Source organism: Microcebus murinus, chromosome 20 (genome assembly GCF_040939455.1).
Source record: "Microcebus murinus isolate Inina chromosome 20, M.murinus_Inina_mat1.0, whole genome shotgun sequence".
Taxonomy (NCBI): Eukaryota; Metazoa; Chordata; class Mammalia; order Primates; family Cheirogaleidae; genus Microcebus; species Microcebus murinus.
This window is the reverse complement of record NC_134123.1, coordinates 10744870-10876731: the sequence shown is the minus strand read 5'-3', so window position 1 is coordinate 10876731 and position 131862 is coordinate 10744870. Positions and strand designations below refer to the sequence as shown.

General features: G+C 43.0%; 1 protein-coding gene across 4 annotated transcripts; it reads right to left on the bottom strand.

The window, feature by feature from the left end:
* Positions 1 to 16973: 16973 nt before the first annotated feature.
* Positions 16974 to 116752, bottom strand: NUP93 (nucleoporin 93). Of its 4 annotated transcripts, XM_012755766.3 has the most exons (22): positions 116622 to 116752; positions 100139 to 100331; positions 93730 to 93847; positions 56681 to 56743; positions 50304 to 50432; positions 39816 to 39890; positions 37399 to 37488; positions 35716 to 35855; positions 30369 to 30501; positions 29433 to 29590; positions 28183 to 28348; positions 27802 to 27895; positions 26776 to 26967; positions 25752 to 25878; positions 25564 to 25636; positions 25265 to 25309; positions 23629 to 23745; positions 22792 to 22910; positions 21753 to 21870; positions 21186 to 21269; positions 19610 to 19738; positions 16974 to 17241 (listed from the first exon to the last, which is right to left on the bottom strand). In XM_012755766.3, exons 2-22 carry the CDS (start codon positions 100315 to 100317, stop codon positions 17131 to 17133), a joined length of 2460 nt encoding a protein of 819 aa, XP_012611220.2. In that variant the 5' UTR covers positions 100318 to 100331; positions 116622 to 116752; the 3' UTR covers positions 16974 to 17130. The 4 variants fall into 4 exon arrangements, with proteins under 4 accessions (XP_012611220.2, XP_075851769.1, XP_012611222.2 ...); XM_075995654.1 differs by lacking the exons at positions 50304 to 50432; positions 56681 to 56743; XM_012755768.3 differs by lacking the exons at positions 93730 to 93847; positions 100139 to 100331; positions 116622 to 116752 and adding an exon at positions 71434 to 71737.
* Positions 116753 to 131862: the final 15110 nt, after the last annotated feature.

Below are 131862 nucleotides of genomic sequence, written 5' to 3'. Positions count from 1 at the left end.
CTGAGTGGCAGTGGCTCTTCTGAGTCCGGGAGCAGCCGAGGTGACCGGCCAGGACCCAGGAAGGAGTAGTCACCAGAGAGGACCCTAAGGGACCCTCTAAGGGACGCTAGAGGTGGCCCGGTGGCCTGAGGACCTACTATAGGTCCCATCCTATGCAGATTCAAAGGCCTCACATATGAGTGCACGGTCTTTATTTATTTAGTATTTTTGAATAGATGCATGGGGTGACATTTTTAAAGATGCACACATATGCCTATATAGATCTAGTCGCTCTAGCTCCAACCCTGTCTCCCAGCGTCCTGTGTGTCTGTCCAGAGACATCTCTCAGTGTGTGTAAGCCATTATCTGCAAGGAGCCCCAAGCCACAGCTCGGCTGGTCCAAGCCACGCTCCGCATCCACCAACGGGGCTGTGGCCGGCCAGCAGCCTCCAGGCCACCCGGTGTCACCTCACAGGTGGGCCAGGCTGCCGCAGGCTCTGCCTCCAGGGCCACCGGGTCGTGGAGCCCGGGGAGCCAGCGCCTTCACCCCACTGACCCATCGGGGACAAAGCGCTCCCAGCTCCTCCAGGGCCGGGCCTGGGCCAGCGCCACCCTGGGACCCAGCTGTGCCGTGAATGACAGTGGCAGTGGGCGCAGCACTCTGGTCACCAGAGGCACTTAGGCCATCGCAGGGACAGTGGCTGGAATCTGAGTTGTGGGGGTGACAGAGGTGGGCCGAGGTCTCAACAGGTGAGTTAGTGGGAGGGCGCTTGGTGGCTTGGCGTGCTTCCAGAAACGAATGACACGAGGGCTGGTGGTGTCACCTGCAGTCACCTTTTCCCCAGGATGCCAGCGTCCCGTGGCTGGTGCCCTGCCCCAGCTCTGAAGGGCCATCCCAGCTCCAGCGCTCCCCGGGGTCGGCTGGGCTTTGAGTCTACACCGCGGCCCCCTTCTCCTTCTACCCAGTTCTGCTCCCTTCCCTCTGCCGGCAGGCACCCACCGAGAGCTCCGTGATGAAGGCCCTGAGCACTCACCTCTGTCTCCCAGTCTGCGACCCGGGTGGGGTGGCCTAGCGGCTCACAAGACAGTCACCGATCTCTTTGTCACCTCTCTGGGTTTGCATCTTGCGGCCATTCCCTCAGCAACCGAGCCGTGGTGGTGGCGGGCGCCAGAGACGCGGGCGGCAGGCACTGCGCGTGCTGGCCCCGCGGCAGGCGCGGGCCTGTGTTAGGGGCAACGGGCATGGCGACAGCGGTGTCATGAGGGCAGTGGCGGCAGAGATGCCCCCGGAGGAGGGTCAGGGTGGGGACAGCCAAGGAAGCCTTCCTGGAGGAGGGGACCCCTGACCTGAGCCTCGAGGGGTGGGTTGCTGCCCCTGGAGGCAGGGAGGGACAGAGGCCAGAAGGCCACCACCAGCTCCCGTTGTCTGAGCTTGGCTCGTGCTCAGGCTGCAGTCACCCTCGGGAGGAACGTGGCGGGGACGCGTTTTCTCTTCCTCCCACCCCTGCCTCTCAGGCCGGGGCTCTCAGAGCTCACACAGGCCCCCAGGGGACCAGCTCGGTGTCCCTGGGGCTCCACGGCCTCGTGGAGAACTTGCAGAGCGGGTGCCCACTGCCCTGTCTCCCTGTGCAGGCGGGACGGTGTGCAGGGGGGACGGTGTGCAGGGGGGATGGTGTGCATGGGGGACGGTGTGCATGGGAGGACGGTGTGCATGGGAGGACAGTGTGCATGAGGGACGGTGTGCAGGGGGGACGGTGTGCATGGGGGACGGTGTGCAGGGGGGACGGTGTGCAGGGGGGACGGTGTGCATGGGGGACGGTGTGCAGGGGGGACGGTGTGCAGGGGGGACAGTGTGCATGGGGGACAGTGTGCATGGGGGGACGGTGTGCATGGGAGGACGGTGTGCAGGGGAGACGGTGTGCATGGGAGGACGGTGTGCAGGGGAGACGGTGTGCAGGGGAGGAGGGTGTGCAGGGGGGATGGTGTGCATGGGGGACGGTGTGCAGGGGGACGGTGTGCATGGGAGGACGGTGTGCAGGGGAGACGGTGTGCATGGGAGGACGGTGTGCAGGGGGGATGGTGTGCATGGGGGACGGTGTGCAGGGGGGATGGTGTGCATGGGAGGACGGTGTGCAGGGGGGACAGTGTGCATGGGGGACGATGTGCATGGGGGACGGTGTGCAGGGGAGACGGTGTGCAGGGGGGACGGTGTGCAGGGGGGACGGTGTGCATGGGAGGACCGTGTGCAGGGGGGACGGTGTGCATGGGGGAACGGTGTGGAGGGGGTGTATGGTGTGCAGGGGGGACGGTGTGCAGGGGGGACGGTGTGCATGGGGAAAGGTGTGGAGGGGGTGTATGGTGTGCAGGGGGGACGGTGTGCAGGGGGGACAGTGTGTATGGGGGACGGTGTGCAGGGGGGACGGTGTGCAGGGGGGACAGTGTGCAGGGGGGACGGTGTGCATGGGAGGATGGAGTGCAGGGGGGACGGAGTGCAGGGGGGACGGTGTGCATGGGGGGCAGCTGGCAGCACTGTGAGGGCAGCAAACCATCACAGAGTCACCCTCCAAGTCAAGGGTCCAGGAGCCCCACAAAGGCGTGGTCAAGTTGTCATACCGTAGGGCATTTTCCTGGGGGAAGGGCATGTATCTCACACAGCTCACTAGACCAGAAGCCCGCAGGGACAGGGACCCGGCCCTATTTTGTCCAGTAATCACCCCAAGCAACTGTAACAGCACAGAGTAGGCATCCAGTAGACGCTTGTTGAATGCATAATGAAGGGGATGCGGGATTGTGCGGCTGCCATAGAAACCCGTGGCTGACCATGGCCACCAGCAGGGCCGATGCAGGGGCAGGTCCCCAGGACGCTCCCAGCTCAGGGTTCGGCCCCTGCTCTGGCACCACGAGGCCAGCTGAGGGTAACAGGACCCAGCGCCAAGCCCAAAAAGTCATGGTAACTGCGCTTTTTTGCAAAGTGTCTATATTTACCATGTGTGCTTTTGAAATCTTCTCGGGGGGGCTCCTCTCACTGCCCCCCAGGCCCACCCGACCCCGGTCCCTGGATTTCCAGCCCCTCCTCAGAGCGGCGTCTGCAGGCCTGGTCCCCAGCCCCCACTCCGGGCCCAGTCATGGCCCATTTCCACTTGCCTGGGCCCCCCTGGGTGTGTCGGGAGAGGCGTTGTGCGGGCCCTCCTGCCAGTTACTCATTCCCTCTGAGCCCCCGGGCAGATCTTATCGCCCCTCTCCCTCTTAAACTGCCACCTGACTGTCGAAATCACCACTGCCCAACAGCAAGCCACCACTGCCCAACAGCAAGCCCTCACACCAGGCTGTGGAAAATTCCTGATTACGATCTGGGGAGAGGAAGAGGCCTGGGGGTGCCAGGGCTGGTTTCCAGCAACACCAGTGCCTGCCGTGGGCAGTGAGCGGGGTGACTGTGCCGGGTGACCTTGGGCAAGTCCCTTCCTCTGCCCTCCAAACCCCTGGCCTGTGTCAGCCCTGAAGGGGAACTTGGCGGCTTCGATTAAACTTCTGTGCTCCGCCACCTCCCCCTGGGGCGGGGCAGGGGTCCAGCAGGAGCCCTGGGTGGTTTGTCAACTGAACACGCTGACAGAGCCGTCACACACCGTGTCCCAAAGCACATCCCCCCAGGAAAGGGGATTCTCGAAGCAGCAAAGTGGAAATGACACCTGCACCTGGGCCAGGTATCTCTTGCCCGGCCGGTGGTGGCCCTGGCCGAGCGGCTGGCTGTCAGAAGGAAGGACAGCAGGGGCAGCAAGGGACCCGGAAGACTCAGCGGTCAGGAAAACGTGGAAGTGAAAACCCCAGATGTGCGGGCTGCTGCAGCCCCTGACTCTCAGGGCCTCCTGTCTTCGTGGCCACGGAGCCAACTCAGCATTTATTGTGCTCCTCCTGTGTACCAGGCCCTGGACCTCACAGCCCAGCCTGGCAGATGGACCAGCAAGGAGGGGGTTGCCGGGAGGGAGGGGGGCGGGGAGGAGGTGAGCCAGGACGGAGGGACCTGGGGAGGGAGCTCGGGCGGGTGTGGTCAGTGCAGGGGACAAGGCAGATGGGACGGCACGCAGTGCTGCACACTGGGGACAGGAGGGAAGAAATGGGGGCAGATTCGGGGTCCAATTGTTTCTTTATTCCACTACATTTATTGAGTGCCTACTGCATACCATGCCCTGTGCTAGGGAAGAGGGACACCACAGAGAACAAGACGAAGACCCTGCCCTCCCGGAGCTCACATTCTAGTGCGAGAGACAGACAATAAACAAGCAATTATTACACATTTAGTGGTAAGTGCTATTGAGAAAACAAAGCTTTTTCTTAGGAAGAGCATCAGGCTGCTCTGAGGATGAGGAATTTGAGCTGGGCTCCAACAGTGAGAAGGAGCCACCCATAAGCGAGCAGGTATGAGCACAGGGGTTCAGACGGTGGGGAGAGCACGTGCAAAGGCCCTGTGACAGGAGCGTGGTGTGGGCTTCCAGAACATCAAGGAGGCCCGTGTGGCTGGAGCAGAGAGACCAAGGACAGGGACTGGAGACAGGACAGAGGGAACACCTGGCCTTACAGGCCGGGGTTGGAAGTTTCATATTCTGCTACGTGATGGTCAGATTTATATTTTTCAAAGATTGCTTTGGCTGTTGTATGGAGAATGGCCCGGGGACACGAGGGCAAGGCAAGCCAGCCAGGGCCACCACAGGTGTGTGACGTGGAGGCCAGGCCAGGGGGTAGCTGTGGGACGGCAGGAGGGGAGAAGTGTTGGAAGTTGAGGCACATTGTAGTTGTTTTGTTTGGTTTTTAGCCCTATACCTTGAGGACGGCAGGGTGTCAAGAGAGTTTGAAGGCAGGGCCGACAGAACCAACACACGGATCGTGCAGGGCAGGGGCTGGGAGGAAGGAGGGAACGGGGACAGTGGGGCAATGGTGGCTTTGTTTCTGAGTAGGGAAGCCCAAGAATGCCAGGGCAAGCAGGCTGGCCTTTGCCCTGGGGCGTCAGATCCTATCTGTTTCTGGAAAGCTGGGCCAGGGCCACAGCAGGGCCAGGAGGAGGCTATGGCAGTGGTCAGGCCAAAGCAGCCAAGAGCCCCAGCTGAGCCCGAGGGCTGGGCCCTGGCCGCTCGGGGACATCAGCTCAGCATCACACTGGGACGTCTAACAGGTGCTTTCCGGAGCCCACCCTGGGGACGCTGCGGCCTGGGCAGGCGTCAGCAGGTGCTGAGAGCCCCCCAGGTGACTGTGAGCACCAGTCCGCACTGAGACCCAGCGGGCTACACAGACCGATCTTGCACACACAGACTCCCCGGCCCGGCCCGGCCCCGCGTCCTTGCGTCCGACCCGGTCCCGCGAGGCTCGCCTGGAGAGGATGGGTATGATGCAACCCTGGTGTCGTGAAATAGCCGGGTAAGAGGATGCGCTGCTCGTCGGCCTGATTCACAACACCAGCTGCAGCAACAATACCAGAACGCCGCCGCTTCCTCCGCTGGGCTGTGGCTCCTCCGGCTTGCGACGGCGGCGAGCCCGTGCCAACGCCTTCCCCAGCCCGCAGAGGCTGGGGCCCTGCCCGCGGGGGGCTCACACACTCCAAGACGCTGGGGGAGAGGGAGTAGACACAAAGCCCTGCACAGTGCGGGGACAGCTCTGCGGCCGTGCGGGTACCAGGCGCTGGCACCAGGACCGAGAAACGCGATTTCTCTCGAGCCTTGTGGGGCACACGGGTGTGGCCATTGCAGTCCTGGTCCTCTACCTGAACCATGTCATAGCAGTGGCACATAAGATACTCGGAGCTACTGAGAGCCACAGCAAAAAGGAAAGCATACATATGGGTCAAGACATTTTCATTGTTGAAGGAAGGACCACTGGTTCCTTTTCCTTCATGGACAGACATGTTTAAAAAAACCTATTTGGCCAGCATTCATTCCACAAGGAGCGTAGATATTAATAATGTATCGGACACAATCTGGCTATTTTGGAGGCCACACAGAAGGACAGACATAGTCACCGTCCTCAGGAAAACACAGTGTGACAGAGGAGGTGAGGCCAGCAAATAGCCACACGCCAAGGCATAGAGGCATAAGCCCCTGGATAAAATGCTATATGGGTTCAGAGAAGGGATGACTTCCTCTGGCTGGGGCCAGAGTAGAGTGGGGAATTGACATTGCAGCTAGAATAAAGCAAAAAGATAAGCAATTATTTAAGAGAGAGAAAGCCCATTGTTAGTTTTGAGCTTCCCGGCTTCCAAGATGAAAAGTGGAAGCATGCTCAGTAGTTGTTATCTGATAAAAGGGTAAGATTTCATTCTTTTCTTTTCTTTTCTTTTCTTTTCTTTTCTTTTCTTTTCTTTTCTTTTCTTTTCTTTTCTTTTCTTTTCTTTTCTTTTCTTTTCTTTTCTTTTCTTTTCTTTTCTTTCTTTTTTTTTGAGACAAAGTCTCACTTTGTTGCCCAGGCTAGAGTGAGTGCCGTGGCGTCAGCCTAGCTCACAGCAACCTCAAACTCCTGGCCTCAAGCGATCCTTCTGCCTCAGCCTCTCGAGTAGCTGGGACTACAGGCATGCGCCACTATGCTCAGCTAATTTTTTCTATATATATGAGTTGGCCAATTAATTTCTTTCTATTTATAGTAGAGATGGGGTCTCGCTCTTGCTCAGGCTGGTTTCAAACTCCTGACCTTGAGCGATCTGCCCGCCTCGGCCTCCCAGAGTGCTAGGATTACAGGCGTGAGCCATCACACCCGGCCAGATTTTATTTTTTTCCTTCTTCCACTCCTCATAAAGAAAATAAATCTCCATCAACCCTTTATTCCAGATGTTCCCAACACAGAGTGGCCTGAGCTCAGCCCTGCTGCAGCGACACACACTGTAGCAGTAACTCTAGCGAAAATTCAGCCCCGTATTAACAGACAAGACCACACCTGTTCCTCCACCCTGATGACTCTGCCAATGTGCTCTCCCGGGAAACCACAGCGACAAGCCCATTGTCACCCTCAGCCTTTCACTTTTAAATACACCTTCACCCTCTCACACTTTATTGGAAACTTTTTTTTTTTTCTTGAAAGCAATAGGGGAAACCTGGTCATGCTGTACCGTTTTGATTGCCACAGGTTGCATTTCTAATCAGAACAGTCTTTAAAGCACAGTTTTGGAGCCCAGGAGCCTATGACCTGCTCCTGAGACAGGGACTAGTGGCTGAGAATCTCAGCGCTGCTTTTAAAAGCTCAGCTCCCTGACCCCAAGCCAGGCCCAGCCCCGGACACGTGAGGGGAGGGGGAAGGACGTGAGCCGAAAGAGGCCTGGCCTGGCTCTGCACCACCTGCTTCCTGGCCCGGTGCCTCAGTTTCACTGTTTGTCAAATGAAGATAGTTGTACCCAGCCAATGGTTTTTTTGATGATGAAGAGAGGGGGTTTGTGAGAAAGCATTTTGAAGGACATTAATAGCGTCCTGCAAATATAAACTATTGTCAGGGGGTTGGGGGAGGTCCCAGCTTCTCAGCTACCAGAAAAGAAGGGTGGAGAAAACAAGTCATCCTCGACTTGTTTAGGGCAGTGCTTTCCACTAAGAGCAGCTGCTAAGTTTTTGTTTTTGTTTTTTTTTACAAGCTGGGACATGGGGAGGAGTCGGGAGAGGAAGGATCTCCGGATCTGAAAGCAGAAACCCAAAGGGAGTTGGCTTTGCTTGTTTGCTGTCATGAGAGCCCAGGCCTTCATAGGAGTTGCATATAAAAGCATAAAAACATTCAGAGAGTTCTAGAAGCTGAGTCAAGAGGCTCTCTCACAGCAACTGGTTGCCCCTCTACCAGCTATTGAAACAAGCTGGTAACTTAACTTCCTTAACTTCCAGGGTTGCAAAGGGTCTTCTGCCAATGGCCACCCGGGCCCTGGGGTTCATAGGCAAGGTGACACGCTGGGGCTGCATGTGTGCTGCAACGGGACAGGGGTGGCATCCAAGGGGAGTCTCCACTCCAGACTGGGTCCACGGCAGGCCTCTGGCTCTGCGTGGGTCCTGCGGGGTAAGTGGAGCCCCAAAGCGAGAAGTTCGAGGGGCTGCAGGGAGAACAGAGTCAGCTCCTCGCCCCCCGGGAGCTCGCAGTTAGCGGCAACTCGTGCACGGGAGAGGCAGGCTCGGGACGAGCCCCATCGGAGCAAGCGCCTGCCCGCGGTGGACACAGGAAGGTCGGGGACAAGGGACACGAGACAAAAGCATCTTTGATCGGGGCCAGGGCTTCCACCAGAGCTCAGATGCTCATTCACTTGTGATTTCCTGGAAAGTGTGTCCCCTGACCCCCACCCCCACCCCCACACAGTGATGACCTTCATCCGATGCCATGTTTACTGGTTAACCGCCCAACATCAACCACCACGCCGGACAGCTGGCTTTGATGCTGGCGGGTACAGAGGGGGCAGGCTGACCCCATGGGCTAGGGACGGTGCATTTCTTCCCGAACCAGGTGGAATTTTTATCTTCCTGTTTAGTACATCTGAGACCTTGTATGAAAACCTGTGCTTGGGAATGGTCCACACTTAGGCCCACAGGCCTGCATAGCCACTGTCTGCTTTCAGTCAGAACAGGCCTTCCTGGCCCTGGCAGGGCTTTTAAAAAACACAAATTAGTGCCTAGGCCGCTCCCAGGCCAATTAAGTCAGGAGCTCCAGGGGAACAGGGGCTTGGAGCCCCCCAGGTGATTGTAACACACAGCCAGGGCGGGATCTGCAGAGTTGGCCCCAGGGGGAAGAAGACATGTTGACCAAGGCCGCATGCAGCACGGAATCTGGCTCTTTCAATAAAGGGATTGCTGATTTAGAATTTTTTTTAAGAATGAGCTTTCATGTCATCAAAGGCTTTTAAAGAACTTTTTCCTCCTGTTTAGACACATGAATAGGTAAGACGGCCACCAGCCTTTTGTGCCGGACTCTGCCCGAGGGCGACAGGCAGCCTCATTCCTTTGCACAGACAAGCGTGTGTCCCCAAGTCAGACCCCCGGGACAGGCCACACAGACCCAACGCCCCCCAACTCCCGCATACTCACCTCTTGGGCGTGTGGGTGCCCTAGGGTCAGGCTTCTTCTTGGCCGGGGCAGGGCTGAACATGAGGCCTGGGAGCTCTGGCAGGCCGCTCCACTCACCTGCGTCCTGCTCTCTCTCCTGCTTCGGGGTCGTGGAGAGAGTGACAGCTGCTGGGCGCTGCTGGGCGTGAGAAGAGGGCCAGGCCGGGCCCTGGGGCTCACCACATCCTGGGCTGGCGGGATGGCCACACCCACGCAGCCTCTCATCTCTCGGGCCTGCCGCCCGGCCACTGGGACTCCTTCTTCGTATGTCCCTTCCTGTGGCAGCTCTTAAGGCTTCTATTTGATTACGGCGTGTGCGTGCACAGACACCTGCTCCTCTCTTTCCCCAGCCACACTGCCAGCCTCAGGATGCAGGGACGGGGTTTGGCCCGCCCGTAGCCCTTAGCCCCACAGGCCCTGGTGAGAGCTGGGTGGGCGAGCGAGTAAAGCTCTTGAGTCAGCCTGGGAGGAGAGACCCATGTTACAGGCACCCTTGCTGCCACTCCCTGGAGGGCCGGGATCTCCATTCACGTCCCCACTGTGTCCCCAGTGCCCAGAACAGTGCCCGGCACAGGGTCGGCCCTCGAACGTTTGTTGGATTCCATTCTCCGCTTAGCAGTCACTGAATAAACAGGAGCCACAGTGGAACTTGACCTATCACTGTCTGCTGTCCCCTAATAGCAAAATTTTGGTCCACCGACATTGACCTAATTTTGCCTCTTGCCCTCCCTCCCCCCAAAGGCACCATCGCTGCGGCGGGGGAATAGATTCCACCTGCATGCAGGTGACAGCTCTGTCGTGAAGGCAGAAGCCCTGTGCTAGAGGACGCACCTGCAGCCCTAGAGACCCATCTAAACGCGCAGGGACCAGGGCGGCCAGAACTAACTCTTATGTACTGAGGCCCATTTGTGCCAGGCCACAGGCAGGTGATTTGTGTGCACTAACTTAACCTTCCCAGTGGCCTGATGGGATAGGAACTGGCGTCCCTGCTTTCCATACAGGCAAACTGGCTCAGAGTGATAAATGACTGTCCTCAGCCGCAAGTGCAGGAAAAGGAATCTTAACTTTCAGTCGAGCTGCACAGCTTGCCTGGCTGCTGCTCAGCTAGAACTGCTCCCTCGTTCAGGGCTCTGTGCTTTGGGAGCCTTCTGTCTGGGGGCTGTTACCCCAACATTCCTCACCCCTACCTCTTCCCACCCCCACCCTCACTGTTGTTGAGAATTTCAGAATTTAGTTTTCAAAGGAGTCTCTGAAACCCTTCTCGGGCAGTTTGTTTTTTGATGGTAATGACCACTGCCGGCCACCAGGGGGCGCACCCCAAACATCTGCTTTTGAGGAAACGAAGTGCCCGTTTGGTTTGGTTTACATTTTCCTAAAAACTCAAGCTAGCTGGCCTGCCGGGCTGATCAGCACAAAAGCTCACCCCAGAGACCTACCCCGAGGGCGAGAGGGTCACCAGTGTGGGGAGGGTGCTGCCTCCATGCCTCCAGCCTGGCGCTATGGGAAGGAGACATTTGGGACAACTGAGGAAGAAGAATTTCCAGCCAACCTCCCCAGTGAAAATGTCTGCCCCGCCCCCGCCCTAGCACCGCCAGCGGGAGGCCTGTTCCCACCGCCATTCCTCACGTGTGCCTGGCGCTGTTTGCTTTTATGCACATCTGGCCATTCCCAGGAGCAGCTGAGATGCCACTCACGTTGGGGTGACCAGTGGCCCCCACTTTGTCTTCTTCCCTTGCCACCTGGGTGGCATTGGAATGGTTTTAACTGAGGACTCAGATGGAAGCCTCACCCCATAGAAAAGCCTTCAGCTCTAAGAAAGCAGGATAAGCAGGACACTGTTTACCGCAGGGGCCCCTCCCCATCTGCCAGCACCCCCTCCACAGTCACCGCTGCCAGCCCCAGCTCCGGGAGGGCCTGCACTGTCCCACACGTGCCATCAAACCCCAGGATGGGTCGCAGGGGCACTTGTAGGAGACCCAGATTCCCAGCTGATTCATAAGCAAACGGCCACCCAGAGGCCCCGGGGTGCACAGGAGCAGGGGTGGGGTGGGAGGGACATGCAAAGGGAACGAGCTGGGGCTCTTCTGCGTAGCCCCTTCAGGGACAGAACACAGGCCCCGGCAGCTGGAGCCGGCCACTTCAGGCAGAGGACGAATACTCCCCAGCTCCCTAGCAGTGTGCATGTCCCCAAGCTGCATCCCATGCCCCAGGTCCTGAAAATGCCCCTCCTGGTCAGAACGGGCCCAAGCCTCTTCCACCATCTGACCCAAACGGAGTCCCCAATCCCGCTTCCCCTTCCTCAAGGCCAGGAACCGGCTCTTCATCCCCATTTAAAATGCTTTCCACCGAGGTCCAGAACAAAGGGTCACAGATGGCAACTGCTCCCAGCCCCGGAATGCATGCCACATGCTGGACTTGTCACCACAGTGCTTTCGAATTATTGTCCCCCCACACCTCCAGCCACAGAGCCCTGGTCAGGGCAGAATCCTGAGGCGGATGGCGGGAGAGCAAGACTTGAGGGCTGGGACGCGAGCCCTGTACTTACAGAGAGCTCTGCGGACCTGGCAGACCCAGGGCCCGGCAGGCCTTAGCAGCCTTCCTTGCAGGGTGCGGAGAAGGGGCCTGGCTCGTTGCCCCCAGAGGCTGGGAAGAGGCGCTTCTGCCTTCTGAGGCGCCCCCGGCTGTGCTAAGGACATTCCCAGGAAAGGAGGCCTGAGAGAGGTTGCCATTCCACTGAAGGACTGAACAAAGGGGGCACATGGCACTTTGGGAGAACATTCCAGAAATTTACTGCCTACAGACAGGGGTGGTGGTGAAGAAACCATCCTAAACAGAGTAAATGCAAGAGTTACTGTGCAGAAAGGAACATGCAAGACACACACCGACACTCTCCCCACCCCCCAAACGCCACACAGAGCAACGCCAGGAAAGCAAAGACAGAAAAAAGGAAAACAATCAGTCAACTGAAAAAACATAAAGAATTCTCCCCCATTGAGTTTCTAATGCAAATTACTGATGGAGTGAGAAAAGGCTCTACCTTTGCCCCTTCCTCTCTTTATAAAACGCATGGCATCTGAAATTCCTGATGGAAAACACCCAGTAGATGACAGCAGCCAGGTCAACAGGGGCCAACGTTATCCCGCTCAGCCGCCTGCCTGGCGGTTCAAAACTCAATTCCAGTGACTGCCCTCTCTCAAGCGACTTCCTATCTCACTGTCATTTCCGCTGCCCACAGAAGTGCAAACAGTGCGCCAAATCAGGGAAACTCAATTTAGCTGGAGAGCTAGCTCCTAGCAGCCTGTGCCAGGGTTGAAATTCTCTAGGCCAGCAAAGGCGAGCCCAGATAGGGCAGCCAGGTCAAACTGGGGCATATTTACACTAGGAACGTCTTCACTGCTTATCTGAAATGCACACTTAATTGCATGTCCTGTATTTTTATTTGCTAAATCTAGCCTGGATGAAGGGGCCTTACCTGCAGGCCATGCAGCCCTGGATGTCGCATGAGAGCCTGGTCTCAGGGGCCAGGTCTGCTGGGGCCACCAAAGGGGCTGCAGCACATCCATTTCGAAGCTGGAAGTCCCCTCTGGGGGCACTGGGTCCCCGCTTCCTGCCCAAGCAGAAGCTGATGTCCAAGGCAAACTTTTTCACTCTCCCCATCTCTGAGAAATGATGCTCCAGGGTGAGGCAGCAGAGTATAGAGTGTGCCAGGGCAAGGCTGGCCTTCTGCCAGCGCCCCTCCCCCTCTAAAGATCCGGCCTTTGTTATTAACAGTAAGTCAAATTTCCACCCCCTTCTTCCCAACCTTCCTGCTGCCTGTGTAGCTCTGCAAGTATCTGTCTTTGACGGACCAGTGCTGACCCTGGGAGACATTCCTCTCTTCCACCTTGCAGACGGAATGCCTATTTAGGGACCCCATGCTGAAACATGAGTCTGAATCCAGGTACTGGGGAAGGGATTGGCACAGGGGGCCAAAGCACAGTGCCTGCTCACGCAAACATCTGCCGAGCGATCCACCCTGGGCCAGACACCAGGAGGGCACGCAGGAGAAGCATATTTCAAAAACCAAGGTTAGGACAGGAAGTTTTCCTCCTTCCCTGGGTTAGCAGCTTAGAACCGAGAGTACTTCACTTAGGCGATTCTGGCAAAAAGAATAAAAAAGAACCAGCTTCTTAAGAATGATCAACGACTCTGGGATGAGGACAGTGCTTGATTTACTTGGATAGCCCGGCTACCCAGCACAGCCTCGCACACTCAGGAGTTAAAAGTATCTGCTGAAATTGAACTCTGGCTGATACATAAATATACTCAGCCTATTTAGTCCGTATGCAACAGTTATGTGCATGAAAAGCAGCACAGGCCATTTGAAATTTCCTTTCAGAACATTTTAGTAGATTTAAGCTTTTTTTCCACCGACCTTTTCAGTTAGAAACAAGTAGCAGAAAAAGATTTATTTCCCTCCTGTCCCTGCCCAGTGAAAGAAATGAATATACTATGGAACTGTCAGAAGACAGTCTGCAGGTGGGGTGACTTCTGGATTCAGCCTAGAATTATGAATGGGGACATTCAGGACCCTGAAAATAGCCTCGTTTTCCTCTACAGTTCTAGACAATTTCTGTTACTGAGTTATGAACTTCTTCCTGATATTCCAGAAACGCAGGGGCAGAAGCCCAACTCTACTGATATAAAATGCACGTTTCCATCAGGAATTTTATAAGTAACACCTTCTCCCAATTTACTGGATGCAAGGTTCGAGGCTCACTGGGTTAAGCGAGAGTCCACAGTCAGCGTGGGGCCTGCCAACAATTTGGCAAGGGGGTTTTATTCTCTCACTCAGCATTTGGCATGTTCAAGTCACTTCCTGAGTAGCATGATGGAAATTTGGCAAGTGATGTGAAGTACCTAATGAACTAGACAAAGATTCTAATGCCTAATGCAGAAACAAGGATTGTAGAGATCCTGTATAAAGCAGTGGGATATTGGCGTATACGCGAGTAACTGCTAAATTTAGCATTCGGGGTTTTGGCCAGGAGCGGGCAAGAGTAAAAATCCAAAGAGAAAATAGTCTTCAAATCAGCAAATGCTGGACACTGCAGAAAGGTCTATAGTTCTTTGCTTAACACATTGACTGCCACAGTAGAAAAAAAAACTTTTTTCCTTGGGACCACAGTGTTTTATTATGAAAATAGAATAAAAACTTTGAAAACAAAATAATCCTTTCTAATGAAAAATTTGTTATTTTTTATCGTTTTCTGCGAGTTATATGCAATTAAATTGTCAATAACATCAGCAAGATTTTCACGAACCGACTGCAGGGTTTTACCCAGGGGGTTGCCCATCATGTAACACGTATGCTACAGCATGGCAGTGTGAGTTGCCTACACACCATGAGGCTGCCATGGTGAAGAGATGAGTTAGAATATGGTTCATGAGGCCCTGGGCTCAAAACTAGCATGAATTAAATACAACTCATACGGCAGTTAATGTGTTAAAGTAACCTACCCTAGGATTTAAATGATGCATCAAAAGATTAAGTGGCTGCCCAATTGTCCTTAAGTCCCTAATTAGATTGTGAGTTCTTGGAGGGCAGGAGCTGGGTCTACATTCTGGCCCTAGTGTCTCTGAGTCCATCTAGATTGTGAGTGATAAAACTACAGGATTTGCTGTAAAAGAGCTCACTGAAGTTTCACTTCAGTTTCCCTCTGAAGTTGAGTAGCCAAGATTTGATTAAAAACAAAAAATCAAAGGACCCAAATCCATGAAATTAAAACTCCAGGCCTCTAGAAAGGATCCAGATCATTCGGTACTTCTCTCTGAACTTTTCATTCAGTTCACTAAAAGCCACCTGAGCCAGTCTCCAAGTGCATTTGATTTCCTTAGAAAGATGGAAATCTCATCCCTGGAAGACAAGAGACCCCTAGTGCTACTTTTTCTTAGTTCCTGGGGGTAAACAGTGAACTCATGGCCTGGCATCTAGGGAAAGGATTTAGTTCTCCAACAGGTGAGCCAACGATGACTTTTTAGGCTCTTAACTTGTCACAGGTCACGACTTCTGGGCACAAGCTGTAAACATGGGGACGTGGGAACCTGATGCTGTGGCCTTGCAAATTCAGCCTGTTTCTCCTCACCTCTGCCAGGACCCAGAGGGCTGCGCTTGACCATGGAATCAACCTGTGGGACAAGAACTGGGATTTGCTCTGTGAGGCTTGGCCCTTTTGGTATGAAGTTAGTTATCTTACTTCTCCTACAAAGGTCTCACTCTCAGCAGGTCCTGTCAACCGGTGACCACTCCCAACTCAGGTCGCCCAGCAGGGCAGCTGAATCATATGTTGGTTGCTTTTCTCTCCTTTCTGACTTAAGGTCTTATGTACCAGTCAAAGGCACCTCACCCCCCTATGCAGGGCTGGCACACAGTTCTATTTGGACTGCATGATGCAAGGAAAGGCAAACCTGCAATTCTCATGGGATAACGAATAAGAGGTTAGCCGGGGGCAAATATGGATTTAACTTGAGCCACCTCCCATTTTTATGGCCCTGTTATATTTCTATCTGCAAGTAAGACCTAATGTTTAAAAAGTACATATATCAAGTCACACTTTACCAAAAGTCCACAGAGTGCTCTTTTTCAAAAAGCACTGTTAAATCATTTGATTTGATTTAACAGTGCATTAGATCAGTGCATAAAAGCAGGGCACAACTTGCTAAATCAAGTCTCCCGCAGGGCTCATGTTCTGAGACTTTCTAATGAAGCTCAATGGAGGGCAGCACTCCAGGGTGACAAGATGGGACTGGAGGCGGAGGGCAGAACACAACCGCTGACCCTCAGGCCTTGATGGAATACGGAATCCAACCCATGGAAGCAGATGGCTCCATTATCTACTGATCAACTCTTTCCCAAAAGGAAAGGTAACAACTATTTTAACTAGAGGATGGTGAGGGTGACCATACTCTGTGACAAAGAAACTTCTCCCTAGGAGCAAAAGTGCCTGAGGGCGCTTTGGGGATCCTCCTGGGAAAGGGCTCACCTCGGAAGTGCTCCATCAAGCCAGCAGAGCACTGTCTCCTGGCTCCGGCGCGCCCGTTCAGGACCAAATGCTCACCCACATCTCCTCTCCAGTTTAGTCCGGGACTTTGAGACAGGTGGTGGGAGAAACAGAGCCATGATGGGTGACACCTACTGCTCAGGAACCAAATACCCACAGTGCTGATGCCACGCAGTGTCTGCATTGTGTATGTCACACACTCAGAATGTGACTTATAAGCTTGCCCAGCCAATTATCTTCCTGAGTGGGGAAGGGGGGTCATCCAAGCAGAGGAACTAACCACTAGAGAAGGGAAAAGAGGAGCTTAAGAAACAGAGGCGTGCACAAGCCCGGGCAGCCAGCACTCAGGGAACAGCTAGAGGGGTGCAGCGGTAAGGTTACCCCTCCCTCAAGCTCGAGCTGGGCACCTGCAATGTTCTTTCTTAAGGCTTTTTCTAGGTCTACACCTTTATCTCCAGTGGGACTATACGACAACAGTAAGCTGATTAATTCTGTAATCAGAGCAGGTAATTTGGGGGACAATCTTGGACCACATGGACCCCAGGAGACACCTGAGAAGAGGGAGGACATGGAGTGCTTGATATTTCATATTTCACATATAAATCTTAAATCTTCTAAGGCTGAGGCTGGCCTTCACATTCAAATGAAAATGTGAAAAAGAACTACGACTCTGCTACATGGAATATTATATCTAAATAAAAGTAACTCCCAAAGGCTTAGTTTCCTGGCTCATTTTGGGGAAATTTTTAATTATTTAAGGTCAATTTAACTAAATCACAGGTGCCCACAGGGCCTCTCATTCTGTGGCCCAAGAAGCAGTGACAGCATTTCATCCCAATACACAAATAAAAATGTAAACAAAATTTCAAAGGAAAAAACCAAACAATAAAAATAAAAGAATGTTGAAAAGAAATACAAACCAAACAAATTTATTGGTGTTGACAAAAATACATAATACAAAAAAAGGAAACAAAACACAACGGAAACAAAACCAGAAATCCCACGCTAGTGGGCGCATGCGCCTGATGTACTGACAGCGTGCAGCCCCAGGAGCCCCCAAAGCATGGCATTTAATTCATGAGGACCTCCATCTGCACCAGCCTTGCGTTGGTGTCCCCAGACGTTCGGTAGGGTATCATCCCAGCAAAGGTAATCAGGGCGCGGGCTTGGCTTCGGAGTTGCTGAGAGAAAGAGGGAGAAGAGAAGAAAACCCGTTAACTTCCAAGTCAGGGCACTGTTCCACGTTCTTCCATCCTCTACCCTGTGGTGTCAGGGACAGATCCCTGGTGGGCGGATGACAGTCGTACCCTCCACTGTCACATTCCTCCGGCAGGGTGCAGAGTGAGCAAAGCTTGTTCCCAGGGGCCCCAGTTCCACAGGCACCCGAGCCTGTCTACCAAGCAAAAGGCAGATGGGTTTGCCGGGCAAGCCGCCTCGCCCCAGCACATCTGACTAGCTCTGACTCAGCCGTGAGCTTAAGAACTGCCTGTTCCAGTTTTCTGAGCCTCTCGCCCCCTTCTGCTGGCTGGTTTCTATCCACCTTCTTCCATGGGGATCTGAGTTTCCAGGGCCCCCGCGGAGCCCCTGCAAGAGCAGAGGCAAAGGCCGTGAGTGTGCAGTTCCAGTCCAGCTCTCCTCTCCCCTGCCCCTCCCCTCTCCCTGCCCGACTCACGTGCTTGGCCCTCTCTTCCCAGGCAACAATGTGTACGGAATTCCTGGATTGTTCCAGGAGGAAAAAGATGGCTCTACAAATTTAAACCAAATTTGAACTAAAAAGGGAGAGTTTACAAACACCTTTCTGGACCAGTAACAACAGTTTTAAGGAAAACTGAAGCGTCATTTACTAGGCTTAAGTACCATTCCAGAAGAAAACTGAAAGGCAAATGTTTTTACCTGATGTGTACAATGAATTGGCAAGTCTATGCCCTTATGAAAGTCCAAACAAAATGAAATCTTATTTTGTGATGAGAATATCCATTGTATCTTCTTTAGAAGTGAATAAAAGTACGTGGGCTTTCATGCCTAATTCAGTTACCTTAAATGAGCTCTAGGATGTTCAGGCAAAAGGACCCACCCCATTACCAGGCAGCACTTTGCTGTAAACCATGAAACTACTTCTTGGGCAGGCCAATTTTATATATAAGCTTCTCCTCAATCCTACCCATCCCTAACTTTCAGAAAAAGAAAAAGAGAGTGGTGGGTAAGAGAAAGAGAGGAGAATGGCTTTATTCATGATATGTAAAAACTAAGTGCCTAAAAAAGAGACTGAAACACACACAGAAGGTGCCATTCAGATGGCTCCCTTCAGATGTGGGAAGTGGCCTTTCAGGCCACCAGCTCCGTGGGCAAGCCCTCCCCTGACCTGTAAGCAGCACACAGAGTGCCAGAAAATGCCTACCATTTCAATATTGGTATCACTACACTCGGTTTCTTTCATTGTAAAAACAGATGCCTGCCAAGGGGCAAGCACAGTGGCCCTACCACTGGCACATCTGGCATTTAGTCTCTTGTCTGCCCAAGGCAGGTGGCAGACTGTATGTCCCTGGTGCACACACGGACAGGCTGACCACTTCAGTGGACCACTCCCGAGCACTGCCATCCACATTCCTGAGGGTGGAAATGGCTACCGTCACTCACTAACAGAGGTTCTGTCAATGACAGTGCCCGTGGGGTCACGGTAGAGAGAGCCCACAGACATCCTTGGAGACAGAAGACAGCATTTTCCGGGCTGCTTGACTGCCCAAACCAGGTTTAGATGTTAGACACTGTCCTAAGGGTCTCATACAAAATTGAGTGGAAAGTAATTTTAAAAAATACCACCGGACTCTTCCACCTCCTGGTTTCACTGGGTAAAACACCTTTGCCTTTTTTTGTCAAATCAGTCAGACAACATATGCTGTGTGGTCCCAGGGTTCTGGCTACCCAGACTCTACTTAACCCACGCACTGCTGGAGGCTGCACAGGCTCAAGTGTCAGACAGACCCGCTTCCAGACATGGCCCCTCTACCTACCTACCCCCTGGGGGGTGGGGCACAAAAGCAAGCAAGATGCTTCTCAACTCCAGGCCTCAGTTTCCTCAGCTGTAAGATGGGGATAAATGCTGCCCTAGTTACCTCTCTACGGTCACTGTGACACACAGATGAGAGGAGAAACAAGAGTTTGCATCAAATTAATGTGTTAATCAAAAATACAGTTTTTTGATAAAAGTGTTTGCTTTTCATGAAAGTGAGCTGAGACTCACAAAATAACCTTATATTTTTAAATGACCAGGAAGTTCTTGTGGAATCAACTACAAATTAGCATTCTGTTTGATTTTTAAAAGGTGCTATGTGCAGACTTAGCACTTCTTTTCTTTTTAGCTTGAGAAGAGCTGCAACCCATTAACACTTGATAGCTCTGATCTGAGAGCCTCCCGACACAAGATTCACCCAGCTGCCAGGTAGCAGGGCAAAGAGCGGTTTCGCGTCACCCGGTCTCTTAACAGTGCAAAGGATTCCAAACCAGACACGTGGTTCTCAGCAATGTTTTTCGCGAACGTTGGGATCTTACAGAGTCTCGGTCCTCGATGACTCGCTGGGGCCTAGATGCTGAGGATGGACTCGTCCCCTTGAGCCTCTTAAACTGTGTGAACAAGATGTTCATGGTGGCGAGAAGCACTTCTGAGAGGTTGTGCCTGATCTACACAGAGAGAAACACATGCAGTGAGGAAAAAGGACCAAGCCCTCAGGGCCAAAGAAAAGGTGGAGGGAGGGTGGGCAGCTCCAAGCAGGCCTGGACACAAGACATCCCACAGCTGCCAGGTGAAGAGCTACACAGTCACCAAAAAGGGGCTGATGGCACTGAAATGTCAAGTGGGAGAGCAATCCCCGGGTGATGTTGCTCAGGTTAGGTGGTCACTCTTCCTGCTCCCTTCTTTATGAAATTCCTCCTAGGCGGGGGCAGCCAGCCAAAAGCATGCTGATGGCATCTGGCCAGCAAAGCGATTACATTAAAGAATCTGGCCTTGTGCGTCAGTAGGTCGAAGGTGTACACAACAGTTCTCCACAGTTCCCGCCATTCCCCACTGTCTCGAACCCACTAGGCTGCCTCTGCTGAATCTGCACGACCCCACCAGAGTCCTTGGGAGCATCTGCAAGGGCAGGGCCTGGTGCACGACTTTAGCCTGGGATGCAATGAAAGATGCATCCAGGAAAGGCAAGAAATAACAGAGGAACAAGTGGCTGAGGGAAGACTCTGTAGCAGGTGTGAAGGGGAGGTCAGCAAGGGGCAAGACCTGACTGTGTGTACCACAGCAGCCAATGCCCCTCCTTATGTACAGAAGCTGGTCTTACTACTTCTTCTAAAACACAAGTGTGATTTTTATAAAAGACAGTTGCTTAATGAGGAACAATTATAAACTGAAATGCCACTAGTGACATCCCAGAACCAGGCAGCTGGTTCTAGAGTCTAGAGTTGAGGACCTGTGGTTCAAGAGAAGAGGAATGAATGGGGGAGGTCTGAGTTGCGGCCTAGACCAGGGGAAGCGGAGTCTCCAGGGTAAGGCCTGGGCTTAGAGGCTTTTTAGACTCCAGAGTGCAGCCCAGCTGAGAACCCTGGGCTGGAACGTGGCAACATGCTAGAAACCCTACAGAGAGACAGCAACCTGGGATTTGTGGGGCGATAACTTAGTCCCTGGTCATTGCATTTGGTTCTTTAGACAAAACAGTTCAAGGAGGAGGAGGAGGAACAGGAGGAGAATAGCAGTGAACATGATGTGTGTTTCATGTACCCAGTGGAACTACTTAAAGGAGATCAGAGTTAAGCACTAAAACGCCCTCTAGCATATGTAGATAATAAAAGAATTAAACCAGACTTCACAGGATCAACCAGAATCCTGTTTTTCCTAAGCACATGTCAATCACTGAAGTGGCTGTATTTTCTGAATCAGGAATTCAGAAAATCTGATGGGGACGTGTGCACGCACAGAAAAGCGAGTTTAGGATTTCTTTAAGTAGACCCACCTTGGAAAACTCAGTCTGGATGGTTACTGTAACTACAACTCTTAAAGTTGTTAGCTACATTAAAACAAAAAGCCAGGGAAGTGGGGAAAAAAAGAATTCTATCACTCAGGAAGAAAAGGACTTACTTCATCACTGAAATTCCTGAAGGCAGCCACTCTCTCTTCCACACTTTCCTGATTCAGGGGCACCAGCTTCAAGCGGTCAATTATCTGTTTAAAACAAACAACCCGCCTCACATGACACAGCCCTCACAGGCATTTCCTCTCCCTTCAGACACAGTCAGCAAGTAACATGCTCAAAAGGGCTTCTTAATAGAAAACACCATGCCCCCTCACACACAAAGGCTTTGATTCTAACTTGCTGACTAACTTAATTCTTACAATTATTTTCTGACATAATTTTAAAAATTCAGAGATTTCAAATTACTTTGAGAAACCTGTTTTCAGATCAAAGGGGAAAACAAACAAACAAACAAAACAAAACAAAAAAAAAAAAAAAAAGAAAAAGCAAAAAAACCCCCCAAAGGGCGCAACACAGAAATACCCTTGAAAGTCCCAAGATTATACCTGTCCTTCTTCATTTAACAGGCACGGTGGTGACACTTCCTTTGTTTTAAATGAATTCCATGACGTGTTTTGAATTTTCAAGGGCATACATTAGTCTGCACTTCAAACCCCCCTCCTGAAACTTACGTCAAAGGCTCTATCAATATGACCACTGTGATACTCGTCAAAAAAGGTGATCAAGTCCAACAGAAGATAGAACGTGGAGTCCACAAATTTATTTGCACTTATTCCCTGAGTCCTATACCTGAAAGACAAAAAGGGGTGGGGGAAGCAAGTGTGTATCATGAATTTCTGTGTGATCCACGACTGTGGGATAGCATTTTAAAAGGCATCAAACCTTCTTGCACTTTCTGGAGGTTAATTAAGGAGTGGACAATGGTGTTTATTTTGAAATGGCCAAGTGTTGACGGTGGCTTTGGTATGAATCCACCTATAAATACTTGGCATGAAACAGGGTTCTCCAGCCTTGACCACCATCTAAGCATCCAAATCTCCAGGAAGGGCAGGGGATCCTGACAGGAAAAAGTCCCAGCAGCCATCGCTAGGACTGTTTGCTAAGTGGAGATATCTCATTGCCAAAGAATGTTCTTTTGTGTTAGTCCAGAAAAACATCCCAAACCCAGTTTTCTCTGGATCACTTTATTAGAAGTGTCTGTAGAGGGCACAAAAACATCCTTTGCCTTAGCCTGGAACTTAAACTGGTTAAAGTGTGTTAACTCACTGGGAGAAAGGTGGATTCTGAAACACTGGCCAAGACACCTCTAAGAATTTCCCCATCCATTCATCGCTAGCTTTGTTCCTTAGTGCTCTGGAGATGGCTAATAAAAGTATATCCAACAGTGTGTAGATGAGCATACTGCCCAGAACTAAAACTAATGTGGAAAAAAGGGAAAAAACCTAATGTGCATGAATAAAATATTGAGACACATTTTTATACCCTCTTCTTTGGCAAAACTGTTATTAGTCTGACAGTACCAAGTGCTGGTTATGGTATGAGGACACGGGAACTCTCACGTAGGGCTAGTGGCATGGTGAGTTAGTAGAGACATTTTGGAAAGCTGTGTGCTGTTACCTACTAAGGCTGAACATGCACTTAGGTGGGCACGGGTGGCCTGGCAGTGGCAGTGGCAACTCAGGGTCCCACAGAGCCAGCTCCTGGCCTTACCGCTCAGCGATGGAGAGCGCCATGTTCTTCAGCCTCTCCTTGTTGGACTGTGGGGCACTGATCTGGGGAACGACAGGGCTCAGCAGTTTGTTCATCAGCTCCAGCACTTTGTCTGCATTCTGTTCAAGTTTTTAAAATTAAGGAAATCATCAATAAAATAATGAATAAAAGGAAAAACTAAATAACTAAAATGAAAGAGAGCATTTAATGGGGTGATGGATGAAAATGTTCTGTATCTTGATCTGAGTGGTGGTTACAGATACCTACAGAAAATTCAGCAAGCTGTACACATAATATTTGTACATTTTCTACATGATAATTATACTTCAATGAAAATTTTTAATTAAAAAAAGTAGGACTTACAGCCCTTTTTGTCTACTTTTCTCATCTGATAAAAGATGAGAATGTAATCTTTTTTAGGTCACATAATCATTAGCAGTCACCATGTGGTTTTTTTATTCTAGTTCTCTCAAAATGCCCAGCTGTGATCTTATTCTCTAATGCACCATTTTCACTAGCACGTCTGTGGTTGCCCAGAGGGTAAGTATGATGGCATTTTTGCCAGCAGCTTCACCACTGACACCGTGATGGATGCTTATTCTGCCGTCAAGTGAGACTCCAGTTCAATGCCTGCAGGACATCCTTTCAATGTATTGCTCTAGTGTGGCCAGAAATATCTTCCGGGCAGAAATAATTCTGTAAAATGGGAATTTCACTCGGGACCAATAATTGCCTAAGCACTAGGAGAACAATGGTGCTCTTGAAATGGCTGTACATTTAATGCCAAAAGGCCAACAGATTTGTTAAGTGCAGAAGAAGGAAAAGGGCACACTTTACCTTGGCAAGGTCATAAAGCTTTGCTGCTTCTTCAAACAGTCCTTTATTTTCTGCCACGGAAGCAACTTTGTTGATAATAGGCTTTGTGTCACTAGTAAACTTATCTATGACTCCAGGCTGACAAGACAAATTATGGAGGGGGAGGAAGAGAGAGACGGAAGTACAGAGCTATTATTTTAAACACAGAGGAGCAAATGGGATCCAAAATTACTTTAACTGAAAATGCTAGCCCTGGGCAATGCATGTATTTCATACTCTTGCTTTCTTGAAGCTATAAGGCCCTATTAAAACTCTGAAAGGAGACCAAGGAAACTGCACATGAAGGGGCAGACTCACTGGAGGCACAGAGGAGTCAGCAATAAGACATCTGTGCTTTCAAATTTTCCAAAATGACCCCGAGTCAGTGAAATCAATGATTTAAAATTTGCTGATGAGTAGGAACTAGGGAAAAATATCAGGAGGCTTAGAGAAAATATCTGAAAGATTTTGGATTTGCTTTCCAAGACAGATGGCAAAAGAAACTCAGTGCTGAAAAAATACATGGCAAGTGGTATCAGGACATTTAAAAAAAATCATTATTACCACTCAACAGCAACCAAATGGTCAGGAGAGTATAATAGGCCTTAGGAATCGTGGGAGAAGAAGGCAAGTATGTGACATCTCTGATTAGCCATTCTGATTCTCCATCGGCCAAGTTGGTGAGGCCTGGCCTGCCACTCAGGAGGCAGCAGAGGGCATCAGTGAAGATCACAGGCTCTAAGGTCAGAAGGACTGGGTTCAAACTCCAACTCGCTTCTTACTATACTAGCTGTGTGATCTTGAAGAAAATAACCTCACTGTGTCCACATTTCCTCACTTGGAAAACACAGATAATAATGGTTCCTACCTTTTTGGGTTATCGTGGCAAATAAGAAACTACATGCAAAGCACTCAGTGCAGTGCCTGCCAACTGCCCCCCCCCCACTGTCACTGGCCCCTTTCTGAGCTGCATGGTGTGAGTGGTGTGAGCTCATCTAGAGATTGCTGGGTCCAAGCCATTCATTTCTACAAAGGAGAAAGTCGGTCCCTGAGGGGGAGTGACTTTCCCAAGGCCACAGGGAGAGTCAGGGTGAGGACTGGTGTCTGACAACAGGGCCTCCATCTCTTCTGCTATGATGACCAACGGGCACAACTCGCCTCAAGAATCGCTACGGCTGCTGGGAGTAGCTACATTTCTAGGTCACCATGGAGTTCTGAGCCCCCAGAAACTGCCTTTTGCGGGAGGTCAAGTGCACTTCTAACTTTCCATCTGGGGAGAGTTAGGTGCAGTAATCAATTTCTTTTTCTTGCATGTTTTCTGAGCTGAGAATGGCAGAAATGTAGCTGCCTCAGCTCAAAACCTGGCAAGTATGAACAAATATTCTGAACATAATAAATAAGTTATCTAATCACAAACTAACATATTTTAAGGAGATACAAATGTGTATAAAACCAAGGTCATCATTTGGGCCTGTAATTTTCCCTGTGTTTTAAACTAAGCAATGTGGTTCAGATTTGCATGTACAGTACTGTGAATTCTAAAAGCTAACTGTATTCTTTTGACTGTACAGATCCCCAACTGCAAATGCACACTTCTCTAGGGATGCATTTAACCCACCTTTCTACTTCCGTCATTCTCCAGTTTCCCAAGAATCATATCGAACTGTGGAGGAAAAAAAGTTAATTTACTGGACAAAGACATAAACATAATCCAAAATTCTTCACAGACAAAAGAGGGAAAGAAACTGGGGTGGATGGGAAAAGTCTTACATGAACTAGAAAAGAGTGAGACTGAAAGCAAAGGAAACACCAAAAACTCCCTAGGCCCCACCGAGGTGAACATGCAGTGACCACAGGCGTGAGAACACATACACCGAACACTGTGGGCGAGGAAGGGAACAAGGGAAACGGACATACCTCTCTGCTTTCTATCACGAGCTCACTCACACAGCGTAAGAACATGTTTTCTCCTTGACTATCTTTCTCGTCCCTACAAGGGAACAAAAGCAACTCAGTTCCTGGTCTGGACACGAGGGTCTGATAGTCATTCTCAGAACGGCTGAAATTAAAACTAGCTCAAGTAAATGGTCAAAAGCAAATGTTACCTGAGGAAGTAGAAGTACTGGAGGGCCTCCCTTGGGTCCGTGGACTCAAACTTCCGGGTGTAGAGCATGAGCAACCGCACAAAGTTCAGCCGCCGCATGCAGGGAGGGTCACCAGGCTCGTGGCTCACTACACCATGGGGGTAAGAATGCGTCACAACCACACTGCCCTTCTGACCCGAGTGACCCAGAAACCATGGCAGCTGAATCCACAGACCCAGTAGCACCTATGCCTGTGGCCCAGCCAGTGTTTGCCAACGTCAGCGTTGGCCAACCCTCTTCACCACCCTGTCCTCAACTCCTCCCCACGCACAGAGTGGAGAAAATGGCATTTTACAGTAAATTATTAGTGTTTGAGTCTTTGAGTGAAAAGCTAACCCAACTGACCATTATGGCACATGCCCAGGGTGACTGAGCTGCACCTGTGGGTTTCCCGCAGCCACTCATCCACCTTTACTCCCTCTCCTTCCCTGACTCTTTCATCCGGGCATGTATGCACATGGATGGCTGTTTGGGGCTTCCCATGTCATTAAAGCCAGAGCCCTAAAGGGAATTGCTTCTTCTGCACCATTCCCCAGGCAGTCAGCCTGGCCACGAAGCTAGCACTTTGTACAGCACCTTGCAGGAGTGGGGAACCTGTGCCCTTACGGCTACATGTGCCTTTCTAGATCCCTGAATGCAGCCTTTTGACTGCATCCAAATTTTACAGAACAAGTAAAGGGATCTGTTCTGTGAAATAAGAATTTGGTCAGGGGGCTGCACTTGGGGATCTGGAGGGCCACATTTGGCCTTGAGGCCGCAGGTTCACCACCCCTGCCAGGGAATACTAATCCAGGGCAGCAGGGGGGAGCAAGAATCCTAATATTAATCATCCAAAAAGCTCAACTGTGTTCTAACACAGCTACAGTGTTCTAACATGATTGGTACTGTTTGCCAAATCCTTATCGGTTGCAGTTTTGTGGCCACTGTTGCCCACTGTGGAATGTGATGTGGTCACACTACTGCCAACCCAGTCACCAATACTCACAGAGCTGGGCACTCTGTCCTGATGATTTTAAAAGCAGCTTCAGCTCAAACAGCACCAGCGCCACGTGGACAGCATGGCAGCGCAGCCGCTCCATCCGGAAGAGAAAGGCAATTGCAGCTTCGAACTGCGCTGTCAGGAACAGTACTTGGAAGTAGAGGAAGGGCTGCTGGTTCACTGTAAAGTGGGACTCACCTGGCAGGGGGAGTGGGGAGAGGAGATAAAGCCAACTCAGAAGGAAGCTGCGCACTGGCAGCCCTGGCCCCCAGGGAGCCCTGGCCCCCAGGGAGCAGCCACGTGTCCCCACAGGACTTGCTGGGCAGGAAGGAAGCACCAGCACAAACCTGAATTAATCAAGGGGGCCCTGGACACAGTGAACTGCCAAGTGACATGTGACCCGGTTCCTCCACCTTCTCTAGACTTCACAACATCACTAGCAAATAGGGGTCGTATTGTAAAACCCAAACTGCTTGCATTAGGTGGGAGTGAAACAGAGTTAAGGACGCTAATACGGACTACAAAGGGATTGTTCATCCCTTTGTAAGAGTCACTCAATAAGGAGAAAAATGAAGATTTCAAAGAAGCTTCAGTTCAATTACATTCAAAGAAATGTAGAAAATAACTGCTAACCACTATTCGGAATCTTCTTTTTTTCCCCAGAGTTTCTCAACAATGAGGGGCAAGAAAGAAGAAAAGGGTTTTCTCTCTCCTTTGTGCTCAGATACAGTACTGGCAAGTTCTACCAGGAAGCAGCAGCAAAGTCCTCTGTCTCTCCCCAAGCAAATGTCTACCAGAGCAGTTCAAAGAATGAGAGACACAGATTACTACACATGACCATATAACTCATACACATTTAAGGTCACATGGCCTCTACTTGAATCTGAAATGGTCTTTTTGGATTTTGTTTTGAAGATCCATAGAGGTATTAAAGGAAGGACAGAGTTCAGAGATGAATGACTTTCCCAGAGGAAAACTTAAGTTGCCTTAAGTGGGTAAGAGAAGAGAAGGTGGTCACGTCCAGGATCTTACCGTAGTCTTCCAACAACTGTTTCTGGAACTGTGAGAGAGTGAGCCTGTCTTGTGGGGAGCTGGTGCCGTCATCATCAAAACACACTTGGTTCAACTAAATCCCCAAGAGAAACACATGCATTGGAACAGATCGAGTCCTGAGCCACATGCACAGGTTGTGTTATTCAGTAGCCTTGCTTAATGCTATGAGTGGGAGGCTGCGTTACAGGCTATGGTTATTACCTAGGAATTACACAACAAAAAATGGGGCCAAGGGACGAGAAATCCGCTGACCCTGATCACCTTATTGGCATCATACATCAAGCAGGTAAATTCTGTGTGGGGAACCGTGAGCAGAGGGAAGGGGTAAAGCCCTGCTGGGACAGAAGAAACAGCGCCTGCCTTCAGCCACAGGTAGTCCTCAGTTTTGTCCGCCACTTCACTCTGATTGTCGGTGACGTCGCATCTGCCAATGATACAGTACACGGCTCGCTTGTAGGGATCCGTGTTGTTCCTGAGGGCCCTGCGGTAATGCAGCCGGAGCTTGTTTTCCGTAGCCGGGGACAATCTAAAGACATAAGGGAACAGACAGGCACAAACTCAGTAAATATCCTCAAGGGCATCTGAAATCACCCAAGGTCCCAATCATACAACAGAGTTAGGAGTTCCTTCATCTAGGGTGACACACACGGTCCCTGCCCCATCCCCTTGGTACCATCGCTTTGACCTGACTCGCAACTACCAGCACCTGTGTCTCTCAGCCTGCTGGCTTCCTCTAATTGCTGAGGCCTGCGGGGGCAGTTAGAAACACGAGGGCATGAGTACTCCATTCCACCCCCTGCAGCACTCAAGCAGTGACGGACAGCCTCCTCTGTCCTCCACACTCCCTCATTCATCTCCCAAATAAACTACCTGCTTTCAAATCTCCCTCTGAGGAAACCCTACTTTAAACTCTAATATGAGCAAGAGAGGGGCTTGTGGTTTAAGACAATCTCTTGACATGGCATTATTAATGCTGCTGAAAGTATCCCTGATTTTTCACAAGTACAACTGGAGTAACAACCATTATCTCTTCTACATACATGTACATATATATAAACTGAGTTTGAGTATGAACTTAAGTCCATTTACATTAGCAAAATCCAGGGAACACTAATACCTAGCAGTTCCTTAACGGAAGAAAACACTTAGTGAACTAATTCAACGATTATATTCAATATTACTAACTTCTAATTCTAGCCTTTAGGCTACGAAGCACATGACAAAATATTTCCATAGTGGGTTGACCAGAAAAGCACTAAGTGTTAAAAAAGTATAATACAAAAAAGTCCCATTTTATAAAGAATCCTTGATGTGCCTTGGATGTTTAGAATAAGTTGAATCATGCTCCCAAACACAGTCTCTCCCTTACAGGAACAGAAAAATCCCAAAGCACAGAGGCATGCATGTCCAGGCATCAGGGTTAGAATGGGGCTCTCTTTTAATGGTTCTACTTGTTATTCCCAAGAGAGTTCTACTCACTTTCTTAACCTCCTTTTTTCCCAAGAAGAAACTTATTTTGGGCACATGCAGGGAAAAGAGAACAACGCTGTGGAGGCCACCCCTTTGATTCCACGTGGCTGCTTCTGGCTGCGCCACCTCATTCTCCGTACCTTCTGTCTTTGCTGTTCATGTACTCCTGGAACCAGGTTTTAAATTCTCCCAGCTGGTGCTGGGCTCGATTAACCACTTGTGAAGCAGCAAGCAGGTCTCCACAGCGCATGCAGTAATAAATTAACGCCCACACGGGATGGCCTTCCACCTCCCCATCCTAAAAGAGGAAAGATAAATGCTCAAAATAAAGAAGTAAAAGCTGACTGCTTTTTGATGAGCTGACACCCAGCTAAGCCCCTTTCCTGTACTAAGTCACTTAATCTTCAGAAGAACTCCATGAGGTAAGAACCATTAACACCCTCCTCCTCCCTGTTTTACAAACAAGGAGACTGAGGCACAAGGAAGTTAAGTAATTTGTTCAGAGCAAGCTGTTAAGTTGCCGTGTGGCTTCAGAGCTTTTCCTCCAAAGCACTGGTACCCTACCTGATCCAAGGCCAGCCCTGTGGCTTCTCTGTGGAATCCCAGTGGCCTGCAGTAACCGGGTGTGTGTTCTTCTGTGATAACGTGCAGACACACGCTCCTAACAACCCCACAAACCGAGGGCTAAAGACATCACTGACCAATAAGAGACCCTCATCATCACTGTACTTGAGTTTCTAGAAGGTTATACACTTTTTATTGAGTATCCTGGTATCAAACACTGTGAGGCATCAGGGATCAGAGAGGCAGATCTGTTCCCACTCTCCTGATACTACAGCTTACCTATCCTAAATCTGCTTTTGTCACTTGTCCGCACAACATGTCCAGAAATCAATGAAATCTCTCCCCTGTACCTTGCCTGGACTCCTACACTGTTAGCCTCCTAAGACATCTTTCAGCTTCTATCCTTCATTAACCCCTCTCTGTTCTCTTCTCCACCCAGCAGTCTCCACACATAACCTCTGAAAACGCCTATCTGGGAGCATAAGTGATCACACAGAGAAAGCTGCCAGTACCTGAAGTCCAGGCAAGGGGGCTGGAAGTTTAATGTTTAGGAAACTTCGAACCAGCTGGTAAGTCCCAGGCACCCCGCCCAGCTGGGCCTGATGCAAATTTCCGAAGACAGTCACCAGCGTGTAATTCTTATAACTGGAAAAATTGTAAAGGAAAGAACAGGGGTGAATGCACATACACTACACACATTTATGTCCATATCCGTGACGTTACACTGTGAACTCTGCAGGGCACGGCCTGGACTTCAAACCCAACACAGAAGAGGAAAGAGTACACGGTTAATGATGCAAACGACATTATCTATTCAGCGGGCACTGGATCACTGTAAAGATTTCTCATCACTGCTGATACACGAAAGAATCGCTGAGGGAATACAACTGTGGACTTCAAATGCTTTAAGAGCTGATGTGCAGAATAATAACTGTTCCAGCTCACAGCCTAATACTAGTGGGTTGTTTTTAAACATTTTATTTTGAAATATTTCAAACCTACAAAGTTAAAAGAATGGTTCAATGAACATGAATATACCTTTTACCTAGATTCATCAATTTTTAACATTTGTGTGCATGTTTTCTCTATCCACAATATGTGTTTTGTTTTTCCAGAACCATTTGAAAACATTATATAAACCAGGTACCAGCTCATCTGTAAATTCTTACTATGTGGCTAAGAACTAGGAACATTCTCCTACCTAACCTCAATACCATTATGACACTGAGAAATTTAACATTAATATGTTACCATCTAAATCATAACCCATTATTTGTTTCTTAATAACATCCCTTATAGTTTGTTTTCATTTAAAATCCTGGATCCAACCAAGGAAATACATGGCAATTATCAAGCCACTTTCATTTCCCTTAATCTAGGGTAATTCAGCTGGACGCGGTGGCTCATGCCTGTAATCCTAGCACTCTGGGAGGCCGAGGTGGGTGGATTGCTCGAGGTCAGGAGTTCGAAACCAGCCTGAGCAAGAGTGAGACCCCCATCTCTACTAAAAATAGAAAGAAATTAATTGGTCAACTAAAAATATATAGAGAAAAAATTAGCTGGGCATGGTGGCACATGCCTGTAGTCCCAGCTACTCGGGAGGCTGAGGCAGCAGGATTGCTTGAGCCCAGGAGTTCGAGGTTGCTGTGAGCTAGGCTGACGCCATGGCACTCACTCTAGCCTGGGCAACAAAGCGAGACTCTGTCTCAAATAAATAAATAAATAAATAAATAAATAAATAAATAAATAAATAAATAAGGTAATTCAACCACCTTTTTTGTCTTTCATGACACTGACATATCTATATTTTTAAAAAAGACATGGTCTCACTGTGTTGCCCAGGCTGGAGTGCAGTCATGATTCACAGATGCAATCATAGTGCACTATAGCCTCGAACTCCTGGCTTCAAGCAATCCTCCCACCTCAGCCTCCTGAGTAGCTAGAAGTACAGGTGTGCACCACTACACTTGGCTGACACTGACTTGTTATAAAGAATCCAGGCCAGCTGTCTGGTAAAATGTCTCAATAGCTGGATCATTTCCTCACGATTTGATTCGGGTTCAACTTTTTTGCCAATAACTCTACACAGCTGATGTTGGTACTTTCCACTGAGTCCCACAATGAGGTAGGTAACATTAGTTTGCTTCATTATGGGTAACACTAGATTTGATTCACTTGGTTAAAAGGTGCTGTCCAACCAGATTTCTCCATTATAATTTAATATTATTTCCTTTGTAATTAATAAGTAATCTGTCGGGTAACTCATTGAGGTCATGTAAATATTCTGTTCACAATCTTTCTTTCATCCGATTGTTTTAGTTTCTACTGACAGTCCTTGCTGAACCAGCTACTACACTGGTGGTTACAAAATGATGACTATCATTCCTTCTTCATTTATTTGCTAGCATGCTTCTTAAAATCTCCTGTAGTGTTTATGTTTGTAAGTGCTTCTATACCAAGATTAAATAGTCCAAGTTACAGATACCCAAATATGTGGTTAATATAATAAAGGACTTTCTAAACATGTTCGTGTCCAAAATAAAACAGACTGTCTCAAAAAATAAGGTGTTCCATATACACAGATGTTCAACACCAGGTACAGTAACTGAAGACAGTGAGTTAGTGAGTGAGAGAATGAGTTAGTGAGAGATAGTGAGAGACAGAAATAACCCAAATGTTAATTATAGAAAACAGATTCAATGAAATTTTATGCAGTTATGAAAATGATAGTGACAAAGAGTTGAACTATACAAAATCGCATATTGGACACATTTGGATCATAACTGTAAAAAATAAAATCAAAATACTCATAAGTTAAAAACAGTGGGAAAAGAAATACAACAGTGGGAAAAAGAAATAGAACCCACTGGATATAAGGTTTAGAGGACCTCCCCTCTATTTTCAGGTCCTCTTTTTAGCATCTTCCAGAATTTCTATAATAAGTATGTATCATTTTTACAACAAAAACTAAAAATCAATTTAACAAATGTAATGAGTTTCCCACTACTGGAAGTATTTGAAAGAAGAGAATGGATAAAGAGTCCTGTTGCAGCCAGGACAAAATGCCCACTACCATTTCTTCCAACTTGAATTAAGACAACTCATGAGCTGTGGCAAGGGCCTAAGTTGAAGAAGAGGAAGCTTAAATTCCTTTAGGGCTAAGAAATATATATCCTGCCTCAAATCTTGGAGCGTGGCAGGAAAAAGATAGACCAGTCCTATATTTTATCAACATTTCAGCCTTATAATTAAAAAATTATTTCAGGCCAGGTACAGTGGCTCACGCCTGTAATCCCAGTCTTTTAGGAGGCCAAGGTGGAAAGCTCGCTTGAGGTCAGGAGTTGAAAACAAGCCTGGGCAACATAGCAAGACCCTTCTGTAAAAAAAATTAAAAAATTTGCCAGATACGGTACTGCACACCTGTGGTCTTAGCTACTCAAGAGGCTAAGCCAGAAGGATTGCCTGAGCCCGGGGGTTGGAGGCTACAATGAGCTATGATCATACCACTGCGCTCCAGCCTGGGTGACAGAGTGAGAATCCTGTCTCAAAAAAAAAAAAAAAAAAAAAAAATTATTTGGGCCTGGGTCCCCCTTTTGCCATCTGTTGCATTACATCACATGAACTATTGTATGAATACTGTCAGTGGATTAGCATAAGCAAAAATATTTTAAAACTGAGTATAATTATTTTAAAAGATCCCCTTTGTCAAAAGTTAACAATAAAAACTTAAAAAAAATATCATCAGAGAGTGATGACACTATAGGGAAAAAGAAAATATGATTACAATAATTGTGGATAGGAAATTCCCAAACAGATTCAAGAAGCACTGTTAAAGGAATTAATGAAGCAAGGTAATTTTTAAATCTTTGCACTCGGTTGCTTTTTTTTTGATTCCTTTATTCTACTTGGGATTTAATTTTTTAAATACCCCAGATTTTACAAAGCGTGGCAGAATAAAAAACTGGAGTTTCTTTTTATACAAATTTATTTATTTCGATGGATTTTTTTATATTTCAAATTATTGATACATTCAAAGAGTAATTTTAATCTCTATAATTTTTGCTAACCGTGTCGAGTCACACTCGACATCCGAGTGCTAAGGGTTAAAAACTAAATGAAAAGAATAATTAAAAAAAAGGGATAGCTTACCAGAGATATAAAACCAAGGAATGCAGCCTGGTATCATCAGTGAAGTCAAGCACCAATGTTAAGAATTAGGTTGATCGAGGAAAACAGTCATGAGCAGTCACATACTCATATATACCAATTAAACAAAAAATTCCTGAAGGTTTTTATACAGTATAAGAAATTATGACTCATATTTTTCTGACTTGTAACAAATATATACTACTACATACATTGGATTCTTTTTTTTTTTTTTTTTTTTTTTGAGACAGAGTCTCGCTTTGTTGCCCAGGCTAGAGTGAGTGCCATGGTGTCAGCCTAGCTCACAGCAACCTCAAACTCCTGAGCTTAAGCAATCCTTCTGCCTCAGCCTCCTGAGTAGCCCTCAGCCTCCCAAGTAGCTGGGACTACAGGCACGTGCCACCATGCCCAGCTAATTTTTTTATATATATATTAGTTGGCCAATTAATTTCTTTCTATTTTTTATAGTAGAGACGGGGTCTCGCTCAGGCTGGTTTTGAACTCCTGACCTTGAGCAATCCGCCCACCTAGGCCTCCCAGAGTGCTAGGATTACAAGCGTGAGCCACCACGCCCGGCCTTTCATACATTGGATTCTTTATGGCTAAAGAGTGATACATCCAAAACCCAATAACAAAAATTTAGCTAAAGCTTGATGTATTATTTTACAAACCCTTATACCTATGGTAGGGAAATAAAAAAACATTTGGAATTCTAGATTTCTCTTAGTAATAAAAAAAGGAATAGAGGCTAATGAGTGTGAAATGTCTGATGGTGTTCATTTCATGTAGCTATTATATAATTAACATAGTATTTGGCATAAATACTATTCTCTGCTGTACCAACTCTGAATTCCCTCAGTTACATACAAGGAAATCTTATGACTTCCTAATGAAGTATATTTTATTGACAAAGGGTGACCACACTACAGAGCTGCTGGCGGGTACAGGCTCAGTGGCAAAGGCCTGCAACTTAGCAAGTGTATTCACTTTCTCTTCTTGAGGCAGCAGGGAGAGGCCCAGCACCCTGTCTCTAAAATAAGGAGAGTCTGTTGCACACTCATGACAACCCTTGCTGGCCAATTCAGAGTTGGAAGGAGTGTCTGCAGGGAGGGATGAATGGCATGGTCCTACTAAAGGAGACAATAAGGCACAAAGGCGCAGCCACAAACCCTTCAGTGGCCAATTCCGATTAGTGAGGAGATGGCAAAGAGACACAGGCACAAGTCACAGGCACTGGCAGCTGGGAAGGACCTTGACTCACAGGGATTAAATGAGTAGAGTCAAAAGGAAACAAGATTAGGGGCCGTCCTAAGGTTTGAAGGTGGTAATATCGCTGGGAGTGAAAATTAAAATGCTGAGAGAAAACAAGGGCCTAAGGAGCAATGGCTGAGCCACATTAGGAAACAAGATTATGATCTAAGGCATCATGACGTCTCCCAGTAAAGGGACAGAGAGCTGAGAAAAAGAGAAGTCTAACACCGCTCCCACTAACTGTGATTTTACATGTGTAATTTGATACCACTGCAGAACCAGTCCTGGTAGGGAAGTGTTTCTGAAAACAGGATTACACCTCTCAGACTTGTTCAATCTAATATAATAAATCTTAAATTATACCAGCTACAGCGCACTTAGCCCAAGGGCTACTTCAGACCTGAGAAACGGTTTACTGCTGGGGCTGCGAACACCAGCTCCACTGTGCTATTGCCGCCTTACCTCTGCTCCAGGTACCCCAAGGCCTGCCTGACAAACTCCATGCGCACTTCCACGCTGTTGCGGCTCTTCAAGGCATCAGTCGCTGGCACCAACAACACGTCTGTCATTTGTTTTACCATGGTCCACATGTCAGAAATGCTCTGCACATAAACGAGACTGCACGTGACAATGCTGCAGGGCTGGAGCAGTTATTTGGCTCCTCATGGGACCATGATCTCAAAGGCAGGCAGGATGAGGAGGGGGTGAGGTTAACGCCGTCTGTCTGAGACCCGCAAGCTTAAGCTCAGCGCAGAAGCTGCGTCTCTGCCCTGTCCGCCTTCAGAGCTCCCACCCCCGAAGGGCACCCCCGCTCTTGCCCGAGTTGGCTTCAGATCAATTACATTCCGGGTCTGACATAACCACCTCATAATTAAAAGCACACAGAAGTAACAAGAACATTGAATCTCTGTGGGTTATCCCTTAAGAGAGAGTGAATACATTTATAATCATCCAAAGCTCTAGGAGTTTAAACTCAAGTAGCTGCATTTTAGTCCTTACAAGGTTATTTGAGTTTCTTAAGGCTTAAAATAAGAGTTTAACCTAAATAATACAGGTTTTGTCCTCCCAGAGCCTCTCCAGGGGCCACTGCTCTTATCCCATCCGGTGAGCGCCACAGCTTCCCATTCTCCTTCCCGCTCGCGCCCTTCAAAAGACACCTCCCAGGGAAGGAGTGGGCATTCTTTCTTTGTGTTACCACCACACAGCTGGGACCCCCATCCCCAGAATCCTCCACCTATAAATCTCTTTAAAAATGTGTTCCCTGAACCCTTGGCAATACTCTAAACTTAAGAATCCTCGGAGGACAGCACCGTTTAGAGAAAAGCACATTTACACTTTTTTCAAAGCAAAAGAGAAAAGCCTGTTCTCATGATCTCTCTCAAAAATTAAAACTGTAGAATATCCAGCCAAATGCGACTCTTTCTGTGGTGGGATGTTTGGTGAATTTGTACTTTTTTCTTTAGGTCTGTTCATATTGCCTTATATTTTACTGTTTTTAAAAAATTAAAAGTTAGATCCATCTTTGAAAAGACCAAAAAAAAAAAAAAATCTGTGTATGTGTGCTTGTTTCCATAATATCTTTCCTCCTTTTTTCCTTCCTCCTAGCCATCTACTAACCCACCCACTCACCCATCGATAAGAGTTGAGAATAGGAGAATAAAAGACTCTGTGTGTGTGTGTATGTGTGTGTGTGTGTGTGTGTGTGTGTGTGTAAGGGAACCAGTGGTATGTATATGAAGAATGCTCACAAAGATCCCACCCGAGTTGAGTCTAAGGGGCTCACAGGTGTGAAAACTGCATCACCTTTACAATCCAGCTCTTGTTAAAGAGCTCATTAGTCTGTCTAAGGAAGAAAAATGGTGAACAGGGAGTCAAAGACTGACAGGACATCAAAGCAAATATAGCTGGAGGAGAACTCCTGTGACCATTAACTGATGCTAGCTGGGTCTTTTGAATATGCACTTAAAAAAAAACATCATCAAGAAAACCACCCCAAATTATTTAAAATAAAACTCTGGAGAAGAGTTAACATTTTATTCCACAGAACGGAGTGCCTCTGCAGCTCATTTTGGCCAAGTCAGCAGGCTGCTAATCCCATCTGAACACCGGCCCCGGCTTTCTCCCCAGGCCCTCTCTGGGCACTACCTTATCATCCAGCTCTGCGACGGAAGTGCAGAGGTCCACAAGGTTAGGCTGCAGGTGCCCGCTTACAATCTTCTCGTTATAGATATAAATCTGAAATGATGAAAAGCAAAGTAAATGGCACGATTTCTATTTTCACTTCTTTTTAAAACCTTCTGAAGCAGTTCTGAAGCCAGGAAATGGTCAGCAGAAAATTCAGCCAACTTTTCCTTCCTCGGAGTGGCTGAGCTATCCACACTAGCCAGCTCCCTAGCCTCGTGTTTGAGCTGTGGGCACACACCAAAGATAATTGTTATCCCAGCCCTCCAAACACAGGATAAATGGGAGCAGGGCGGTCTGGTGGGAGGAGTGCCACAGGCAGTTCTGTGACTCTCTGTCCCAGGGAGCAAGGACAAGTGGAAGATGAAACAATGGAAGGTCTCTGGTTGCTGCTTCCTAAGAACCAAAGCAAAGTTCGGTAAAATTCTGGCAAAAGGACTGAATGGCCCCTTGTCCAGGTCTCATGGACTGAGTGCGGAATGTCAGGGTACAGCCCCATTCACATGTGCTGGAATAGCAGTTGCTGCATACTTGGAATATCCATTACTCCTGGAAAGAATTATGGCCTTTAGGTAAAATTTTCTCAAGAAATACCACCTATGTGAGGTTTAAGGTATGGGAAAGCCACTATTACTTCGGATTTTATTTTAAAAGAACTAAAATAATGAGTAAGCTCTATTCTTGTGGAAGGTTTCACTTTGTATTTGAAGTCTTTGCTTTACCAAAGACTGAACAAAGGAGGGGTTAGACAAATCATGACCCCACTGAACCTTCATTTTCTCTACTTTAAATGGGGAACATTGGTGTCACTTAGCTCCCGGGGCTATTATAAAGATTAAATAAAGTGGTTTTAAACTATAAGGTAGTGCTTATTCACTCAACAAGCATTTACTAGGGGCCTTCACTTTGCAAGGTACTGTGTTCAACATGGGATATAAAGATTCACTCTCCACTGGAGAGACGGCCATGTAAACAGACATAAACATGGCGTGGTGGTGTCCTAGGTGCTATAAAATGTTAGTTTTATGAAGTTTTAGTCTTTGCAGATGTAGAAGATATAGTTTCTCTCCTCAGAAACTTATAATTTCATTAGGCCTCTCTTCATGGCCATGGATGAAGCCAGTCCTATACTGAAGGTGAAATTTAAAGTGTACAGATGTGCAGGTGAAATAGGATCTAAAAACTGGAGCAGAAGGAAATAAATGGAGGCTGGTGGTAAAACATGAGTCAGAAGGAGGGAGAACTCAGCTGTGGGAAGCTGTTAAAGCTGGCTTCAGCCACCTGCAGTTTGAAGTGGCAATGGTACACTGATGGGGGAGGGACTTTTAAAAAAGCACTTAGAAAATTTCTCTCAACGAGGGATGAAAGAGTCACTTCTGCTAATCAACCAACCAGGTAATCCAGTTAGTACAGAACTCCACTGGCTAATAAACTGGTGGCTGAAGATAGAGACCTGTTATGGAGCACAGGGCCTGATAGTTCCATGCCCACTGCTCACCTCCACGGTTGCTATCTGCTTCTGCCTCCAACCACCCAAGTTGGAGGGAAGGAAGGAGATGGGTACTGCTGAGGGTCACAAGTGGCACTGATGTGTTCTCCTCAAAGAATCATGGGAGGTGGTTATGGCTGAGCAATGTTCCTGGGCCAATTCTGATACAGGATGATCTTAAGGGGATGGAAGCCCACTACCTTCAATTTAAGAAACAGGAATGTTCTCCTTTCTTGATACTTTGTGGGGGAAAGTGGCAAACTACAATAAAACACAGAGTCAGCTGGCACTGCTTTATTTAAAAAATCAATTCCACTTTCAGTCCAACAGAATTCCCGTGCTTATTAGCACAAAGCACCTCAATCCACAGCCTCGTTATTGCACGGCCGTGATCTACAACCAGAAGCTTGATCCCCAAAATATCATGAGCTCTTCCAAAACAACAATGATATTAAGCCATGTTCAATACCACATGCTTAACAAGGCAGAAAAGTGTTTAGGAAATTTCTCTCAGCAAGGAGTGAATGGAGGATTTCTGCTAATACCATCAGCCTAACATGTAATTCAGTTAATACAGAACTCCATTTGTTAAGCAGTGCAGTTGCTCAAGGCTTTACTCTACATAGGGCTATTGCCAAAAATGCAAACTGAGATGTCTTGGTCAGTGTAGAGGACAGATTTCAACTTCCCCAAATCAAATCTGAGTCATTCTATTACCCTATTTGATAGAATTCCTCAGTGGCCTATATGGCAAAATATTAACCAGTCCTCTAAATGAAAACTCAACTTGCTTTCGGGGTTTGACCTTCACATGGAGTCTTTGCTCCCTTTTGTTCCCCAGAGGCTCATAAAGGACTTTCCTGGGTTAAGTCTTCCTTGGGCACACCCTCACCTGCCGGGCGTAGGCCATCTCGATGCTATCCAGAGAGCTGCGACCAGGGGGTCCCCCATCACTGATGTAACTTGGCTGTGGATAAACACACGTTCAGAATTGGTTAAGAACAGTATTCAGTCATGTGAAGAAATAAAAGTCACATAAACATCCGTGTCTTTAACAGAGCTGTGAGGAGTCTGTTTCCTAGTTAAGATTTCTTCAAAATGAGATGGTTTTAGGGATTTCAATAAAATGCAACTTTCTTACCATGAGCACATGGGAAGAGAGCAGGCACTGGACTGGATTAACTAAAAAATAATAGGAGGCTGGATAAACCCTACTGAAACCTCAATGACTGTTTCACTTGTGAGGCCATCACTTTTATCGGTGGGCCTCCTGTTTCCATCAATTGTATCAGGCAATTGAGGGAACAAAGTTTATAGGTCATATCACCAGATTTAGACGTTTCTAATCTAGAATCTACACCAAGACAACAGCTGTTGATTGATTTTCTGTTATCTGAAGATGTGAAGCCTGGCTTCTAAATGGGAGTCATTCATACAGTAAATATTTGCTAAATGCCTGCCACGTGCACAGCTGTGTATACATCCATCTCTATAGGGACAAAAAACAAGCCAGCCTAGAGAGCCTGTCCCCAAAGAGCTTACCAGCTGAAGGAGAGAGTTGGATACAAAAACAATCATGTGTCACTTAACAATGGGGATGCATTCTGAGAAACGCACAGTTAGGTGATTTCGGCAGACATCTACCATACATCTAGGCCATATGGGAAAGCCTACTGTTCCTAAGCTACAAACCTATAAGCACGTTACTGTACTGAATGCTACAGTAACTGTAACACAACGGTAAGTATTTGTGTTATTTAAACATATCTAAACATAGAAGGTGCAGTAAAAATAAGGCATTATAATCTTATGGGACCACTACTGCATATGTAGTACATGACTGTATATGAAAAAAAAAATCAGTCTTTTCTAAAAGAAAGAATAAAATTCATCTTTAGCTAAGCTTATTCCTTACTGTAAACAAATATGGATCAAAATTAGGTATATTCTTAAATTTCCAATACATTAGTTTGTACTGTACCACAACAGAGATCAAATTCTTCAAACTTATCTCAGTTAAAATAAAACTTACCTCATTTTTTAAAAATGTTCTATTCTCTAAAATCTAAAGTACAGCAGTTAAGACCAGGTTTCCTGGAAAACCAACAGAAGATAGCAGACAAACTTCCCAGCACCATGAAGCTGGAAAAGGAATACTAGAGTGAGCATGCATCGGGAGTAGGGGCTACGGGAGGAACGGATGGCAGAAAGGTGGTTTTAAACCCTCAATTCAAGAGAAGGAATACTGGACTATCAGGACACCTGGGTCCCAGGAGGGCCACTTCAATGCCTGGCTTTGGGGTCTGGAGCAAACCACTTAGAGCCTCAGACTCTCACTGGTCAAAGAAGGGGCTCTCCTAGATGATCCTGAGAGGTCCCGCTCAACTCTGATCTCCAGGCTATTAAAAGAGCTTGAACAGTTTGCTGATCTTCATAGATGCTGCTGGCTGGCTGACCCAATGACCATTCCCAATCCCTACCTCTCACACCTTTACTCCCTGTCACCTTTCAGGTTGGCAAATAGAATATACTCAGTAGTGTGCTGGTGAATGTTTAACAACTGGCTCTTGGGTAAGGGCACCTGATGTGTAGTATTTGCTGGTGTCTGTGGTGTAAATACTCCCACCAAAGTGCTATCAACTAGACTGCAAATTCCTGGAAAATTAACAATAGGAACTCATGAGCTGGCCCCTAAATACCCCTGAATATACCCTTTCCCAGCCTCTACTACAGCCAGGAATGGAGTGCCCTGGTTCTAGCCAATGGGATGAAAACACAAGTCTGCTAGTGCATCTGGGGATAGCTTCTGCTCTTCCTGATTAAGGGCAGAAAGAGCCTCACATGGCTGTTCAACTTTCTCCCCTTCTTTCTGCCTTGAATGTGAATGTGGTATGTAGAGCAACTATAGCCATGTCGTGAACCTAAGGTAAGTGGATGTGCCACAGACGGTGGTATACAAAGACAGAAAGGTACTGGGTCTCTGACGGCACTGCAGGATAACTGAATTAAAGTCAACACTCTCCACACCTGCAGATTTCTTGGTAGGTGAGAAAAACCAACCCCTATTCAAGCCACTCAATCTCAAGTTTTCCATTATTCACAGCTTAAAGCAATCCTACCCGAAACAGAATTAATAAAAACCACCCAGTTATAATAATAACGATAGCTATGAGCACTTACTATGTGCAGAGCACTGTCTGAATTTCCATATATTAACTCCACAACCCTGTGAAGTAGGTACTTTTATCATATCCACTTTACATTTGAAGGCACAAAAGCACACAGAAAGGTGAAGCAACTTGCCCAAGTTCACTCCAATAGGAAGCCGAGGATCCCTGGCTTGAATCCACTGTGTGGCACCACACTCTGGACTCTTTGCCGCTTACACTATCCTGCATGCCAGGGCAACCCAGGGCCACTTTCTGAGGACAGTCATCACAGAACAATAGAGAGCAATGGTTAGAAATCGTGGCTCTACTGCTTACTAGCAACATGACTGAGCATAGCACTTCTTTTAAGCCTCACTTTCTCTGGCTGTAAAAGGGAGGTAACAATGGTATCCACCCCACAGGTTTGGAGTGAAGATTAAATGGGGAGAGAAACAGTTCTTACCCCACAGCACTATTCTGAGGAAGAGGTAAAAAGAGTTCAGCACAGTGCCCAATAAACACTAGCTGCTGTTACTACTTTATAAACAAAAAATACATCACCACAACGAACACAGGAATGAATCCTACGATGAACAACAATGGATAGATATGGACGCTGCAGAAACATGACCTAAAGTATTTTACTTTGTGCTGGCTGGAAAGTCTCATCTCATGTTTCTACAATGAAGATGCATTCCCTGTTGCAAGGGAAACCCCCCCCCCCCCCAGAGCATTTTCTACCTCTGAACTAGTTCTGAGTGTTTCTGGTAATATGAGGGCTGTTCCATTATAAGACAGCCACCTTTTTAAAGAACAGAGCAGTAAGTCTGCTCATTCCAGTAACCTATTTGGAGGAGAATAACAGGGGAATGAAAACGAGAACAGCACTAAAGCATTTCTTCAAGGACACAGTTGTTTCTGCTAAATACATAGGAACAGCCTTTAGAAATATTTTCCAGTACTAAAAACCTAATTTTTAAAATTATCCTTTTAAAAAGTAGTTGGTTTTCAGCCTTCAAATTTCCATTTAAATTAATTTTGCCTAATGCTCTTGTTTTCAAAAGTACCTCTCCTTCAGTTACCCTTGGCCAAGCTGCTATTTCACCACACATAAAAAGTCAATTATCCATCAACAGGGTGTGTGCGTGCACATTCCCGAGCAGAGTAACCTGCAAACGCTCGGCTGGAATTCCGCAGCCAGGGGCTGCCTGCGGGCTGGGAAAGCAGGTGCCAGTCTACTGTTTGGAATAACGTTCCAAACGTCTCCGATGGATCCCTGGGTTTCTCTGCACCAGGCTTGACTAAGCCACAGCAGGAACAACAGGACAGGAAAGCAGCAGGAAGGACAGCAGCAGGGAGTCAGAGACCAGAAAGGCACAGAAGACAGCAGGGTAAGGCGAGAGAGAACCAGGGGCTCACGCAGGAGTCTGGCGATATGTGGAGATACAGCAGCCTCCGGGAACACAAACCCAGAAAGGTCTTATCAGAGCAGACAGTGTTTCCCAAACAGCCATGGGACAGATAGGATGGGGCTGGAGAGTGGCAGGAGCGAACTGCAGATTTTTATTAAGCACCTATTATTCTACAAAGGTATCCAGGTTATGCATAAAACTCTCTTCCCCTGTAGGGCACATTCTAGTTATGGGGAAAAGGAATATGACTAGCAATCCTAGTAAAACAAGTATAGAGAAAAGAAAATATGGTGATACTGCAGAAATAAGAGAGTTTTATTTCCATGTGGAATATTCTGGCTTTATGTAAGCAAAATATAATCAAAGTGATTAATTTACAATAGTTGACTATAAAATCTATACGTAAAAGCCCACTACTACTAGAAGAAAACACCAACCGGGGACTAGAGGACCTAGGTCCAAAATGTAACCCAACTAATGACTGTGTGACCATGGATAAAATGAGAACAATACTTGGGTCATTCATAGAATACTATTACAGCCACTAAAAAATGACAGAAACCTATGTGTACTAAACTAGAAAAAGCTCCAAAATAAGTAAAACATCAAACAAAAAATACTAAATTATAGAACCTAATGTATAAGACGATGCCATTTATAGTTGACAATAAACTGATAGGATACACATCCATGTGCAAATGTGCACATAAGTGCCAGAGAGGAAACGGGATGCACCACCGGCAGAGGTTTCATCTGGGGAGGGGATGGAGGTGGCAGCAGAGTTTTCCCAAGGCGGTCTATTTTTCTCTACCATCAGAACAGTGCCCAAGATCAGGTGTTCATGTATATGATACATCATGATGATAAAATGAAGGGCCTGTTGAGTTGGGGATTTTATTTTATTTTATTTTTATTTTTTGAGACAGAGTCTCGCTTTGTTGCCCAGGCTAGAGTGAGTGCCGTGGCATCAGCCTAGCTCACAGCAACCTCACACTCCTGGGCTCGAGCGATCCTTCTGCCTCAGCCTCCCGAGTAGCTGGGACTACAGGCATGCGCCACCATGCCCGGCTAATTTTTTATATACATATCAGTTGGCCAATTAATTTCTATTTATAGTAGAGACGGGGTCTCGCTCTTGCTCAGGCTGGTTTTGAACTCTTGACCTTGAGCAATCCGCCTCCCAGAGAGCTAGGATTACAGGCGTGAGCCACCGCGCCCGGCTGAGTTGGAGCTTTTAAAAAAATCTTTTTGTAAAAGCAGCAGAGCACTTTCTATATTCGAATTCTTACTCAAACCCCAACATGTGAACCAGGTCCACCCCCAAGGAAACTGCCAGGGAGCCACAAAATATCTCAGAACCATCTAGTCTGGGTTTTCAAATTAAACAGAGACTATGTTCAACATATACATACAGTCCACATATCACAGTATGGAACGTCACCATCATTATCTATAATTATTAAGGTATGGTTTAAATTCTCTAGAAAATCTGTTCCTTGTAAGCTCTTTTCCAGACAGTACCTTAAGGGACACCCATTGACTATTTCCAATACCAAACACCCACTAGACTACACTGAGGTTAGATAAATTTACCTTTAAACACTGTTTTAAAAGTTGGCTAAACTACATTAAGAATTCCCCAAACTGTTTAAATACCCCTTGCTGTCATGCGAGCCTTGAGGCACTGGGGGAGTTCTTCCTCACACATGCCAGATGCATGGACCAGACACATGCAAGAACTGGGGCACGAGGGTTCACAGCCACAAGTCTCACTTTCTTGCTTCAAAGCACATTTTTATTCAGACCACAACTTGAAAAGTTATTATGAATCTTTTAATTTCTATCTTCTCTTAAAAATTATACCCCTTTCTTCCAGTGATATTCTAAGTAAATTAATTTCCCAAATTGACATTATGCTACCAAAGCATCATTTCCTTTATTAAAACTTGCCAGGAACAGATAATACCAATGTCTCTGTGGAAGGAATTAGGGGAAACTCCTGTTATTGGAAGGCTTGCAGAAAAAATGTTTCAGGAACCACCCTATCCTACTCCGTTTTTGCTTTTTTAAAAAACCTTTGAACCTTTCTTTTTATTGCCTTATACAAATCTGGACATTTTCCTTCAAATGTAAGGTTAGCTCAAAATGATCTGAAGCATCCTCCCTAACTAGTGACTCTTTAGAGTCTAAGAACCTTATTCCTGACAATAAGGTGCCCAGAAAAGAATGTTTTTGTTATCAAGTCATACTTCTTTATTTCCTGTTTATAACCAAAGATTTTTTTCATTCCGAGCAATACTTTATAAATCAAGAAAACCATTTAAAAAAAGATGGATCCATATTAAAATGATGAAAATAAACTTAACAACGTGTATCTTACCAAATACTAAGTCACACAAATAATACTAGGGTACGGTGAGTTTGTGCTCTATGCCAGGCACTGGGCTAGGTGCTTTATGCGTATTCTACATTCCCTATAACAGTTCTTCAAGAAGGGCATTTCATAACAAGGAAACCCAGATGCAGGAACCCAAGGCTTGCTGAATTCCAAAACCTGTCTTCTGCGCTTCGCACTGTGTGGTCTCCTCTGAAGACAGTGGACAAGGTACCTGCCCAAGTGGAGTTAATATCACCTTTCCCTCATTTTAAAGAAAATTATGTGGAAAAAGCCTATAAAAACACATGGTTCCACATACCCACTAGAATGGTTAAATTTAAAAAGACAGAAAACACCAAGTGTGGCAAAAATATGGAACACATGGAATTCTCACATATTGCTGGTGGGAGGGTACACTGATACAACCATTTTGGAAAACATTTTGGCGGTGTCTACTAACGCTGAAGATATGCACACCCTCTGACTCAGCAATTCCCCTCTTAGGTGTACCCAACAGAGACGCAAACATATATTCACTAAAAAGATACATGCAAGAACGTTCACAGTAGCACTAGTTATAAAAGCCAAGAACTGGACACTACTCAAATGTCCATCAACACTAGAATGGATAAACATACTGCAGTTTGTTCAGCCACGAGCATGAATGGCTTACAACTACAGGCAACAATATAAAGAATGTTATACAAAAGTGGTCAGAAACAAGAGTCTTTATTGTATGACTCCACTGATATAACGTGCCAAATTAATCTATGATATTAGAAGTCAAAACAATGGCTCCCTTGTTGGCAGAGGGAGGCAACCAGAAAGGGACACAAAGGGGATCGCTGGGGGGCTGGTAATGTTCTCTTTCTTCATCTGGATTTGTTCCATTTGTGATAATTCATTGAGTCATATACTTATGATTTGTGTACTTCTCTGCATGTATGTTATACTTCAGGATAAAAGTTCAAAACAACAATAACAACCAACAAACCTGTAAGTTCTACAAAAGGGCAATTCCTTGAATAATCTAAAGAGAGAACCGTTTGCATCATCTGCCAACGTTTATAGCAAAGCTATCCACTCTCCTAGGTGTCATGATAGGGAACAGCAAAAGCATCGATAACTCCCTTCCAAGGGGACTCGAGGTCAGGGAAGAAGAGTCTACTAAATAGACTATTCTATTTTTAAGAAGGGCAATCAAGAAAGAACATCTCATTAGCAACTTATAATTACTTCCAAATCCCAACACAGAACACAACCTATTAACACCATTTTAAAAAATGAAGTTTATAAAACCATGAACCGTTCTAATTATTTGCCCAGATTCACAAAGAATTGAGAAAGAAACATTAGGTTGGCCAGAGTGTTACAAATTAGTTCTCCTTTACCAAAGACTCTGATTTGAGTCTGAAGTCTTTGAGTATAAGAAATATGGTTCTCCCAAACATAAAGATAAAAAAAAAAAAAGAAATATGGGATAGGGTCCTTAATAAGCAATTTCCAAGACAAATGACTTCAGCATTTATTTATTTGGGGGAAAATAGAAAAACTGACATTTAAATCAGGAGCAAATTTGTGGATACAGGATATACAAAGTTACCTGCAGACACCATGAACTGCCAACCTACCCATCCGTGACCTAGACTCTAATAGAGGAATGGTCTAGATGCCAACAGCCCTGGGACTCGCCAGCATATCACATGTCTCTCTGAGTCTCAACGTGCACAAAGAACGCTAGCTACCCATGAAACAATTTCTGGGGAAAAAGACTTAGCAGGAAGCACTTGTAACACTACCCAAAAATGTCTATCACTGTGACTTTTATAACACTATAATTTTTAATCTCCACCTCCAAATTGTATGAATCTACTATTTTTTTTTTTAAGACAACAGCAAGGAATAGCCATTATGGATCAGGTACTTTACATTATTGTTAACCTATAATCTCATTTCATCAGGGAGGACCCTGATGGTATACAGGTTAAGCAACTTGGACAAGGCCTCAGAACTAGTCACTGCTGACTTGGAAAAGCTAGGATTTGAAGCCCCAGACAGCTGTCTTCTCCCGACACCACAGCGGTAAATATATGGCAAGCTATGACGCCCCCTGGCACAAACGCAGACATCACCGATCAAGCAAGACACCCTTTCCTGCTGATCCAGATGCAGCCTCAAAATCCCTCTCAGGAAAGATCTCCAAGGATGCATTCAGAGAAAATGAAAAATGCAGAACAGAACATACAGCAAGCTAACTTTTGTGTAAGAAGAAGCAGGGATAAGAATATATAGTCTCAAGTGCTTATATAAAGAAACACTGGAAATATACACAAGAACGCAGTAATAGTGATTACCTATGGAGAAGACAAAGGGGGAAGGGAATGGGTACTTGGGGACAGGGTACTTGAATTGTATTAACTACATTGCCTTTATTTTTTAAATTTATGCTGGCAATTCAGACAAATGTTACTTAACATAGCCATTCTACAATCAGTTTCAACATATCCCTAATACTTCAGTTAGCACAAAGTTAGCTAGAGCCAAATGATTCATTCAACAAATATTTCTTGAGCACCTACTATGTTCTAGAGACTCTTCTAGACACTGGAGACAGAGGAATAAACAAAAACCCCCCAATCCTTACCTTCATGGAGCTTACATTCTACTGTGAGAAACAGACAATATATAAAAACATAAAATATATACTATGGCACATGTCAGGAAGTGCTTAAAGGAGAAATATGGCAAGAAAAGGGGATACAGGAAATGTTCAATGAGAAAGGGTCGGTTTGGATTTTTAGGCCTTGGAAGGCCTCATCTAGATGATAAATATTGGGTAAATATTTGAAAGAAGTGAGGGAGACAGCCATACTGTTCTTTGGGCGAAGAGCATTCTAGGCAGAACCAACAGGAAACACGGAGGACCTGAGGCAGGAGCAAGCCCACCATGTTTGTCCAGGGAACCTGTTAGGCTGGAGTGGCAACAGCAATGGGGAGCGCAGCATAAGATGAGCTTGGAAAGGCAACCAGACCAGGTCAGATAAAGACTCACAGGTCACAGTGAAGGATTTGGCGTTCACTCCAAGTGAGATGGCTGTCACTAGAGGGTTGTGAGCAGAGGAGTGACACACTCTAATCAGACTTTAATAGTGTTGCTCTGGCTGCTGTATTAAGAGGCTGTAGCAGGGTACAAGGGCAAAAGCAGGGAGACTAGTGTGGTCAGCAGCCTCTAAGATGGCACCAATAATCCTCACCTCCTGGTATTCAAGCCCTTATATAATTCTCTCCTCTTGAGTGTAGGCTGGATTTAGTGACTCACTTCTAACCAACAGAGGTAATGGGATATTACTTTTAAGACTAAGTTACAGAAAGACTATGGTTTCTGTCCTAGGGGCTCTTTAGCTTTCCCTCAGACCCCCTCCTCTTGCTCTAGGGGAAGACAGCTATCATGCTGTGAGCAGCACAATGGACAAACACCAGATGTTTCCAGCTAAGAGCCAGAGAGGACCTAAGGCTTGACAAGAGCCAAACGAATGACCTTGGGAGTATATCTGCTTTGCCTCAAGCCTTGAGATGAGTGCGATCTCTACCAACACGTTGACTGCAGCCTCTGGAAGCCCTGAGCCAGAAATATCCAGCTGAGCTAAATGCATGTTTTCAACAACGAAGGTCTGAAGTAATGTTACAGAGCAATCATAACTAAGACAGTAAGTCAGGAGGCCAGTTTAATAATCCAAGCAAGAGATGTTGGTGGTTTGACTAGTGTTAAAAGTGGAGGTAGTGAGAAGTGGGTGGATTCTGAGTATATTTTAAGGTAGGGTTAACTGGATTTGTCAACATGTGAGAGAGACTGGGTGTGAGATGGGTGAGAGGGAGAGGACAAAAATGAATCTGAGGTTTTTGATCTGAGTAAGTGAAAAGCTGGAATTACCATTTATAAAAATGGGGAACTCTGAGAAGAGAAGGCGGGTTAGGCGGGAGTTGCTATCATGACTCAATTCTGGACATATTTAGCCTGAAATGGCTATGAGACATTCAAGTAGAGCCAAGAAGGCAACTAGGTACATGGGTCTGTGGTTCAGTGCTGCAGGTCTGAATTTCTGAGTCTTTGGCATATAAATGGTATTTAAAGCCACAAGCCCAGATGAAATCAACAGGGCAGTGATTAAAAGAAAAAATATAAGAGGTCAAGGACTGAGTTTGGGACACTCAAACATATAGAGGTCGGAGAGTTTGAGGAAAACTCAGGAAAAGAGACTGAGCAGAAGCAGCCAGACGTGTTGGAGGAAATCCAGGCAAATGTGGCATCCTTAGAAGCCGAGTGAAGAAAGTGTTTCAAGGGAGAGATAGTAATCAACTGTGCCAAAAATACTAGTCAAGTAGAGAAGCATTCTCCAACTTCACATTTTTATTGAGTAGTTTATCTTTGGGATTCAACCTACCTCACTTTCTTGAGTAAAGTCAAGGGCATCTTCTCCTGATGCCAGAAGTGTGTGTAGAATTCGCTGTTTCACTTGCTCCCACTCGACCAACATTGACTCTCGATGGTACTCCTCAGCCATGCCAAAGGTCTGTCAGAAAGGAGCAGAGAGCAATAACCCCCATGAAAAACAAAGAACATGGTTTCCTTTAAAGCCCAACAGAAGCTCAAAGTCCCCCAGACCTACCATTTCTCCCTAAGTGCAGCAAAAGCAATCTACTTTTTAAATTATCCTTAAAGAATTTACTGACAACTGTTTGCATGATCCTATTTCATTGATTCTAAGACTTTTTTTTGAGACAGAGTCTCAACTCTGTTCCCTGGGCTAGAGTGCTGTGGCATCAGCCTAGCTCACAGCAACCTCAAACTCCTGGACTCAAGCAATCCTACTACCTCAGCCTCCCGAGTAGCTGGGACTACAGGCATACGCCACCATGCCCAGCTAATTTTATATATATATTTTTTTAGTTGTCCAGCTAATTTCTTTCCATTTTTTTTTTTTAGTAGAGACGGTGTCTTGCTCTTGCTCAGGCTGGTCTCAAACTCCTGAGCTCCAACAATCTGCCTGCCTCGGCCTCCCAGAGTGCCAGGATTATAGGTGTGAGGCACCACACCCGGCCTGATTCTAAGACAGTTTTTTTTTTTGTTTTTTTTTTTTTGAGACAGAGTCTCGCTTTGTTGTCCAGGCTAGAGTGAGTGCCGTGGCGTCAGCCTAGCTCACAGCAACCTCAAACTCCTGGGCTCGAGTGATCCTTCTGCCTCAGCCTCCCGAGTAGCTGGGACTACAGGCATGCGCCACCATGCCCGGCTAATTTTTTATATATATATCAGTTGGCCAATTAATTTCTTTCTATTTATAGTAGAGACGGGGTCTCGCTCTTGCTCAGGCTGGTTTTGAACTCCTGACCTTGAGCAATCCGCCCGCCTCGGCCTCCCAAGAGCTAGGATTACAGGCGTGAGCCACAGCGCCCGGCCTCTAAGACAGTTTTAAAAACCTTTTTCTTTTCCTGAGATAGGGTCTCACTCTGTCATCCAGACTAGAGTGCAGTGGCGTCATCATAGCTTACTACAATCTCAAACTCCCAGGTGCCAGCAATTTTCCTGCCCTAGCCTCCTGAGTAGCTGGGATTAGAGACCCATGCCACCACATCCAGCTAATTTTTGTATTTTTTTTTTAGGGATTGAGTCTCGCTCTTGCTCAGGTTGGTCTCAAACTCCTGGTCTCCAGCATTACTGCCACCTCAGCCTCCCAAGTGCTATGCTAGGATTATAGATGTGAGCCACTTCACCTGGCCTAAAAACCTTTTTAACTTTGTTAGAATACACATAAAATTTACCATCTTAACCATTTTTAAGTGTACTGTTCCGTGGTATTAAGTGTATTTATACTGTTGGGCAACTATCACCACTATCCATTTCCAGAATTCATCCTGCATAACTGAAACTCTGTACTCATTGAAGAATAAATCCCCATTTTCCTCTCTCTCCAGCCCCTGGCAGCTGCCTTTCTACTTTTTGTCTCTCTGAACTTGACTACTCTAGGTATCTCACATAACTGAAATCATACAGTATTTGTCTTTTTATGACTAGCTTATTTCACTCAGCATAACGTCTTTAAGGTTTATCCAAGTAGTACCATGTTTCAGAATTTCCTTCCTTTTTAAGGCTGAAAATATTCCATTGTATGTACACACATTTTGTCTACCCATTCATTCACTGATGGACACCTGAGTTGCTTCTACCTTTTGGCTATTGTGGACAATGCCGTTATAAACATGGGTGTAAAACATCTCTTCATGTCCCTGCTTTCAATTCTTCTGGGTATATACTCAGAAGTGGAATTGCCAGGATCGTAGGGCAATTCTATTTTAAATTTTTTTGAAGAACACCTATACTGTCTCCTCCATAAAGGGTGCACCATTTTACATTCTTACCAACAGTACACAAAGGTTTCAATTTTTCTACATCCTTGCTGGCACTTAATATTCTGGGTTTTATGGATAGCAGCCATGCTAATGGGTGTGAAGTAGTATCTCATTGTGGTTTTGATTTGTATTTCCCTAATGATTCGTGACATTAAGCATCTTTCCATGTGCTTATTAAGACAAACATCTTTTTAAAACCTCTGAAATTAGGCTGCATATTACAATCGATAGCATGTCATAGCAGTATTTTTTCTTTGTAGTACATAAAATAATGATGTATTATAAAATCAAAGGTATCTTAAGATTCAATAAGCATGTAAGATAAGAAAAGACAAAGATGAAAGAGTCTCCTGGTGATTTATTTTTTTAAGAAACGCTAATATTTTCATAGGAAGAAGCATACCAGTAAAAGAAAAATAGCCTCCTGGATTTAAGTTTCCTACCGGTCTACTCAAAGTCACTGAGAAGTCTGGCAAACCTCACCAGACTCACCAGACCTACTGGTAGTTGCCAAAACAAAGGCATTCAGGTGGAGAAGAAAAAAGAGAAAGGTGGAGGGAGGTAGAAGAGAAAAAGAAAAGCAAGAAGAGGACAAAAAAAAAGAGAAAATCTCTTAGGAGAAAACTAAAACAAGTTACAGAGATATACTGAATTACGACCATTCTCAGCCTATTATACTTTAACACATTGAATGCCATACTAGAAAATTTTTTTTTTCCATGGGACCACGGTGAGTTACTAAAAAAATAGAATAAAAACTTCAAAAACAAAACAATTTAATGAAAATTTAATTTAATGAAAAATTTATTTTTTATTGTTTTCTGTGCATGAGTTATATGCAACTGGAAAAATACTTCTCTCATCTCCCAAGGTGAAGAGATGTGTGAGTTACATAAGCTTCATAGGCCCCAGGCTCACTCACTATTGAGAGTTAAATACAACTCACATGTAGTTAATATGTTAATTGAAACCGGAACCGGGTTTCCCATCAGCTTGAGCCCACTTTTCAGGAAGCCATTTCATTTACAATCAGATTGGCATCTAATCAGGCAGCATAAAGGGAATGAGTATTAGTAACGCCTGCTTTATTTTTGGCAATGTAGATCATTTATACTGATAATATCCATATACATGAACTTCAGGAACTGTTAGAAAACCACATATAGTCCTCCCACAAATGGGATGTTTGACTTTGGACCAATATTTATTAAAATGTGAAAAGGGAACAGCAGACACACACACACAAATGATTAGGAAGAAGGTTGGCACATCGTACTCCTTTCTAATATGCATTCTTAAGACACAGGAGAAATGATAATCATAAACTTTAAAAATAATCTTCCACCTGGTTTTCTTCTTTTCACTGACAGGCAGAATGGCTCATTCTAGTTAGTTAACCTGAGCTGAAAAATACGCAGAGAAAAATCTTTGCCTCTTATTCTCATCAGTAAACTTAAACATGAAAGCTATACATTTTGAATAGAGAGAAGTATGATGGAACAGAAAGGTGGGATGTAGGGGAAGGGAAGAGATAATTTTCCTAGAAGCTATCCAGAAAGAATGCATGCACAAGTGAGCCACATCTTTTAAAACTCTTCCTACTTAGTGTTCAAACCAACAGCCTCCTCTGTCTTGAGCCTCTCCCAAGAAGGTAAAATGGAGGCCCATGTGGAACGAGGACCAGGGAATGTAGAAATAAGGAGCTGGGGGAAGTTTGATACATTATACAGCTTTTGAGCTTGCAACAGGAAGTGAGGCACAAACTAGACTGCGCTACCACCACAAAGTGTCACAAGACCTCTGACTAATAAAGAATGGCAGAGTGGGTAAAGGCAGTTGAAGAAAACACAATATACCACCCACAGAAATTGCTGATGAGGACAGTGGGGGGGGGGGGGGGAAACAGACTTCCAGCACCAGGTGAGGGTCAGAATGACAATAGTAGGAATTAACCACCGTCTGTTAATTAGGCTGCTCACCTGTGTGTCAAGAACCCCTGCCTCAGTACTTTGGAAGTACTCTGAAAACCATCAGCTTTCTGGGCTCAAATCCTCAGATATATCTGAGAAGTATGCCAAGGCTGCTCATTTAGAAACTAACTGCCCCACAACCTGAATGAATAGTGCTGTGGTTGCATTCATTGCTGGTGTGATAAGGAGCTTCAAATAAAAATATATGGCCCAACATTAAAATTCTCTCCCTTGACCACATCACCCCCAGCTTATCTTAATTACATTAGAGGTAATAGAACATCCAATTTGTGGGCTAATCAGGAATGATCAGCCACCCATCTGCCCATTCCAGCCTATTCCGTTCATAACCATGTCTAAACCAGTGTATTAGGTGCAAAGAGGAATGCTAACTAGAGGAACTAATGAGAGAGAATCAATAGAGCTACTTAACTATTAATAAGAACTAAGAGGAGGGCAGTGAGTCTGGGGTGAGGTGGGAGGTAGGGACAAGAATGAAAGAAACCCAAGGGAAGAGGAGATAAACCGAAAGGGAGGGGAGAGATCTAAAAATTACAAGGAAGGCAAGACAAATCACAGAAAAAGACAGGACAGTGGAGAGACTACTATAAATTCAATTTGAATCTTTCAAGTTATTGTTATGTGTGCAAAATATTTCTCTTTGAACACAATTAAGAAAAACAGGCAGGGATAGAACTGGGCAAGTGAAGTAAGAACAGGTGGGGAACACTTGAACCCCATTTTTGTAAAGGGAAGAGGGCAATATGCTTTGACTTCACACCAGTTTATTACTGAGCTGTTGCTGGCTTTTAGAAACACTGCATATGTTCTGATAATGTTGTTCTGTTTTTGCTGGGATGTACCAAATGGGAAAAGATAGGACACATTTGTGGTTTTGTAGCTTGTTTTCTTGGCATTTCAGCAGGACATTGGCAAGTTATTCAAACATGAAATTGCCACCAAAATGCCAGAAAGCCACTCACCTTTTGTTTGAAAATGATTCTTGCTCAGTGGTAGTCTCCTGGTGTCCAGACAGGTCAAAGGTCTCCCCCTAGGCCAGCTCCCAACACTGGAATGCCTCCCTCACAAACACATATGCACACATTTTGCACTGTGGTATGTCACCTAAATGTTTTGGCTGGCTGCACATTTAGTCTCAGTATGCTACAATGTTCAGAGACTGCCAATTCCAGAAACACATTCTGCGGGGTAAATGGATTAATAAGGCTTGGTAGCATTCGACAATCTTAATTTAATTTCATTGGTCCTTTACAGCAGGAGAATCAATGTTGGTGAGTAAGAAACTCATAGTGTGAACAAAAAAAACAACTGTTTTTTTTTTTATATTTCCAAATCTGAATCAAGTGAACTTGTCTATTTCTAGGAGTAAGTACTATTGCCAACAACATAATTTTTGGGAATTTTATTCTGATAATTAAACATATCAGTTATTTAAATAATGCCTTTGGAACACTGTCTTATATATTAGAGCTGGCAAGCCTCCCTGCTGCCCTATCTCACATAGGTCCTATTGAGACATGTTCACCTTCATAAGATATTTTAATAAAGCGCACTGAGAAACAGCATTTTTTCACTTTATTATTTTTTAAATTACACAAATGGTACCTAAGCACATTTCACTTGCTGTATCAAAGGTTAAATAAGTAAACAGCAAAACAAAGGTCTCCCTTCATGTCTACTCCCTTTGCAGAGAGATGCTGCTAGCAGACAGCACGGACTCTGCCAGCCTCCTGCCTGGGGAAAGCTGCCCTTCTAGAACCAACTCCACAGGAGAGCTAACCTTTCTCCTCCCTCCCCAAAAGACCCCGGTGGCCTGAAAATCTCTTTCTCTGTAAGGGTATGTTTTGGAAAGGTTTTGATCTTTTGATTCTTGTTGGAGACAAATGGTGACATCTCACATGTAAGTAAATGACCATTAAGCATCTTGCAGGAATGCTTGTTGCAAAATATTGCTGCACATATAGTGGCTGCTCTGGCTAACTTATTTACCATCTTTTCAAGCACAGAGCTAGTTTTTTTTTAAGACTTGGAGAAATTGTTAATATAGAAGGTGGTACAGCCATATTGCATAATAAAAGGAAAAGAAGTTGAGGCAAATTATCAATAATCATAATTTCATTTCTGAACTGGTGATTCAGTAGAAACCAAAATACCACTTACACAATAATGAAACCAAAAGACATTCTGGGCCTTCCATTTTAACATTAATTGTCCAGTCCAGTGTCTCAGATGCATTTCAGTCACTAAATACATACAGAGTTACAAGCATAGTATTTTGCTCAAAAATGGTTCCTGAAGAATTCTCTCCAGTAGGAGAGAGCTGGGCCTGGAACAGAGACTCCAGCTTCCAGAACCTGCATTCCCCTGGTATATGCCGGTGCCCTCATAACTATTTACATCTACATTTTGGTTTGTTTTCTTACCCTCTTGCGGGACTCTTCAATGGCAGATAGCAGGGCATTGTCCTTCTCATTCTTCAAGAAGCCCTATGAAAGGGGAAAAAGATGGCACAATTTAGGTTAAAATTAACCTTCAAATAATCAAAAGTATACTATAGGACAAAAAATAACCATAAGGATATCTGCTACTCTGCCCACTTCCATCTTACAAAATTCTCTCAACTTGAAAACATCAAAGTAAATGATTTTTATGGATATTTCCTAGTTTCTTTCAATCTAGAAACACATGATTGTTAGAAGATAAAATCCCTACAAAATAGCAGTGTGGAGTCCCATGTGCCATAAGCATGTAAAAAGTGAATATCAAGACTATTCTTCATGGGAGGCGGAAGTGGGCGGATCGCTCAAGGTCAGGAGTTCAAAACCACCCTAAGCGAGACCGCGTCTCTACCAAAAATAGAAAGAAATTAATTGACCAACTAAAAATATATATACCAAAAAAAAATTAGCCAGACATGGTGGCGCATGCCTGTAGTCCCAGCTACTCGGGGGGCTGAGGCAGAAAGATCACTTGAGCCCAGGAGACTGAGGTTACTGTGAGCTAGGCTGACGCCATGGCACTCACTCTAGCCTGGGCAACAAAGTGAGACTGTCTCAAAAAAAAAAAAAAAAAAAAAAAGACTATCCTTCAAAATTCCTACATGGCTCGTACTGCACATACTGCTTGGCTGTGTGGCCATTCACAGTTCCTCTAACTGTTCCTCAGTCTGTATTTCTCTGTTGATTTCAATTAATCCTTTGATTTCTTCCTTACGTGGAAGACACCATCACTGCCCACTTGGCTGGGTGCTATTCATTTGTTTGCCAATGGCTGAGAAACCCTAAAAATTATTTATTTGCACATTTCTTCCAGGGTTCTGCCACGTGGATTCCCTATTTTGGGTCTGATGACATCCACGGCTTGTTTAACATAGGTGAGGTGAAGAGACAGTCTACAAACCCAGTTTAATGTGCACAGGTTAAACACCTGCAAAATGAAACTATACAATAACACAATGGCTGAAAGGAAAGGCTTTGAAATGTGACAGTTTCAAATCCTAGTGCCTCCATTTACTAAAGGCAGGACTTTAGCCAGGTCACCTAAACTCTTTATACCTCAGTTTACCCATGTGTAGCAATAAGATAATGTAATCAAGTTCTTGGCCCAAGGTTCAACACACATAGTTCAACTATTAGAATTGATTAGATTTAAGTCTATTGGTGATTTTCATTAACAAAACAGATGTCCAAGGTGACCTCCTTGCTGCTGTTCATTGTCCTTATTTACTTTAGCTGAGATCTGGTGGGAAAGAGGGCAAGATACTGTCCTGACAGCCTCAGCAGCAGATACACACGCAGATATACAGAGTGGGCTTCCATGCTAATACCTTGCCCTTCATTCAAGGGTGAAGTTTCTTTTCCAAAGATTGGAGAATGGGGGTTGAGTAGGAACAAGGAAGATGATCCATCAACTAGAGATCAAAGTCTAGCTATAATATGGAAGAATTCACATTAACCTACACATCTGATCCACCTATACTCCCATGCAAGACATAAGCATGTTAAGCACACTACCGGTGCTTTTATGTGTGTCTAAAATGACCTGCTTTTTCAGAATCATGTTTTTGCTTTTTAAAGAAACTTTGCAGATATATAATACAAAGCAGAGTTCTGTGAAAATTTTTAAAACAACAAGCTAAATTAAAACACACTTGACAGTTTTCTTGTATTGAAAACTTACTGTCATGGTTAAATAGTTCTTGATCACTTATTACATTTTAACAAGTGTAATGTTTTAGTATACAGTCATGTGTCACCTAAGATGTTTTAGACATTATAGCCCCGTACACACTTAGGCCATAGAGTATAGCCTCTTGCTCCTAGTCTACAAACCTGTACAGCATGTTTGTGTACTGAATACCGCAGGCAAATGTAACACAATGGTAAGCATTTGTGTATCTAAACATATCAAAACATAGAAAAGCTGGCCGGGCGCAGTGGCTCACGCCTGTAATCCTAGCACTCTGGGAGGCCGAGGCGGGCGGATTGCTCGAGGTCGGGAGTTCGAAACCAGCCTGAGCAAGAGCGAGACCCCGTCTCTACTATAAATAGAAAGAAACTAATTGGCCAACTAATATATATAGAAAAAATTAGCCGGGCATGGTGGCTCATGCCTGTAGTCCCAGCTACTTGGGAGGCTGAGACAGAAGGATTGCTTGAGCCCAGGAGTTTGAGGTTGCTGTGAGCTAGGCTGACGCCACGGCACTCACTCTAGCCTAGGCAACAAAGCGAGACTCTGTCTCAAAAAAAAAAAAACATAGAAAAGGTACAGTAAAAATATGGCATTATGGTCTCACAGGACCACTGTTATATATTTGGTCTGTCTTTGACCAAATTTTCATTATGTAGCACATGACTGTGTTCCATTCAAATAGTCTTTAAAAAATGGGGGAAGGAGACAGAGTACCAGGATACAAATTTAAATAAAATATTACTAATCTTCATAGATTCTCCAGCTCCCTTACATATTGGCTCATGACTCCCCTACACTTGCTGTCACACCCCTACCTGGGCAGTGCACTGGACAGGGACAATAACTAGCAGTCCCAGCAAAACGTCTCCTCATAAAGACTCCTCCAGGGCAGTCTCTGAGGCAGCTCTGAAGACACAATATGAAGACTACTCCAAATATGTGTACTAATAATTGGGGTTGGGGGCTGGGGTTCACTTGCCTAAAAATGTAATGAGCTCAATAAACTAGAGGTCATAAAGCAAGGAACCCACGTGGTCCATTCAGAAGTTGGAAGCCTGTCACTGCATGCCTGCCTCTGGCCATGGCAGGGGAGCCAGACACAAGATGATGCTCAAAATTTTAATGGGCTTTATACCCTTCACAGCAAATGATTCCATCAAGTCAACAAACCTTTGGTGTGAATTCCCTTTTGTGAGGGGTCTTCAATGACTAAAGCTAAAGCCTTTGGTGTCACAGTTTATAGACAAAACTATGCAACTATTATCAATGACTGATGCTCCCTATCAGAGTGTAGGCATAGGCTGTGCTCTGCTGCACCTTTGTCTAAACAAGCCACGTTTGGGGGCAGAGAGACAGCCACTGCCTGACAAGGCCTGGTCTAATTTTTTCTTTTTAGTAGTGGTGGGGGTGTCTGGGTTAAGTCAGATGTTCTGTCCCACCCCTGCGGCTTCCTCTGCTCTTCCTCGTCTATGACCAGCCCACCCCAGTCTTTTAACTGCACCCACATCCACATCTCTCTCACGCACACAATTAAGATACAAGTGCACAGCAATAATCAGATACATTTGTTTAAAGGCAAATAATATTCTGCAAGAAACATAACCCCCAATTTCTAAGAGATGAAATTTCAAATAGAAGTTAAGAAAAAAAGAAAAGACATTACTGCTTTATAGCAGATAACTTTCATCTTTATAAAGCTACATTTTAAAAAATTCAATAAATTAAATGATGCATTTCTGTGTGACAGTGAAATCTTAGCCCTTAACCCCTATGAACAAACACTATTAACCATTATATATCTCAAAAAAAATCATGTACCTCAAAAATTGGGCCTTCTCTATAGTAAACTGAGCCCACAAAATAAATTCTGAATTTTAATTTTTCATCCTTTATTCCCTTCTAAAATTAAATGCTAAAATGGGTTACACATCACTTATTTTTTAAAACAACATAATACTGGCCTATCTTTCAAAACGAATCTTAAAAATAATAACAATTTATAGTCAGAGTAGCGCTGGGATCTGTGTGCCACCTAGTGGTGGTTAGTTTCTTTTAAAGCACACACAGCTCAAAGAAAAGTTAACAGCCCACAGGAACTAAAGAACTAAAAAGTTGGGTAGAAACATACCTGCCTCAGCCCAGGTTTTCCACAGGTCTCTTCTTTGACTTCCCCTTTCTACCTGCGTGTTTCCTTTCCTTCTAGCTCCTCCTGTGAGGCCTCTCTCGTGTCCTCACCCCGGAGAGTATGTGCAGAGCTTATTGCAAAATGGGTTCTCTGGGGAGCGGAGCTGGGGCGTGAAGGGTGAATGAGCTCCCTGCCATTCTGAAGCCCTCTGGGCAGAGAGGCCCCAAGAGCTCACCTCCTGCTCTGAGATGCCAGATGTATCCCGATTTCATCTACAAGCACTTTTTAATTGCTCTCAGTCCCCCACCCAACCCTTCTACTGCAGGTCCACTCAATAAAGAACACCCTATAAATACTTGCAGCCCGGCAAAGTAAAAGGACTTACTCCTAACTTCCTGCTCCTCACTGCTAGAGTCCTGGAAACAGATCCTCCTCTAACTGGCTCCTTGAATGTGTTTTGGTTTCCAGCTTCCTATAACACATAATAGTTCCCATTCAAGGAAGCAATTAAGGGCCAGACACTGCTTTAGGCAATTGAGAGACATTATTGCTACTCCTTTAACAGTATGAAAGAATAGACAAGATCACCCCAGTCTCTCCCACACCCCTCCCTCCACCCCATTTCACTGGTAAGAAACTGAGGTTTCAATATTAAACGACTTGACCAAGGATTCCTAACCAGGAAGATGTACAGGCAGGATTCAAACATAGTTCTGACTCTCAAGACCAATTGTTTCTGAGATACTTGGGAATAGTAAACCTGTAAATTGTGAAAGTAAAGAAAAATTTCTCTCTTTAAAGGAATGAAGCCCAGGAGGAGAGCAAAATATGCTTAAATTTGTTTTATCAGGTTACTAGACCTCCTTTACAGATGGAGCTGAGGTTCAGAGAATATTAATACTTACAGCAATACTAATAACAGCTAACACTTAAATGGTGATTACTTTGTGGCAGGCATAAGTGTGTTACAACATCTGGTTCTAGCCCTCACTTTTAACCCAATGCTACTGCTTCTCAATACTATTTAATTGGATCATACTTTTAAAGGAAATCTTTAACAGAGGTTTAAAAGTAGAGCAAGTTATATAAAATGGTTTGGTGGGGTTCCATGTTGAAATGACCTGGTTCATAAGTAGCAAAGCTCAAATTTAGAACCCCAATTTTGTGACCTCTTATTTACCCTTCTCCACTCTACCGCACTATCTCTCATCACAGCAAATCAAGGTGGGATAAACAGATATTTTATGCTTGCATATTTATTCCTCCCCACCCCCTGTCCCACTTCACATAGGGAAGGAATGAAGTATCATGAAATCAACTAGCATTTTTTAATGAAATAAAATGCAACAGAGCTATGTGGCATGGGTATTGTTTTGTGAAATGTTTGTTTCAATTATATATACTTATTTCTATGTATTTTATTTCTATGTATTTGTATGTATGAGTCACAGTCTAAAAACTTGAAATCACTTATCTAGAGGTTAATTCCACAGCGTTCCAAAATATTACTATTATTGTTGTGAAACAATAAACACTGTACATCTGTCCAAGTAGTATCTCCAGCCACCTGTTCCATCTTTGACAGAGGACGTGCTTGTCTGCCTTGCACTGGCTGAGAACAATGCAGAACGTAACCTCAAGGTAAGCTGATTTTCCCATCAAATGTGTTGTCACATCTCAAGGACCAGCAGCCAAGGTGGCTCATAAATACCTCAGGTCAAGAAAGATAGGCATGAAATCACCTTATTTTAAATCACCATGCAGATTCTGCATTTCAGAATATATATGGAAGCTAATTCCTTCTGTGGAAAAGGGGAGTGGGCAAAAGGATGTTTGGTTTTGCCAAATGGCCAAATTCTCTTAGCTTATTTGCTTTCCAAAAGTGAAAACTGCAAGAAATAAGAGTCTCTTTGAGAAAAATTTCCATATCCGCTTTAGCCAGGAAAAGATGGCAAAAAAAGAGCTTATACTGATTCATTTATGGTTCTTTCCTTCTCATCTACAACCAATAAGTGATTTGTTGAAAAGTTACATTCAATATAATTTGAATTAAAGAACATATGCATTAAACCTAAATATAAACATAAATAAATAATAAAGTCTAAGTTGGTCCTACAAAGTAACAGCCATATTTTACATGGCCCTCAAAACACCAAAGACTATTCCATGTCTCTTTCCCTTAAATAAACCAACTGATAACCCACTTTGTCAAAATTTAAAGGGAGGCACCCACAACAGACTGGACATTTACCAGAAGGTGTCTGGCACAAGACAAAAGTACAAAGTGGGTGCTACAAATATCTTATATCATCTCTCATTTAATACATAGAATATATACAAATTATTAGGAAATCTGTAACCAACATGCCAAATCAAAAAAATATTAACACAAAGTGAGCGGTGGCATTGGGAATAGTCATGGTTGTTGAAAAAAAAACATTGCCAAGACACAGGCAACAGCCAGGAAGGCAATGAAGAAGTAAAAAAATTAAAGCAGATCAAAAAATAAACTTAAAAAATAATCAATAAAGGATCTTATCCGAGATGAAATAAGAATTCCAACAAGTACTAGTAAACACTCATTAGTACTTTAGTTAGCATAATTGAAGAAGTGTTCCAATTCCATAAAGACAGAGTGAGAATTGTATCCATTGCTTTGCTCCAACTCTTTCTGAGTAACACTCCCTTCACCTCTCCCAAACCTTCTTCCCTATTTCGGAACAAATGACCTCTTCTGAAATCTTCTCTTAGATGAAATTTTTACAAAGGTAAAAAATTCCTACTTATGGAGAAAATGAGGAAGGAAGGATGAAGTAAGATACTGTTTTCAGATGAGCACAACAGAAATCCTGCCAGTACTGGCTAGCCAGCCGCTGGGCTCATCAGATGGTGTGGACATGCTTTTCATTAGCTTCCTTCTGTGGTGCCTATGCTGAGAATGCCTCCAGGATTTTTTCAAGTGCAAAGAGATGTTCATTACTGATAAAGCATAGAAAATGAACAGGGAAATTTTTAAATTTGGGCATTTTCAAGATTTGGGGAACTTCCATAAGGTTTTAGGGCATGTTTATTTATTTTATTAGAGCACTATATATTACTGCAATAAATTAAGAACACATAAAATGTCAGCTTACAAGGCCCATGAGAGACTGAATTTCCTTCTGCAAGAACTAGAGACTAAATAGCAAGTCCAGAGTTTATTCCCCAACAAGTCCCACTGCTTGTTTTCTACAAAAATTTTAATACTTTAAATCATTTGTTCACAGATTGCATATATAACTTCAAAAATACCCCTGCAGAAAGCAGTGCTAAGCGGGCAGAGCTGACATTTGCCAACTGTAATATGTTTTTAATGCTGTTAAATGATTTCTCACTATGCATTTATGCAAAAGCCTAGCCGCTCTCATTCAGCAGGTGGCAGCAGACGCTGCAAGAGTGACTGTGGAGTTCCACCATTTGCCGGCTCAGCAGAGCCATCGGTGCTGCAGGCATCTCTGGAGCCACAGGTGGCAGACCTTGGCGATATAACATGGCGCTAAGCGGGCACCAGGCCATCTGTCACTGTCAGATTGCTGGGTCCCATTTTGTACATGGTTTCTGCTATTGGGCTAAAAAAAAAAAGGGTCACACAATTATGTGATGGATTTGAGTCATTTGCCATTAAGGCAAAACAAATTACTTGCCCCCATGAATCAAATTGGTTTTCAGGATGGTCTATGAATTCTCACAGGTGGAAGAGAACTCAACGTGCACAGGAGGTTCAAAACCCAAGAATACGTGGCATGGGTTAGTGCCTCTTCCTGGACCAGCAAAGGGCCTTACAGGTAACATTTTTACCTAGGTATACTGGCATGCTTGGTCTCTTCAATGAAGTAAGCCCATCTGCACCTTTGCCTTTTGCGAAAGCCATAGGCCTTTGAGAGAGCCACTAATGTAAGTCTACTTGCCTTTTACAGATCCCCCTTTTACCCACCCCCCACAAAATAGAAAAAAACAATCACCATATAACAAAAGTCCACTTCAAAGATTTCAGCAATGGATAAAAAAATAAAATAAGAAGTGGGACTCACCATGATCCAGAAGGGAAAGGTAAAGAGAAAGTCATCTGTAAGAATGGGGATATGCCCTCCTTTGGTAGGGCAGTGAGGGGTGCACAGATGCATGGCACCCCTCCCTGGTCAACACAGTGTAGGCACACAGCTACCAGATACCTCTTCCTATCACCCAGGCATCGAGCTGGGGCTACTTGGCACATCAGGTTGCTGCACTAAGAGAGGAAGGCCAAGGTTAAGGACTTCATCACTGGGAGGGTCTTTTTTTTTTGGGGGGGGGAGATAGAGTCTCGCTCTGCTGCCCTGGGTAGAGTGCAATGGCGTCATTGTAGCTCACAGCAACCTCAAACTCCTGGGCTCAAGCGATCCTCTTGCCTCAGCCTCCCGAGTAGCTGGGACTCTGGGTGTGGGTCATGACAGGACCATTTAAATCTCTGTGCTACTGCTGCAAAGCCAGTTCTGCCCCTTTTAGGGGCCCTGGGGCATTTTTGTTAGCAGCTACTTCTCTCTCTGGGCATCCTGGGAAGGAAAACAGTTTATCCAGCTCAGTTACTGAAAGGCTCTGGACACATGTACAGAGTGGGAACAAGGATTAAGGGCATAATATAAATAAGTAAAATAATAAATGATGGCACTTCGGCGCTAGTGGAGAAAAAAATGATTTTTAGCAGAACCCCCTCTCCTCCCCAATCCAATAAAGCCATCTGATACCCTTTCAAGATTGTATAAGCAACTTTCCTTTGCTGGGGAGAGGAACGTGACTTGCTCAGTACTGCCACCTCACCACTTCCAGAAAAACAGGCCGGCAGGCACTCACAGCCCAGTGAGAAGGACCATGATGCAGCAGCAGGGTGTGCCATGATGTGGCAGAAGGGCCTCTGCTGGGACAAGGAAAGCAGAAGCCCTAGAAGTCCAGGGAGGGAGAAGGGGCAGCCAGCCAACGGCTCTCAGATTGCTGAGGTGGCCTCCGGGGAAAAAGCAAGGACAACTGTGAGCATTTTATCCCATTTCCCCAACCACCCCAAAATGCCCAGCACACTTGCTAGGGCTAAACTTTGGAGACACAAGAAAGGGAAGGATTCTGAAGAGAAAATTTCTTCAATCTAGCTCTGCAAATGGAATATTAACCATGTGCTGAAGTATGTCTGGCTTCAAAGAGCTGCAGCAGAACCCTTTCCTCACCCCAAGGTGAACAAATCTAAAAAATATTAATCCCATAGTCACTCTAAGGTGATGGAAAGATAAGGAAAATACATTAAGGGATGATAAAAATGTCTCAGTATATCCTGAGAGACCTGATTTCCATCTTGGAGATGGATTAGTCCACATTCAAAGAACTTTGGGTACTAAGACCGCACTGCAGCATAAGATGGGAATGCATCAATAATGGCCTTTATTGTGGCCAGCATCCCTTCCCACAGCCCCCGAAACACACCCTAAAACAACCCACTAAAGCAATCCTATATTATAAAAAATACACACAGAGATCCCCAGCTTTGTCAGATCTAGTGCCTTTTTCCCTTTGGAAAAGGAAACAAAAGCCAGATTTGGGAGCCACAAGCAGGAAAGGATAGCAAAGGGTACGTCTCGGAGTCAGTCAGCTGGGAGCCGAGCAGCTTTCGCCAGGCTGGTTTCTGCAATGCTCAGGATTAAGCCTCAGACTTCTACTTAGCAAGCGCAAGGAGCGCTGTTAGTCAGGACAGTGTTTGGGAACTATGTCTCACATTAATTCCCTGCTGGTACACGGTGTCAGTCATTTACACTGCAGTTGAAAATCACAGCTCCTCCTGCTATGCAGCAATGCTTATGCTGATGGGATTGGAGCACCAATCATCACAGATCTGTCACAGAGAAGGGAGTGCTGGTTTTGCTGCAGTTTCTTCTTATTCAGAAATTCTTTTCTCAAACATGTATTTGTTTGGGAGACTACTACTAACAAGAAAATGAGAGCTCTCCTTTTAGAACTTCATGTAGTCTTAAACGAATGTGTCAAGGCATTCCTTTGCTAATGGTATATGTAATTTTACACTCTCTAAAACCTTAAGTGTGGAAACATTTTGACTTTACCCTGTCACAGCTGAGGAATACTGTAGAATGTACCACTCACCACTGTCACCACAGGTAGAGAAAACATGAAACGTTACTTAGCTGGAGTGGCAAATACAAGCAACAGAAGGAGAGAGGGCAAGCCAATTTTTCAAATACAAATTCCCAAAACTGACAGGGAGCTAAAACCTTTCAGCCTGTCCATTCTTACTGCTCCAGCCCAGCTCATAGAGAGTGAACGTGATGGCTTTGCCCTTTCCAGGAGATGAGCACTTTATCCTTTAGACCAAGCCAACACAATGGACCTAAAAGCTCAATATGCAGGATAAATCTTATTTTTAAATGTTTGTTTATAAATGATAAATTTATAAATGCTTATCATCTTCCACACGGGCCCAGGAAGACTGCAAGCACAGCTTAGTAAGTCATTTCTGGCACAGCATAAAAGGAACATCTCTGTGAGGTAGGTTGCTACGGCAAAGAAAGACTTTGCTGAAAGCTCAATCCGTTAGATCAGTCATCAGCAAGCCCTCAAAGAGAAAGAAATGGAGTCAGATGCAGACGCAGGCACAGCACAGCACAGATTATGAGTCAGGTGTCCGGATTTAGGGCAAAATCAACTGCTTTCCAGATGTATGACCTTGAGAAAAGTTATTTAACTGCAGTAAACCTTGCTTTACTTAACTGTAAGATGAACAGCTCGCACTACACAGACTCTAAGGTCAGCTCCAGAAATTCCAACTTCAGGAAATGTGAGAATAGGTGAGAAATTAGCATTGTCATTGCCACTATGACTATAGTACATTTGCTTGCAAAATAATCCATACCTTGAACCACAAAAGAAATAAGCTATGTTAGTGAAGGCAGCTGACATATATTTTATATATATGAAAATAACCAAAACCCACAAAAAACTAGAATGAAAACCAGAGACAAATAACATATTTTCACAGGAATGCTAGTTTCACCTTCCCATAAAAGAGAAACATATTGTCTTTTGTTTTCTAAAAATTCACCCTACACTGGAAGGGTTCCTATAAGTTCCTATAACCAAAAAATAAAAAGAAAGCACAAAGCAAGGAATTTCAAAAGTATTAATACAAAATATTTTTAAAATAGTTAAATAATTGTATTTTAAATAAAATTTAAAATATTTTGTTTTAACCATATTTGCCATCAATTTCTTAAAAGTAGTATTTGAAGCCCTTTAGATATAAGTGCTGAGACTTTACTTCAGGAAAAATCTCAAAATTTCTATCTTCTAACAGTAAAAAGTAGCTGTAAATTGGCAAGGCAGTGCTAAAGCTGTCTTCAAACTTGATTAAAGGAAAATAACTCGTGCAGTCCACCTCTTATCACTGTGCTCCTGGTGACGCCATTTTACTCCTTCCTCACTGCCATCTTAGTGCCACGGACTGTCTCCTAGCGGGCTGGCTGACATGCCTTCTTATCTACATTATGGTGCTGCCAGAGCAGTCAAAGGTTTGATATGAATACATTTTTTGTGACAAAAAGAACCAACTCCTGACTATATATTACCAGCCAGGCTAAAATTTCATGAGAAAATTGAAGAGCTTCAGATTGAAGAGATTCAGGAATCCCCTAGAAGTACCAGAAAGGAGAGCCTCTTCCCAGCAGCCAAACTTGAGTAGACCATGGAGGAGGCAAAGAAAATAGGAAGAAACTGGGTGTATCCCACCTCCCAGAGCACTTAATACACAGCTTAATTATAAAGGCAGCAAAAAGAAATAAGACCAGGATCTTCAAATTTTACTTTAAAAATTTCAATGAAAGGCTTTGAGACACCTCCCCCAGGCCATCCAATCAAACATTTTATACAAGCAAAGCTGCAGTTAAAATGGAGTTCTAATGTGCTGCCCTAAAATTCCTCATTTCAAGATGCAAGCCTTGTAAAAATCAAAGGAAAAGAATCCCGTTGCATTCTACCATATATCTAAACAATTAATATATTAAATGTCACCCCTGTCAGGATTAAAAAATTATGTTGGGATCTAAGCTCTCATGCTCAAGTTAAAATTTGTACCACAGATTTATGGAATCTTTATAGGATTCTAACCAGGGTTTACAACAACTGAACCTTCCTGTGTCAACGAAAAGGTTAATGTGAAGAAAATTGTTCTCTCCCTAGTTTCAAACATATTAATTAGAGAAAACAGCATTCAGTGACTAGGATGAATAGCAGTTAGGGCAGCAAGACCCAGAACAGTTGGCTTTATAAATCTGGTATCAAGTTAAAAGGATTCTGATACCCAGTTCTGTAAAGATTCAACTACTGAAGCAGCTACTAAAGCATTCTGAGCAAATACTTCATGTATAGTTTACTGTAAAATACACTCACTATAAATTCTTCAGGGTTTAAAAGATAAAAATTCTTCAGCCTTTAAAAGAAACACACAAATCAAAGTTAAAATCCACTTGTTTCCTCTTATTAAGAGCATAAAAAGAACAAAGAAATAAGCCAGGTCAAATCCAATTAATTTTAAAAATCAAGATTTATAAGTTCATAATTACAAAAAGCAGTTTTACACAAGTAGCTCTGAAGTCACAACTATTAATTAAGCAGAAGGCACTAAAAATTGTCCCCATGAGTGAGAGTGAAAGCCTCACTTTATTGATCTTGCAGGACACAATCTTGTTTTGTCAAAATATTTTTTTCTTATGTCTTTTAATCAGCTATTATAGGTTATTAACATGAAAACATTTTCTTAAAAAAATAAGGAGACACTAAAATCCAGCAATTCTTTTCAGGAATGGAAAACACACTGTTCTTAAAAGTGAAAAGAAGCCTGAACTCTTTTAAATTTATCATATTCAGATTTCTTTTTTCTCTCAAGTGTCATTTCCATACATGACTAGTGATAAATTCACACTTCTCATTAACTTCAATTACTAATGCATAATTAATTAAAATCATGTGCTAAAATCATTCATAAAACCTGTATTTCAAGTATATGCATCACACCTGATTTTAACACATACATTAAAAAAATACATCCACAAACCTCTGTGTTACACCTTTCACGTTTGCAGCGTTCATTTAAAAGTCTATTTTGCCCATTCAACCAAAGACAAATTTTCAACCTGTCACCGCTATATGAGTATGAGAAATACTTACTGTAGACAAAAGGATTCCATTTTCTTTCTGAGAATATTCTCCACCCTCCTAAAGAACTCTTCTATACAGTGTGCAAATTTATTTTCTTAGTTTTATAGTAACAAAGCTCCTGTGCCATAGGACCTAACATAAATGGAATGGCCCTGCTGTTGCCTTCAGAACCCAGCTCACCTCAACCATGATACAGCTAATTGTTAAAAATGGTGGCTGAAACATTTTCCATACATTAAATTAAGGAGCTCTGATGAAGGCGCTGGCATCCACCCACTTCAGACAAAGGCAAATAATTTGCAACTGTACCAAGGCACGGATAATTGAGTCATCTCCCATACAGGGTCAGTGTTAGAGGTTTCCTCCATCTTTACAAAATGCAAACCACAGCTCATTGTCTCATCTCAGAAATCAATTCTTTGCAATGCTGCACCAGGTCAGAGTTTTAAAGGAATCTTACTCATGGGTAAATCCAAACCTCCAAAGCCTAGGAGGAGGAGGAGGCTTTGGAGGAGCCAAATTCTCAACAGTTCCTCTCCCTTCCCTGAGCAGCTCTCCTCTATTCCCCACTTGACAGCTCCTCAAGCCTTCCTATTGTTAAGAGTAAAGAAAGTCCCACACCTCCGAAGGGAACTAAATCCTTCAACTAGGTGAGCAATTTCCAAGTCTGTGCTTCATAAAGAAGTCCAAACCCTACAGGTCCCACAATACAAATACATTCCTTGGAATAATTTTGTTGTTCTTTTAAAGACAAGACTACAAACAAGCTGCTTTTTATTGCTGAGTTCAAAGCATTTTATCTCTGGTATTAATCAATGCATTAAAGGTGTTCTAGGCAACATTTATTATTTCATTATCTTCCAGATAATGCTTACATGACTTAGGAAGTTTTCATTTCACTTATACAAATCACATGCTGTATGCCAAAAATCTGAAATATACTTAAAGGACTCACATCATACTCTTTTGAGGTTGAATTTAAGAAGCAAAAAGTAACTATCTTAATTTAAATTGCCAATATTTGATAATACTTAAGACTCCCCATCTTTGGTGTTACTATTTAATTCTTCTCATTTAAAGCATTTTGCTAAAACATTTCCTGCAAGATAATTGCAAAAATCTTTAATAGTACTTTCCCCCTAATCACCAAATATAAATGACTGAATTCCTTCGTAAGGCATCCTACACACACACACACACACACACACACCCCTACAATACCAAAGGACCTGGTTTTAGCAAAGAAAAGAAATTATATTTTCATATTTTACCCCATACAAGAATTATGTACTTCACATGTATCTCTTTTAAAAATCCCTAAAGAAAACCCACACTACTTGCTACTTGAAGTCTGCAAAAATCCTAAATAACCAACTATTTGAATCTTTAAGCAAATACCTCTCTGCCCCACCCAAGAAAATTTTTTAAAGAAAAATATTAGAATGCCAAGGCAGAAATCTCAACAATTCTCAGAAGAATCAAGTACTTTTTCTATCAAATGAGCTAACTGCTTCTGAATTTATCTCAATTTTTTAAACAAACCAAGACTTTTGTCTTTCAGAGGTACAACATGCTGTCACTCTATATAGCAGGTACATTTATCTTAATTTCTTTAGAAAACATAGGCAATCCTACCTGCAGCAGATTTAAATTTAAGGAGTTACAGAATGGTCGATGCTGTTGGTCCCTGCAGCTCTTCCATACCTTCCATGTGGGATGAGCTCTGTCAGAACGGTGCTCAAGTTTTTCCCACCCCAAACTGCCAGAATTGAGGGTTGGGGGTGGAGGAGGGAGAGGAAGAGAGAGAGGGGAGAGGAGAAAGAGACAGAAAGAAGAAAAAGGAAAAGAACGACTGCTCTGCAAGTGCTGATATGACTGAAGCACTAAAGAGTCCAATTAGACAATGAGATTGCAGGGTCCCCTGAAAAAGGGTGCACTGCAGCCCCCGGGAACAGAGCATCACCGTTTGCTGTGCTCTACACAAATTCAGAGAAGTCAGCCGTCAGTTTAAAGCACAAACTGATGGGAGTAACAGTTTATAGGTTACAGAAGGGTATTTTATTGTTAACGGACTGTACCAAGTTAAGATTTAAGAGGGGGAGAGACAACATGTAGGCAAGGAATGCTATGATACTTTTCCTTCCCCCGACCCAAGCCACTGCAATTACTCTGATGTGAATTTTTGATGACTTCCGACATCTTGCATGGTTAATAATTGCTTCAGCTGTCATGTTTGGTTAATGTAGAAAATGCATTTGCTGCATTGTGATGCAGTGCTGTGGCCACAGATTGTAACACCAGTTGTGAAGCTGGTCTCTTAACTGAGCAGCAGGAATTTGCACATGCCATGATGCTAAAATAAATGGTAGTTAAAAGATTTTATACAGCAGCAGACAGATTCTGCCATTTTAGTCTACAGAATGTGTAGCTCCAACATACAGAAGCATCTCAGATCATTGTGCCCTTGTCAATTGTACTGTCCTTCAAAAGAACAGTAAATTAGCCATCATAAATGTTTGGTCTCTTAGCAGTTAAAAGATTTTGATACTGGTTAAGTAACTATTTAGATTAATTACAGCTTTGAACAGAACAGAGGTTATTTTCATTTCAGGAATATACAGCCAATGAAACTGTCAGTGACACAGGAAAATGCAGACCTTTTATTAACATATGCTCAGCTGAACTGTCACTTCTTTGTACAACATTTAGGAAAAATATATGATGTGTAAGTAATGAATATTCCCATTATATTTTTTAAAGTGCTCCTCAGAAAGGGATTTTTTCTCTATGTTTTAATGTATAACCTGAAAATTAAAGACTACATTAAAATACTAACATGTGTTTTTCATTTCACGGAAGGAAATTCAATGCAGCAAACAACTGTGCAATTACAGGAAAGCTTGTAAAAAAGCAAAGATGAAACCAAGCTAAGATCCAGGCACCAGATGATTAAAGTCAGGCCAGTCAGGCGGTGGGCCATCATTATGGTGCATATTGCAAAAGAAAACTAGAGAAAAAGACCATTCCATCTTCAAAAACAAAAACCATAAACCCAAAGATTGCAATCTGTTGGTTGCAAAACCAACACCTACACTGCAGAACCGGAAAGACACTAAATATTTGCCAATTTCATAATGTATTTCTATACAAATATTAACTTGGCTATTTTGCATATAAAATTTGGCTATTTAAAGGTTCTTATTCATCTACCATCATCATTTTTGTATTTTATGAAGCAAAACCAAGTTACAGACTTTGTTGCTTTAAAAAAACTAATATAATTAACTTACATTTCTTACATCAGAACTTTTGCCAATTAAATAAATACCCAGAGTTGAGATGTTTCAGATATTTTTGCCTTACAAAAACAAACAAAAAACTCAACTAAACTAAAAAGAATGAACATAGGGACACACTGGTATTTGAACAGTGAATAACAATGAAAGAACTTATGTTACTAACATAAAAATCAACTCATGATTTCCTTTGTTTTATTCATTGTGATAGCACCAAATGCATAATTTGGAGGTGCATGTGTTAACAAGCGCTGTAAAGCTGAAGAGCTTTCTAGTTTTGTTTCTTACCCTAACTTAAAATTAACTGTACCAACAGTGCTATTTGGTGCCATAGCAGATGTCACAGTAGTTGCAGCTAACATTCAACAATTCAAGCTTTTTTTGTTCCAGACCCAATACAAGGTACCACTGACAGCTCAGAAACAGCACAAGGAGGAAGGGAACATGTGTGTTGGGGGTAAGCTTTGAAATTAACCAGGCTCAGCTTATGCTCCAATTACTGAACAAAAGATAATCCTTGGGGACCTCTCTCTGAACCAGAGCAAGGAGCAAATTCTTTTGTTTCTAATCAAATAAATACTGTATTGGAGCATAGAGGATATGCAGCAATAGCAGTCTCAGCCTGGGGATGAAAAGAATCCAAAGACCCAAGTGTGGTTAAAGTCAAACCATTTCACGCATGTAAAACCTGTTCCCAAGGGATATATCTGAGGTTCACGACAAGAGAGTGAGAAAACTCTATTTACTAAAAAAAAAAAAAAAAGACCTTGTTAAGTCACTTTTAAGACATTTTTTCTCTTTAGTATTGCCAACAAATAAATTAAAAGGATATTTTCTGATACAAGAATAAGTCCTAAGCCAGCTCAGACCATTTTCTCCCTATCAATGAGTATCCCAAGGAAACCAGAGATGCAGGCTTGGAGTTGCAGAATTTTCTGGCTACAAAGCACCTCATAGCAGAGGGTACCCCAAAGTGTTAACTAACCTCCCTTTGGATCCCAGATGCCAGACTATGTATGTAGAGGTCATAAAAATGCTACAAAGAGCCACCTTACAAAGGAGATGCTTTTCTACCTGTTAGTCACTAATTGAACATAAAGTGATCTATTCCTAAATGTCTATTTAGTAATCCATTGTTTAATTTTGTGTTTTGGCTTTATACCCTAGGAGAGAAACTAAAGCAAAGACAGAAGAGTAGAAAATTCATGGGCCCGATATTTACTAATATGAGGGATAAAAGTGGGCTCACTTATATAAATGCAGAGATTATAGCATAGAAAAAGGAAGCTATTGAAATTCTGACTCAAGAAGAATTATAATAATTGCCAGGTAAAATTATATTCAAATGAACAACTGTAATGCTGCACGGTACACTGCCCATATGCAGGACTTTGCCCAGAAATCAAACTTTTATAGATCCCTGGTGGGCTCTGTTCTGTCTTCTGACAGGTTCACCAGGCTGCTGGGAAAATCAAGTAATATTACTGATGGGTAAGTGCTTTTTAAGAGTAAAGTATGACAGGCCAGGTGAGGCTGAACAATTTACTCCCCCCACCGACCACCCCTCAGCTTTCTGAGGCATAACTGGATACTGGTTCCCCTCCCAGCCCACCACTCCCAAACTCCTCCTGGCTCCTTTTCCTCACTGAGACCTGGTCCCCTGGCCTCAGGCTACCCATTTCTCCTACTGCCAGACTCTTTTCACTGCCACAACTCTTCCCTCTAGGACACTGGCTCTTGAAAATTCTGTCTGGAGCTATTTTCTGAGCAGTGTTTCTCACCCTGTCTCTAAATGCTTTGGGGGCATTTCCACAGTGATGGCTTGCCAGAACATCAAAACTGGAATGAAATCTCAGTTCTCAATCTAGTTAATCTTCCCACATTCTCAGCCTCAACCAAAAGCACCAATCCTTCCCCTTGTTCCAAACCTTGTGTAATTTCTGAACATCTTTCTTAAGCCCATCAGGCACCAAGAGCAGCAGCTGTTTTATTCCAAATGTCTTTCACACATCTTTCTCCTCTCCATTTTCTTGGCCAACACCCTGGTCCTGGCTGTTGTCACCTCGTGGCTGGATCATTATAATTGCCTCTGAACAACACCTCAGCAGCTATCCTTCCACTGGCCAAGCCAACTCTGGTAAGCATCGCCATGCCCTCCCTCCTTTCTTCTCGACATTTACCTACTCCAAAACTTTCCACAGCACCTACCACCTACACTCCATTGCCTGGCACTCACTCCCTCCGTATTTGATCCCTCCTCCCTGACAGATTTTACGTCTTAGCACAGAACTTCTGCTCTCACCTCCCTGACTTTAGTCAGGGTATTACTCCTCTCTCACTTCCTGCATGCTAAACCCATTTCATCATTCAAGGCCCACTTGGTTCCCATCTGTTCCAGGAGTCTTCCCCAACTACTCCAGAATTCACTCATTACCCACTTCCTCTCCTCTGAGCTCCCAGCATATTTGGAATCTCATGTCACTCCCATTCAGATTTGCCTTTGGACAGTTTGATCCTGTTGGAGGAATGTTAGTGTTGGCTCTCCAGGTAGAAGACAAGGAGCTTCCAGGGGGCAATAGCAAGAATTTATATTTATTTTAATTATCTTCTGTTCCTATCATAATGCTATTCTTAATGGACACTCAAAAAAACCACTTTTATTAGTTTTCACTAGTCCCCGCTCAGGCAGATGTAGTTACTGAAAGGGGAGCTAAGTATTACATTTATTTGTTATTTGTTCTTTCAAATCTCTTCAGTTCCCTAAGATAATTTCAGCCTTAGGTAGCGAGATGCTAAGGTGGTTCTTGGCCAACTTGCAGAGGCATCAAACTCTTCTTTGTGACTAAGCATCATTACCAACAGTATTCAATTCCCAAAGCCAGCTTCCTTCTCATATGCATCTAGAGCCAAGGAGGTTCAGGGAAAATGAGATGGTCCTGACCCAAAGTCAGTGGTGTGACATTCACAGCTCATCTGTCCTTACAAATCAGCTGAGAATGAAAAAGCAAGTCTGTTAATTTATTGCAGACATTTCATCCTGAGTATCTTTAAAAGAGAGGAAAATGATAGATATAGGCAGTCAATAAAAAAGAGAGAAAGAAAGAGAGACAGATGATTTCTGCATGTATTTATTTAGCAGTAAAAAAAATTAAGGTTTATTCTCTGTTGCTCATACACAAATCAGTCTGCCGAGGGGATCAAGAAACAGGAAAAAGAAAGCTCTCCCTGTCTCCAGAAGCTGATGAGTTCCTGCTGCCCCAGAGCGGTGGTTCTGCCTCTGATATAACTATAAACCAAAAGGGTGAGAGCAGGGTTTAGAGGTGGGCTAGAAAGCACACCTGGGTGAAAGGAATTTCAGAAGTAAGATTTCCACTTTAAATGTGTTTTCAAGAAGTAGTTGCCCAATAAAAGCAGTTACTAACGAGAGTGAGCTAAAATGGGAAAAAGAAGTATGCTCCTCAAATACTCCTCCAGGGCAATTCACTGTCATTTTTCAAGCAGCCTCCCAGGTTTCCAAAACTGAAAAACAGGACAGCTCTTTTCCTATCAGTCTGTTACAGACACACCCATACTCATAGTGTCTATCAAGCCTTAGTATTTTTAGACAGAGGGAACAAATGAGACTTTTGGTAAGAACTTGTACAATATGTGAAGTTCTATCACAATAAAAAAATAAAATAATAAAGTATATGAAGACTCATCAGATTCACAGACATAAAATTTCAGGGGCAATTCATTTCCCTTGTGGCACAGAGAAATTCAAGTTCTAGCTGAGGTTACACAGTGATCTGGCTTTACGGTCTGGCTTTCTTGTTCCTTACAGAGAGAGCTCTTTGGACAGCACTGTAGGACACACTACATGGAGAAAAACTTCTTGGGTACACGTTTAGCCCCAGATTTCATAGAATTTTAAGTTATCACATGGGGGATGAAGGTGGTTGCAAAAGAACGGCTTCTAGCTTGTTAATTCTTGTTACCAATGTACTTTACACAACAGATGTATTTCTTGCCAGGTTGATTGTAAATAGAATTCTTTTAAACAAATTCTATTTAAATTCAGTAGGGAAGCTGTTATTTGGAGGAATACTAAAACTAAATATCACCCTAAGATTTCTTTTATAAATCCAGATATTCAGATTTGGATTTGGTTATTAAAGCAGAGTCCATCATATTATTACTACCATTATGTCAGGGAAATGACACCAAAACCTTAATTTTATGTAATTTTTTTTGCTGTACATATTTATTATTTCTGCTATTATGTGGAAAACAGCAACGAGGCCAGACACTGAAAAAAAATACAAAATAAAAGACTCCTCAAAAGAAAGAAAAGGATTACTAAAATTATCCAACCCTTAATGATTTAAACAAGAGAAAAACAACTTTATTTCATTACCGGATCAGAATTTCACACTCACTGACATAAAAAATACAGGTTTCTGAAATTTTTCTGTGAAGGAAACTTGTAGGCAGGATTCTATTTTCTCATTAATCCCTATTATAAAATTGAATTATGACATCCCTTAAAGTGATAAATAAAATTTGGCACCAAGATGTAATAAAATTATATTCAAGAATGCAAACCTTAAGGAAAAAAACTATAAAAGAAAATAACCAGAGTAAAAGTTATGAGAAAGAGCAGCAAGATGGATTTGAAACAGGAAGCACGGTGATGAGCTGCAGGATGCTAGTCCTACATGAAGGGGTGGGAGAGCGGGGAGGGCCCCTGCCTTTCCTCACCCACTTCAGGTAGGGGCACGCAGCCACAGCAAGGGAGGGCTGCCGTGTCCAGGACCCAGGAATTTACGCTGCCCTATAAAACACTGTGTCAGGTTTTCATCTTTGTACTGCACCCTTCTCATCTCTAAAATAGGGACACAAGGATCTGCAATTCTAAAACAATTTTTTTGGAAAAATAGGCTGATTTTAAAATCTGCTTCCCCACACTGTTGTTCTCTCTGACAGCCTTCCAGTAGGGACACGGTACAAATGGTTTTAAAAACAGAAGTCCAGTTTTATTAACATGCTTCTTAACACTAAGTCCTCCAGCAAACTACTGAGGGGACCAAAATGTTTCCATTTCTACTAGTTTGCTATCTTACATCCTTAAGTCAATACTGGGGCATTTCAAATCCCCTCAGGAAAACCTAAAACACTAAAACTATAATAAGGAGGGGGACTATACTGTATTCACTTACGGTGCTTTACAAAGTATCATGCACAGAGTTAAGTGCTCAACATAATGGATTAACCTATAAATCGTTGACAGTTGTTTGGAAGTTCTAGAAATGTCTACACAAGTACAGACTGTCAACAGCCTTTCCAACTATGGTGCTTCTTGGCAAATTATCATTTAGAATTTAATCTGATGAGGTGTTCCTGGGAAGCTACCATATTAGAACTTAATCTGGTGATAAGCTACCCACATATGATTTTTAAAATCACCAAGTGATTAAGTCTAGTGGAAAGCATACTGAAGTTGGAGTCAGAACAACTGGGTTTTAGGTAACTGAACCCAAGTCATTCATCTCATGCCTCAGTTTCCTCATCTGTGAAATGGGAAAATACCACCAGACTGGGATGAAGTAAGAATACTACATATATCTTCAACTGTCTATACAAAGGATTACTCTTCAAAGCAAAGAGAAGCCATTTCAAATGATTTCTAAAACACAGGCTGCACATTTTAATACATTTTTCAAATATGCAGACTGATTTAGACATTTCCAAGGAAATACTTATTCTGCCTCTCTGCTTTCTCCCATGGCATCTGTTGTCACTAGCAGCTAAAGAAAAGTAAAATCTAATGTCATTAGCAGCAGACCCAAGATCCCCAGCACTCATTTAATGGGGGGCAGAAGGAGGGGTGGACAGAAGCAAATGAAAAGGTTTAAACAAAATGAGAATGAGAGGAGCTGGGGAGAAAGGCAGAGAAATCAGGTTAATGAATAAAAACAACAAGTCCATCTTTCATCTCTCCTGGCTCCTACTGATGGCAGACGGTGTATTTAATCTGCTGAGAGACCAGATTTAAGGCCTCCTTTTGGCATAGTCCGTCCATGAATTATTAACATTTGCAGAAGCAACAGCACATCCACTCACAGTAATCAGAAAGGATAATAATGATTAACCAAGATGGGATTATTAATACCCCCTACTTCCCTTACCCATGTCTCCCTCTCTTCTCCATTCTCCTCTGGACTCTGACTGCTTTTTAGGCGATGTATTTTGAGCTACAGCCTCAATGTCAGATTCAATACTTCTGTGATGAAAAAAAACTGTAATGACAGATTATAAACCACAAGTTTTATATATATATATATAGTTTTAAACATGTATTATATTGACCACTATATCCTTGATAAAGCAAAGATAAAAACAAAGATGGTTACAAATTTTTTATGGACTCAAATACTTAAAAAAAATACACTGCTTTACGGGCTGGTGCTACAGTATTAGTTCACAGGTGGACTGAGTTTAAAAGTCAGCAGCAATGCCTAGAAAAACAAGGTTTACCCTACACTAGACTTCTGTAATCACTTAATCCAGTGGATCTCAAAATAGAGTAGTTGTTAAAACACAAATCTTGACCTTGACCCTGAGAATCTGCATTTCTAACAAGTTCCCAGGTGATGGTGACACTGCTGGTCTGAGCACCACACTTCAGAATCACTGCCCAAAAGCTTTTTTTCTGGTTTCCAAAAGTGTCCAAGGCAGTAGAGGAATGGAGAAGAAAATTAAAACTAAGCTGAGCTAGAAAGTTAACACAAAATACACAGATGAGATCGGTGGGTCCCTCCCTTCCTAACCCCCAGTGAAAAGCCTAGATGCCTGAAAAGCTCTGCAATAAATACATTTGTTGCTCCAAAATACCCCCATTCCATACCACCACCACCACCACCAGAGAGAGAGATAGTAGGACAAATAGTTAACAAAATGGTAAAGAGGCAGAAGGTAGATTAATTTACAACTTCATTCCTAAAACACATGAGAAACAAAACCAAATGTCTCCTTTTTCTTGGTCAATTTCTTTCCCATTCTGCCCTCTACTTAGGAGTTGACTTTAATGTTTAATCAATCCACTAATAATAAATAAGTTGTAACAGTCTCACCCAAAACTTTGGTTTACTATGTATTTGTGAGAAAAAAAAAACAACTCAAACTGTGTTTCACTTGTGCTCTCATAACACAACAATCAACACAGAAGACTTCTGTAACCAATGTGTGGGGGTTTCTCCACACACACTAAGCAAGCAATCGATTCTGCAGTGGACACCAGTTAAGTGTCCTCCAATTCAATTGTGATACTATCTACCTAGAGATGGCCTCAGAAACCACAGGTTGAGGGCTCAGTCCCACAAGACTGCTCCCTCCTTCCCACCAGGCACAAGTCTAGGCCTCCAGAAGGTCTGATGGATTGGCTTCAAGTTGAGGTTCCCATGACCTTCTCTTTGGGTTTAATTTTCTGTAACAGATCACAGAACTTAGGGAAACACCTATGTTTACCAGTTTATTACAAAGGATATTATAAGAGTACGAATAAACAGCCAGATGAAAAGATACATAGGGCAAGGTCTGGAAGGGTCCTAAGAGCAGGAGCTTTTGTTTCGGTGGAATTGGGGTACACTATACCCTCCTGGCATGTAAATGAGTTCTTGTTCGGTCTCCACGTGTTCAGCTCTCAGGAAACTCTCTGATGGCCACTGGTGATCAACTTAACCTTCAACCTCTCTTCCCTCCCAAGAGGCTGAGGTAGGCTGAAAGTCCCAACCCTCTAATTCTGTCTTGTTCTTTCTGGTGACCAGCAACCAACCAACCAACCAACCAAGTGGCTCACTGATTTTAAGGGGGATGAACAAAGAAAAAAATAGCAATGGCCATCAGTAGATAACAAAAGTGGCAGCAAGTAGATAACAAAAACTGCAAGGATGTCAAAGTCCAAGACTTGGTTTCCTGCCTTTCCTTGGAGAAGGGATTATCACAGATGTGCCTCTGTCCTTGAGATCCGGCTGAGGCTGTAGCTCCTTCTTCTGCTGTTTATTCAGGAACTCCGTAAATGCAGATTCTCAAAAAACAATTTTGAAAGAGAGAGATTTACATCTCTTTTCCATTCATTCTGCTTTTTCAGAAGTTGTGCAAAACAGAACTCCTGCAGAGTGTCTGTTAGTGAGAGAACTCATAGGACTGATCTTGAACCATTACTGGGGAAACTGCAGAATTAGGTATTTTCCTAGGTGAGATTAGGTATTTTTTTTTTGTTATTTTTGCAAGGCCGCCCTTTTCATTCTCTACTTTTCTCTTGCCCCTGAGGGATCTGGTACACTCCCATTAGCAATGGCGGCTCCTGATGACAGCCAGTCTTAAAAGGCTGAGGCAAGGGGAGGCAGGCGGCAGAGAAAGAGAGGCATGCAAAGGATAAAAGGAAAGAAAGAAAGGAGAAAAGGCAAATAACAACAATAAAAAAAAACAGACAAAAAGGATGAAAGGGAGGAGGGGGGCACAGGTAGAGAGGATCAAGGGTAAAATAGAAAGCAAAATAATGGCAAAAACAAAAACAAAACAAAGAAACCTTTCCTTCAAACTGCTCTAAAACCCCTGACATACTAGTCCATCTAAACTTCTAAATGTGGCTTTTGTTCCAGTTTGCTACCTTGCATTTGCTTGCTGGCAATGACCTACTCAGACAGCATAAAACCAACTGACGGGTTCTAGTGTTACGAATCTCAAGAAACCCTGAACCCCTTCACATAAAGGAAAACAGAAGCAACCTATGTCAGCAGCGGCAACAAACACTGGTGTCACTTTTTGTTCCACAGTATATCTCAGATGGAAAAAGTGAGGTTTATTATCAGCGTACAGTTCACAGAAGCCAATAATACTAAATTACTCCTCTAAGTAGCGTTTCCATCCCTACAATCAATTTAGTTAACTAGCAAGTGTTTCCCATAGGAAGGAATAAATGGAAATGTCATTTCGAAGAAAAAAGGTAAAAAATGGTCAGAGGAAAGATAGGAACAAACATTAAGAAACTCGACCAGTGGTGAAGGAACTGGCTTAATGTCTTTGCAGAAAAGAATAATACATAATTTATCCAACCAGTTTATCAGTTGATGCCTTCCTCAGCAAGGCATAATAAGAATATAGGACGTGGTATAAAAAATTATCAAGGCTCAAGTTCCAACCTTTGATAGTAACTAATCTATCTTAGTCTCAATTTCTTCCCCTTTTCAATAAAGACGATAGCAACACACATTCAACCATTTCAAACACTGCAGTGGGGAGAAAGAGAGTAGTGGACAAGGCCCACGTAAAAGTATTATACAAATGGAATGATTATTATGATGTGCCCTGCAATGTTCACACAAAATTCCTGGTCTACTGCTTCCCCATAAATCTCCCAAATTAGGACAAAGTTGCAGAACTTCTCAATAACTAGCCTTCCAAATGGTTTGAGGGGATAATGAAATGATATAAAGGTTGCTCACAAAATCAGCATGTCTCAGATCCCTTTTCACACATTAGGAAGATTTCCATTAGAGAATAAAGGAAAAAACTGTACTTCATTTTATAGGAATTGACCAATTTTGAGCTATATGGGCCATTTTTATGGTCTATCTCTAACATGCTTCATGTACTAAGTCCTCACTTCTCTGTTATCAATTTTCCTTGTCATTTCAAGCAGAAGATGTTCTACAGTCTCAAAGTATCTGGTCCAAACAGTTCAAGGCTCCTCAAATGGTGGCTGTTCTAACAACTTTTAGGGACAGTGCAGCAGTCAAGAATGTGACTATGGAGCCATTTTCCAAGTTTTTTCTTTTTTGAGACAGAGTCTCACTCCATTGCCCTGAGTAGAGTGCCATGGCATCATCACAGTTCACAGCAACCTCTAACTCCTGGGCTCAAATGATCCTTCCATCTCAGCCTCCCAAGTAGCTGGGACTACACGTGTGCACCATGATGCCCAGCTAATTTTTCTAGTCTCGCTCTTGCTCAGGCTGTTCTTGAACTCCTGAGTTCAAGCAATCCTCCCACCTTGGCCTCGCAGAGTGCTAGAATTATAAGCCTCAAGTTTTCTGAATTAAGCATGTCTTACTTTTGTAATTGGGAGTGGGAGAGTGAGTTTTCCCTCCTAAAGCCATTTGGTTCCCCCTCACACTCCCCAAATCCCAGATTTAATGTTTCTTTGTCATCTTATGCCCTCAGCCTTAACTCAAAGGATGAGGACACACCCACTATTCCAGTCAAGAAGTGCCCAAGTTGTGAGAGAAGAGGGTACAAGTTTTTGTAATCAATGATGGCTTTTCCTCCAACCACTTCTGAGCCCCTGCCCTGGTCCCTCCATAAGCAGGACACTGCACCAGCCCTTCGGCTACATTCTAATTTCAACTCTGTGTCAGCAGAGTGGCACCAAGCAAATGCTAAGGGCCACTTACATGGGAGTGCTTAACTGTGACCTACTCTCACACATGTACTGCCACACCTTTTCCATTCCTTGCTTAGTCTTCTCTTCATGATTCTGTTAGTTTGCTTTTATTTGTAAGAGCCAGATAGCCCAAAGAGTACCGATTTGCACGATGTCAGGTGCTAATGTTCTGTTGAATGTCAACTGCTTGCTTTTATGCTTCCTAGAAGTGAATAATTTTGCTGTTGAGAAATTCTTTCCTGTATTGTGGAGTACACACACAAAGTTGAGGTCTTTGTCTGTGTCTTTAAAAACCAAATACACATAGACAGCCAAATCATATTATACGATACAAGATTTCAACATTCCGGCACACTGCCAGAGCTTAATGGCCAGTCAGACGCTAAGTAAGGAAATGGGTCTGCATTAAACCTACAAATAAGTCAACAATCAATAGTTCAGTATTACAGTAAAAATTTGATGTGCCCTTTAAATTGCTTCTAGCATCATCCTTCTAACTCAAGCTCAGCTTCAGAAGCAAAACAAAACAAAGATGATCAAGCAAGAAGCTGAACACAACCTATTTCCACAAGCACGAAGCCCCAGCATTTCTAAACTAAAAGCTGCTCCAGGATTTCACAGAAATCCTTTACAGTATGTATACCTGCAGGGCAGCAAACCTGAAAAATAATAGGCTGAGCTTTAGACAGTAAATTAAACTGACAAGTTTACAGCAAGCAGAAAACGATGGCTAAAAAGCAAGCACCTGGAGATAAACGGATGAAGCAGGTTTGGCCTTCCTGCAAAACTCCCCCAGCCCCTGACTCTGCCCCAAAACCCAGCAGGAGTTCATATCAAGGTTTAGAAAGTGTGCTCCAGATTCTCCCCCAATCAATATTATTTTACTACTAACCTTACGTAAATAAGAGCAATGCCAACAAACATTCATTCAAAAGACGGTATACCTTTCTCTGGCACTGTAGGTTTTTTACTCTTGATTTAGCTCTAAATGAGCAAATTATACTTCAATTATACTTCTATTTCATACTTCCACTAACCTTGCTCCTTCAAACACATCTTTAAAATTCACTCCTTCATGAAAACAGTCTTAGTCTACAAATGAAATTTAAAGTCTAGGATGTTAGGAGAACAGTAATGAACCCAAACCAAGAGAAGGGGGAAGAGACTTCAAGTCTGCCATACCTAGCCTTTGTAAGCCTTAGGTTCCTCATCTGTGACGTGGGATTAACAGTTAAGTATCCACTTCAGAGGGTTATTGGAAAGATTAAGTGAGGAAGCCCTGAAAGTAATTAGTACATGGCCTGGTGTGGTGGCTCACGCCTGTAATCCTAACACTCTGGAAGGCTGAGGCGGAAGAATTGCTTAACTCCGGAGTTTGAGACAGCCTAAGCAAAAGCGAGACCCTGTCTCTAAAAAAATTGAAAAATTAGCCAGGCATCATGGTGCACACCGATAGTCCCAGTTACTCGGGAGGCTGAGGCAGAAGGATCACTTTATCCCAAGAGTTTGAGGCTGCAGTGAGCTGCACTCTATCTGGAGCACCAGAGTAAGACTCCATTTAAAAAAAAGTAATTGGTACAGTGTCTAGACATAATAAATGTTCAATAAACCTTAACTTTGCTTCCCTGATATTAGCTGGAATAAAACACAAGACAGGAATTTAACTTGTCTTTGGTACCATGTTTCAGTACGCCAGTGGGAAACACAAGAAGGAAAGGAAGGAGGGAGGAAAAAATACAACTATTTAAACTCACACTACTTAAGGTATGGTCAAAGGAGCACCAGTCCACAAATGGTTTGGTCCCAGTCTATATCAGCTAAGCACAAAAACTGAAAATAAGCATTTAGAAACTTTTATAGGAATCTGAGCAATTTTAGGTCTATTGAATCTAATTTTTAAAATTAGGACTTGTATCTTGCATGTCTTTTATTTCATTTTTTTCTAGTAATTCATTTTTATTGTATTTTATAAAAGTCTCTCAGTCTGAGACAAATTGGGAAAAAAATGGTTTGAGAAGCACTGATTCAGTGAAAGCACCTTTGAATGAGTAACATCATGACCATATTCCCTCAACACTAAGACATCTGGGCAGTTTGGGAACCAATCTCATCAGAGAACCAAATGTCACTGAAAATGCCTGTAAATCTTCAAGGATCCACCAGGCCCTGCTCATTTAGAGATTGGTCCTGCTAACACAAATTGATATACACTGTGGATAAGAGAGAAACTAATAGGAGAGGAGGGAATTATCCTAGGGGATATCCTACCCGTGTATTTTGGTACCTTGAGCAAATCAAGTGTATCATAACTTTCCATGGCTTCTTCTACCTGTCCCTAATATAGGGACAACATTTTAAAACCTTTTTTTTAAAGAAAAGGAAGAGTGGAAGAAACTCTCCCCCATGTCCTTTGGCTCACACCATTCAAAGAAATAAACCAAATTAGGCAGTAATAATAAAATCAGCCAGTAAATCCACAATGCCACTTACATTGTGCTGACCTAACTCTCCCCTTTGTTTTACAAATTAAACAAATAGCCCAGTCCTCACCATAAATATGTTTATAAGACAAGGGTTCTTTCTGAACGCTTTCTTGGTGGCTGTGGCATGCCCAGCCCCTGCCCAGCAGATTCTGCTGCAGTGCTTCAAGTGCTGCAGCTTTCTGGAAAGCACAGGCAGGATTTTGCTGATGGCATCTCGGCCTCACAGCCACTCCACAGTGAGAAGCAGGACTGGCCCTTCTGTCCTCCAGGATAATTAAAGTGGTGAATGCACCGCTGCTGGTCTTGTGATCGCTGCAGACCAGCGTCAGTCAGAATAGAGGGCCTCGGCCCCAGCTTGGCTGCCAGCAGCCTGGGCTTGGGGAACACATTCGACCTCTCCATATCTGAAGTGCAAGATGGAAGCCGAGCTTTGTGAAACAGGAAAAACGCTTTCAAAGGAAGCAATACACACTGGTTCTGGGAGCTCTGCAGCAAAAGAAAATTCTAAGTCTAGGTCTTATCTGCAGAGGATATTGCCCACCCTACCTACCGGCTTCTTTTCCTGGTCCCCACCAAGCAAACAAAAAGAAGTAAAACCAAGATGCGCCTATGTGAGCTCCTCTCTCAGATCCTTCACAAAAGGATTTTCAGTGGAAACACTCACAACCTGGGCCCCGAAGTTCTGTAACTGAGGAGCCGCACTTTCCAGCGACCAACCATCAAAGCAGCCACATCAGGCTGCAGGCCTGGACTGCTCTGGATAGAACATTCCAAAACAGAAATAAGAGATCACGAGGCACTGTGGCAAGCAGATCAGAGTGGCGCACTGGGTCAAGGGCTGCCATCTGAGAATGACAGACTGGTCTACGGTAATGCACTCAATATTCGACAAGGCTTTAACTGTCATTTAAATCACATCCACTCCAGTATCAAGTAGTTCAGCAGATAAAAAGACAAGTCCATTTCTGGTCCTGAAACCAAGCAATTTAAAGATGCCACATTGAAGATGACAATCTATATTCATCTGGGGCATCAATAGATATCGGCAGCTAAGAGACAGCTAGTGAAGGAGGAAGGGGATGACTCAACTCCAGTTCAAAGGCACCAGAGCCTGGCCATCATTTGAAGTGTTCTATTAAAATGTTAGATAAATATTTTAGCCATGGGCTTGTTCTGAAATACTCTTACAGAACCATTCCAACTTCTTTCTTCTTTAAGTTGGTAATTGATATTCTCTTGCTCTCTACAGGATGTAAGAAACCTCTGAGAAGACAAAAAAGCCTGTCATTTCCTGCTTGCTCAGAATGCATTCAGCATCCATTTACTTGCTTGTTCTGAAAGCCTTGCATTCAGGAGTAAGTGTGAATGGGTAAATAAAAAGGCTGAAATCTTATATCCATGGTTCACACAAAAGCAGTTTTTTACATTTTCCACAGGCCCGTTTTTATTCCAAAGTTACCATTTTTAATTCCATTCACAGAATAATGTAATTGCATACTTTGCCACCATACCACAATGCCTACCTTTCCCCTTACCACAAATAAGCAGAAAAATCAAATCATTTCAGTTCTTACCATTAGGCTACCTAATTATAAACATGAAACAGAATGGCACATTAGCCTGCCTCCATGAAGACAGTATTTTTTGTTTCTACAGGTTTACTGGTTTTTATCAGCTCTCAGGTTTATACTGGGTCAGGGTTTAATGACAAGGAACAGCAAATATGATTATTAAGTGGGGGTGATGTGAAATACCACTGTGTTCACACAGAGGACAAAGCCTTGCACAACTACTGTCCCTGAACAGAATACAGCACGATGAGATGTGCATCTTTTCTATAGGCAGTGGAGCCACTACACCCAAATCTTGGCCTAAAATGTACCTGGTCTTCCAGGAAAAGGGGTTCTCTCCAACAAACAGACTTTGGATCTAGTGATAATCAGATTCATTTGCCAGGAGACCAAGAGCATTAGCTACAGGCTGTTTTAAGTCCAGAATAGGCAGCTATTATAAGCTGGGAAAGGGCAAGATTCAAATATCCATTAAAATCCTCTTAAATCTCAAAAGAAAGGTTATCATGAACTTCCCGTGGATTCTGTTAGGGGAAACAGGAATATAACAAAGGAGATCAATAAACATGAATATTCAACTAAAAACTTCCACACCATTAAATTTCATGGAATAATCTCTTATATTTTTATATCACGTGAATCATTTGAAGAACAAAGTCTTATTCCTTCAGAGCCCTTAGTCCATCGATTCAAAATTTCTACTCATCCAATTTGGGCTAGATCACCATTTTGTGCCACAGAGTCTGCTCAAACATACGAAGAGCAGAAACAAGATGGAAAAGGTTTGTTCTGCTTACTTAAACCATTTCTCAGAACTGTTATACAAACTATCAGTATGTGAATAGATGCAACTCTAAGAATGAACCTCATCTTGTCCTTGAAATTACTAAAGCAGCTTTGGTAAGACTTCTCCTTGGTACACACGCTTAGCAGTTTCAGTTTCTAGAAACCGATGAAAATGACAACTGTGTTTCTTTAAAAGTAGGCTTAGAATTAAGATACCGTTTACCGATTCAGACTGCACTTTCCTTCAACTGATTCAAGCTAGGGAAATTTTACTGCACTTTTTCTTCAATATTAATATTTTGTCAGTAATATTCCTGAAGAGCTGCTATTAGCACAGTAATCATTCTAGGCAAGTCTGACCCTCTTTCCAACAAACTGCCACAGGATTTCTGCAAACTGTTCTCAGCCAACAACTTGCCAGTACTACAAACACCCAATTACTGAGTAACTGCTTTTCCTCTTCACTGTTATACACAGCTGCATTTAAGCAGCAGTATCTTAATTCTGAAGATAGAAAATTAAAAGATAAACAGTTAAAATAACAATTTAGGCAATACAAGATTACAATACCACTGATTATTTTTTTCTTTTGGGGTGGGGGGGACAGGGTCTCATTCTGTTGCCAGGGCTACCTACAGTGCAATGGTATCATCATAGCTCACTGCAACCTCTAACTCCTGGGTTCAAGCCATCCTCCTACCTCAGCCTCCTGAGTAGCTGAGGCCACAGGCATACACCACCACACCTGGCCACTGATTTATTTTTACACTTAGCAAAGCCATTTAGTCTCTTCTCACTATTTAAAAGATAAACTAAGAGTCATAGAGCATACTCTACATTTCCAGGGACAGAAAAAGGAAATAATTTGTTATTATAGATTCAGTGTGGTAAGCAAAAAAAAGTTTTTAACAAGTCAATTATCATTGCATCATTAGTCTTACATAAGATATATCAGTTTCCCTGACTCTAATTTTCTTATGGTTGTCTTATTCTCTGTTTATGACTTCTTTTTCTCCTTACTCATACAAGCCAGATTTCCATCTGGAGATTTAGGCAGATTACAAAGACCTTCAAAATAGAGTGTTGTGTTTTTTTTTAAGGAGGTAGAAGGGGATGAATTTTCACTTACCTAAGATTAGAATTGGCTGCTAAGTCGATCCCAACAACGTAATCTAGATTTCTGTTTACTTTGGTAAGGGAATATTCAGAAAGTTTTGTCTTTCCCCAAGCAGGGAAGCAAACATACTATATTTGGAGGCTGTGAAGAGGAGAGATCTGAGCAGACTACGGAAGAGGTGGCATCTCTAAGGAAAGCCTGAGCATTTTCCATTGAAGTTAGGGCTCGGGCATTCCAGAGGTGCTACTCCAGGCTAAGGGAAGGCAGTGAACAAAGATCTAAAGTATAAAATAAAAAAGAAAGGGCTGAACAGCCTGGTTCTGAAACACAGAGTACACAAGGCAGTTCCTCCTACCTTGGGAAAGCACCAAAATTTAATTCTGCCCATACTTATCCTAAAAACTATGTATTTAATATTTTTAAAAGCAGATGATTTCTAGTCAAAAAATGTCTCTACAGAAATCTCTCAAACACATTACTAATTATTAACCTATTTAGAAAGAGTAATTACTATTGAATTCTGGAATCAGACATGAGTAGTCAGCCTCATTTTCTAAAGGCCCAAAAAAGAACAATGAGCATGAGATCAGAAACTTGGTTGGGACTTGCATTCACCGAATGACTATTAATGGATGCCTTATCCCAATATTCCATATGACTGTGAAATGGAGTTAGATTTGAAAATGTTTCATTGTTTACAGTAAGTTTTAAAATTTCTGGCACTATAGAAGTGGGTAGAAGTATGTCCCCTAAAAAATATGTCCAAGTCCTAACCCCTGATACTTATAAATAAATGTATTGGGAAATAGGGTCTTTGCAAATGTAATTAAGGATCTCGAGATGAGATCATCCTAGATTTAGGGTAGACCCTAAATCCAATGACTGGTATCCTTATGAAAAACAAGAAAGATAGGCTTGACACACACAAGGACCTGCAAAAATGGAGGAAGACACTGAAGTTATGCTGCCATAAGCCAAGAAACGCCAGGAGCCACCAGAAACTAAAAGGAGGAGGATTCTCCCTTGGAAACTAGGGAGGGAGTGTGGTGATGCCAACATCTTGATTTCAAAGTTCAAGACTCCAGAACTGTGAGAAAATAAACTTCTCTTGTTTTAGGCCACCAAGTTTGTGGTAATTCGTTGGGGCAACCCTAGGAATCTAATATAAGTTTAGCAATAACATTCCTGCTTTGGTTTGCATTAGTGCCATGTAGAAATATTATAGCCTAATGCTGGGAAATTGCAGCTCCCATCTTTATGGCTATTTCTGCACACCTTCTTGAAATATACATGGTCTAGTGAAAAACCAGAACATACCTGAACTATGTAAATTTGCACTTTATTATTATATAATGCACTTTATCCACAGTACATTAGGTCTGTTCAGATCACAGTAGAGATGTGCAATGTGCCCTCAAAACTTTTTTCTCTAAAGACGGAAGTGAGCAAGTGGATCTCTATGAGAGGACAAGGACTCCCCAGTACCACAAAGTCACTGAAATCAGTACAGTCGTTTCAGCAGCATGTCCTGTTATGTTATTGCTCTTCACCTCTATTACAAAAATGTAGGCCTTCTCTATGACCATTTCCAAAAAATAAAATCAATAAACATTTAAAAAGTTCTACTAAGATCATCCATACTTATACTTACGTGGGTTTTTAAAAATATATATTACCTTTGCTGGCTACAGCAATTTTTTAAAAATGCATTCTCAATGCATGTCAACACCATTGATTATGACAAACAACAAAATAGTAACAACAAAAATCCATATTAATTTCAGGCTCCATTAGAAACAGAAGGAAATATAATTAATGTTTGCCGAATAGAAAAGGACAATCTATACATGGGAAAATACCTTTTCAAGTTCATAAGGAATGCAAACAATGGATAGTACAGAGTCCTGGGCAGTACCTGTCAAACAATGCATCAGCATTTCCTTTTATGAATAATACTGTAAGGGTCTTACAAATTGACATAATAATTTCACTCTGATACTCAGCATATGGGATTAGGGTGCATTCTTACCTCAAAAAAAAGTGCTGGTTGAAAAATAAAAGTTCACTTACAAAAGTCCATCAGATTTTTGGTTATGTGAATTCTATCTCAATAAAGTTATTAATATAAATGAAAAAAAGTCCATCAGATAGTATACCTGGCTTTTCTAAAAACAAATATCTGAATATGTCCATGTTTACTCTTCTTAGATAACCAAAAAATTATGAGAAGAATTAAAAGGAGGACCACTCCATGCCTTAGGGTGTGAACTAGCTTGGCTCTCACACTCTGCTACTAAACAAGAAGTCAGACAAAGACATGATACTACCACGAGTAGAGGAAGTATAAGTCATCTGAGTCATACAATACAACTTAAAACCTCCACGCCCTATCAATAAACCAGAGCCATCTCAGATCAGACCAAAGCCTCAGCCTTTTAGACCAAATCTAACTGTTCTCCTTTAAGCCTTTGCTAGTAAGAAGATGAAGTGGACAGAGGACTTATTTCAGTAAGTCTTAAACCTTTACTTCAGGTCTAGATGACTGATTCCCAATTAACCAGAAGTTATCTTGAGAGACCATTTTGTATTTTTGAAGATATTCTGGAAAAGCCCAATTAAGAGGTAAAATTTTGAAACGGAAGCATCCTTAAATCTTAAAGTTCAAAGATTTCCTAGTGGTACAGGACCCAAACTCTCTGCCATGCTCATTCCAAATTAAGAAATTCTCTTTGATGTGACTGAGCACACATTGCTAGGAAACCATCCAACGAGGGTGCTGAAGGAGGGTGTTCTTCCATTAAGTAGGTTAGACAAGATGATCATTACAACTCAATACATTTATAAACCTGTCATATCTCCAGGCAAAAAATGGAGTTCCACATCACTGGAAATGCATGAAGTGCATCACTAAATGTTGCCAAGTATTCTAAATAGGTATTCCAAGAATGTCAAAAAAATTAAAAAGCAGTTAGTTTTTCAAATAAACAACTTCTTTGGTATTTTGAACATTAAAAACACTCAAGCTTCTCAACATCAATGAAAAAAACACTCAAGCAAACAAAGAAAAAAATTTCAGCAAGTGCCATTCTTTCTACACTATTATGGATACTCTCAAAATATGGTGTTTATTCAAATTATTTCAGCTCTGTCATATGAAACCCATCTCATCTCTGTTATAGGTATTTGTAAACACAGAGCACTGAGCAGTTGCAATGGAAGGGGAGGCCTAAAATTAAAAAAAAAAAAAAAGCATGCATACCATTTTAAGATTACACAGAAATGAGAAGGCATCTATAAGTTGATAAGCAAATAGGATTTTTAGCATATAAAACTGGAGAAAACAGAATTTTCATACTTTAAGAACATATTGATAACAGGAAAAATTTTATCTATATTCAACTCTCAACTCAATGTAGAGTTTTAGGTTTCTAAATTGGAATAAATGCAGTAGAAAGGTAGCCATTAAATGAACTAAAACAGTTCGTAGCGGAGTAGAGAGTATTCATTCAAATTGAGCCCAAATAACAATAAAATTTGCCTTTGCAGGACGCATATCTTTTTATTTCAAAGGTAAGTCAGTGACAAAAATGGTGCCCCACTGTCCCTTCACTCTAATGCAAATGCGGTGTTCCAATTCCTCAAAACTAAATGAGCTATAAATGTTTTCCTCAACAATTTTATATCAGCTTCTGATTAGATTGAAACAGCTATCAATTGCTGGTAGCATGTTTGGTTAAATGAGACTGGAGTGCTCTATTAGACCATTTCCTGGTGCCACTACTGCAGCCAAATACTTCTTGGAAATCATCGAGTAGGTTTCATTCAGTAAATAGTACTCTAAGGTTTCTCCAGCTCTTTGCCAACCAATACAAGCAAGATGTAAAAAAGAAATGTGGAAGATGAATAGTAAAATTATTTGAAACCTAGTAAAGAAAGCAAAAGAAACTTATAACTAAATTTCTTTGTGCCTTGGATTAAGCCCAAGGAAGGAAAAGAAATCTGTTCTTATAATTACAATAATCTAAAAAGTGCAGGTTGGAATTGCTTTCTTAAATTCAGCCACATAGAGCTCTGTGAAAATAACCCAATGGTCCCCTCTATGCTGCCAAAGCCGAGACTCCTGTTCTTGGAATACCCGAAGAAGAAGAAAATTAATAAAGAAAACCGGAATTCCTAAATCAGCTGGTCAACAGAGGGCCAGTGCCTTCAGCCTGGGTTACACGCTCAGGGTTCCACTGCATATGGCAGTCCTTACCTGAATGTCCGTGTCCTTCACAGGCTCAAGAGGCTCAAAGGTGGTGGCTGCGCTCAGACTCTCCAATCGCTGGGAAATGTGGGATATGTCAAGTCCCCGAGACCCAAGGAGAACTGACCTACATGAGGATACAGAGCAGGGAGACAAAAGTGAGGGGGAAAGCAGGATTAGGACACCTAATATGCTTCATAAAATACTGGAGAGTATTTTTTACTCAAAACTTCCTAAATATTACTCAGACACTCTATTATAAGGCCGTTTTATACCTTTCCATAAAGATCTATCACCTGGAGTAACAAACACAGTTGGTAATAAGAAAGATTTCAGTTCTGATCATGCCTGAATTAGAGTGAGGGCCTTATCTAGAATAAAATGATAATACTAAGAGATAGACTATTCCAAACACTTTATAGTAAAAAGATCCACGAGGTTGATGCTATTATTCACTCCCATTTTATAGATGGGGAATTAACGTATAAAAAGGATAACTGACATGCCAAAGTCACAGAGTCAGGAAGTGGCAGAGCCAGGTCATCCAGTTCTGGAGCACAACTCTTAACCACCATCCTATACTGACAGTCTCCGTAAAGACAGATACAATAAACACAACATTACAGAAGCTTCAGGGGTAACCTAGTCCAGACTTCTTTCATTACCTGAGGAAACTAAAAGTCTAGGGCAATCAAACCAGAATCCAAGGCCAGTTCTCTCTGGCTTCCCTTCAAAGGCCAAATGCCACGTCCAGCACGTCTTAAAGTTACCTCTCTGCTGCTCAACACAGTAACATAGGAGGCTGTTATCTGCCCAATAAGTGCTTTTGAAGAGAAATGGGAATGATACAGCCGGCTTTACTTCTACTCATCTGGGCAACATAACAATGGAAAAGTAAAAAAAAAAAAAAAAAGTGTCACTAGTATCTAGAATACTGTCTAGAATAAAGATACTTACAGGAATTAGGTTATTTTTAGATTGTTTTGGGGTTATAATTTGTTGCCCAAAACTCCCCGACAAAGTTTGTATTCACTCTGAGTAACTCAGAAGAAGCTAGAGCATTTGGCAGCACATGTAACCCTAACATCTATGGGTATAACACCCAAGATTTTCAATCCTGAACTAACAGCCTTGCTGGAGAAGAGAAAGGATTTCCCACATTTAGTTGTATCCTAATAAATACCACAGACGACAGATTATGTTCACCCAGAGGGGTCCTCCTGTAGATTTTTGTGTCCAGGTCAACTATGATGCCATCCCTGGGGCTGCCCTTCTAGGCTGTCATGTCAGATAGACAATCTTGCCTCTCTCCTCTAACAATCCTTCATAGTTGATTCTCTAAAACAGTGGTTCTCAACACTGGTTGCACATTTGAATAATCACCTAGGCAACTTTTCTCCCAACAATTTTGATCAGTCTTGGGTGAAGCCTGAGCATGGGTGTTAGTACAATGTCCTCCCTCCTTTTTTCTTAAAAGCTTTACTGGGATATTAATTCACAAAACCATACAATTCACCATTTTTAAAGAGATAGGGTCCTTAATCCTAGCACTCTGGGAAGCCAAGGCAGGTGGATCGCTCAAGGTCAGGAGCTTGAAACCAGCCTGAGCAGGAGCGAGACCCCATCTCTACTATAAATATAAAAAAATTAATTGGCCAACTAAAAAATATATATATAAAAAATTAGCCGGGCATGGTGGCACATGCCTGTAGTCCCAGCTACTCTGGAGGCTGAGGCAGAAGGACTGCTTGAGCCCAGGAGTTTAAGGTTGCTGTGAGCTAGGCTGACACCATGGCACTCTAGCCCAGGCAACAGAGTGAGACTCTGTCTCAAAAAAAAAAAAAAAAAAAAAAAAAAAAAGGTTCTGATCTATGAACATGGTATGCATGTCACCTGTTTTCTTAAAGAAATCATGAAGTTCTAAACACTCTTTTCCATCTTACATTTTTTTACTTAATAATGTGTCCTAGAATCACTCTATGGTAGCTTATATTCTCTTTCCTTTGTGCCACTGAAAAGTATTGCACTATATAGACATACCACATTTATTTAACCAGCCCCCTATTGAGGGACACTTGAGTTGTTTCCTATTTTTGCTATTACAAATAATGTCACAATGAATATCCCTGTGCACAAGTCTTTTTGTATTTTTGCCCGTATATCTTTGAGATAGAACCCTAGAAGTGGCATTGCTAGGACTGCTGGGTCAATTTTGCTAGCTATGTCCAAATTCTGTCCCACAGTGCTATATCTCCACCAGTGATACATGTGAATGTATCTAGTGCCCAAATAATTTTAATGTGTACCAAGATTGAGAACCTCAGAATTTAAAAATTAGCTATTAGAATTATTAGAAGAGAGGAAAAGAAGTCATTTTATCAACAAGACACCTGCACGTGAATGTTTATTGCAGCATAATTCATATTGCAAAAATGTGGAATCAACCCAAGTGCCCGCCAATTCATGAGTAGATTAACAAAATAGTGTGTGTGTATATGTATGTATATATATATACACACACATTTTGTTAATCTACTATATTAATTAATATAGATTTGCTATCTAATCTATCTATATATACACACACATACCACAGAGTACTACTCAGTCATAAAAAGGAATGAATTGTCTTTTGCAACAATTTAGATGGCATTGGAGACCATTATCCTGAGTGAAATATCTCAAGAATGGAAAAACAAACACCACATGTACTCTTTAATAATTTGGAACTAATTGTTGGCCCACATGGGCACAGAAAGAAGTAAAAATCATTGGAAATGAAAAAGAGAGGAGAGGGGAGAGGAGGGAAGGGGTAAAAACCTACCTAACAGGTACAGGGAATACTATCTGGGTGATGGGCACACTTATAACCCTGACTAAAGCATTATAAAAGCTATCCATGTAACAAAAACATTTGTACCCCCTTAATATTTTGAAATTAAAAAAAGTATTATTAGAAGAGAAAGGTCATCTAAGTGGGTAGCACCTGCAGGAACTGTTCAGTGCATGGCTTATTCAGTACATATGCAGAAACCCTGATGAGAACTGAGGGGAGAAAAAGATTGATGAAGGAGGTAGGGAACTAGGGTAGGGATGGTTTTACAAATAAAGGCTGTACTAGGAACTTTCAGTTCTTAAGGGTAGAAAAACTCAAAGGTTCCTGCCTTCTACCTGCCTCAATTTCTGAAAGCCAGGCAGCCCCTCCTGAGCAGAAAGCCATTGAAGCTAGAGTCAAACACTCTAGTCCTGGAAGAGTAGGACAAGGACTACTCCCTGTATACATGAGGAGGAGAAAGAATGACAGGAGACCTGGGTTCAGGTCTCGCCTGTCACTCACTCATAGAAAATCTTGCAGATATCACTTTTCCAAGCCTCAGTTTTCTCCTCTGTTAAACGTGGTGAAAAATACCTGCATCCCCCACCTCTCAGGCTTTGCAGACCACATGGGAGAACATCTATAACACCTCTGGGAACTGAAAAATGACATACAAATCTAAGGGATTCTTACTAAGTTGGATTTGAATTCTGGTTTAGCCATTTACTGTCTGAATTTCCTCAAATATAAAATATAGATAACACATATTTCACAGGGTTATTTTAAGAAGAAATTATATAATGCATGTAAAGTGTGCGGTACAGTGCCTAACAAATAGTAAGTGCTTAAAAAGATACCTTGGTAGTATTATCACAAGTTATAATTTGTTGTACAACTTTGGGCAAATAAATGTTTGTGTGTGCTTTGCATGAATATGGAGAAAAGTGTAAAAGAATAAGCAAATTAATAACATTGGTTACATTGAAGGATAAAGTTAGGAAGAGAGAATGACTACTGGCTTTTTCTCTGTATACCCCAAGGTTCTCTGGTTTCAGAGTTTGAATGGAAAAATGCGGTTAGGGATTTCTGATGGGAAAAGAGGAGTATGCAATGGATAATGGGCACCCAGGGAGGGCCTTCACAGATACTGACAGTATTCTACTATGTCTTAACTGGGCAATGTGCACATGGGTATTCATTCATTTTATTATCATTTACACCAGGAGTCAGCAAACTTTCCCTGTGAAAGACTTACAGTATATATTTCAGGCTCTGCAGACCACATGATCTCTGTCGCAACTACTCATCTCTGCTGCTGTAGCACAAAAACAGCACAGACAATACAAATAAGCATGGCTTCCTTCCAGTAAAACTTTAACAAGCAGCAGGATGAATGTGGCTCATGGGCTGCAATTTCCTGATTTGCACCTTAATGTATGTTATGTGTACTCTTTATGGGTGAAAAATTTAACAATTTAAAAAGATCAAACAAACACATGCAAAAAACCCTACAAATCTGTTCACCAAATCAAAAAAATCCAACAGTGTATTTAAACAAATAAACAAATTCAGCACAAAACAATTCAATCTTAAATCTACAATCTAAACTAAAATCTAAAAGACAGAATTTTCTTTCAAAACTTATTTCATGTAAGAAAATTTTTCCTCCTCAGTTCTCTCTTCTGCCCTCATCCTGTATGTATTAAAATATTCACATCACACTTTATGTCTGCCTATCAAGAAGATGGAAAAATACAGTCATCAGCCCTTTGGTTTCTTTTTAAGCACCTGCCCCACCCTAGACTCATTCTTTCAATGTTCCAACTTCCTCCTCCCTAAAATAATGAATTTAAGGTAGAAAGACATGAGAAAGAATGGAAATTTACAAGAAAGAGAGCATGACTGATAATTTTTACCAAGAAAACATTTTCCCTCTTTGCTCTTAATAGGCTGTAAAGCTGATGCAATTAAATTATAACTATAGCAACTCAGCTGGCATCACGGGCCTTTTGCTCTAGCAGCATCGCTGCACACAGCCCAGGGCCTGCATGCTCAAGACTGGGGGTAACTGCAGGCAGCCCGGAGCAGCAGTTAAAGAGCCTGCAGCGAGGACAAGTTAGCAGAAATGTCTAAAGGCTGGCTGGGTGTTAGGAAGCTGTGTAGGGGAGCAATTGGCTGATTTTAGCTGCAAGGCTGGAGGGCAAAAAAAAAAAAATCCCTGCCAGGGTTCCTCTAACTTGCCTTTACCAATGCCACCAGAACCAAAACAACTATTTATTTTAAAAAAGTAACGTTTGAGGTGGGGGGGACTGCAAAAGAACATGCTTATCGACTCAAAAGAGCAGCTAAACCATTCAACACTCAAGATTAGCTGGAAAAAAATGTGACCCACTCTTACATTATACTCTCTCCTGACGTCAAGTACCTAGAGCAGATAACGTCCCCATGTTATGACCAGCACTTAGTTCTTTCTCACTTCAAGAAATGAAGACTGAGGAGGTGACTGACAATTTCCCTTATCTCCTGCACAGAATCTCTGCGACTTTCCAGACCCACCAAGGGCACAAGTGGCAGTTCCCTGTCTGTCCTCCCATGGCCCTTCCATCAGGGTTACATGCACTCTGGAGCCAGCACTGCTAGGTTTGAATCCTGACTCACCATTCATCAGCTGTGTGACCTCAGAGAGTTACTTGCCCTGTCTGAGCCTTAGTTGCTCAACTGTAATATGGGAATTATAGTCCTAATCTTGGTTGTGAGGACTGAGCAAAATCTTAAATCCAGCCAAGTTTCTGACATAAAGTAACCAGTAAATCACATTTTTCTTATGGAAAGCTGCATGCTTTTTCCTGCCCCACTCCCCACACCATAATCTCCTTGAGGGCAAGGACCAAGTCTAATTCACAGTTGTAGCCCCAAGCGCGGTCCAAGACTGGTACAGTGCAGACCCTAAATACACATTTGTGGGATCAACAGCCCAGCTGATGCTGTGTGGCAGAGCGGCTGTTGACCCAGGCAGGCAGCACCTTTCCCCAGCTGCACTCTCTCGGGGCTCACCCACTTCCCTACTCCGCAAACAGCTAGGAGGCTATTTCCAAGGCTTTTTAGGGGCAGTCTCTGGGGTCACTGACAAGAAGCAGACAGAATTGCTCCTCACTTGGATGGCTTCTTGTCACTGACTACTTATTCATTTCTTCCAAGTGCTCTTAAAACTTGCTCTCTGGCTTTGATGGTAACACTTCTCTGTGTGGCCCGTATTTACTAACATACTCAGGGGAGCCATTTTATAACTCAACAGTCAGCAAACCCAAGCACAAACTACTGGAACCAGTTTCTGCATAATGGAGCTCTTCCACCCCTCCCACCCTGCGATCATCTCTCCTGCGATATGGGCTCATAGTTTGATCAGGCAGACAGGCTGGAAAACCTGAAAGGCAGGGAAACAAACCAAGGCTGCTGACCTGTTTACAAAACCTTTCTGAGTTCCCAAAAATCTGGCTTGTGACTGTCATTCACAGACTGCATCTGAATTCAAGTCAGGAAAGAAGAAACAGATCCTGCCCCCGAGCCACCCAGTACCAATGCTGCCTCCCTACCAGTACTCACGCCTTGACATCTGCTGTCTCCTGGGACGTGCGTGTGAGGGTACGGGAACGCAGGCGCTCGCCCGCCTGCTGGATCTCCTGTAAGTTCCGTTCCACATGGGGAAGCTCTGAGATGCCCTCAGTCTCTGCAGCAAGCTGTTCAGCCTGCTGAAGCAGCTCACCAAACCCTTCAGTATCCATTGGAGATGCAGACCCTAGGTGGGGGAGAAAAAAAAGAGATCTAAATCAAGAGAAAGATAGGCTTCAAACACCGCCTGAATCTGTTACAAGCTTAATGAAACAGTAGAACTTTTTGTAAACAGACAAGGAGACAGCTCATCAACAAGCAGGATTTGTTCCTGAACATAGCCCAAGAACAGGCTTGACAGAGAAAATGAGTCAGACTGTGAAGAAACAGATCATTTCTGTGCATATTGACAGCCCCAAGATTGATTTCTGCTACTAGAATAAATGCAAAGACATCAAGCCACAGACCAGAATTCCTGCCTCCTTCCACAGACCCAAAGCAGATAAGGAAATGGAAGCCCCTGTGCTAACCTCTAGGAGGCTTAAGGAACAAGCAACCTGCACCTCCTATTCCTCCACCCATCTCAGAAAAACACTGCCACCTGAAAAGTGCCGAGCAACTTATAGTACCTTATCTCACATGATCCTCACGCAACTCTGTGAGGCTTCTGAGAAGCAGCAACTCCAGTCTACAGAAGCTCAGTTACATGCCCAGAATACTCTCTGCCGTACTTGGGCTCAACAGAGACCAGAACACAGGTCTTCTCAATAACGAACTCTCCTCCCTCCCCCAGTGTTACTCTAACACACCTGCCCCTTCACTAACAGAAAAGACATTCTTTTATTCATGTCCAGTCTCCATTCACACAATCTTTAGCCTACAAGGTTGCTGAGGGCAGTGATCTGTGTCTGCTTGTTATACATGACATTCAGGACATTAGACTTAATTGTTACTATACCTACCACTTTTAGAACTATCATTTAAACTGCTAATTATACTAATATAAATTACAGCTGGCTTTTAGACATGACTATCTTTAGCAAAACCACCTGTTTCTCTAATAATTGATTGGGAAAAGCTCTATGAAGTGTTGATATTTAACAGATATTACCCATTTATGAATTTATATATACTGTACCATCTTTGTATAAGGTTCTTGACCAAGAAAATGTTTCTAACTCCTACCACTATTTAAATCAACAGAAGATAAAAAGTATCACCGTCATAAAAAAAATTTTACATCGCTAAAGGTTAAGAATAAAATTATTTTTTAAAAAGAACAAAATCCTTTAAACAGTAGCTCTTGATTATACTTTTCTTCTTTGTTTTAATCCCACAGCTTCTAATGCACATGTGAAATCCCACTGGTGTAGAACTATAGTTATAATATTAACATAATATATAATTATATCTAAGCTATGAAACACAGGTTAATAATAAAATGACACTGTTACCACCATAAATCCAAAGCAGGAGAATAAGGACTTTTTAAAATGAGCATTAAAGGACATTAACTTTAAAGGCAAGGGCACAAGGTTAAAACACAAAAATAGCTCAGCTGGAGTAAACATGAAAGAAAACATTGGTATTCTTTATGAAGTTCCAAGCTGACTTTAATCTTTAACAAAAATTCATATATGTAATAACTCTTAACCTAAAGTTTAGGTTAGAAGCTAGAAAATCGTAATTTTTTATGACCCAACGCAATCAGGCTGTAAGAGGCAATAGGTACAAGTGGGAAACGGGGATGGGAGAGCTAGGAAGGTATTCTCTGGGACAGAAGAAGAAAAAGAAGAGGGGGGGGGAAGTATTTTTAAACAACTCCTGCCTGAGGGAGAAATGTTTTTCCTCAGAAATGTTCAAGGCCAATGACATTCCACTAACTACAAGAAACATGGTCACTCACCTGAAAGAGGAAAGAAAACCAAGATGCTGCCTCCTCCCTCCAATTTTTTTTTACTCTATGATAAAAATAATTTTTCAACAGTGCCAAGGAAAAAGAAATACTAAAGAAATACTTTTTTCTTTCATGAGGAAACTTTGGAAATTCCTAAATAAAAAACTAGCACTCTGGGAGGTCGAGTCAGGATTGCTCAAGGTCAGGAGTTCAAAACCAGCCTGAGCAAAAAAAACGAGAGACCCCATCTCTACTAAAATAGAAAGAAATTAATTGGCCAACTAAAAAAATATATATAGAAAAAATTAGTCGGGCATGGTGGCCCATGCCTGTAGTCCCAGTTATTCGGGAGGCTGAGACAGAAGGATTGCTTGACTCAGGAGTTTGAGGTTGCTGTGAGCTAGGCTGATGCCACAGCACTCTAGCCTGGGCAACACAGTGAGACTCTGTCTCAAAAAAAAAAAAAAAAAGAAAAGAAAAGAAAAGTTTTGTTTCATTCAGTTTTGTTTTTTTTTTTTGAGACAGAGTCTCACTGTGTTGCCCAGGCTAGAGTGCCATGGCATCATCCTAGCTCACAGCAACCTCAAACTCCTGGGCTCAAGCAATCCTGCTTCAGCCTCCTGAGTAGCTGGGACTACAGGATGCACCACCATGCCTGGCTATTTTTTTTTATATATATTTTTAGTTGGCCAATTAATTTCTTTCTATTTTTTTAGTAGAGACAGGGTCTCGCTCTTGCTCAGGCTGGTTTTGAACTCTTGACCTTGAGCAATCCTCCTGCCTCAGCTTCCCAGAGTGTTAGGATTACAGGTCTGAGCCACCACGCCAGACCAAAACAAAACTTTTCTGTTTCTATGTTTAAAAAGATGAAGAAAGAAAAAGGAAAAATGAAAGAAGTACATCTAACATTTCATTCCCATGTCAGACAAATACAGGTAAAGGAAATGTTCAACTTCTCAAACAACCAGCAATGAACTGGAGTATAAGTAACAAATGCAAAATAAACTCATGATTTACTTTAACATGGTCCAATAAATGAAGATTTTTAAAAAGTTTATTATACAGAATTATTTTGACCATGGTGAAATAAAGGCTGACTCTCTAAACAACATCCTAAAGTTAATATGCCCCAAACTAGCCTTAACTTTTCATCTCCAAAACCTGCCCCTTGGTCTTCTCGGTGTGTGGAGGCTCCAGTATTCAGCTGCATGGGCCAAAACCCTTGGAGGCTCCCCTGACTCATACCTCACATCCAATCAGGCAACAAAGCCTTTCAAATCTACCTTCAAAATGCATCCAGAGTCTGCCTCTTCCCACCACGTCCCCCTAGCCACCTCCCCACATCCTCCCTCCTCTCCAGACTCCCTCAGCAGCGTCCCTCCCTGACCCCCCTGCTTCAGCCCTTGCTTCCTACTATTCTGTCTGCAGCAACCAGTGATCTTTTTAAGGTCAGTCAGATCACATCCCTCCTCTGCTTAAAGCTCTTTCTTATACAGAGGGAAGCCCAACAGAGGGGCATCTCCAGCCCCATCCCCACTCCTTTCCTGGGCTCCAGCCACCCTGGGGCCTCCATGCTGGCTCCCAAAGGATCAGGCACATTCCTGCCCTAGAGCCTTTGCACACCCTGTTTCCTATACTGAAATGCTCCTCCCCCAGATATCATGGCTGGTTCTCCACCTCTGTTTCAGCTCAACAGTCCCATTACCTTTGAGGCCAACCTAGAATGCTGCTGTTTAAAAGTGTGACCCACCAGGCTGGGCATGGTGGCTCACGCCTGTAATCCTAGCACTCTGGGAGGCCGAGGCGGGAGCATCGCTCAAGGTCAGGAGTTTGAAACCAACCTGAGCAAGAGCCAGATATCGTCTCTACTAAAAATATAAAGAAATTAATTGGCCAACTAAAAATATATAGAAAAAAAAATTAGCCAGGCATTGTGGCACATGCCTGTAGTCCCAGCTACTCGGGAGGCTGAGGCAGTAGGATCACTTGAGCTCAGCAGTTTGAGGTTGCTGCAAGCTAGGCTGATGCCACGGCACTCTAGCCCGGGCAACACAGTGAAACTCTGTCTCAAAAAAAAAAAAAAAAAAAAGTGCGACCCACCCCTACCTGCAATACTCACCCATCTTCCCAACAGTCTGTCACCTCTGTAAGAATATAAGCTGCACAAGGACAGTGTTTTTTTTCACTGATATACCCAAGCTCCTACAACGGTGCCTGGCACATAGGAGTTGTTGAATGAATAGGAGTTTTATTTTTCCTTTGGTGGAGAGTCTATCCTTATCAAAGGCTTCCTGCACTCCCCTGCCAAACTGGCACCCACTGGCAAACAGAGACCTGAGCAAAAACATCCCCTTCTGACAACCAACTGATACTTAACATTTCTGAGGCTGCACAACATAAGGCAGTGACAGTATAAATGGCATGGATTCAGATCACATGTGGTCCAGACTAGTGCTTTTCCTCAACGTACTCAGACCAAAAACCAGCAGTATTTTAGAAGACACAGCCAAGTTTTAAAGTAAACAGAATTCTAAACCAAAAGAATAAACAAATACATATAGAAAGAGTTTTGCTATTAACTTCAGGGTAGGAGTACCAAGAAAATAAGCTTGTTCCATGTCTGCAAAGAAGAAAAGAGAGATGTATATAATACCATATTTGGGAAAAAGTGGATCCTTCCTGCATTAAAATTCAACCAGTGGGCAGGGTGTGGTGACTCACACCTATAATCCTAGCACTCTGGGAGGCCAAGGCAGGAGGACTGCTTGAGCTCAGGAGTTCAAGACCAGCCTGTGCAAGAGCAAGGCCCCGTCTCTACTCTAAATAGAAAGATATTAGCCAAATAACTAAAAATAGAAAAAAATTAGCCGGGCACGGTGACATGTGCTGGTAGTCCCAGCTACCCCAGCTTCCTGCTCAGGCAGGAAGATCCCTTGGGCCCAGGAGTTTGAGGTTGCTGTGAGCTAGGCTGAGGCCACAGCACTCTAATCCAGGCAAAAGAGTGAGACTGTCTCAAAAAAAAAAAATTCAACCAGTGGAAATTAATTTTACCAAAAAGTTTTATTAAAATTCCCAAATCTACATTTTTATGTAATCATCATCCCATTTCATTAAAATGTTTTAGTTTATGGTCAATTTCATAAATTTAAGGACAATTTTTATCCCCTCCACAAAATATCTATTTAGCCATAGAAAACAGAGGTTAAATCACTAACTCAATTTTGACCCAAGATACTGAAAACCTGATCATGAAAATAACCTCCCTAGCTTTGTCTAATACAGAGAACTAAAATGATCCAGGTGTGGGGTGGGGAAAGACTGTAGTCCACGCTTTGTGCTGGGAAAATCTGGCCATGCAAAGACTGGATGCAGCTATGAAGGAGGGAGCTAGGAAGAACCTACACTGAGAACTCACACAAGCAGGACATGGAGAGTCAATGCAGCCAAAATAGGGCTGGACAGGAAAAGGCCAGCAAGGACATACTAACAGCGCACTAACTCCTCTATGCTAGCAACGACCCAGCCTTTCAGCGTGATCAGATTCTAAGCAGCCTTCGGCAACACTGACAGGCACTTCAGAGCGCACAGCAGGGTACCAGAGTCCTGAGCAACAAATTACTCTCCCTGTAAGTAAGACTTGGCAGAAGTCCTACTGCGCCTCCATAGACCTCAGTAGGTCTGAGAGCCTTAAAATGAACGGCAAACTTATCACTGCTGTTTGTTAGAAGGCAGGATAGTTATCCTTGTGCAGGGAAGGACAGAGGGGAATGACGAGAAAGGCTTCAAAGGGGCTGGCAATTTTTTATCTGAGTGTTGGTTGACAGTGTGTTCGCTTTGAGAAAATTCATCCGTCTTAGACTCTTATGATTTGTGCACTTTTCTGATTCTACATCATATGTCAATTAAAAGCTCCGCCCACACACACACAAAAAGGACAACAATCCACTGTTTTTCAGAGGATACGGTAGGACACCCCACCAAGCTAAAAATGAGAAATGCTATTAGTGAAATGTTCCCATGATTTAGATCTCTTCCCTAATCTAGAGTGTGCTGAGCAAATTAACTAAAGGAAAAAATTCAAGCCCACAGTTTTAGAGAGATAGCTTCTACCGAGAACTAAACCAAGGGCTGGCCAAACTTCCATTTCTTCATACTGGTCTACATTCACCTGTCATTCAGTGTCTAAAAACATGCCCCTTTGGGACACATCAAACATTCATAAATGAGAGAAAAAAAAAATCCCCAAACCACATATTAGGTGAAATGAACTAAATACAAAGGCAGAGCAAAAATGCATCAAATAATTTCACTTCATTTGCTATTAACATGTGAGTCCTAAGTATGAAAAATATGGTCCTTTCCACATTCTAAATATAACCATGTTAAATATTTAACCAAGCCAGAAAAGAATAGATACTTAAATATTCCAATTGCTGAGCACTTCTAAACCATTTTAAATCGGTATTCTCAAAGAGTGGTCCCTTCAGGATTTTGTAGATGGTTTGAATCTTAATCTCTTATAATATTCATGCTTATTATATTAAAATGTCCACCTATCTGTGTTCTGGTACTAATTATTATTAGTCCATTAGTTTCTTTTCTTTTACTTTCAAAGCATCAGCCCAACAAGTATTATAGAATAACTTGTTGTGGACTCCCAAGCTAGGGAACCATTGAGTCATCCCAGAAATGGCTGTTCCTTATCAGTTCTCTTGACTTAAGCCTATATTACTCCCAGGATATACTCCAGAAAATCAGAGCCTTCAGAGCCACAAAGCTGACAAAGGAGAAAGGGAAATATAAAAGCCTTAAGCCATCCATCATAGACCTACCTGCCAAACCCTTGCCCAGTTTCTAGGGCAAGGGTCAGCAAAGTTCTTCTGTAAAGAGACAGATAGTGAATATTTTAGGTTTTGTGGGCCAGTCTCTGTCACAGCTATTCAACTCTGCCATTGCAGCTTGAAAGCAGCCATAGGTAATATGTAAACAAAGCAGCCATAGATAATATGTAAACAAATGAGCATGGCTACACGCCAATAAAACTTTAATCATGGACACTAAAATTTGAATTTCATAAAATTTTCACGTGGTCATGAAATATTATTCTTTGGATTTTTTTCCCAATGATTTAAAGATATAAAAATTCTTCTTAGCTTATTTGGTCCATGGGTCATTGTTTGCCAACCTTGGCCTAGCATATCTGCGCTGGACCTGGTAAGTAAGCTGCCCTCACTAGGCCCCAGCAGTGAAAATACTGTTATAAACAGTAAATGGGGGCTGGGGATGGTGGCTCACACCTGTAATCCTAGCACTCTGGGAGGCCAAGGTGGGAGGATCGCTCAAGGTCTGGAGTTCAAGACTAGCCTGAGCAAGAATGAGACCCCGTAACAACTAAAAATAGAAAGAAATTAGCAGAACTAAAAATATATAGAAAAAATTACCTGAGCATGGTGGTGTATGCCTGTAGTCCCAGCTACTTGGGAGGCTGAGGCAGGAAGATAGCTTGAGCCCAGAAGTTTGTGAGGTTGCTGTGAGCTAGGCTGACGCCATTGCACTCTAGCCCAGGCAACAGAATGAGACTCTGCTCCCCCCCCAAAAAGAGATTAAATGAGTCTTAACACAAGAGGCCTGTTACCATCACCTTCCCTTTTTAAACTGTTTATTAGAGAGTATATTTGGGGGGAAAATCTGTTTTGTAAATGATTAAATCTGTCCTGCAAATGTTCTTTTGACCTAACACACAGGATGCTACAGAGAACTCACTGCTCTTTTCAAGTATAATGCAACATATTAAACCCATGTGAATTTTCCCTTTTCCTTATCACTCAGAATCCAAACAGCCCAGTTGTCCAAGAAATACAAAGAGCTGAGAAAGAGATGAAAGAACAAAGACAAGTCCATCTGTCTTTTCTTCAATGTTAAACGAATCTCTCTTGATTCACTAACTTACACAGGGAGACGACACCAATTACTTTCCCTGCAGAATTTCAATATAATCAAACAATACTTATTACCACTTTCTGAGGAATTCTAATTTTACTACATACCCAAATATCATCTCTTTCAATTATAAAGATCCTGCAACCTAACAAAGGCAGTTAGCACTGCTAGATTTTTTGGATGTTGTCAAGGGAGAGATTTTATATACATCAGAGGAAATAACTGATGTTGCTATTTATACCTTTTTTCTTCAAAATGTACAATAATGTTCTTCCTTTTTGATTATTTTTAAATTTTAATATGACAGTAAAATAAAATTTTAAAAATATTTTAAACGGAATGGATAAATAAAAAACTAGATTCTGAACCCAAGCACCTGGTTTGAATCCAGGTCGTTCACCACTAGCAGAAGGTGAACTGATTCACCCTTGAGATAAAAATCTAAATCTCTCCATCTCAATTTCCTCATCTATAAAAAGGAGATAATTCCTACCTACTTCAAGGGGTGGTTGATACACAGAAAGTATTTTATAAACTCTGCTGAGTTATGTCATTGTGAAATGCTATTTTAGCTTTTTTCCAAAGTTGCCAATTTGGCAACATTTTATCATTTAATTATAAACATCTCTGCTTCAAAAAAATCTTCTTGTAAATATTTGATCCTAAATTATAACTTAGTCACAACTTTGTATCATTCTGTAAGAACTTCTGGATGACAACTACAATCTTTAAATATATGTTACATTGTCCACTATCAAATATGGCTTTTATTATAAATCCAAACTTCCACAATGAAGGTGTGATTCAAAAGAAATTCAGCATCTAATTTCAAGCAGGAATCTTGTCCTCAAACTTTCTTATTAATCAGACTATGACAGGATTAAAACACAAGAATAATGTTCAACATTCAACACCAAAGATTGATGTGAAAAGCCTCACTCGAGGTATCAAAAGTTTAATACTGGTTCTGCTCTCCTCTTTTCTTTTGAATATATAAACTATGGTTAGATGACAATATCATTCCACTTTTTACTGTATCTGTCAGCTGTCAATTACAACAACAACCAAGAAGAAAATTACATCTTGACAGATACTATTGTTTCAGAAACCTCTAGCAGAGGGGGAAAGAATGATTTAAAAATTACTGCTAAAAAATTCTTTATATTCTTGTGAGACAAAGTAAAAGAGAGTTAGGCCTCATCATTATTCAGAAGGTAGAGTTCTGGAGAAAAAAAAGAACTAAAATAAATTAACCTAGACAGAAGAGAAAGAATTAGGTGATTTAGTAGCAACACTGCCCTCAATGACTCAGTGTTATGCAGTAAAGAGCGTGTAGTATCAGTTTTCCTGATACATAAAATATCGCTTGTATTATTTTCCCTTCAATGAGCCAAGAGAAGTAATAACGTGGCATCACATAGAAACATAAATTATCCACATAAGGAACTTTCTGATAAACTCTGGGCTGCCAGTGGAATAGAAGGGCTTATCTGGGAAGGAAGAGCTGCGGATGCCAGCCTGGCTCCACCCCCCAGCAGCCAGCCCTCTCACCCTGGGACTGGATCCTCCTTGGATCCCAGTCTCACCACCAGTGTGATAAGGGCCTGCCCACAATGAAGAATCTACAAATGTGGGATATTTTAATTCAGTCTTTAAATTCACTTAATGCCTCATGGGGAAGGAACAGCCCATTTTAGTGGTGAAAAAAATTATCTGTATATAAAACCTTAGGAATGACGCCGGGCCTATCTTACAACAGGCATAAATAGGGTCAGCTCCCCAAGTCAGCCCCAAAAGGACTTTGGCTCTGGCTCTTCTCTCTAAACCAATACTACTCAACTTTGCCCACCAGGGGACATTTGACAATATCTGGAGATATTTTTGGTTGTCACAACTTGGGGGCAGGAGGCGCACACTACGGGCATCTAGAGGGTAGAGGCCAGGGAACATCCTACAACACACAGGCATAGCCTTCAACAAAGGATTACTGGGCCCAAAATATCAACAGTGCCCAGGCTGAGAAACTATGTTGTAAACCAACAAACGTTTCTTATTCTGAGGACCATGATACCGGCATCTAAGACACTAGGAGCCCCTGGAAATATACGAATATCTTTTTTTTTTTTTGAGACAGAGTCTCACTGTGTTGCCCGGACTAGAGTGCTATGGTGTCAGCCTAGCTCACAGCAACCTCAAACTTCTGGGCTCAAGCGATCCTCCTGCCTCAGCCTCCCGGGTAGCTGGGACTACAGGCATGCGCCACCATGCCCGGCTATTTTTTTCTATTTTTAGTTGTTTAGCTAATTTCTTTCTATTTATAGTAGAGACGGGGTCTTGCTCTTGCTCTTGCTCAAGCTGTTCTCAAACTCCTGAGCTCAAGCATTCCTCCCGCCTCGGCCTCCCAGAGTGCTAGGATTACACGCAAGAGCCACTGCGCCCAGCCTCGAATATCTTTTAATGTAAAACAAAGCACTATAGCTCTTATCAAGTTCTAACAAAAGTACTGGTTCCCCCTCTCTAAAAAATTTTTAAGCCACTATATATACAGAATTATCTCATTTGGGCTTTTTATGGTAATATATTCATACCTTGGTGTACCATACAGCAATGGAAACGATCAAACTACAGCTATATGGAACAACATGGCTGAATTTCAGACATAATAGTGAACTAAAAAAGCCAGATACAAAAAAAAAAAAAGAAGGGTACCCTGTATGATTCCATTTATATGGATCTTAAAAACAGAAAAAACTAATGTATCATGCTAGAAATCAGAATACTGGTTATCCTCGGGGTAGGGGCAGGTGCTGACTGGAAGGAAGTACAACAGAACTTTCCAGGTACTATGGGCTGATTTTGCTCCCCCGAAATTCCCATGTTGAAACCCTAACCCATATGTGATGGTATTTAGAGATGGGAGGTAATCAAATTTAGATGAAGTGATGAAGGTGGGGTCCTCAGGATGGGACTAGTGCCCTCATACAAACACCAGCGCTTGCTCGCCCACTTCCTCACACGTGCACCAAGGAAAGGCCGTGTGAGCACGCAGTGAGCAGCAACATGGCAGCCATCTACAAGCCGGGAAGAGCCCTCACCAGAACCCAACCATGCTGGCACCCTGACTATGGACTTCTGGCCTCCAGAACTGTGAGGAAATAAATTTCTGTTGTTTAAGCCACCCGATCTATGGTATTTTGTTATGCTAACCCAAGTTGACTAAGACTCCAGGGTTTTGGAAATGCTCAATACGTCAACACGGATAGTGGTTACATGAGTGCATGAATGTGTAAAGATTCACTGAGTTGCATGTACACTTAAGGTTTGTTCACAGATGGTTTTTAGAAGGAATACCAAACAGAAGGAATAGTGTTATGTTTCATAACAATAACACAGCAAGAAACAACTTAGTATTACAAAGCTGAGAGTGGGGGATTTTTTTTTTTACTTTTCATTTTATACCCTTGTCAATCTGAATTCTTTTCCATGAGTATATATGACTTTATATAAGTTTTAATAACATTAATTTTATAACTGCTCTAAATTCCCTACTTCAGAGTGTCCCCAAATCTTTGGTGGCAATGACTATTAAATCCACACCTGTCCCCTTGCACTCAAACTTCCAGTTTCCAGGCATCACCTGTGTACTTCCTCTTAAGCACATAAATATCTCACCTATCATGTCTTCACATGCAGTTATCCACTTCCAACCACCACCGCCATCATCACTGCTGCCGCTGGCTGTCCTCACACCTCCTCCACCTCTGCCCCGGCTTCTCGCTCTCAGGTCCTAACTCACCCTTCTCTGCAGCTGTGCACGCCCTCAGATTGTTTACTTACAGAAGTCCCCACTGTCCAGACTCAAACCAAACACATGCAGATAGATACATTTTTCCAGAGCAAACAGGTGGGCATCACTCATTATCCAAACTATTGCTACTCTCTATCTAAAACTCAGGAAATCAAATACTACAGATTCAGATAACATGATATTCCTCGCTCTCCAAACTCTCATTACCTACACAGATTTAGATAGCATGGAATAGTTCTATTTTTGTAATGTTCTCTAACTGTTGCATCCATCCCCCTATCACCCAAGGCCAGACGTCCATTCCTTAAAGCCCAAGTCCTTGGTAGATGCTAGAACATGGTCTCCCTCCTCCTCACCCCTCCCACTTCACATCACCCTGCTCTCTGTGGCCATCAGTCTTTCTGACATCACTTTCCTTATGTTGTTCCTGCTCAAAGCCCTCATTGGCTCCCACTCACAGGCATGCAGATGAAACACTGCTTTTGACTTTCTACCTCCCAGAATAAATCCTGATACCAGTCACCTAATTTACTCTCTCTCTGATGACTGTACATGCCCTGCTTTGTACCCTTGCTCGTGCCATTTTTCCCAAAAAAGGAATACCTACCCAACCTTCCACTGCACCCAAGCTCTAGCCAGCTCCTCTACTCTTTTGCTGAGTGCCTTTGGGCAAGTTAATTACTCCCTCTAGGCCACATCTGTGAAATGAAATAACTGTATCTCCCTCACCACATAGTAAACATTAGCTATCATTACCCAAATGGTTTACCTCAATACCCATCACACTGAAATTTTTACTAATCTAAATTCCTTTTCACTCCATCCATTTATTTACTTGCTCGACAGCGGGAAGAGTTCATGTCACTGACAGTGGGAATAACAGCCATGACTTCCTGAGCTCTGGCTCCGTAAGAGTCCCCACCATGGGCTTTACTGTATAATCTAATGTCATCCTCACAGCAGCCCTCTGGTGTCCAAACCTGCTCTTTTCCTCCATTTAGTCTTCATTTAAGCACCTTCATGCTTTGAGTTGCTCAGGCCTATAACCCTGGTATTGTCCCTGACTTCTTTTCCCCTCTCGGATACTACATATAGGCATAATTCGTGTCTACACTAAATTTATTCTTAAATATATATACACGAGTCAGACCCACTTTTTGTCTCTTCCACCACTATTACCCCGGTCCAAGCCATTCTCATGTATCACATCTGGGTGATAACAGTAGCCTCCTATCTCCCTGTTCTGACTTTGTCCTCTCTTGTTCCCCAGTCTGTTCTCCACATCACAGTGGGAATGAGCCTTTGAATAGGCTCAACACTTCAATAGTCCCCATCACTCATAGACTAAGATCCAAAGTCCTTACCTTATGCTGCGAAGCCTATACGACTGTCCCCTGCCCCAACCCTTCTGCGACACTCTTCCTCATGAGTATATGCTTCAGCCCCATGGGCTCCTGCTCTCCTTCAAATATGCTAAATACACTGCTGACTCAGGGCTTTTGCAGTCACTGTTTCCTCTGCATCTGCTGGTGCATTCTCCCCATAAATATCTATGTGGCTCACCCCCTTACTTCATTCAGGTCTCTGCTCAAAGGTCTTCTTTTTAAAGAAGCTTCTCAGCACACCCCAGCTAAAGCAGTCCCACCATCTACTCTCCTACATTTCCCTGTTTTATCTCCTTGGCAGCAGTTATCAATACCTGGCATCACCTGTCTACTTGTCTATTCATTCATTGTCTTGTCTCCTGAGTTTGGAAACCTTTTCTGGTTTGTCCACAGCTCCATTCCTAGTGCACTGAACAAACAGTATCTATTGTTCAATAAATATGTGTTAAATAAATGAAGGAAGAAAGATGGGAGTATAACTTTGAGGTACCTTATAGACCAACATAGGAATTTAGAAAATAAGGAATCTATAGACATTTTTGGCAAGGTTTGAGGAAGGTTATTCTGGCAGTTAGCAACTGTGTATCAAGGATGTAGCTACTGTCTGAGGGCACTGTTAGAGTTACAAAAATGTATAAAGCATTTCAAGCTTTAGGTTATTTGCGGTAGAAGGGATATAGGTATCAACAGACAATAATATAAGGCAAATAAATGAGCTAGGAGGACCTTAATTGATCAAAACAAAGGTCACCCCCATATTGCCATGTCCAGCTCAACTCTTCCCAAGCCAGGATTTACAACTGTCCACCTGACAGCTACACCTAGAAAACCCACGGGTGCTCAAACTACACACATCCCAACCAAACTCATCACTTCTCTTAGCCACCACTACCAACTCTTCCTCCTCCTAGGTTCCCAAATTCTTTTGATAAAACAATTAGCACCCAGTCAAGTCAGCCAGAAACTACCTTTGAGTCACCCCAGGCCCTCCTTTCACCTCCTGAACATCAAGCCAATCCCCAAGTCTACGTCTCCAATCTTTTGCAAAGACATACTCATCTCTTACCCCTGCTCTGACCCTCACACAGTCTAAGCCTTCTTGTTCATCCAACCCATCCTCCTCATGGTCAGACAGGTCTTTCTAAAATGCTGCCCTGCCTTAAGCCCATCAGGAACACCTTCCATCCTCCACAGGAGGTGCTCATGCTTTGACAAAGCTATACATGGTGCCCTCCACAGAACAGGCACTGCCACCCTTACCATCCTCATCTCCTACCACCTTCCCCCAACTATAGCCTAACAATTCTCTATTCCTAGGGGTGCCTCGTACTGTTTCCTCTTTATCCTCTGTACACACCACATGCACAACTCTGCTATAACACATACCCATCTTCACCTTGTCACATGAGGAACTCCTGTATATGCTGCAAAGTCAGCTGGGGCAGTCCCACCTACCCCAAATCTCTCCCACACTATTTGAATCTTCTATACTGTTCTTCCCTAGTGTACTAGTTGTGATTATTTCTTTCCACATATGTCTCCCTCTCTAAATGGTGAGTTCCTATAGCGTAAAGTCCACAGATGCTCAATTCTGAATCCTCAGCAGCTATGTCTGGCAGATAACAGGTACTAAATACATGTTTGTTGAACAAAAGTGACCTATTTCCTGAACATACCTTGGGCCCTCTTAGCTCTAGATCTTTGCCGCGACCCCTCCCTCTCCTTGGGACACATATATCTGTCCCTCTACCTTATTTTCAGTCCTTCAAGAAATAGGTTCAGACACTCAAGCCCACTCACATCTCCAACTATTCTCCAAGAAATGCTCTCAGTATTCCCATGACTTGCTCTCTCATTTCAATCAGGTCAAATATCCCTGTCCTCCTTTAAAAAAAATGCCCCGATACCACATTTTATATCTGTGTATTTACTGCGGTGGTACCCTCCACAGGAACATCAGTTCAATGAGAGCAGGCCTGTCTCATTCACCACCATATCCCCAAGCCTATAACAATGCCAGTAACTTTCATATGTTTTATATTTATTGAGCACCTACTGTGTGCCAGGCCTAGGTACTAGCGACACATCAAGGGAAAAAAACAGACAGAAATCCCCCACTTACATTCCAGAGGGGGAAGATAAACAATACACAAGATAAATAAGTAAAATATAAGTGCTAAGAACAACTAAAGCAATAAAGACAGGCAGAAAGTGGAGAAAGCCTTACTAGGTGACCCTAGTAAAGTCCAGAAAGAAGTGAGAGGACATGGATATTAAACTGCAAGCACAAAGGCTAAAGTATGTCAGACATGTAAAAAGGGAGGGTGGCAGAAAATAAGACTGGGAAAGTAATAGTGGGTCAGATTATGTAAAGCCTTACAGCTCACTGTAAAGGGTTTGTCTATTATTATTAATGATATATAGGGACTTAGTGGAGGGTTTAAGCAAAGGAATGATATGATCTGAAAGCCTGTGTTTTAAATATGGGATCTGTTAGCCGAATATATAAGTATGTAAAGCTATGAGCCTGTTTGAGATCATGATGAATGAAAAATGAAAATACTGCAAACATAAATGCACAAAGGAGAATAGTTGAAATAAAGAAAATGAAGAAAAGCTACGATACCCAAGGCTACCCTCCCACATCCCCCAGAGGGAATATAAAAGGTGACCCTTGTTTCTGCTGGAAGACATAGCTCAGTGAAAAAAAAAAAACAAAAAAACTCCTTCCTACACCTAATAGAAGGGCAAACCCACACCAGTGGCTTTGTCAACTGGTCGTCCATCCTTGGAAAACTGACCTATGAGGCCAGCCCTGTAATCTTTTCAAAAGGGGCCTAGTCAACTCGGACATCACCTTTGCAGATGGGATGCAGTGAACCCAGAGAAAGGTGGGCCGCCTCGGGTTCCAATCACTAGCATCCCCCTGGATGCCGGTACAGGAGACATGCAAAGGGCTAGGGTAAGTTGGCGGGGAGTTGTCTCCCCTCACTCCAAAGACCCTTCCCTCAGAGGGCAACGCCTCCCCCCACAGGGTGTGTCCGCGGGGACAGGTGCGCGGGCGGGGCACGGTCGGGAAGGTGACCCGGCGCGGTGCTGTGGCGGCGAGGGGGCGCCGACCTAGCCACGGTGAGCTCGCGGGGCGCGGGGTGGGGTGAGGGCGTGGCGAGCCACGACGGAGCGTTACAGTGGGGAAGGGGCGTCGGGAGGCCTCGGCTCCACGTTCAGAAAGCGGGCAGAGGAAAGGCACTCGCGGGGCGCAGCCCGACGCTGTGACGGGGGCGGTTCGACAAGGCGTGGTGTCGCCGGCGTCAGGCGTGCCCGGCTGCCATGAGGGAAAAGACAAGAGAGAGCCGCATGGCTCCGAGTGTGTGGACGGGGCTCCGCCCAGCCTCGGAGTCCGGGTTCAAGGACAAGCCCGGAAGGACGCAACCGAGACACCCCTACCTTGCACTGCAGCCGTCGCCGCCGCTCAGGTCCCGGCTCCAGAACGCGGCCGTCGCTTCTCGCGCCGCGCGCCTGCGCTTCCTGATTGGCCGCGGCTGGCCGCTCCCAGAAGCCCCCGCGCGGCGCGCCGCCAAATGAACTTTATGGAGACCCGTGGAGAAGGACAAGGACACGGGCGGGGCTGGGGGCGTGTCGGGGCGGGGCTGGGGGCGGGGCCTTCGGCTGAGCTGTCACTCCGGAGACCTTGGCAGCCACCGCCCTCACCCTTCCCACGTGGTTACAGTTGGCTCTGCCGCGAGAAAGCGATTCTACAATTCCCTGCGCGAAAGGAATTTCTTACCCCTTACTGAGCGCCATCCACGTGCCAGGCCCTATTCTAGTTGCTGGCGACACAGTGACGACCACGACAGACAAACATCTCTGCCCTCACGGAGTTCCCAGGCTGGTGGGGGAAATGAAATATAAAAAGTAACTGCAGTTTGTAAGGAGGCCTATGAAGAGAAAAACAGGACGATGGGAAAAAGAATGTTTGAGTGGTCAAGGAAGGCCTCTCTGAGGAGGTGACATCCGAGCTGAAAAAAGAATGATGAGGAAAGTGATGAGGAAAGGTAGGCTTGCAAAGTCCTAGCCCTAGAGCATTGCAAGCAGAAGGAAGGAACAAGAGTGAAGGCTCAAGGGGAAGCAAGCTTAGTGTGTGGAGAATAGAAAGAAGCGGTGTATGGCTGGAAGATGGTGTGCCGGGGAGGGTGGGGTAAGACTCAGAGGGGGCTGGGACCCCACTTAGCAAGTCTTTTTAGAACATGGCAAGAAAATTGAAGTTATTCATCGTGTAAATGGGAAGCCACTGAGAGTCTGAAGCAAGGGTGTGTTGTGAGCTGATACCTTGAGAAAGACCCTCTGGCCTTCTGGGTGGGGAATGGACTATACGCAAAAGAGAGGGGCTAGGAGACTACAGCTTTGTCCAGCACATAAGGATGGAGGAACTAAGGTTGTGACGGTGTCCACAGATGCAAAATGCATTAGTGCTCACAATGAGCCAAAAATGAGGAAGGCCCAGTCCTTATGACCCGGTGAGGAAGCACGTACATAAACAGATAGTATTTCAATTTAATGTGGTGAGTGCATGACAGAGCTATGGAAGGATGCTAAGGGAACTTAATCTAGTCTGGTGGTGCAAGTCAGAGAGGCCTTCCCGGAGGAAGTGACGCCTTAACTGAGCCATATGTCAACCTTGACCCCTAAAGACTTGAACAAAACACTAATATAGTTTCTAACAGCTCCAGGGCACATCTCTAGGATAACCTTACTCCCTTTAAAATGCTTGTCTAAGAAAACTCAAGGCTGCCAAAAGAATTTACTATTTGTTCCAGCCAACACCTGAAGATAGGAAGATAGGGCCCCTCTCCGTCAGCCTCTGGGAGTGCAGGAGGCTAACTTCCCTAAGTGCCAGTTAACAAGCCCAGATGGATTTCACATGGACCAACCCCCTTCCCGCTTTTTTGTAATTTGTCACTTCCACGACTCTACTGAGCCTCTGCTCGCCCCTGTCTCCAGTCCCTCTTTCTCCCTTTAAGATGCCCAGTCACCTCTGTGCCAATCAAAGTTGAGTTCAGTTCACACTGGACTCTTTTTCCTATTGTGATAGTATGTTACTAATTAAGATCTGCCCTTGCCGCTTTAACTAGTGTCTTACTCTGTACTGGCTGCTCTAATGAACTACCATAGACTGGATGGCTTATAGACAACAGAAATTTATTTCTCACAGTTCTAGAGGCCGGGAAGCCCTAATCAAAGCACTGGCAGATTCATTGTCTGGTGAGGGCCTGTTACCTGATCCATAGACAGCGGTCTTCTGTCTGAACCTTACATGGAAAAAGGGTGAGGGAGCACTCCAGTGTCTCTTTTATAAAGTCACTAATCCTAGTCATAAGGGCTTCACTCTCATGGCCTAATCACCTACCAAAGGCCTCATCTCCTGACATCATCACATTGCGGGGCAAAGAGGGGGGAGCTGATTCCAACATATAAATTTTGGGGGACACAAATATTAAGTCCATGCAACTAATGTCCAGCTTTTCTTATTTTTAATACCTCACACCAGCATATTGTGAATCCTCTATAAATGATTGGTGCTGATTAACAATATGTGTGGATGTGGCCTTTGTCCTCAAGCTATTAAATATGTATCTAGATCCTGCTATGGTCAGAGAATATCCACAAAGATAATAGTATCCTGCATCCAAATAATTTTTTACACTTCTACCTTACTTTTCCTGTATGTAAAAAAGAATTATTGATCACATCTTAGACAAATGCTTGCAAAAACCAGTATTGTAAAAACCAGTAGTTCCACTCCTAGATACATGCCCTAGAGAAACTCTCACACATGTGCACCCAGAGGTTTGAACAAGAATCTTTATAGCAGCACAGTTCATATTGGCAAAAGACTTGAAACAAATCAAATGTCTGTTAATAAAAATAAATAAATAAACAAACTGTGGGGGTATAATGCAATGGAACATTACACAGCAGTGAAAAATGAGTGTGCTACAGCCACAAACACACCATAAATGAATCTTGAAAACACAATGTTAGATGGAAAAAGAAAATACCAGAAAACTATATGGTACAGTATGAGCTCAAAATTTCTAAAAAAAATTTAAAAACAGGTAAAACCAAATAATATATTGTTTATGCATTTGTTATCACATTTGTGATAAAACTATAAAACATTAAAATGATGAACAGAAAATTTCAGATTGTAGTTATCTCTGGAAATAGGAAATAGTAGGGGAGGACCACCTGGAAAAATGTAATGTATTGGATATGTTCTAGTTCTTGGGTTGGGTGATTGTACACAGGCGTTCATTATATAATTATTCGTTATTACATATAAATGATTTTGTATGTGTCAAATAATATTTTAAAATAATAAAATAGATGCCCAAGAAGAAGAAAAAAGCAGAGCAATGCAACTATAATTTTACCGTGTTAAAAATACATATGAGAGAGAGAGAGAAAGGAAGAGAGAGGGAAGATACTGGAAATATGAGAAAGTGGGAGTGATGTCTCTCCTGGGCGGTGGAACCACAGGTGAGCCTCTAAAAGCTAGTGTCTTCAGATTAACTCTCTGAGGATATGGATGTGGATTCAGTACGCTAGACTGTATTACCAGACTGTGGGTCTCTTTTGGACATCTGCTGCCCAACATTCTGACTCCCCTTTGGGGACCTTTCCTGCCCTCTCAGTGTTTTGACTGGCATAGCCAATCAGATCAGGGTATTGCAGTACCCTGGCGACAATGACTGGTTCAGGGATGGCTCTGTGACCCGAGTGTTAAGAAAATGCACTCTCTAGATGTCCTGCTCAGACATTTCTCTTTACCGCTGGAATTGGAACTGTGAAGATGTTTTTGTAGGTGTTATAATTCCCTGAAATTAACCTTTTAAAACTTTGTTTAGTTGAGGCTGGATGTGGTGGTTCGTGCCTGTAATCCTAGCACTCTGGGAGACGGAGGCAGGAGGATCACTTGAGGCTGGAAGTTTGACACCAGCCTGAGCAAGGGTGAAGCCCATCTCTACAAAAAATAGAAAAATTAGCCTGACGTGGTGGCGCGTGCCTGTAGTCCCAGCTACTTGGGAGGCTGAAGCAAGAGGATCGCTTGAGCCCAGGAGTTGGAGGTTGCAGTGAGCTATGATGCCACTGCATTCTACCCAGGGCGACAGAGTAAGACCCTGTCTCAAAAAGAAAGCAAGAAAGAAACCGGCCGGGCGTGGTGGCTCACGCCTGTAATCCTAGCTCTCTGGGAGGCCGAGGCGGGCGGATTGCTCGAGGTCAGGAGTTCGAAACCAGCCTGAACAAGAGCGAGACCCCGTCTCTACTATAAAAATAGAAAGAAATTAATTGGCCAACTAATATATATATATAAAATATTAGCTGGGCATGGTGGCGCATGCCTGTAGTCCCAGCTACTCGGGAGGCTGAGGCAGGAGGATTGCTTGAGCCAGGAGATTGAGGTTGCTGTGAGCTAGGCTGACGCCATGGCACTCACTCTAGCCTAGGCAACAAAGCGAGACTCTGTCTCAAAAAAAAAAAGAAACCAAAAAAACTTCTGTTTAGTTGTTTATTTGTTATGAGGGAAGAACCTGCCTGGGAAGGAAGCCAACACAGAAGAAAACAATGTCGTGCTGGAGAGAGAGGATGGACTCAAGTGACATTGTGTGAATTTCCAGATCAAGCTGTGCCTAAAACTAACCCTATTTCTGGGATGTTCTGTTGCATGGCCCAGAAAATGACATTTTTTGCTCAATTTCACTTAGCTTTTCTGTCACTTGCAATCAAAATAATCCTGAAGGATGGTCATGATGGAGACTCAGACTTTTGGGGGGAGGGGGGAATGGGCATTTATTGATACCTTAAAATCTGTACCCCCCATAATATGCCTAAATAAAAAAAAATAAAAAAAATATTGCCCCCCCCAAAAAAATAATAATCCTGAAGGATGCAGGATACTTGAAGCCTTGTGGCCTCTTATCTACCACGCTTGTTACAAGGTCAGAGGGCTAGAATTGGGCAAGCTTTTTCCAACCGAATGTTCTTGGCCCTCACATGCAATATAAGGAGGTACTTCCAACAATGTTAAGAAGAATGTTTTCACCATCAGATTACATTTTATTCCATCCATTTTAAAAATAGCTTTAAACAGTTCCATTTACAAAGAGAGAAGCTGAGAAAGTCTTATTTTTATGTTCATTACATTTTGTTTCAAAATGACATTGTAACTTGGCAGGGAGAACAGAATTATATTGCAGGTTTTTGTTTCTGTGTGAGTCTGATTGAGACCCTGGACAATTTTTATCATTAAAAAGATGAGGCCAATGGACACATGGCATTATAAATGTGTCCAAACCTACAGAATGTACAGCACCAAGAGTGAGCCCTCATGTAAACTGCAGACTTTGGGTGATTATGATGTGTCACTGTGAGTTCATCAGTTGTAACAAATGTACCAGTCTGGTCGGAATGTTAGTAACCAGGAGGGCCTATGTAAGTGTGCAGGCAGGAGTACATGGGAAATCTCTGTACCTTCTGCTCAATTTTGTTGTGAACCTAAAACTGCAATTTAAAAAAATAAATTCTATTAATAAATATTTTTTTTTAAAAAATGAGTGATTAACAACTCCCATCATTGCTCTTCTGGTGACTTTGTGGGGAGAGGGCCTCTATCTGACCATGTTTCATTCAGTCACTTGAGAAATATTTGTTAGGCAACTGCAATTTGCCAAGTGCTGAGGATTCAGAAGGTAATGAGATTGGCAAGGTCTCTGCCCCTTGGAGCTCACATTCTATTAATAATAGAGCAGACAGGCAATAAACAAATGAATAAAATTTGGAAAGGTTAATTTCAGGGAGTGATAAGCCTATGAAAAGACAGGAAGGGCAGCAGAGGGGGATGGGTGCTACTCTAGATGGGGAAATCATGGAGGACCTCTCTGAGGAGGTGGCATTTGAGCAGAGGCCTGGAGCCCTAAAGGAACAGCAAGTGTCATGCCTTCTGGTACAGACAGAATTTCAAAACACGTCTTCTACTTCTCCACACTAACAGCATAAATGAGAAAAAAAATCAATGTTTATCTTAATAGATGCCCTAAAAAAGCATTTTATACAATTCAACACTGGTTTATGACAAGAATCTTTAATAAACTATGAATAGATGGGAATTTAATGTACAATAGGGTATCTACAAAAAACCTTTAGCAAATATCAAATATTTGCTATTTTATAATATTTGTAATATTAATGGCAAAACATAAATATTTCCCCTGAGGTTGCAAATGTGACAAAGATGTCAGTTGCTACCATTTATTAATGTAGACAGCATTGTGATAGAGGTCTCAGCTAGTGCAATAGGCAAGAAAGGGAAGTAATAGGTATAAAGATTGCCAAGGAAAAAATAAAACCATTGTCACAGACAGATGACATGAGTACATAAGAAGAAAATCCAAAATAATCTACAGACAAAATATTAAAATTAAGGAAGTTAGCATGTTGTAAAATATCAGGTTGATAAACAAAAATTAATTGCATTTCTATACATTAGCAAAAAATAATTGGAAAGTTAAATTTTTCAAATGTAAATTTATATTATATAAAAATAATATAAGTAGGAATAAACCTCACAAAAAGATATGTAAGATCTTGATACTAAAAACTAGATGGCATTACTGAGAACAACAAAAGAAAGCCTAAATCATGTTTTTGGTGTGAAGACTCAAGATGTCAGTTCTCCCCAAAGTGATCTATAGATTCAATGCAATTCCAATCATAATCCTAACAAATTTTTCATAGAAATTAAGGAGCAGATTCTAAAATTTATCTGAAAATTCAAAAGGCCAAGAATATTACTACTAGACATTCTTAAAGAAGAGAAACAAAGTGAGAAGGGAACTTATACATCCAGATTTCAAGACTTATTTAAAGCTATAGTAATTTTTAAAGGATAACAGCAAAAGAATAAATAAGTAGACCAATGAAACAGAATAGAGTCCAGAAACAGACCCACACTTACATAATTGCCTGATTTATAACAAAAGTAACTCAGAGGGGAGAAGGGATGCTATTTTCAGTAAGAGATATTGAATCTATTGGCTCAATAAAAAGTAAAAAAAGAAGAACATTCATCCCTCCCTCATACCCCATACCAAAAATGAATTCCAGGTGGAATATAGACTCAAACAGGAAAAGGAAGCACAATAAAGCTTCTAAAAGGTAAAATAATAGATTTTATGACTTCAGGATTTGTGGGGAGTATTGGAAAATACTTCTTTTTTTTTTTTTTTTTTGAGACAGAGTCTCACTTTGTTGCCCAGGCTAGAGTGAGTGCTGTGGCGTCAGCCTGGCTCACAGCAACCTCAATATCCGGGGCTCAGCGATCCTACTGCCTCAGCCTCCCGAGTAGCTGGGACTACAGGCATGCGCCACCATGCCCAGCTAATTTTTTTTTGTATATATATTTTTAGTTGGTCAATTAATTTCTTTCTATTTTTGGTAGAGACGGGGGTCTCGCTCAGGCTGGTTTCGAACTCCTGACCTTGAGCAATCTGCCCGCCTCGGCCTCTCAAAGTGCTAGGATTACAGGCGTGAGCCACCACGCCCGGCCAGGAAAATACTTCTTAAATAAGACACAGCAATCATTAACCATAAGGAAAAGACTGATAAATTAGATACATTAAGAGAGTGAAAAGGCAAGCCACTGGAAGAAATCCACAGCACAAGTATCTTAACTAAGACTCATATCCAGAATATATAGATAAATCCTATAAATCAAGAAGACAAATACAGATCACCCAATTAGAAATGGGCAAATGACTTATACCCTTATTTGACAAAACAGGATCTGTGATGGTTAATTTTATGAGTCAACTTGACTGGGCCATGGGGTGCCCAGTCATTCCAATGAACATTTTTCTGGGTGTGTCTGTGAAGGTGTTTCTGGATGACATTAACATTTGAATTGTTAGACTGAGTAAAGCAGATTGCCCTCCCTAATGTGGGTGGGCCTCATCCAATCAGTTGAAGGCCTGAATAGAACAAAAAGGCTGAGTGACAGAGAATTCCTTCTGCCTGCTTTCCAGCTGGGCCTTTTTTTTTTTTCTGCCTTCAGACTCAAACTAAAACATCAGCTCTTCTTGGGTCTCCACGTTGCTAACTGCAGATCTTGGGACTTGTCAGGCTCCATAATCATTTTAGCCAATTCCTTATAATAAATCTCTTTATTTATATGTACATCTGATTGGTTGTTTTTCTTTGGAGAACCCTAACACAATATCCAAATCACGAATAAGTATATGGAAGATGCTCAACATAATTAACCATCAGGATAACGAAAATTAAATCTACAATGAAAAACCACTACCTGTGCCCTGGACCAGAAAGACTAGATTTTTCATAAAGTATAACTTATATATGATAAAATGCACTTGTTTAGAGAGTACATTTAGATATGTTCAGTATATGTATGTTTTTGTATGATCACCATCACAATCAGATGTAGAACATTTCCATCATCCTAATGTTCCCTTGTGTCCCTTTGCAGTCAGTCTCCTCTCCTTCCCCCCCAACTCACACCCCGGGAAGACACCGATCTGCTTTCTGTTACTATAACTTAGTTTTGCCTGTTCTGAATTTCATGTAAATGGAATCACACTGTGTCTTTTGTGTGTGGCTGTTTGGGCTCAGCATAAGGTCTTTTTACATCTGTCTGTCAATGCCTGAGTCAGTAGTTCATTCCTTTTTATTGGTGACTAGGATTCATTGCATGGATATGCCACATTTTGTCTACCCATTCATCTTGATGAATGTTTGGGTTATTTCCAGTTTTGCGCTATGAGTAATAAAGCTGCTATGAACATTCTTGTACACATTTTTGTGTGAACATTTGTTTTTGTTTCTCTTGGATAAGTATCTAGGAATGGAATTTCTGTGTCATATGGTAAATATATGTTTAGTTTTACAAGAAACTGCCAAATTATTTCCTAAAATAAAATGGTTATACCATTTTATATTCCTACCAGCAATGTATAAGAATTCCTGTTGCTCTAATCTTCACTAATACTTGATATTGTCAGATTTTTTTTCTTTATTTGAGGCATTCTAATAGATGTGTAGAGTATTCTCATTGTGGTTTTCATTTCCATTTTTATTTCCTTGACTACTAATGATGTTGAGAAAATGGTTACATTTAAAAATTGATAGTACTGGATGCAGTGGCTCACGCCTGTAATCCAAGTCTTTGGGGGAGGCTGAGGCTGGAGGATTGCTTGAGGCGAGCCTGGGCAACATAGTGAGGTCTTATCTCTACAAAAAATTTAAAAATTAACCAGGTGTGGTGGTATGTGCCTGTAGTCCCAGCTACTGGGGAGGCTGAGGCAGGAGGATTGCTTGAGCCTGGGAGTTGGAGATTGCAGTGAGCTATGATCGTGCTACTGCACTCTAGCCTGGGTGAGAGCGAGACCCAGTCTCTAAAAAATAAAAATGAATAAATTACTTAATTAATTTAAAAAATAGAATAAATAAATAAGTAGATAATACCAATTGGTCAAACAGTTGTAGAGCAACTGGGACTGTCATTTTACTGTTGAGGGGTTGTACATAGGGACAACCACTTCTGAAAACTGGCAAAATATTAATATATTGCAGGTAAATATACACATACCCTATCACCCAGCAATTCTATCTATCTTCAGCATAAACATGTACACATTTTCACCAAAAGTCATGTACAACTATGCTCATTGCACATTATTTGTGCCCCCAAATGGAAACAACCCAAAAGTCCATTAACAGAAAAAGGGATGAATAAATTACATTCAGGTCATATAACAAAAAGAATGAACTCCATCCACAAACAATAACATGAATGAATTTCACAGAAAAAATGGCAAATGAGAAAAGCTAGACACAAAAATATAACACTTACACAGAGTTCAAATTAGGCAAAACTAATCTCTGGTGACAGATGTCAGAATAGTGGTTATTGTGAAGTGGGGAGAGGTTGTGGTGTGGGAAAGGGAAGGAAGGAAACTTCGAGATCTGCTAATGTTCTTAATCTAGATGCTGAGTGCATGGGTGTATTCACTTTTTAAAAATTCATTGAGCTACACATTTACGATTTGTGCACTTTACCATACATATATTATTCATTATGCTACAATAAAAAGTCAAAAAATAAAATATCCCCTTCACCATGGAATATTAAATATATTTGTGACCCAGACTTCATATCACTTCCTCTCCCCCAACTGTTTGCAGAATGAAACCTAGTTTGACTTCTTTTGTATTCCCTGCAATACCCAGCATGTGGTAGATGGAAGGAAAGCAAGAAATATTTCTTAAACGACAGACAGAATGAAGCTCCGCTGATTGCCACTATCTCGAGCTGCTGCTGCCAGAGATGGTTTCTTAGTGGGTGGCCGCAAATTACATAAAGCTCTGCGATCTGTGGCTTAGTGATCAGCAACATTCTTCAAAAGTCATTAAAAGCTTAAAAGGGAAGCCCCTTACTTTGCCCTTCGGAAGCCTCTAATTTCAGCTGCACAAACGGTGACTTGACATTATCCAGGTTGGCAAAAAGGCTTTCGCTAGAACATCAGCTCCTGGCAATTGGTTGAGATTACTGGAAGCCCAGGATCAAGGATGCTGAGAACAAGTCCAGGTTCAGTGGAGGAATGCTGGGATCACTTGGAGCATCAGTCAGGAGGTTTGAGCTGCAAATAACCAATTGAAATTGGTCCAAACTGTACGAAAATGTATAGGTAACCTAATTGGAAGTCCAATGGTAAGGTTAGTGTCAAATTGGTTGATTCAGCAGCTCACCAAGGACTCAGGTCTTTCCACCTCTCTGCTCTGCCTCCTTGCTGTGGACTCCATCTTGAGAGCCCCATTTTACAGATGCAGAAAATAAAGCTAGAGAGGTTAAGTAGAGATTCAAGGCCATGTGGCAAGCCCTTTGCAAAAGAATGATTCAAACAAGACCCATGCACTGTTTTCATCCAAGCTCTCTTTCCCCAGAGTATAGTAACACCCCCTACACTGTAGGGGGCGCCACAGTTTAAAGGTGACAAGCACAGTGGAGATACAGAGCAACTAGAGTTCCCAGACTTTTCTGAAGACAATATAAAATGATACAACTGCTTTGGAAAACTGGCAATTTCTGAGAAAGTGAAACACACACCCACCCCATGACCTGGCCACTTTACTCCTAGGTTATTTCTCAAAGAGCAATGGAAACACATTTACACAAATGCAAACTTCTACAAAAATGTTCGTAGTAGCTTTTTTCATCATAACCCCTAACTGGAAACTACCCAAGTGTTCCTCAACAAGCGATAAGTGGATAAACAAACTGTGGTATGGCTGTACAACGGAACACTACTCAACAGTAAAAGGAAACAAGCTTTTGAGTGCTGCATCCATATAAATGGATCTCAGAAGCCACTATGTCAACTGAAAGCCCAACATAAAATAACACATACTATGAGAGTCTATTTATATAACGTTCTGGAACAGGCAAAGCTAATCTATGGTGATATAGGTGAGAATGATTGTTCCTTGGAAGTATTGACCAGGAAAGGGCCAAGGGAACTTTTTGGGGTGCCAGAAATATTCTATATCTTGAGCTGAGTGGCAACATAGGAGTACACATATGCAAAAATGTATTTAGCCGTACACTTTAGATGTGTACATTTTGCTGGATTAAATTATTTCTTGATAACAAGATCAATAAATTAAAATTAAGGAAAAAGTGATTCACAGCTATTATTCCACCTGAACCTTGCTACAACCTAGTGGGAGGCAGGGCATAGTTTATTATCATCGTGTATCATGTGGGAAACCTAAGCCAGAGGGGATGAAATGACTTACCCAAGGCCAATAAGGACACAGTGGCAGACCAAGGCCCACACTCAAGTCTGGAATTGAAGCTAGTTAGTACTTTCTAGTTCAAGAAAGCCTCCTCAAAGATGTGTTTCGAACTCTTCATGAACTCTAATAAAGAGCTATCCAAAGAAGTCCTTAAATGGACATTACTGCCAACTTTCTGAATTGAAATTGGAACGAATCCCACATTGTCATTAATTAGCAGCAGCTGACTATCTGATGACATTGTGAAGGTGGTGGGTTTTTAAAACATCTGGTTGTTTTATTTGTTATTAAACATACTGACTGTTGAGTGAAAAAAAAAAAAAAAACCCCATCCTACACATCTCTCCATTGCTGCTGTTTAAAAACAGCTTTGCCGACATGTATCCACTTTGTTTATGTCAAATTGCGCAATTTGTCACTGATGCTGAATTTGCCAAAAGAAAAGTGAATTTGATTGACAAGACCCCGGGGCTTCTCTCTCTTCCTTTTCAACATTCCAGATGTTTAAAAAAGTTGGATCCACCCCCAGGAAGGCTCATCTGTGGGTGAAAAATGTACCAAAGGAGCTTGGGGGGATATGGTTTCAGTTTTTGTAGAAACTTTGCCTCCCGGAGACCCCTTCTTCTTGATTGGTTCAAATTACCCTTCAATTTCAATTGCTGCCTTTCAATGGAGCCATCTGTTTCAAGGCCCATCTGTCAAGGGTTCTGTTGTGGTTGATTATTAAGTGTATTTGCAGCTGGAGTTTCAAGGAAAAAAAAAAAAAAACGTAGATGACAAAAGAAAAGTGTCCCCAAGAGTGAAAGTGGAAAATGGAAATAGACTTATAACTATTACCACTGTTAGAAATCAGAGAACTTAATCCTTCTCTGCAAACTTAGGAGAAAATGAATATTAGCAAACAATTATGGACACCAGCAGTGAACACGGCTGGCTTGGGGGCCTCCCAACATCCATTCTGCCTTTTTTAGTAATGACATTGAGAACACCCCCCTGCCCCTGTTTACTTTGGGAGGATTTAATTCTATCACACTGCAGGTATTCTTATAGGGACAATAATAACCTACCAAGGGCTATGCCCAGTGGCTCATGCCTGTAATCCCAGCACTTTGGGAGGCTGAAGCGGGAGGATAGCTTGAGCCTAGGAATTCAAGACCAGCCTGGGTAACAGAGTGAGATCCTGTCTCTTAAAATAACAATAAAAATAACAACCTACCATGAAAGGTTGTTATAAAGATTGATCAGTTGATACATGTTAAGGCTTGGAGCAGAGCCTTGCATATAGCAGGTGCTTAATAAGCATTAACAGTTTTTATTTCCTGGCCTCAAGTGATCCTACCACTTCAGCCTCCCGAGTCACTGGGATTACAGGCTAGACACTTCTCTCTCCCTTTTTTTTTTGAGACAAAGTCTTACTCTGTTGCCCGAGCTAGAGTGCCGTGGCATCAGCCTAGCTCACAGCAACCTCAAACTCCTGGGCTCAAGCGATCCTCTTGTCTCAGTCTCCTGAGTAGCTGGGACTACAGACATGCACCACGATGCCCAGCAATTATTTTCTATATATGTTTAGTTGGCCAATTAATTTATTTCTATTTATAGTAGAGACAGGGGTCTCGTTCTAGTTCAGGCTGGTTTCGAACTCCTGACCTTGAACCATCCTCCCACCTCGGCCTCCCAGAGTGCTATGATTACAGGTGTGAGCCACTGTGCCTGGCCGACACTTTTCTTAATGCTGTTTAATTTAATCCTTCCAGCAGTCCCTCAAAATATTCCCATTTTTCAGAGGAGGAAGGGAAGCTCAGCTAAGGAAGTTGCCCAAGGTTATGTAGCTAAGGAACACAGAAGGATATGAGCTCAGGCTGGTCTAACTCTGCAGCCCAGGGTCTTGCCACTGTACCACTTTGTTTTTAGACCTAATATTGGGGCATGAGGGGCTGCTGTGGAAAGAGAAAAAGTTGAGCCTCACACTCCATGAAGGCCCTAGGGTGAGACAAGAAAGGCACAGAGGGTGTTAACACTAAAATGGTGCTCACTCTCAGGGCTGGGCAAGGGTAGGGGCAGCCACCAGGAGGAAGCACCCCAGTAAGTGTTGTGCCTGAGGCACCTCACTTGCCTTGCCCTAGTCCTATAAGCACACCCCACTGTGACTTGGGGGACAGGATTTCACCTTTGCCCTCTGAGATGCTTCATTCCCAGGTATCCCTGCACCACTCGCCCCAGGCAAAAAGTCTGTCTGTGACCTGTTTGGGATGGTTGGCAAGTCATTTGCCTTCTGAATCTCAGACTGCCTCAGTCTACAAGATGATTGCTTAAGCTCCAGCCATTACATCCATATTCTACCCAGTAGGAAGGAAGCCAGAGATCCGAAGGAGCTCCCCATGCCCCCTTTAAGGATACATTCCTAAAGTTTTACATCCACTCCTACTTACCAATCGGTGGGCAAAATGTAGTCACATGGCCACTCCTGACTGCAAGGTAGACTGGGAAATGTAGTCTTAGCTGGATGTCCATGTCCCAGACACTCACTGGGTTCTTATTACTAAGAAGAAGAAGGGACAGAGAGTAGAGCAAAGTTATTGTCTCGGACCCACCATGTTTTGGGTTCTTAAGTTCTGGGTTCCTTATTCCATGTGGCAGGTGTGTGTGTGTGTGTGTGTGTGTGTGTGTGTGTGTGTGTACTCACACACATGTGTTAGGGGAAATCGTGCCAACAAGAGGAAAAAACCCAATGATGCATCATTACCTGAGGCCCCAATGAACACGTGAACAAATAGTCCACGTCATTAGTCACCAGGGAAATCCAAATTAAAACCACAATGAGATAGCACTCGAATGGCTATAATTCACACCCACAATTTAAAAGCCCAACAATACCAAAAGCTGGCAGGAATGGGTAGCAACTGGAACTCTCCTATTCTGCCGGGGGAGGGGGAGCGTGTAAAATGCTAAATCACTTTAGAAAACAGTTTGGCAGATTCTAATAAAGCCCCAGTGATTCCAATCCTTGGTATCTACCCAAGAGAAATAAAAGTAAAATTCCACAAATTTTGAGCTCCTGCTAAGACTCACACAAAAATGCTCATAGCAGCTTTATTCATAATAGCTCCAAACTGGCAACAACTAAATATCCTAAATATCCACTGAAGCAGAATGGACCAACTATGGAATATGCATACAATGGGACACTACTTAAAAATATAAAGGAAAAAGCTACTGATACATGCAACAGTATGGATGCATTTCAAAAATACTGGGCTGAATAAAAGAAGCTAGAACAAAGAAGAACACACAGTACGATTCCATTTATATGAAATTCATGAACAGACAGAACTAATATGGGATTGAAATCACAGCAGTGGTTGCCTGGTAGGGGGAGTGGTGGGGTATTCAATGACAGGCGTGTGGCTCTAGGGAGTGGGTCCCTGAGATCTGGAGGGCCACGGAGTCAGGGGTGGCGGTGGAGAGAAGGGCCTGGGTCCTCTTCCACAGTGCCCTGGAGGGAGTCCTCGGTTGGAGGTGGTGCAAGAACGTCCAGTGACACTGGACCTACTGCTGGGCCCTTGGGGGAGAAAGCAGGGCCGCATTAGGGAGGCCTGTGGTCAGTGGTGAGGCAGCTGGCAGGGCACCTGTGTTGCCTGCCAGGAGCGGCTGTGGCTGATGGCCAGTGGAAGCCCAGGCCTGTCAATGGCCTTGTGTAGCAGGGGGCCCGGTGACACTGGTGTCCAGGGCTAGCAACCACAATCATGGCTAACACTACTGAGCCCCTCATACATGCTAAGAGTTTCATATGCATGTATTCATTTCATCACCCCCATTTTAT

Excerpts from the sequence above, each read along its gene's own strand:
- NUP93 (XM_012755766.3), bottom strand. The coding sequence starts at position 100,317 with ATGGATACTGAAGGGTTTGGTGAGCTGCTTCAGCAGGCTGAACAGCTT. Across the intron at positions 37,489-39,815 it reads AGATGGCCTACGCCCGGCAG|ATTTATATCTATAACGAGAA; the intron begins GTGAGGGTGTGC and ends TCATCATTTCAG. Across the intron at positions 35,856-37,398 it reads TCGCAGAGCTGGATGATAAG|AGCATTTCTGACATGTGGAC; the intron begins GTAGTGCCCAGA and ends GTTTATGTGCAG.